The 134,594-nt window shown below is 51.3% G+C and overlaps 11 protein-coding genes and 1 long non-coding RNA gene across 30 annotated transcripts in view; 8 read left to right on the forward strand and 4 right to left on the reverse strand.

Moving 5' to 3' along the window:
- The window catches only part of XYLT2 (xylosyltransferase 2), a 14,018-nt gene extending 6,409 nt beyond the window's left edge, over window positions 1-7,609 (forward strand). Inside the window, exons 2-11 of one of the 2 annotated variants that reach the window (XM_061175757.1) lie at window positions 340-829; window positions 1,110-1,285; window positions 1,583-1,785; window positions 2,232-2,312; window positions 2,511-2,727; window positions 2,812-2,988; window positions 3,260-3,522; window positions 3,810-4,005; window positions 4,570-4,903; window positions 6,438-7,609. In XM_061175757.1, coding sequence (XP_061031740.1) covers window positions 340-829; window positions 1,110-1,285; window positions 1,583-1,785; window positions 2,232-2,312; window positions 2,511-2,727; window positions 2,812-2,988; window positions 3,260-3,522; window positions 3,810-4,005; window positions 4,570-4,903; window positions 6,438-6,760 — 2,460 coding nt within the window. In that variant the 3' untranslated portion in view covers window positions 6,761-7,609. The remainder of the gene's footprint in view (window positions 1-339; window positions 830-1,109; window positions 1,286-1,582; window positions 1,786-2,231; window positions 2,313-2,510; window positions 2,728-2,811; window positions 2,989-3,259; window positions 3,523-3,809; window positions 4,006-4,569; window positions 4,904-6,437) is intronic. The other variant, XM_061175758.1, reaches the window with a different exon arrangement.
- A 5,976-nt stretch (window positions 7,610-13,585) lies between these two features.
- On the reverse strand, window positions 13,586-18,540 carry MRPL27 (mitochondrial ribosomal protein L27). 2 transcript variants are annotated; one of them, XM_061175977.1, is made up of 4 exons: window positions 18,482-18,540; window positions 16,251-16,382; window positions 15,769-15,836; window positions 13,586-13,998 (listed from the first exon to the last, which is right to left on the reverse strand). In XM_061175977.1, exons 1-4 carry the CDS (start codon window positions 18,519-18,521, stop codon window positions 13,792-13,794), a joined length of 447 nt encoding a protein of 148 aa, XP_061031960.1. In that variant the 5' UTR covers window positions 18,522-18,540; the 3' UTR covers window positions 13,586-13,791. The 2 variants fall into 2 exon arrangements, with proteins under 2 accessions (XP_061031960.1, XP_061031959.1); XM_061175976.1 differs by having other exon boundaries at window positions 18,404-18,521.
- Window positions 18,541-18,591: 51 nt separating this feature from the next.
- EME1 (essential meiotic structure-specific endonuclease 1) lies at window positions 18,592-24,893 on the forward strand. 3 transcript variants are annotated; one of them, XM_061174904.1, is made up of 9 exons: window positions 18,592-18,625; window positions 19,665-20,476; window positions 20,560-20,687; window positions 21,880-21,969; window positions 22,061-22,182; window positions 22,386-22,512; window positions 22,751-22,866; window positions 23,659-23,848; window positions 24,095-24,893. In XM_061174904.1, the coding sequence occupies exons 2-9, from the start codon at window positions 19,690-19,692 to the stop codon at window positions 24,269-24,271; spliced, it is 1,737 nt and encodes a 578-aa protein (XP_061030887.1). In that variant the 5' UTR covers window positions 18,592-18,625; window positions 19,665-19,689; the 3' UTR covers window positions 24,272-24,893. The 3 variants fall into 3 exon arrangements, with proteins under 3 accessions (XP_061030887.1, XP_061030888.1, XP_061030889.1); XM_061174905.1 differs by having other exon boundaries at window positions 24,144-24,254; XM_061174906.1 differs by lacking the exons at window positions 23,659-23,848; window positions 24,095-24,893 and adding an exon at window positions 23,472-23,640.
- On the reverse strand, window positions 24,562-36,263 carry LRRC59 (leucine rich repeat containing 59). Its single transcript, XM_061174907.1, has 7 exons — window positions 36,069-36,263; window positions 33,914-33,973; window positions 33,434-33,592; window positions 33,098-33,202; window positions 30,261-30,333; window positions 28,002-28,175; window positions 24,562-26,556 (listed from the first exon to the last, which is right to left on the reverse strand). The coding sequence occupies exons 1-7, from the start codon at window positions 36,171-36,173 to the stop codon at window positions 26,312-26,314; spliced, it is 921 nt and encodes a 306-aa protein (XP_061030890.1). The 5' UTR covers window positions 36,174-36,263; the 3' UTR covers window positions 24,562-26,311.
- A 1,560-nt stretch (window positions 36,264-37,823) lies between these two features.
- Window positions 37,824-48,696, reverse strand: LOC133080188 (uncharacterized). 2 transcript variants are annotated; one of them, XR_009698421.1, is made up of 3 exons: window positions 48,395-48,696; window positions 45,629-45,694; window positions 37,824-38,792 (listed from the first exon to the last, which is right to left on the reverse strand). It is a non-coding gene; the product is annotated as an uncharacterized LOC133080188 (long non-coding RNA). The 2 variants fall into 2 exon arrangements; XR_009698422.1 differs by lacking the exon at window positions 48,395-48,696 and adding an exon at window positions 47,180-47,235.
- LOC133080187 (large ribosomal subunit protein eL31-like) lies at window positions 44,084-44,458 on the forward strand. Its single transcript, XM_061176073.1, has one exon. It carries the CDS (start codon window positions 44,084-44,086, stop codon window positions 44,456-44,458), a length of 375 nt encoding a protein of 124 aa, XP_061032056.1.
- On the forward strand, window positions 47,648-77,442 carry ACSF2 (acyl-CoA synthetase family member 2). 3 transcript variants are annotated; one of them, XM_061176069.1, is made up of 17 exons: window positions 47,655-47,886; window positions 64,301-64,405; window positions 64,597-64,792; window positions 65,173-65,301; window positions 65,546-65,599; window positions 65,914-66,032; window positions 66,152-66,317; window positions 66,877-66,972; window positions 67,110-67,267; window positions 67,555-67,646; window positions 67,930-68,006; window positions 74,226-74,333; window positions 75,499-75,650; window positions 76,465-76,606; window positions 76,704-76,814; window positions 76,959-77,027; window positions 77,296-77,442. In XM_061176069.1, the coding sequence occupies exons 1-17, from the start codon at window positions 47,777-47,779 to the stop codon at window positions 77,344-77,346; spliced, it is 1,935 nt and encodes a 644-aa protein (XP_061032052.1). In that variant the 5' UTR covers window positions 47,655-47,776; the 3' UTR covers window positions 77,347-77,442. The 3 variants fall into 3 exon arrangements, 2 of the variants coding, with proteins under 2 accessions (XP_061032052.1, XP_061032053.1); XM_061176070.1 differs by lacking the exons at window positions 47,655-47,886; window positions 64,301-64,405 and adding an exon at window positions 62,619-62,692; XR_009698419.1 differs by lacking the exons at window positions 76,704-76,814; window positions 76,959-77,027; window positions 77,296-77,442 and adding an exon at window positions 73,101-73,239 and having other exon boundaries at window positions 47,648-47,886; window positions 76,465-76,555.
- Window positions 68,185-72,343, reverse strand: CHAD (chondroadherin). 2 transcript variants are annotated; one of them, XM_061176071.1, is made up of 4 exons: window positions 71,360-72,343; window positions 69,351-69,514; window positions 68,944-69,089; window positions 68,185-68,702 (listed from the first exon to the last, which is right to left on the reverse strand). In XM_061176071.1, the coding sequence occupies exons 1-3, from the start codon at window positions 72,131-72,133 to the stop codon at window positions 68,948-68,950; spliced, it is 1,080 nt and encodes a 359-aa protein (XP_061032054.1). In that variant the 5' UTR covers window positions 72,134-72,343; the 3' UTR covers window positions 68,185-68,702; window positions 68,944-68,947. The 2 variants fall into 2 exon arrangements, with proteins under 2 accessions (XP_061032054.1, XP_061032055.1); XM_061176072.1 differs by having other exon boundaries at window positions 68,185-68,741.
- Window positions 77,443-78,231: 789 nt separating the features above from the next.
- On the forward strand, window positions 78,232-85,177 carry RSAD1 (radical S-adenosyl methionine domain containing 1). The gene is made up of 10 exons (XM_061176910.1): window positions 78,232-78,270; window positions 78,842-79,234; window positions 79,626-79,759; window positions 79,876-80,080; window positions 82,493-82,858; window positions 83,044-83,107; window positions 83,529-83,676; window positions 83,892-83,946; window positions 84,687-84,790; window positions 84,972-85,177. Exons 1-10 carry the CDS (start codon window positions 78,232-78,234, stop codon window positions 85,087-85,089), a joined length of 1,626 nt encoding a protein of 541 aa, XP_061032893.1. The 3' UTR covers window positions 85,090-85,177.
- Window positions 85,178-100,809: 15,632 nt separating this feature from the next.
- On the forward strand, window positions 100,810-118,994 carry MYCBPAP (MYCBP associated protein). Of its 5 annotated transcripts, none has more exons than XM_061176685.1 (19): window positions 100,810-100,925; window positions 106,101-106,228; window positions 106,818-106,977; window positions 107,119-107,222; window positions 108,011-108,197; window positions 108,445-108,560; window positions 109,092-109,242; window positions 110,439-110,554; window positions 110,640-110,755; window positions 111,227-111,338; window positions 111,885-112,074; window positions 112,530-112,717; window positions 113,520-113,666; window positions 114,163-114,579; window positions 114,994-115,115; window positions 115,874-115,989; window positions 116,463-116,611; window positions 116,792-116,962; window positions 118,842-118,994. In XM_061176685.1, exons 1-19 carry the CDS (start codon window positions 100,850-100,852, stop codon window positions 118,941-118,943), a joined length of 2,868 nt encoding a protein of 955 aa, XP_061032668.1. In that variant the 5' UTR covers window positions 100,810-100,849; the 3' UTR covers window positions 118,944-118,994. The 5 variants fall into 5 exon arrangements, with proteins under 5 accessions (XP_061032668.1, XP_061032666.1, XP_061032665.1 ...); XM_061176683.1 differs by lacking the exon at window positions 118,842-118,994 and adding an exon at window positions 118,299-118,826; XM_061176682.1 differs by lacking the exon at window positions 118,842-118,994 and having other exon boundaries at window positions 116,792-117,235.
- Window positions 118,995-120,553: 1,559 nt separating this feature from the next.
- EPN3 (epsin 3) lies at window positions 120,554-131,060 on the forward strand. Of its 5 annotated transcripts, none has more exons than XM_061176687.1 (11): window positions 120,554-120,631; window positions 122,801-122,877; window positions 123,684-124,363; window positions 125,337-125,455; window positions 126,162-126,242; window positions 126,455-126,580; window positions 127,508-127,637; window positions 128,110-128,379; window positions 128,555-128,671; window positions 128,802-129,032; window positions 129,240-131,060. In XM_061176687.1, exons 3-11 carry the CDS (start codon window positions 123,826-123,828, stop codon window positions 129,566-129,568), a joined length of 1,941 nt encoding a protein of 646 aa, XP_061032670.1. In that variant the 5' UTR covers window positions 120,554-120,631; window positions 122,801-122,877; window positions 123,684-123,825; the 3' UTR covers window positions 129,569-131,060. The 5 variants fall into 5 exon arrangements, with proteins under 5 accessions (XP_061032670.1, XP_061032672.1, XP_061032673.1 ...); XM_061176689.1 differs by having other exon boundaries at window positions 127,550-127,637; XM_061176690.1 differs by lacking the exon at window positions 126,162-126,242.
- A 2,742-nt stretch (window positions 131,061-133,802) lies between these two features.
- SPATA20 (spermatogenesis associated 20) overlaps window positions 133,803-134,594 on the forward strand; it is an 8,691-nt gene continuing 7,899 nt past the window's right edge. For 2 of the 3 annotated variants that reach the window (XM_061177011.1, XM_061177010.1), the window contains exon 1: window positions 133,803-133,896. Coding sequence is in view for 1 of the 3 variants with exons in the window: in XM_061177010.1 (XP_061032993.1) it covers window positions 133,820-133,896 (77 nt within the window). In the remaining 2 variants the exon portion in view is untranslated. The remainder of the gene's footprint in view (window positions 133,897-134,594) is intronic. The other variant, XM_061177009.1, reaches the window with a different exon arrangement.

Below are 134,594 nucleotides of genomic sequence, written 5' to 3' on the forward strand. Positions count from 1 at the left end.
GCATGTTTCTCTTATGATATATGTGGATATTCATTTTCATAGTTGTTGAAAAAGAAAGTGGTATCTGAATCCAAAACACAAAAGAGATTCAGTGCCGTGTGATCTGTGTGATCATGGGGACGTGGGTGCGATGGTGCCTTGGGGGAGGGCGACATTTCCTCTGCTGGCTGGTCAGGGAGGCCTCCCAGCAGAAGTACTGTTTGTGCAGAGTCCTCAGGCAAACAGTACTTTTCTCGATCAAGGGTGGCAGGGGCTTCTAGGCCTGAGGCCCAGCAGGAAGCTGAAGGAGCTGGAGGAGAGTGACTGTCCCAGTGACTTGTGTCTGCCTATCTTTTACAGAAAGGAAGGCAGAAGAAGCCACGGCCGCTAGACCCCGGTGAGGGCTCCAAGGACACAGACAGTTCAGCTGGGCGGCGGGGCGGCGCGGGCAGAAAGCATGGGCGCTGGCGGGGCCGTGCTGAGAGCCCCGGCATGCCCGTGGCCAAGGTGGTACGGGCAGTAACCAGCCGGCACAGAACCAGCCGGCGGATCCCCCCCACCCCGCCCCCAGAGGCCCCAGGCCGCCAGAACCTGAGTGGGGCAGCGGCCGGGGAGGCGCTGGCTGGGGCGGCTGGCTTCCCACATGGAGACACAGGGAGTGTGGAGGGCGCCCCCCAGCCCACAGACAACAGCTTCACGCCCAAGTGTGAGATCGTGGGCAAGGACGCTCTGTCTGCACTGGCCCGGGCCAGCTCCAAGCAGTGCCAGCAGGAGATTGCCAACGTGGTGTGCCTGCACCAGGCCGGGAGCCTCATGCCCAAGGCTGTGCCCCGGCACTGCCAGCGGGCTGGTAAGAGACAGGCATGGGCAGAGAGGTGGCAGCCCGGGAGGGGGCATGGCATGGATCCTCACCTCCATTTCTCAGGGATGAAAGCTCAGAGGGGCTCACGTTGCTGCCCAAGTTGGGTGACGAGTGCACTAAGTGGCAGAGGTGGAGCTGGGGCCTAGGAGCAGTGGGCTCTAAGTGCAGGGTTCCTCCTTTGGAAGGCAGGCAGCCCCCTCTTCCCGTCTTGCCTCCACCCTGTGACCTGGGGCCAGACCTCACCGATGCCCCTGTTCTCTACTCTCAGCGAAGATGAGCCCCGGCATCCAGTGGGACGACGTTCAGGCCCAGCAGCCCGCGGGTGGCCCCCCAGTACGAATCGCCTACATGCTGGTGGTCCATGGCCGCGCCATCCGCCAGCTGAAGCGTCTCCTCAAGGCTGTCTACCACGAGCAGCACTTCTTCTACATCCACGTGGACAAGGTACCTACTGTGGCCGGGGAGACCAAGGGCATCTGAGCAAGCAGAGCAGAGACTCAGAAGGTCATAGACAGAGTGTCTCTGACCTGCTCGGGTGGCCCAGAGATAGGGGAACAGCGAATGGGGAAGCAGCCAGCACCAGGTGACATGGCTGCTTCAGAGCTGGAGCCCTGGCTTGTGCTCTCTCCATTCTGTGACACTTGTACTCTGCTCTGGGGTGGGGCGGAGTGGGAAGGTTGTCATGCTGGGGGTCCATCTTCCACTGCTGAGTTTCCACCACCACCTGCCCACTTCCCACAGCGCTCCAACTACCTGCACCGAGAGGTGGTAGAGCTGGCCCGGCAGTATGATAACGTGCGGGTGACGCCCTGGCGCATGGTCACCATCTGGGGCGGGGCCAGCCTGCTGAGGATGTATCTGCGGAGCATGCAGGACCTGCTGGAGGTGCCCGACTGGGCCTGGGACTTCTTCATCAACCTCAGTGCCACTGACTACCCGACCAGGTGTGGGGTGGTGCTATGAGCCCTGAAGATGGGAGGGGGGCACGTCAAGGCACTCGGGGTTCAAGGGTCCTGATGGACTCCTTCCCTCCCCCAAGCCTCATTCTGGGATCTGCATAGCTCAGCCATGGCCCCTTGGCCCCAGCAATGTTTTAGGGGAGGAGTTGGTGAAAGATGATGTGAGGATTGAGAGTGACAAGAGGTGGGGAGGAGGAGGAGCCATAGGTCTGTACTGGGGGTCATGGGTCAGACAGCAAGGGGTGGAAGAAGGATGGGGTGGTCTTCCTCAGGGGCCTCAGATGCCCACCACCCCAGAGCATCAACCTGAAGTAGGTCACTTGGTCAGGACGACTCTCAGTGAGAAAGGAAGGGGCCAAGGAGTAAAGTCACTCTGGGCCAGTGACTGAGCCACTCTCACACATGCTACCCACATCCCATTTCCTCTCCAGGACCAACGAGGAACTGGTAGCTTTCCTGTCCAAGAACCGGGACAAGAATTTCCTTAAGTCGCATGGCCGGGACAACTCCAGGTGAGGGGGTGGGGGAGGAGGCCCTGGTCCTGGGGTCTTGCCACAAGCCCTCCCACACAGGGGGGCTCTGTGGCCCCAGCCTTGGGTTGCAAAACCTCCAAACCAATCACAGATTAAGGAGCGCTAGTTCCTGGAAGGATGAGAGCCTGGATCCCACCCTGCAAAACCCTCAGCCACGGGCCCATCTGCCTGCCACAGGTTCATCAAGAAACAGGGCCTGGACCGGCTCTTCCATGAGTGCGATTCGCACATGTGGCGTCTGGGCGAGCGGCAGATCCCAGCGGGCATCGTGGTGGATGGCGGCTCTGACTGGTTCGTGCTAACACGCAGCTTTGTGGAGTATGTGGTGTACACAGACGACCCACTTGTGGCCCAGCTACGTCAGTTCTACACGTACACGCTGCTCCCAGCCGAGGTGGGTGACCGGGCCCGCACCCAGGCCAAGAGGGCGCGTGGTGGGTGCCCCAGCTCACCCTCCACCCTGCCCTGCCACCCGCAGTCCTTCTTCCACACGGTGCTGGAGAACAGCCCAGCCTGCGAGAGCCTCGTGGACAACAACCTGCGGGTCACCAACTGGAACCGCAAGCTGGGCTGCAAGTGCCAGTACAAGCACATCGTGGACTGGTGCGGCTGCTCCCCCAACGACTTCAAGCCGCAGGACTTCCTACGGCTGCAGGTGCTTCCCTGTGACCCCCAATCTCTGCCCCGTGATAGGGCCTCACCCCAGCTTTCGCCAGGTGCTTTCCAGTCAGAAATGATCCAAGGTGGTCCAACCAGAGAATCTGGGGATCCCTCGCTGGGAGCAGCCCTCAGGGGTCGGGGGCTACACTGGCAGCAGGAAAGGCCCTGGGAGGCTGATCTCCAGGCAGTGCCGGGAAGGGCGCCTCCCCTGCTATGCTCTCTGGGACCTCCAGACCCCTTCACTCTCCTTGCCTCTTTCGCTCCAGCAAGTCTCCAGACCCACCTTCTTCGCCCGGAAGTTTGAGTCAACTGTGAACCAGGAGGTACTGGAAATCCTGGACTTCCACCTATATGGCAGCTACCCCCCCGGCACTCCAGCCCTCAAGGCCTACTGGGAGAACACCTATGACGTGGCTGATGGCCCCAGTGAGCTCAGTGATGTCATGCTCACTGCTTACACCGCTTTCGCCCGCCTCAGCCTGCGCCACGCCGCCACCGCTGCGTCCCCACTGGCCAAGCCACTCTGCAGGTGAGACCTCCTTCTGACATTTTCCAGACCCCCAGTGTGTAGTGCCTTACGAGGAGGCCAATCAGAAAGAGACAGCCCCTGCCGCCAGGGAGCCCCCAGTCTGAGGCAGGGAAAAATGCAAACAAAACAAAGGTGGCAAAAGCCAGGCACATAGGCTCTGTGGGTATGAGATCTGGGGCAAAGAAAGCACCTGGGGATGGGACACCCCAGAGCCCCCTCCCTGGGACTCCAGGCCAAGTCAGGTGTGCTGATGGCATCTCCCTTTCTCCCTGCTGGAACCTTCTTAGGTTTGAGCCCAGGGGCTTGCCGTCCAGCGTGCACCTGTATTTCTATGACGACCATTTCCAGGGCTACTTGGTGATGCAGGCGGTGCAGCCCTCAGCCCAGGGGCCGGCAGAGACGCTTGAGATGTGGCTGATGCCCCAGGGGTCGCTGAAGCTGTTGGGGCGCAGTGACCAGGCCAGCCGGCTCCAGAGTTTGGAGGTGGGACAGGTCCTCCCCTTGCTTTCTCCTGTCCCCCAGCAAGACTCGGGGTAGTGGGGAGAGAGGGACAGACACTAAGGGAGGGCTAAGGACTGGGTTAGGCCTTTCAGAAATGGATTCACGGGTCCTCTTTCCCAGTGATGGCAGCCTTGGGATGCACAGAGGACATGCAGTCAGCAGGGAGGGGACTTTGGTTCCACTACAATGCAAGCCCAGTCTTCTAAACTCCAGGGATTTTCTGCTAAAGGGACTTGGACATTCCAGTCGGGCCAGAAGATTAGGCTTCTGAGTGTCTCCTTAGCGTGGGGATGGTCTCTGGGCAGGGCTTCGAACCTCATCTCTGCCTTACTGCCCCCAAAACTTCAGAGCAGGTCAGAACAGGAGCCTAGAATGAATCTCAGAGCTTAGTAAAGAAATCCTAGTCTGAGCCCATCATTTTGCAGATAGGGAAACTGAGGACCAGAAAGAGACAGTGACTGGCCTGAGGTCACACAGGAATTAGAGGTAGCAGCAGGTAGAGAGGACTTTACCCCGGCTCCTGCCCAGCTGCCTCCTTTCCTACAGGTTGGCACCGAGTGGGACCCCAAAGAGCGTCTTTTCCGGAACTTTGGGGGGTTGCTGGGGCCGCTGGACGAGCCTGTGGCCATGCAGCGTTGGGCCCGAGGCCCCAACCTCACAGCCACTGTGGTGTGGATCGATCCCACCTATGTGGTGGCTACATCTTACGACATCGTGGTAGACGCGGAAACCGAGGTCACGCAGTACAAGCCCCCACTGAGCCGGCCCCTGCGGCCAGGGGCCTGGACTGTTCGACTACTTCAGTTCTGGGAACCCCTGGGTGAGACCCGCTTCCTCGTGCTGCCCTTGACCTTCAACCGCAAACTACCTCTCAGGAAAGGTAAGGATCTAGTTTCCAAATGATGCCCAGGAGCCAGGCCGAATAGGATTTGCCAGACAGGTGACCCCAAGAAGTTGACCATCAGAGTAGGGGAAGGGGACAGGTTGTGGCCTTGATCATTCATCCGTAGGCATCCCAGGGCCTTGCACTATGGTATGGTGCTTTGGAGTTAGGCAGACTTGGCTCTAGAACACAGCTCTGACACTTTAATTGGGGTTTTATCCTTGGCAAATTACTTGGCCTTCCTGAGCCTCAGTCTTATTACATGTAAAGTAAGAGTAATACAACTGTTAGAGACCTCCTGGGTGCATGGAACACAGATCCACTCAAACTAGCTCCAGTGAAAAAGGGGAAATTATTGGAAAAATGCAGGGCTCTCCCCAACAGAACCTAGGAAATGACTCAGGTCCCAATGGGACCCAGAGGTGCTTTCTGTCTCTCTGGGGCCACCTTGTCCCCTCATCCTGTGCTCTGTGTATCAGCCTCAGGCTCTGGTTTCTCAGTATATTGATACATGGCCTCTCAGTGCAACAGAGACTGACCAGGGCCTCTTGGTCTACAAGTTCCACATTCTTAGGACAGCAAATCTGATTGGCCATCCTCCCAGTCCATTGGTAGCCAGGTGGGCAGGGTCACATGGCCCTCCACCCACTTGGCTGAGGATAAGAGAGCAGACTCTGAACGCGGGCATAGGCTGCAGGCTCCTGCAAGGGGGCCCTAATACAAGTAACTACCCCCTGGGAGATATTAGGAATGAGTATGTGGGTAAAAGTGGCTGGTGTATAGTAGGCGCTCAATAAGTAGGTAGATGTTTCCTTCTTCCAGCCACATCCTATCACAGAGAAGGTGGGTCAGAGCAGAGGTAACCCAGAGGAGGACGGGGTGCTGGGGTGGGGCAGCGGCTGGGGCGGATCAGAACAGGCAAGCTGTGCCCTGCTCTCCTAGGACTCATAGCCTGATGGAGGAGACGGGGCGGGAGAGGCAAGCTTGACAGCAGGAGGGTATTGGAGCTGAGCCTTGAAGGAGCTGGATTTTTATAGACAGAGAAGGGTATTCTAAACTGAGGGAACAAAGTTAGCAGGTGTCTGGTGCGTGAGGGGAACAGAGGGTGGAGGGGAGTAGGATGCCAGGGGGTGGTGGGAAGGAAGGCTGGCAAAGTAAGCAGGGCGCCACAGCTGGAGAGCCTGAGTACTAGGCTTCTGAGGGCTCTGGGAACCACTAGAGGTGGTTGAGAAGGGGCATGGGTGACACAAACCAGACCATTACCAGAACGTAACCTTACTTTCTAAGGTGCCTTGAACCCACTGTTTTATTTAATCCTCAAGTCAGGAATTCAGGGATTACTGTCTTGATATTATAAAACTAAGTTTTACAGGCACAGAAAATTCCGTGGATTAGCCCAGAGTCACTCAGCAAGATGCAACTCAGTGGTAGAGTTGGGACAGGAACTGGGGTGCCCAGACCTGACTCCCAGGGTCTGGCCTTCATGGAATCATTTGGGCGGGGCATGCTTACTCCTGCTCTATACCCCCAGATGATGCCAGCTGGCTGCACGCTGGGCCACCCCACAACGAGTATATGGAGCAGAGTTTCCAGGGACTCAGCGGCATCCTGAACCTGCCTCAGCCAGAGCCCGCAGAGGAGGCTGCCCGGCTGCATGCGGAGCTCACGGGCCCTGCGCTGGAGGCCTGGACAGATGGGGAACTAGGTGGCTTCTGGTCTGTGGCCGGACTGTGTGCCATGGGCCCCTCTACCTGTTCCTCCCTGGAGCTCTGCAGACTGACCAGCTGGAGCTCTCTGTTCCCCGACCCCAAATCAGAGCTGGGGCCTGTCAAAGCAGATGGACGACTCAGGTAGCAGGGTCCCAGCCAGCGCCTCCGGAAGACCCGGGGAATTGCACCTTACAGACGATGGAGGGATGTCCCCTTCATATGCAAGAACCAGAGGCCCAGGCAGTACACCTGTGTCAGCCATCAAGAACTTGTAGATGGCAGGGAAGGTGGGCTTAGTATTTACCACCGCAAATGGCTCTGCTGGGGACCAGGATGTTGGCAGGAACGTGGGGAGAAGGGCTCCAGCTTCCACAGCCCACTCTTCCTCACCTTCCCCTCTAATTTTTTTTTTTTTTTTTTTTAAGAAAAATGGGTAGTGGGGGGATGAACTGGAAACAAAAGATGTGCAATAGGGCTCAGAGCAGCCCCAGGAAGTGGGCCAGGGCTCTGGGGAGCAGGGGCCTGACGAGCCCGTCTGCTGCTGCTCTGGAGGAGGCTGGGCCTGCCTCGCTCTCCAGGGCCTCATCCCCCAGCCTTGGCCTGTGCTGCTCACTGCTGAGGCTCTGCAGGGGTCCAAGTGCTATGCCAGGCTCTGAGGCCTGGAGAACAGGTGATTTAGGGGAGCACTGCAGAGCTGGAATCTAATGGGTCAGCCTCTCCTCTTGTAGCCAGGGGACCACAGAAGAGGGGGTGGGGTTGGCTCTAGGGCTTTCCAGCGTCCTTTGCCCCTTGATGGGAAAGCAGGGCACCAGGGCCTACTGAGACCATTGCAGAGTCTCCCAGGTACCCAGAACTGCAAGCAGGGCCTGGGGCGAGCCCTCGTGAGCAGCATGGGAAGAAGACTCTGCCAGGGCTCTCAGAAGAACCTGGAGTAGCATTGTGCCTGAAGCTCAGTGTGAAGTCTGAAATATGCAACAGAAGAAATATATCTCTATCTCTCTCAACTGAGCCTCTGTGTTTTTCCTCCTGGGTGTCAGAGAGCCATCACTGTTAGGCCCTCTTTTCCTAAAAGTCTTGGCTGGTACTTTGGCAGAAGGTGGAGGTGTCATTCCCCCAGAGTGGGAACAGTTTAGAATCCATCAAAGAGCTAGAAGGGACACAAGAACCCATCTAATCCAGATCCCTCTTTTTCTGAGGGGTAAACAGGCCCAGAGAGGCTCAGAGACTTCCTCATTGTCACCCAGTGGGCCAGCAGGAGACAGTTCTTCAGAGTCCTGACCCGGCACTTCCTCCCTTGCTGCCAGGCCAAGGCAGAGGCTTGCTTCTCCGTCTTTGGAGTCACCAGGGCCCATCCCAGAAGCCCTCGCTGTTTCCTGCCCAGTTCTGAGTTATGGGGCAGCCTCAAGAAGGAGGCAATCCCAGCCAGGGCCTGGTAGTTACCATTGCCCCATTTACGAGCAGGAACAGTGGTGGCATGGGTTCCTAGCCGCTGCCTTAGGACATGGGAGGGCCATGTTGGAAAGGTTTGTCCAGCCTCCCTCCATTTCTCAAGCCCTTTCTCCCCTCCCACTTTTCCGCCATTGTCAGCCATGGCTCAGTATCAGTCCTTCACACCTTACTTAATGTGGGAGCAAAGGTGAAGGTTTCTCAGACCTTTAAAGTCACCCTATCAGCCAGTCACGCTGGCCCGGTCAGCTCAGCTTGGGAAACAAAGGGCTCAGTTCCAGCCCAGGCTGCCATGTGTCAAGTTTTTCAAGTTGCCAGGAGAGGGCACCCCTGACCACCAGTGGCAGCGTTGGGGTTTCGGTTTGTTCAGCCACTGTGCTGACCTTGCATGGAGTATCTCATTTAATCCTCACAGCCCTTTGAGGCAGGCAATTTTATTATTTTCCTTTAGCACATCAGGAAACTGAAATGATGAACCCAAAGTCAAAGCTGTTAGTTGGTGGCTGCAGGCTTCAGGTGGAGGCAGGAGGACTCCACGCCACTCTCACTATGTTCTCCTGCTCTCCTAAGGCAGGTAACGAGGAAGGAGCTAACAGCAAGCACTCCAAGGAAATAGTGTTTGGGTTCAGCAAGCACTCCAAGGAAATAGTGTTTGGGTTCAAGGGCTGAGATGATTGCTTTTTTCTGGCTCCTATTTTATAGAACATCTGAAGTTCTAATCTGGCTCTCTAAAAGTTTTTTGTTTTGTTTTACATCAGCCTTTAGATCGATTAAAAAAAAAATTAATAACTGGGTTTAGCATATCAGGCACAGGCAGTAAATATCAGAGCATTTAGACTCTGCTGACTAAGGATTCACAGACCAGCCAGCAGGTTTAACCCAGGCTGTGGCTATGCTGTTGTTGGGCTAGCACAACTGTTTCCAAAGTCTTATTTTTGGAACTTAGGTGGGACATGCCCTCTGTTTCAGCCCCTGCCACTCCCATCCTATTACACCAGGTCCCAGTCACCTGCTGTGACCATTTTGAGCTTAGCCCAGTGGATGGGGATCCAGACTGAGGGTTCTGAGTTAATTGCTCTGAGGTGGCAACCCAACACTGGTGTGGGTTCAGAGCTCCCTCAGGCAATTTTAATTCGCAGGCTGGCAGGAAAACTAAAGTCCAGCCCCAGCCCCACTGCTCTGGCTGGTTTGTCTTGGCCCCATGAGTTAGAAGCAATGTGGGACCAGAAGTAGGCTTCGCGACTCCATCCTCCCCCCTGTCCAGGTCACTGAGGCAAGTGTGAGTGCAGCTACTCGGACTGAATCCGTGGCCGACAGTGTCCCCCACCCTCATCTTTCTGTAGGGTTAGCTCAACCTGGAGGCTTGAGCTTTTTGAGGCTTTGAAATCCTCCCCTGGCTGGGCCCCTGGGGTCAAAATCGGGATAACAGCCAGGCGGAAGTGGGGTGGGGGCGGGGGGCCTGGGCCCCCAGAGCTGCCCAAGAATTCCTTTGGAGGGAGGGGAAGAGCCTGGGGAGAGAGGCTTTTGTATTTTGTGCCTGGTTTCCAGGACAACCACGGACACCTCAGTTCCGTTAGAGATGGGAGCAAAGACCAGAGGACAGTTGGCATTTGGAGTCCTGTCACCTGAGCCGATGGGAAGGGGGGGGGAGGGGGGGTGCAGAGTAGGGCTGGGAGGGGATCAGGACTGAGAGGTGCAGAGATCTGGGCGAGGTGGAGCTCCCCTGGCTGTCTTCTGGGTTTAGCAGAAGCCTAGCCTGTTCCCGCCAACCCCTTCTCCTGCAGGTTGTTGAGGGACCCTCGTGGCTGCCAGGCCTGCAGAGTGGAGTGCCATCTGTGGGACACTAGGTCCTGGCATGGTACTGACCAGGACAAGCAGGGGCAGAAGCTGAGAATCTGGAGAGCTGCTCACAGATACCATGGCTCTGAATGAAGCTGCTCCTCTGGGCCAGGGATCCTGGGTTGAGGGTTGGCCCTGTGGGGATGGTGGGTGGGGCCGGCAGAGGGCGGGGGGAGCCCATCCTGTGGCTGTCTTCAAGGTCATTTAAGGCCAGTGCCCTTTCTTGGCACCGCTCTGCCACTGCTGTTCCCTGTGCAGAGATCACCGTGGAGAACAGCCTCCTAGACATAGTTGTGGCCACCGAGTACCCACTGCTGTCCCAAGTTCAGAGTTGGGGCAGATGCACACTTGGCTCCTCACCAGAGGCCAGAAGTCCAGCTTCTTCATCTATAGGGTCACCTAAAGCAAGCCACTTGGGGAGAATGCTGTGTTTGGCTGGTATATGAACCCTGAGGTCCCTTCCCTGCTGTGTTCTATGATGCTACAGTCTACGATAGCGGAAGAGAGTCTGGGCACCAGGAGTTTGACTTCAGACTCGAGTCCTCCCTCCCCTGCCTCCTCAGATCCAGTTTCTAAGGGTGTCTGCCCCGCCACAAGCTCCTTCTCCTCCCTGAGTCTGTCCCTCTGTAAACTCCCTTACACACATCACTCCTTCCCTGGGCTGAAGGAAGATAGGATATAGCTGCTCTGTCCTCCCTCACAAATCTCTGCCACAGGGAATTGATGCAGCAGCAAAAAGGGAGCTCCCTGCCCCCGTTTCTCCTGCATGTCAAGCTGATACTAGTCCCAGCCAGGTCATTCCTGCTCAACTTCTGGAGTGGAATTTCAGTCTGGGGAGGTGAGATGGGTCTGTGCCTGCCAGGCCCAGGCTGAACCTCTGATGCCTGGTGCCTCTGGGGAGAGGAGAGTTTCATGCTGGTTTTTATCATGGCCATCCTGCTGTGCTGCTGTACCAGCGAAGCCCCAGTGCTGCCACGTCCTCTGCTCTCTGCTCAGTATGGAAGGGGCCTTTGGATCTACTCTATGGACCCGCATCTTCCAGTCTGGGTTCCCTCTGGACCAAGGAAGTAGTGTGGAAAGGGTGAGCAACATCCTGGCCAGCCTCCTCTCTGGCCATTGTGAAACAGGACCCAGTACTGGGAGCTGCTGGTGAAGACAATGGTCTTCCCAGCTCTCCAAGCAAGGGCCACAAGCTCCTAGCTCCCAGCGGAAAGCCCAGAGCCAACTTCTGTGGGTGGTGACTACCATACTGTCAGTCCTCTTCCCAGGGACGGGGTACCACATGGGATGCTGGGTACAAAAAGCAAAAGAAATCTTCAGACCTGCAGCCTCCCCAGGCTCCAACCCCAACTCTGAGCACCAGACAGAGGATGGAGAGGTGGGGACAGAAGGTGTTCTCTGACTCTCCCACAAGGGTCATCAGAGCTGGCTGCCAGATTGTGAAAGAATGAGCTAGTGGCCAGAAAGGGGTGGAATTTCTTTATACCTGAGTGCATTTCAGAAATGCTAAGCGTCTGGGCTTTGTGCCTTGGACTGGTGGAGGGAGAGAACAAGATGGGGAGAGGACATGGGGACAAGAAAGGTTTGGGTTCTGCTCTCTTGCTCGCTGACCCTAAACCCTGAGCTTCACTCTGAGTCATCCTTCATGATCCCCAGGACTGCCCCTCTCCCTGCTTCAGCACCATGGGATGCCCCACCGAGGTCCAGGCAGTGGAAAGGTGCTGAGAGTCCCAGGGGATGCGGGTGAGGGAGGACCGTGGGGGAGAGGTGTGTGCCAGGGCCTAGTGTGGCTAGGGGAAGAAGGCGAGGAAGCCTAGAGAGACTCCTTGGAGAGAAGCGTGTGTGGTACCCTGATCTTAGGCTCATCCTGGTGGAAAGGGTCCAGATGGAAGCTGGAGAACAGCTGCACAAGCCTGCCTGGCTCCCTTAGTCACAGGGCTATCCCCAGGGGGGTGAGGTGTTGTGTGGGGCTATGCAGCAGCCACCAGCTATCCCTATGGGAGCCAGCTTGCCTGCCCAGCTATGAAAGTGTTCAAAAGAAGGACCGGCGGCAGCAGATGCACCAGCTGATTGCACAGCGCTTCTGGCTCTGGGCCTGCAGAGAGGTAGGTGAATGTTCAGCCCTCCCAGCCTTGAGTGGGAGAACTGAGTTTTTTTCCTTATTACTTTTTTTACTGTATGTAAATGCCTAATCAGAGCCTCTGGGACAAGGAAAGGACCACGGATGGCAAGCCCCAGGATTTGGCTAGAGGCCTCACTTCACCTCTTTGGGTAGAGGAAAGGATGGCAGACCCCAGTCCAGGGAAGCGATTTAGACTGGGCAGAAGAGCTTCCATGGAACCAACAGCTCTAAGATTCAACTTGTCTCCAGGAAGGACCATCACTGGGGGAGAGGAGACACAGAAAGCAAAGTCCAAAGAAAGAGCATGTGTGTGTGTGTGTGTGGTGGGGGGTTGTGTGTAAGGGAATGGGTAATGTCTTTGCTCTACCTCTCCCAGCTGCCATCCAGCTATGAGGAGGCCCTAAGGTCACTGCCTGCGCTACCACCCAACCATGGCTCTGCTCACCCACCCCAAGAAGCAGCCACCTGCCTGCTCAGGGAAACACTATAGGAGGGAACACGCTCTTCCATCTTGCCCCTTCCCACTTCTCCAGGGGACTGGCGGGGACTGGCGGGGACTGGCAGGGACAGCGCTGAGCCTATGGAGACGCTTCCAACAATCTCCCCGAGCTGGGCCTTGGTACAAGACCCTACGGGAAGGAAGCCAAAGTGCACCTCAACAAACCCTGGGCCACCTTTGCAGGAGGTGGGAAATCTGGGGTCATGCCCTGAGAATCAAGGTGACAAATTCAAGGCAGACCTCCAGAATTAGACTTCTCTGCCCTCAACCCCTGGAGCTCCTGCTTTCAGGGCAAAGAAGAGTGCTTGGGAGGAAGGCACTAACTCTGCAAGCCCTCTCTGGGGCTGCAGCCAGCATCGCCTACCTCCAACAGCCAGGACGTCTGTCCACCCCTGCTGAGACTTCCTTCCTCACCCTTGCACTCGAAGCCAAGCTTCTAAAGGTCTTGGGTTGACAATGAAGGCCTGACCCCAGCCCACTCTAGGCCCAGACTGAGTACTCCTAAAGCCAGATTCTTTGCTGCAGTTTACGGTTTGAGATAAACCAAGAATCAGGAAAGAATGCGAGCTAGGTGTCTCTCTGGGTAACAGGAAGAAGCCCATCTGTCACCCATTCTGCCTCATCATTGGAAGGACCCTGGTATTCCAGGCCAGATGGGGCCTCTCTGCTCTGGACCCACAGAGGCAGGAAGGGGTCTGCCATGTGGTCATTTCTGGGGCTGCCGCCCCAGCTCCCTCTGAATGTGGCTCCAGGAGAGGAACATGACCACGCTGGCTTCCTCTATTGGCCCCTTGGTCGCCCCCCGCCCACTCTTCCCCAGCGACTTCTGTGGGATCCAGGAGGGGAAGGAGCGGGAACACCCTCAAGCACAAGCACTCCTCTTCCTTCCTCTTTGGGGGATGGTGCTAAAGGGATCCCCTACTCAAAATGAAGCCCCCTCTTCTCATTTCCTCACTCTGACGGGCCTCTTTCCTGCTTTGAGGCTCCCCCTTGTGTGCACCTGAGAACATGGATAACAGATCAGTAAGCCACTCCATCCCGGTTTGTCCCCAAATAGCAGAGACTCACGACTCCAGCTAACTTTATTTTTGGCCCCAGGTCAGGTCTCCCAAAGGGCTTCCCAGCCAGTCACTTCACAGTCTCCTGCAGTCACCACCAAGCAGACTTCTTCCTTGGGAGGGCTTGTCGTCACTCCAACCCTTGATGACGTCTGGTACCACCCTCTCCTGTCACCTGGGCTCCAGTCTGTCCAAAGGCCTCAACCAGGAGGTCAAAGCATAGCTACCAGTTTGAAGGTGCCCTCAGGCTTGGCAGGAACCACGTGGACAAAAGTCTTGTAGAGCACAGCCCCCTCGGGCAGCCGGGTGACCAGATCCACAGCCTCCGAGTTGCTGGGACTGGGCACGTAGACCTCCTTAGTGTAGCGGACTATCCCCTCCTCCAGAGCATACAGGTACTTCTTCTTCCCCAGCCCCACCTGCAACACACAGACCTGGTCAGCTGGACAGTCAGGGGGCCCATCCCAGGGCTCTAGGATAGACTCTTCACAAGGATTCAGGCCCTGGGGCCAAAGGGGAGGATTCAGAAAGCTCCATCTCAGGTTCCCTTTCCCACTGCTTGGTAATTACTCCATCACAAAGGCGGGAAAAGAAAACTCCAACGGCCAATCCTGGTGGTTACTCAGTCCCTGAGGGCTGATACCCGGACCCATATCTGTGCAGCTGGCCAGAGGCTACGCTGGATAGATGCCCAAACCAGGCCCAGGAAAATGTCTCTAATCACTGCTCCTGGGAGTTTGCTTCACTGACGCTTAACACAACACTAGTTTGATATACATTTTCATCTATATGGTGATCTATAAAGTTTAGGCTCAAAGCTATATGGATAATGCATACGCTAATTAAACAAAATGATATCAGCTAATACTTATGTCACACTTACTGTGTGTAAGCACTGTTCCAAGCCCTATTATATACATTAACTCACTTGATTCTCACCTTGTGAAGTAGGTACTATCGCTAACCCTGATGTTCAGGTGAGAAATATGAGCAAAGAGATTAAATAAACTGTGTATTATATATTTATTTTCTTTTTTTTTTTTAAACTATACATATCATAGCTTTTTTCTTTTACAACTTGAGATTGCATGTGTGGCAATTTTTACCCAGCATTATTCAATATCTCTCTGATTAAAAGAACAGACTGGTTCAAATCCCAGCACTACTACTTACTATTGTGTGATCTGGGCAAGTTAATCTACTTCATTGTATCTCACTTTTTTCATCTGCAAAATGGAGATAAATTTTAACTATTTTATAGGGTCATCTTGAGGATTAAATGAGTTAATAATCAGAAAGAGCTTAGAATACTGCCCAGGTCACAACATATTAGCTTTTATTATTGTTGTCATTATTTTATTGTCTGAAGAATTAACACAGCCACATATTGAATGTCTCGAGTTCTAAAAAAAATAAAGCTACTACACATACAATCAACTCACATACAAATTAGCATTTTTGAAATAATTATAGGTTACTATCAGTCTTTCTGTGCCTACTAAAATTGCCAAAAAAGAGGTAAGAAGGCAGGAGGAAATTGATTACAGAGGAAACTAAACTAATATTTTAAATAATGTAAAGAATATAGTATAGATCTGTGTTAAAGAACTTTCCTACCTCAGCAAGTAATACCAACTTGCTGAAACTGAAATTCCTGCCTGATATGGACCTAATTTCTGGCCCACAAACTAAATTCTATTTTATTAAATTCAAGTTATCTTTCAGTCATCTAATAATAACTTTAATCAAAGGAGGAATTCTTAAAAATAAGAAAACAATGAATAAACTGAAATTAGTTTCCCAAGATTAAAAAAATATCTTAAATCACTAGAAATATCCTCTTCCAAGAAATGGGGGTTAGAGAGGAGACCCCAGAGAACCAAGCTAATGCTATTACCAAAGCAAAAAAGTGATTTGGGAGTCAAGCAGACCTGGTTCAAATCCCAGCTCTGTCACTACCCACCGCCCCCCCTTCTAAGTTTCTGGCATCCTACCTGTAAAGCAGAGATGACACCTACCTACCCTAGGGATGGGGGTAAGGATGAAATGAGATAATGCAGGCCCAGGAATCAGCATGACACTTGGCATTTGGTAAGCACCCAATAATTGCAACTGTTATAATTACTATGCTCAGGAGCATGGAGAGATGAAGAAAAAATGGGGGGGTGGGGGGACACAGAGCAACTCACATGGGCACCTGGGTGCCAGCGGAAGTGGCGCTGAGTCGCAAGGATGTTGCCAGCGTGAACATAGTGACCTAGAAGAGAAGTCCATATGTGTGCTACCTTTGGGCCCCCACGATGAGGCAACACAGCGAACTGCTAAGAAACCATGGCAGCCCTCGCTTTCCTGGCCCAAATGCTACACACCAACCTCTAAGCCTGCCCCTGGATAAGACCAACTCCCAGTCTGACACAAGCAGCCCCCTGTCCCCCACCCGGCAGCCTCCTCTGCAGTCGCATGGCCAAGGTTCCCACCTATCTGCTCTTCCTCAGCCCCTCCACCCCGCCTAAGGTCTTATCTGTTTCTTTAATTTGGAACTGAATGTTCTGGTGAGTAAAATGGAGAGTACAGGACAGGGCACTTGTGTGGTTTGCCCGCTCTTCAAAGGAATGCCGGTACAGCAGGGTAGGGTGCTAAGTGGAAAGTGGAAGCCAGGCCACACCCTTACCCTCCATTCTCTTGATGCCAAAGCGTTTGCCTGGTGACTTTCCACCGAGGTTCTTAGAGCTGCCACCTGTCTTTTTGGATGCATATCTGACGGCAAGAGCTGTAGCCTGAGGGGGGCTCAGCAGGGCTGTAACTGCAGAGAGAACAGAAATGTTGTTCAAACAGAGCAGCTCCCCATCAGACTCTTTCTCTGCCTCAGGGGGTCATTTGCTAAGCTGAGAGGTGGCAGGGGGGCAGTGTCAGGGGAGGTGAGGAAGATGTGTGAGCAGAAATGCCACTTGACTTTGTGGGTTTTCAGGGAGTGTCTGAGGTCCTTGGCCTTCCCCCACGACAGGGGATAAGTCATTCTTGTATTGTCCATGGTGTAAGCACTACATGAGCTGTCTGTGTGTGGCCTAGGGTTGAGGGGAGGGAGTAAAATATTAATGGAAAAAAAAATAAACACCATGTGCCCTTGGTCCTGACACATCCAGTCCTATTGAAGAGAAACAAAAGCACAGAAACAGAAGCCAGCAAGAGGACACCACAGAGCTGCCTGTTTCAGCCTCACTCACCATTATGCCCTCAAGGCTCAATGTACTGTGGAGGGGCCAGACCGCAGAGCCCAGCAACAGGACACCCAGAGAGAGGCTCCTGCTTTGACCTCACCCACCACTTTCTTAGCCATCACCCATCCACTGCACATCAGATACTTGTAAACAAAAAGGGCAGCCTCTGTGAGGGTGACTCCCACAGGCTCCTGTCCATTTCAGAAGGCTGGACCCTTTCTTTGTTCGGCAAGTCCATCAAGCACAGGTCCAACCAAGAAGACTGACACCCTGCCCTTGTTAATCTGACCTCTCCATACTCATTCCAAAGTGCTCAATGGCATTTATTTTAAAAAGGAAAGTGAACTAAAATTCATACTGACCAGGATGGAAGCCCTGTGCTATATGACAAGCCCAGGAATGGCAGTCCCGGCATTCAGGTCTCCAGATACAGCTATGGTTAATCAGGGTCATGCCAGAGTCTTTAGAGAAGGCTTGTGGGTCCTGGAGTCTATAAGTTCAGAGTTCCTAAAACCTAGGTTTCTGAAGTTTTAATGAGAACAGAGACTAGCTGGGGCAAAGGACCAGAGATAAGGACTTAGAGAGACAACATGTTAAATGGCCAGCACCAGGATCTACCCACCTTTAAACACCTATTCATTTATTCACTCAATTTCAGGAACTGGACTTTGCTTTACCTAACCTATCTCACTCACGAATCTCTGCCCTTCACCCTATTCCCCATCCTCCTCAAAGTAAATGATGCTACCACTTACACAGTTGCTCAGGCAGAAATCAAAGAGTCACTGCAGATTCCTTCCCTTTGCTGATCTCACATATCCAGTTCACCAGCAAGCTCTGTGGATCCTATTTCCAAAATGGATTTCAAATCCACCCATTTCCCTCCAAGTTCACTGACACTAACACCCTGACTAAATCATCTCTCCTCAGGGCTACTATTACTGCTTCCCGTCTGGTTTCCTCATTTCCACTCCTACTCCCTTTAAATTCACATAAGAGCAATAGTTTGCTTCTCAAAATGGAAAACTGGGTCAAGTCATTCTCTTGTCCCTCACTCTCTTACAAAGCCAGGCCTCCTGTCATCCTTTAGGTCTTAACTTACATGTTACCTCCTCAGAGGGCTTCCCTGACCACCCAACCTAAAAAAAAGACACAGACACATTTTTCCCTTTCTGTCACAGTAGTTGCAACAATTCACAACTATTTTATTTACGTGCTTATGTACTGGCTTATCTATTAGAAGTAACCGTCGTGGGGGTAGAGACTATGTCTTCATCTTCTCTGCTGAGATCCTCAACACCTACCACAGTGTCTGGCACAAAGACCTCAATCTGCTGAATGAATAGATTAACTTTTTGAGCGCCTATGTGCCAAAAGCAGTAACCCATTTTTGTAGATAATGGGATCCAAACAAACCTAGACAGGGGAAGCGGAGAACCGTCACCCACCCCTAGGGAAGCTGTATTTGCACGCCTGGCAGGGAAAGGTCACGTGCTCCGCGCCCTAGGTGTCACACGACCAGCGACTACCGCCCCTCAAACCTCGTGGGCCCCACACACTCCCCCCAGTCCCCTCCCGCCCGCAGGGTCATCCGTGGGGGAACGACCTCCAAGCCCCCAGATCCCTGCAAGGTCTCCACTCCGCCTCCACCCCTCGCCCGGCGAGTGCCACGGCGTCCGTTTACCAGCTGTCCGCGTCCTCAGCGCCAGCACCGCTAACGCCATGTTGGCCTCACACTCGCTTCCGGTCTGAGAAATCTGCTTCCGCTACCGGAGATCTATTTCCGGGTCCTGCGTGGCGGATGAAAGAGTGACGCGAGAAGTTACTGGTGAGCGCTGCCGGGCGGGCGGACGGGGTAGGGCCTTCTTCCTGAGCTCAGCTCCGCAGAGGCTTGGTGGCCGGGGCGTTCGGCGCTTCTGCCGCGGTGTGTGAGCGAGCCGCCCGCCCTGGTGTCGGCGGGAGAGGCTTGGAGCCCGCTCAGCAGGGGCCCGCTTGTCCGACCCCCGCATTTTGCCAGAATCTACCGAGGCCCGTGCAGGGACAGGGATGCGGTCTCTCCCTAGTCGTTCAGCTTACTTTACTGAGCTCTGTAGATGCATGATTTTTTTTTTAAAAAACTTCTTACAATCTTGTAAAGTAGGTAATGTTACTATCCCTATTTTACTAAAAAAGAAAGCGAGGCCCAGAGAGGTTACATGGCTCATCTTGGGTCACACCTATAGAGTTAGTGAATATTTGTTCAAAGAATGACTCTTGTGCACGACCCAGCAATTGGCAATCCTAGGTCTGTCTGCAAGAGAATTGAAAACATCCCCACAAAAACTAGGACATGAATGTTCATGGCAGCATTATTCATTCAAAATGGCCAAAAATGGAATCAAACAGAATGTCCACCAAATGATGAATGGACAAACAAAATGTGGCGTATCTATACAGTGAGGTGTTATTCAATCATAAAAAGCAATGAAGTACTGACACATGCTACAACATAAATGAACCTTGAAAATATTATGCTGAGAAGCCAGTCACAAAAGTTCACATACTCAGTTAAAAAAGAGTGACTCTTGGTATCTCCATTTTACATGCAGAGATCAGCAAAGAGGTTGTGTTGAGTCTTGTTCGTACCTCATTAACATTTTTTAATAGTAACCTCCACTTTGTTTATACCTCACCTGGACCTAGAAAGGATTTGAGAAGGTTTCCTGTTAGACTACAGACATAGCTGTTCTGAGTTCCAGATTGACCGTGTTGGGACCATATCCTATTTCTCTGTGTATCATTTATTTCCTTAAAGCTTGGCCACAGAACACATCAAGTGGACTGAATTCAGTGCTACAGTCTGTGTCTCATGTCTCTTTTCTTTTTAGGGAATTAATCTGATAGCACATATTGATGGCTGTAGAGAAGTCATCACTCTCACTGGATTCCAGTGAGAGTGACTCTGAGGAGTTGCCAACATTTGCCTTTCTGAAGAAGGAACCGTCTTCAACAAAGAGGAGGCAGCCTCAGAAGGAGGAGAAGATTGTAGTGGTTGACACCTCAGATTCTGAGGCCTCCTGTCCTCCATCACAAAAACTGAAAGATCCACCACCTGTTCCAGAGGCAGCTGAAACTGTCCCACAAACAGAGCCAGTCAGGGTGCTAAGCAGTGGAAGTGAGGATGAGGAAGAATTTGTTCCCCTGGCTGAGAGACTTACTTGTAAGTTTTTGACCCACAAGCAGCTGAGCCCTGAGGATTCCAGCTCCCCAGTTAAAAGGGTTTTAGATCATCAAAATAATGAAGGAGCATCACGTGACTGGCAAAACCAGCCCTTTACAAAGATCCGTGATATTCCTCTCTGTGACACCTCAGAGAGGCATGCATCAAATAACAAGGACCCTATGGTAGACAGTCCATGCCATCAGCTGCCAGCCTACCAAACTACCTGCTCTGTCCAGAGCAACAGCTTGACAGTAACTAAAACAAATGCTGAGGTACCCCCACCTCAGAAGAGAACCAAGCATAATCAGAAGGTCCGGAAGAGAGGCTCACAGGGATGCCAGCAGCGGGGACAAGCAAGCCAAAAGGAAAGCACCCAGAGGCAACAGGAAAGGAAGAAGAAGGCAGCCCTGGTTAACAGGCTGAAAGCTCAGAGGCCAGAGGAGTGCTTAAAGCATATCGCTGTGCTGCTGGATCCAGGTCCTGCAGGCATCTTTCTTTACCTCATGCTGGGTGAACTGCTTTCTGGGCCCCACTGACAGCCCCTTTCCCATCTGTTGCAGTGCTCCTACAGATGGAAGGTGGGGGCCAGCTCCTCGGAGCACTACAGTCCATGGAGTGCTGCTGTGTGATTGAGGCGCCGGCCGTGCCTTGCAGCATCACGTGGAGGAGAAGGGCTGGGTCCACTGAGGTAGGGGTTTTCTGGCTGCTGTCTCTGCTCCTTAGAGTTACAGGATAAATATGCTTTTACTCTAAAGGATATATTATCAGTCAAGGCTCCAGCAGGAAAGCAGGTAGCACACTCAGCTTAGTATAATTTGAGGAGGATTTAATAAGGGGGCTGTTTTCCAAGGTGTGGGCAGGGTGCAAGGAAACTACAAGGGACAGCACAGTACCTCAGGATAATAACAGCTTTAACTTGGTTTCTCCACCTCGGGTACTGCTGCCATTTTGGACTGGTTAAGTCCCTGTTGTGCTGGGCTGTCCTGTGCCTTGTAGGATGTTTAGCATCTACCTGGTAGATGCCAATAGTACCTGTCCCAGTTGTGGCAATTGAAAATGTCTCCAGATATTGCCAAACGTCCCTCGGTGGGGGAAATTGCCCGTTTCTGTCGCAGTTATCCTATAAGGAAGAAATTCTTATCCCCACATCACAGGTGGGGAAACTGAGGCCCTGAGAAGTTGAAAGCCTTGTTAAGGATCACAGCTGAGTAGTGGCTGGGGGGTGGGAGGGACTAGAACCCAGAGCTCCTCCCACCTGTGCTTTGCAATATTATGGGTCTTGGCTTTTGCTTATAGGGACCTAATCAGAAAACTCCGCACAAGTCCTGCTCACGGTTACTCTGTAATACTGTACTGCTGTAGGATTGTGGACCGTGACGCGGCCTTGGCTTTGTTTGATTATGCCCTAGTATGGCGAAGAAGAGGTGCTCTCACAGACTGAAGTTTCCTTGGTGATTCTTACCTTTGTCACACAAAACCTGTGTAAGGGCCACTCAGCTTAGCATCTACCCTCAAAGCCCAAGTTACTTATTTGTTCCAAATCCTTTGGAAGAGTTTCCTTTGCTCCATTCCCCTATTCAGAATGCATAGAAATATTGGCAGTTAACTTCTCCGTCCGTTTCAACTCACTGATGCTCCTTTCTTATTCACTGCCTCAGAGGTGCAGTACACCGAGGTTGAACAGTTGAGGACTGGGAAGGACAGGATTATGGGTTACTATTTCTTGCCACCATGACTGCATTCCAGAAGAAAAAGGATAATGCAAAGTGGACTAGGCTGATGGGGATGAAGTCATTCACCCGGAAGGCCTGGGTCTCTCTCGCAGGTGCTAAGCACCTGCTGACCTGCCTCCCTCTGCTGGGTTCCGCACCCTTTGACAGGATGGAGAGGAGGGCTGGGTGGAGGAGCCGACGATTCTGGTGCTGCTCCTGGCAGAGGCGTTTGTGTCCATGATCTACAACTTCAAGCAGGTGGGCACAGCCAGAGGGGTAGGCGCTGAGGCTGGGACAGAGGGCTGACTGCAGGGAGCAGGCATTCATGCATTTCTGCCCCTTCACGCAGGGAAGTCTGGGCAGCACCGAGGAAGGGAAGGAAACGCTTCGGAGCTTTGTAACTGACATCACAGCAAGGACAGCTGGGAAAGCTCTGTCACTGGTGATTGTGGATCTGGAGAAATGCTTCAGGTTTGGATTTGTCCTCGAGACTTAGCATTAAAAGGGGCAGCTCTTAGGCCAACAGGGGTGAATTTATTCATCCCAGATCTGGGTCCCTCTGCAAAATAGCATCCCTCCTAGCCCTGTGGGACTCTCTGGTCCAGTCTTCTCACACCTCTTCTGCCCGAGCTCGGCCTGGAGCTGCCGCTCTTTGATTTCCTCCCCTGCTCCAGTGCTCCGAATCCTCTAAGGAGAAGGAAACAGGGAGTGGCAAATGGAGAACAGGTCAAGGAGAAGAAGAAGCAGAGACAACCGGAGGCCAACACAGCGGCTGTGGTGACCAGGGTAGACATGGAAGAGGTAAGAACTTCTGTTGCCTGAGTCATCGTGGGTGCCCACTCTCATCTAACCCGATTCACCATTGATAAAGAGTAAAATGCCTGCTGGACACTACTTTCTACCTTGGTACTAAGTAGGAGAGAAGGGGCCAAACGGGGAGCCAAGGGGCTGGGGTGCAGCTTCAGTGAACAGTGAGAGGAGAACAGTTTCAAACTAGCCTCTGCATACCCTTCCAGTGCATCTGCTTTGGGGTTTCTAGGCATTGGTAGATCTGCAGCTACACACAGAAGCCCAGGCTCGAATTGTGCAGAGCTGGAAAGAGCTGGCTGACTTGGCGTGCACATTCACAAAGGCTGTGGCTGAGGCGCCCTTCAAGTGAGTGCCCCTGTCAAGTCCTGGCTCGGTTGCTTGGCCTTGTCTTTTACAGTGATTCTGGTACCCAAAGAAGATGTCCCTTTCCCCTAAACTCTGCTGCTAGTCTGTTGTCACTCAAGTTTGAGGCAGAAGGAGTTGACCTAACCCTGGGAATTCTTGGAAAGAGCCCCCAAGCTCAGTCCCTTTAAAATGTTCTCCTGTAGCTTATGTGTAAGTTTGTGTTCTGCAGGTTGGTACTGGGTTATCAGTGGGCCAACTTACCAGAATTCATTGCAGGTCAGGTCACAATGAAACAAGCTCTTGTGAAACAATTTTTTAGCCTACTTAGCTCAAGCGCTGTTCATAGTCAGAATTTAAAATCAGTGATTCCTCAGAGACAATCCAGTCCAAGTCCCTCATTTTATACCTGAGGGAACTGAGGCCTAAAGAGACCGACTTGTCAAAGTTCCTAGCAAATCAGAAGAACCAGAACTAGACTCCAAATTGCCTGATACCCAGTGCTCTGCGCTAACCTCCATGCACACTGCCTCCCCGATCAAGACACCCCAATCTCATTGCAAGCAAGAGTCTCATACTTTTCTGTTAACTTCTTTTTTGATGAAAAGGAATAGATGTCGTTTTTACGGGAATCGGCAACTAGCACTGCTAGGGGACAGAAGGAGCATTCAAATTGGCCAGGTAGAACATCATGCCCACCTCTTCCGATGTCAGTGGAGGGTTTTTAAGTTCTAGTTAAGGGGACAGGTGCAGCACAGTAACACACGACTCGCAGCTCAACTGTGCTGTTTGCAGGAAGCTCCGAGATCAAGCTAGTTTCTCCTTCTGCCTGGAGAGTGACTGGGCTGGAGGGGCAAAGGTGGACCGCTCTGGCAGGGGGCTTGCAGTGGTCTGGAGGAGACAGATTCAGCAGCTGAACCGAGTCAGCCTGGAAATGGCCAGTGCCGTTGTGGACGCCTACCCCTCCCCACAGCTCCTGATCCAGGTATGCCGTTCCAGGGGTCACTGCCCAGTGCACTGTGGCCTTAGTGGACTCCCAGTTTCCATGGACAGCACTGGTGAGGGCCCAGGAATGCCTTGTAAGTCAACAGTGCGGGTCTGAGATCAGAGTCAACACTGACCAGGGAGGGAGGACGGTTCTCATCCCTCAACCCAAGCTTCCCGTCCCTTATTCACAGATGAGGAATGACCGTGGGTGGTATGGTATTAACAGGTCATTTACCACTTTCAGGCTTATAAGCGGTGTTTTTCTGAGCAAGAACGCCAGAATTTGCTTGCAGACATACAGGTGCGCCGTGGGGAAGGTGTGACAGCCACCTCCCGCCGTCTTGGACCAGAGCTCTCCAGGCGTATCTACCTTCAGATGACAGCTTTGCAGCCAGATCTCTCTTTAGACGGTGCAGACTGATGCCAGCCCTCAGGGACAGGGATGAAAAGCTGATTTCCACCCCAGCCCCCCGACCTCAGAGCATGACTACAGTGCAGGGATTAGAAGCACCTCCTGCAGCACAAGCCTGGGTCCTGCCCACAACAGGCTTTCCTGGGTGTCGCTGTTTGCGATAATGTCCCTACCTGTCAACATGGGGCAGAGGCTGAGATGCTCACATTTGCCTTCCTCTCCTAGCAAGTCAACTGCCACGTACAAACCACCCCGACCCCTGCCCCAGCCAGCCCTCAAAATACAAAGGAACAAAGACAGACCACTCAGACACATATTTAATAATTGTAAAAATCCAAAAGAACCTCAGCGTCAAATCTCGAGGTCACAAGTGAACTGCCCTCGGCGGGTTGCTTGACAAGGCTGGATGTGCTCCTGCCTTCCTCCCATCCACTGAAGCTGCCTCAAGCAGCCAAGGAACGGGGGGAGGTCTGATCACTATGCTGACTTCTGTATTCTCTTAATCTCATTTTATGTACTATGTGTTTAGTTTCAATAAAGCATTTGTACCAATGGCTCTGGAGCTTGGAGGAAGACTAAAGGAATGTGTAGTGATTCTGAGTAAGGTGTGGGCCCACGCAGCAGAGCTCTCCCTGAGGGAGAAAAGAACAAGTCTTTTCTTCCACTATCAGGGCGGTCACAAGTGTCAGTCTTATCCATGGGCCACTAGTGCTGAAAAGATGGACTCCACTCTGTCTCTGAACATGGCAGGTTCTTGCTCTCCCTGGGGAGAGGCAAGGAACTTTCAATCGGGAGTCTTCTGTGAATGAGCACCGTGACGGCCATTTCTGATCCCTTCATCCAACTGTTGTGAAAGGAGGCAAAGGAGGCCACAGAGCAAGAAAATGCTGAGTCTGGCAGACAAGAGAATGGACAGTTCTGCCTTTATTCATGCTAGTCGTTAATGTACCACTTTTAAACTCCATGATGCTACTTATTTCCCTTCATTGTGTAGGTGTAGTTATGTCTAGAATCAATTCTAAACCTCAGTCTCTTATGAAGCTTTAGTTTTCAGGTTGCCTATGAGGTATTTAGTCACACCGATTACGTAAGAGAGCTGTCACAGACAATGTGGCTTTGCAAGGGTCCACCTTCTTGTTTATTGGCAGTCGGAATTAATGCTATCAAATTGACGCAAGGAGCCTGGACCGTCCCCATTTTATAGAAGCCACATAAATTGCCGCAGGACTCTACAAGAGCTGCCCAAGACCCTCATGGCTATGCGATTTCTATTTGTGGGTCATGAATCTGTTTCCCATGAAAGATTCTATACTCCAGCCAAGAGACAATTCTGGTGTAAGTTTTGTTCTCTCAGTACATCATAAAGGAGGCAAAATGATGGAAAGAAAGGATACCAGCGTGGGAATCCAGTTCTGCCTCAAACCAGCTAGGAGACCATAGGCAAGTCATGGAAGGCCTCAGTTTCCCTGTCTACAAGTGTTACATTGGACTGGATGGTCTGGAAGTCCTGTCGCAGCCTGAGATTTTGTATGACTGTTAAAATATCTGAATGTCTGAGGTCCTTAAAAAATAGGTATGCCCCTCCCCCCCCAATTTAGACTAGATTTGCTGAGTATGGTGTTCCCCTAGTCCCCACTAACACACTGCCTCCTGATCTGCCCTGGCTCCCCAGGGAGGAATGAAAGAAAGGGTTTGTGACATACAAAAGTATAAATGTAGTGACAGCTGACCTTTAGTAGAAATGACTCTTGCCTTTATACAGCTTCGTATAACAACTAGAAAAGGCTATGTTTTTTCCTCTCCCCACCCCAAGCCTATTCTTTTAAGCATGCAGGTAACTGGCCCCACCTCCTATTTCTCCTTATTCCACCAGGGAACCCTGACTAAGGAACAAAGAAGTCTTACAAAGAGGAGGTCTCAAGTACCAAATGGCAGCCATGTGATGATGGCAGGTAGGTCTGACACTAAAAAGAGGTTGTGTCCAACAGAACCCAATTCCATAGGAATCCAAGCTCCAAGGCTGGGAGGCAGCAGGCGTGGAGGACAAGCTCACTGCTGAGAATCGGTCTGCAGGACCCACCGGAGGATGTCGTGGCTGCGCAGGCCCCGGAGCGCGCTGTCGTAGATGGTGTTCACGCTGGTGCAGAGGGGCTGCTGCTGCAGCTCCGTCACCCGACAGGCGACCAGCCCACCAGCCACACACAGCAGCAGCAGCAGCAGCAGCCTCAGCACAGCCCAGGAGCGAGTGTGTTTCCGGGGAGGTGGCTTCCGGGGCCGAGAGCCGGACTTAGATTCTGGAGGGACAAAGTCACAGTAGGCAAAAAGTCCAGTCAGTTTAAGGACGCACACTCTGCAGTCGATGCTAGTCTCCATGCACGTCCACTTACACCCCTCTGCTCTGATGAAGACTCCCCCGGCCCTGAGGAGAACACATTTTCTAGAACATCTGAGCTCTTAAAAAACTTTGCTATGCAGAGATTGAAACATGAACTCTTTCTCCCTTGGATCTCAGGGAGTAGATTCAAAACTGGATCTCATTCTGGATGTTTCACTTAGCACACAGTCCCCAGGGTCCTAAGTTCTCCATAACATGCTGATGATCTGGGCCCCTTAGAACCAAGGGGAGGGGCTCATCAGGAGGCATCAAGCGTGGGTAGAGTGCTGCCCATTTGGGGAAACAGGTTCAAAATTTATGAATATTGTTAATGTTTTTATTATAAGATAAACAGAAAGCCTGGAAGAAAGTATACCATATTGGTAACAGTGATTACTGCTGGGAACAGGGGATTACAGGTGATTGCCATTTTCCGATATATATAAAGAAATTGTCTGCAGTGAATATAATTATTGAAGAAAAAAAATGGTTTTGAGATTTTTAGACAAATTTTTAAAAAACCTGAGTGAACACCCACATTCCAAGAACTACATGATCCTGTCATAGGTTTTTCTCACTTAATCCTATCACTAATCTGTAAGGAGGTATGATCCTCATTTATACAAGGGAACAGAAAGGTGGTGAGGTTGGGCGACTTGCTCAAGGCTAGCGGGGGCAAGCAGGGACAGGCCCTGCAGGCCTCCCTCCCCACAGAGCTTCCCTGCTCAGGTTCCTCTCCCTCAGGTGTCCCTTTTGGCCCAGAGGATATACGGTCCTCCCTTATATATGGAGCCACATTGCTACACAAATCCAACGGGACATATTCAGGCAAAACACTAACGTGTTTTATATACGACATGGCTCCACGAATGCAGGCCAAGTGATTCCCCCGGTGTTCACCAAACAGAGTGATCGGGTCCAACCGGGAAAGAAAATCACAGGCAGTGCTGGCACCACTGAGACGGCACCACACACTCAAAAGCTCAGTCCACTTCCTGGATGACATCAGGGACTTTTAAGAGTAATGTGACCATATGCAATCTTCACCTTTCTGGGTGATTTTAGAATCTAACCCTTACAAAAAGTGCAACTCCCTGTTCTGGAAATGTCCTAAGCTACATCTGACCCAAATACCTGCACATAAGCATGTGACACTGGGGAAACAAACCATTCGGGGTAGTAGGAGGGTCCCCATTCCCCGTAAGTGGACCCTCTGAGTTACTCCCAGGCCTTAGAGTATACTGTACCTGACAAGGTCTGCAAGCTTGTTTGCTTGCTCACTCACTCACTCAGCCATGCCTGGAAACCTAAGCCATCTCCCCACCACACCCCTCCTGGAACCCTGCAACTGAGAGAAAAACCTACTCGGGGCCTGATTTGTTTCCTTCTTAGGTTTCTTCTCCTGCTCCCGCTTGGCTGCTTTGAGGGCGTCATACTCCTTTCTCCGGCGCTCCTTCTCTTCCGCCTTCTCCCGCTTCCGCAGTTCCCGCTCCTGAGCCTCCTTAGCTCGCTGCTTGGCCTCCCACTTCTTCTCGGCCTCTATGAGAAAGTATACCCAAAAGTGGCTTCTCTCCCACAAACCTCCAGTGTGCTTTCTCAAGTGATTAATATGGATTCAGGCTCCCTTCTCTTATGCTGTGGATCACATAAGATACATTAAAAAGCAACAGCTGTCTTTCTGCTCTCTGGGAAGTAAGCCCTCCCTAAAATACAATAAGCTCCTTTCAGGGTTTGCTCAGTGGATTCTTATTAAGGGGTTCCTAGCCACAAGCAGCAGAGATTAGGGTGATATAACAAGGGGGGGCATAAGAAAGGCATGGGTGATGAGTCTGGTGCTCCTTTAGAATTAGGTACTAATTCAGAAGACACAGCCACTGACAGCCTTGCACAACTCAACTATGAGAAGAGGAAACAAGGGAGGTGTTGATTCAATGGGAGTCCCATCTTCCCAAGCTTCGGAAAGGAATGTGGCATGGGGAGGGCAGGAAGAAAAAGGGAGCGCTCAGGTTCAGGGTTAGAGAAGATGGAAATGTTTTCCTGAAAAAACAAGACTACTAGTTTGTCAGAGAGTACTCTAGACTTCAATTCAGGAGTCTATGTAACATTCCGATTTATTCCACAGCTCGAGTATGTTTACATACAGCACCCACCTTACAAATTACTGGTTTCTAAAAATGCATTCCCAAATTATTTGGAAGACTGAAGCACATTTTTCCAAAGCCAGAATGCCACAAATGGTGGTTAAATGTCCTTTTAGGGCTCAAAAGCCTATTTGAACTATCACGTAGCTGAATAGTACTATTCTTATCACTGTAGCTTTCCACTGCTTTGCTACATACAAACAAGCTCCAAGTTCCAGCTGAGCACCAAGAATGCCAAGAACACACTCTGCCCAACCTCAGGAGACCATGTGCCATCCAGAGGCGAAAGCAGCAGTGGTCACAGTAAACATGGGCAGCACAGCGGCCATGCGTGTACAAGGAATGGTCACAACTCAGGGGTTCCAATCTCAGGGGCCGCCTGTAATCAGTACTACACATGTCCCTCTAACCATGGGAGTCCTCCAGCAAGCGGGCTCAGAAGTCAGCCGGCTCGTCAACAGAGCACCTACTGTGTGCCGGGCCTTGTTCCAAGTGCTCGGATATAGCAGTGAAGAAAAGTTAAGCTCTAGTGCCTAAGTCATCTGCTTTCTACAGGAGGAGACAAACAGTAAACAAGTGAACAAACAGTGAAAAAGATAGTGATGTGTTCCATAAAGGAAATAACTGAGGATGTGACAGAGAGTGGCAGGTGGGTTGGCTCTTCTGGTTTGAGTGGTTCTGAAACGGTTAAGGTTAACCTAAGGCAACAGATGAGGACCACACAAAGCCAGTTGGCAGCCAGTACGCAGCCACGTAAAGATCTGAGGGAAAAGGAAACCAACAAAGCCCTTAAGATGAGACAGTTCTTGGTGTGTTCAAGCAACAGCAGAGGATCGTGTGGCTGAGGGTAACTGCACTCTCTCCCTGGTGTGTGGGACGAGGCCGGAGAAGCAGGCCTGGGTCATGGCGGGCCTTGTTGGCCATGTTACTGAGTTTGAATTTCATTCTAAGTTCAGTTGGAAGCCGTGAGAGGGTTTTAAGCAAATAGCGGCAGAACTGATTTGTGTTTTGAAAAGATCTCCCTGGCTGCTGTGTGGAGAGGGCACAAGTATGGAGCCAGGACATGGTGCTAGGAGGTACTGTGGCAGTCCACCAGCTGGAGGCTTGACTGCGGTGGTGGCACTGGAGTTGTCACTGCTGATAGACTAGACATGGGAGTAACAGGAGAAAGCAATCACGGACATCTTCCCAATTTCAGGCTTGAATAACCATAGGGATGGTGATTTCCCATTATGGGGGGACAGCGGAAGGTGCTGAAGGGGATCTGGTTAGGCATGTTTAATTTGAGATACTTATTAACCCTCCAAGCAAACAGAAAGATAAGCAGTTGACTATGACTGTGGGGCTCAGTAGAGAAGCCAGGACTGGAGAGATGCTGCCATCTACCACCACGCTGTTCCCCACTGCTCTGCACGGCTCCTATCCTGGATCCTAGCTCCTCAAGCATCCTAGCTCCTCAAGCATGAGACGGGTGGCCACCTACCTCGGTCTATTTCCAGCCGCCGCTGCCTCTCTCGCTCCTGATCCACCTGCACAGCCTTCATGTGCTGTAACACCTGCAAAGGGAGAGGAGGGTGCTGAACGACTCAGCGCAGTTGTCTTCACTGCGGGGAGTTTCAAAAAAGAGACTGCTCTTTTCAGGAGCCCTGATCACCAGAGGCCCTGGAAGCTGTGCAGAGCTAATGAAGTTAACCTTATCCTGTGTCCTCACTGCACCAACCTTAGCCAGAGAAGAGCCATATAAGCCCAGTTCACTAAAGCTGTCAGGAAAGAAGTCTGTGAAACACAATGCCAACTGGAATCTAAAAAGTCCTGCCATTTACAATCGCTTCATGTAATTCTCCCAGCAACTTTTGTGTTAAACAGGGACAGCACTTCCTCTAAGACACTTTCCTGACCTCTTTTGGCTGCCTCAGGCTCCCCTCCTCCCACTCGTGGGGAGTTTTCTTATCCATCTCAGTCCTAGACTGTAAGCTCCCTAAGGGTTAGGGACTACTGTCCTTAGCTCTGCAGGTGAGCACAGTGCTTAGCTAGTTATAGCACTCAATACAGGTGTGATGAGCAACTGACTGGATGCCCATTGTAAAACTAAGGAAGAAAACCCAGGCTCTGATGTCACATGGCTAGAAAGTAGCACAGCTGAGAGTGTAGGTCTCCTGAGTTCCTAGGCCAGAGCTTGTCCCTCTTGTGTATAGTGCACAGAGGCAGGAGAGCTGTAAGAGAAAGGCATTTTATGTGCTCAATGAACACTGTTGCTTGACTGCATTAATAAGAGAAGAAAACCTCAAGTATTCTAAATGAAGACAGCAAATTGTCTTAATTTTCTGTTTCGCTACTGCACTAGACAACCTGCAGGACAGACATGTATTCAAATGTAATTATTTTACTTCATGGAAGCTTCAGACATGCCCACATCTATCATAAGAGGGACACAGGAGCAGGTCTGCAAAAGCCACTCCCTCCAAGAGCCTGGCTTAAAGCCACAAGGAACCCTGTCCTGAGTAACCCAGGACCTGCACCAGCTGGCACCTCTCCAAAGGAGTCAAGCGTACTAAAAAATGGCTGCTATACAAGGGGCTGCAGGATCTGGAGGAAGGTCAAGCATGATGTGGAGAGGGGGCCCAAGTTCAAAGTCCCTGTCTCACCTTGAACTCTGAATTTTATATAAGCACCAACCATTCAGTTGGCTTTAGGGGGTAAAAACTGGCTAAATAAAGAACCTGGACGTTTAAGAGCCGCCCCTCTTAGCTTGGCTACAATACACCAGGAGTTAGTTACCTGACAACACAGCCCAGTGAGAAATGGGAGAGGCTCTTCTAGAGCCTCTGGAGGGTTGCTTTTGTCTACCTATGCCAGTCCACAGCATGTAGTAAGCACCTGACAATTACTGTTGAACTAACAAATTATTTTTAAAAGGTGCTTTACTATGTGCCAAGCTGATTAGTTACTATGCACCCACAAGGTCAGAACTGACGAGACCTAAACTAACTCCTGGAGACAACTGACCTCCTTCTGACTGGCCCACACCACTCCTGTACGTGCCTAAAGGTGTGCGCAGGAGACAGCTCTGGGCAGTGGTGCCAGAGCATGGCTTCTCACCACATCCCCAACGCACCGTGCTCCCCGGAGCTTTGTCTGGAAAATATCTGTGAATACTAAAGACCTTTACACTCAACGAAAGTTATTTTTGTAGGTCAAAAACTGGAATATCAGCAACTTTGGTTTAATATAGTATTAGTTGAATGAATAAATGGATAAATGAAAGGTGTTGCATACTGAGGGTTTCTCGGGTCAGAGATACAGAAGTAATACCTACTTCCCAGGTTTATGAGGGTTATGAGGTGAAACATGCAAAGCATGCACAACAGAGGAAGAGCAGTCAATGGTAGCTATTGTTAGTCTTCAGAACAGACAACATTCTTAAAGCACCAAGTTTTCAGAACAGGATTCACTGATCACTTGTACTGTTCCCAGCTGAGGGCAAACTGTTGCCTTGGCTTCTTGGATGCACTGATGCTGTGCTTGGTTTCTTGTAACAATGGGTGACACAGATGATGAGACTATCTAAGAAGCCCTGAGCTAATGATAAGAAAAGAAAGGCCATTACTCCCGAGATTCAGAGACCCATCATACACACATTTCGCTTACATTAATCTAGAGTTTAAAGTTAACTCTTTTGTGTTCACAACGCCCCCTAAACATAGCCAAGTAAGTCATCTGGTGCTCAGCTGAAGCAGCAGCCATCTGTTCTAAAGCTGGAGGGAAAAAATGACTGTAGCTAGAGTTTTTGAGAGATGGGTACAGTGCCGTTCTTAAGAAACAATGTAAAGCACCTTCAAGGTTACTGGCAATATTTGCCTTCCATGCTGCCAGTTAGTTCCTTCCTCCTATGTCAGATGACTCAACTGAAATCAAATGCCAGATGTGCCCAGGATGTGTCTGTTTATAGATATAAACTTACAAATACTAACAACACCTTTATCATCAAAATTCAATAACTGTGACTCAGAAAGGCTACAGTGCCTAACCCTCTTGTTCCATATAAACAACTGTCACCAGTGCAGTGTTGGATCATGCAAGGTCCTGGTTTCTAAGAACAGAAGTAGTGCAGTAGAGCAGAAGACAGTATTGTTCTACTGCTTGTAAAGTAAAGAGAGAAACAAAGCTGCCTTTGCCTGACAGTTTCAGAGTAGACATTTTCAGAGACCTTCATGCTTTAAAAGACACAGCTATGGGTGCCCTGGGAGGGGAAAACAAGAGGCGACAGAGGCAAGTCCCAGGGGAATGTGTGAAGGAGCCACTGGGGAGCCTCATGCTTACCTTGTTGGCGCACTGCTTACACTGCTTCTCATCCAAGCAATCCCCTGCCACCTTGGCCAGGACAGGATCCAGGGGGTTATCCTTCAGGTCCAGCCACTTCAGACTCTAAACAGATGGGGCAGAGAGTCTGGTAAGCCCGAGTTCACATAAAGAGCCCCTCAAAGTGGAACGAAACGAGCAGGAAGAAAGCCCTTCTCTGTTCCGGCCGCAGGGAAAGCCGTCTGAGGCTGTGACAACAAGGTGGTGTTCCTGTCGGCCTCTCTCACAGCCGCACGCCCTCAGTCCCCGAGCCCTCTGCCACACCTGGCCATGAAACATTGGGTCATGAATTGTTACCTTGAGCTGAGCAAAGCTGACAGGCAGGGTGACCAGCCTGTTGTTGAGGAGGTCCAGGTGCTGGAGGTTGACCAGGCGGCCGAAATCTGCTGGCAGCTGCCGCAGTTTGTTCTTACTCAGGTCCAGCTTCACCAGGTGTGTGAGGCCACAGAAATCCGACTAGGACCCAAAGAGAGAACACCTTGGCCTTGGGCTCACACACTGTGATGTAACAGTCCAGGAGGCCCCAAGTCAGAGGCACCTATGCGCAAATCCTGACTCTACCTTTTACTAGCTGTTCCAGCTCGAATGAAAATGGAGATAGCAGGCATAGCTCCTGGTGGTGAGCAGTGAGACGTGTGTGCAAAAGGGCTTAGCCCTTTTTAGTGGTAGCCTGCCTGCAGGCCTATCCTGAAATTATGCCTTATGACACAACTCCCCCAGACAGGAAGGAGAAGCATCAGGGCTCTAGAAGGAATCATGCTTGCTTGCCAGTCTTACCGGTAGAGCAGTCAGTTTATTGCAGGACAGATCCAGTATGGTGGCCTTTGGGAGGGCAGCCTAGGAAAGGGAATGAGAACAAAATGTCAGATCAACACATGGAACAATTCAGTGACATCTGCTAATGAAGCATTTTCCACAGAAAGTTCCCATGATTAGAAAAGGCCTTTAACATGGACATATATACACTACCAAATGTAAAATAGCTAGCTAGTGGGAAGCAGCTGCATAGCACAGGGAGATCAACTCGGTGCTTTGTGACCACCTAGAGGGGTGGGATAGGGAGGATGGCAGGGAGATGCAAGAGGGAGGAGATATGGGGATATACGTATAGCTGATCCACTTTGTTATAAAGCAGAAACTAACACACCATTGTAAAGCAATTATACTCCAATAAAGATGTTAAAAAAATTTTTTTCAACAAAGGAAAAAAAAAAGAAAAGGCCTTTAAAAAAAAAAAAAAAGCACTGAAGTATAATGTTCCTGGAGACACAAAAGGAAAAATGAGCCAGTCAACCACAACCTAGAGAAGAATGCAGAGTAGGGATTTGGCTGTGGAACATCCAAGGAAAAAAAACCAGATTCTTAGAAATTCTCCATAGCACTTTTAATATTCTCTCTAGCACTGCTCCTTATTAGGTTTCAGGGCAGGGACTCTGTCTAATATAGCTTTGTGATTTCCATATTCTCCAGTTCAGGGTCTTCCAGGCACTCAATATACCCGTTGGCTGATTCGTAACTGAATGAATGAGTAAATGAGTGAATACAGAGTGAAATCAAGGCCCTCACAACCCAGCTCTGTTTTCCCATGGGGTTTGGGATGGAGAGGCTCAGCAAAACTGACCCTTCCGTTCTCCTTTCCCTCTCCTGAAATGGCCCTGCCTTCTCCACCCACCTTCTCTGCCTAGCTAATTCCTAGTCCTTCAGGGGCAATGCTGCACCAACCGGATGCCTGGAGTAAAAGGTTTCGGACAGAAGTTCTAGGGCCAGGCTGAAACATGGGGCGGGGAAGAAGGCAAATATTCAATTAAGGACACTGGGCCAACGTGGACTTTCCAAATGTCAAAGTCCCAAGCATGAAGTTTGACCACCTAAAGAAGTTTGAGATATCATAGTGGGAAGCACACCGTGGTAATAGTTACATGCATCAACATTTGCTACCTGCCAAGTATTTTACATTACAATCTTATTTAATCCTCCCAGCAACCCTATGCGATGGGAATAATTATCACCATTTTATACATGAGGAAATCTAGGCTTAAAGGATAACTAAGCTTGCCAAGGGCACTCAGCTATTAAGCAATAAAGCTGATATATGAACTGGGAATCCCATTCTAACCTCCATATTACACAGCCAAGGCAGAGAGAAGACTGGGCCAAGTGCCAAACGCAAATATAATTCGTTAAAGGCAGTGAGGAAAGTGCAGGTCATCCAAAGGGAGGCTACTGTGGGGCATGCGGGTGGGGAACCAGGTGGGCAAAGCAGGGATGTACCATCTAACTCCACTTTGGCAACAAACTAGTCTTGTAACGTCCCTGGGGCCTCAGGCTTGTTTCCCCAGTTGGGGGTATGGGAGTAGGCGGGTGGAGGGGTGGGCCATGATGGTGCGGATTCCCACCAGTTTCAGAGTTGGGAAGAGACTTTGCCAACCAAGCAATGAAATTTCACATTCTTCAAGGAAGCACGCCTCAGGGCTGGGGCAGCCAGCTGGGATTTCTGCCTTCCAAGAAAAGCCAGGTCTGGGCCACACCCAGGTCTAACCGGAGGCCTACTTGGACCAAGTCATTCATTCATCTGTTCATTCATTCTCCGAATACACCCAGCAACCGCGCTCCGAGGGCTCCTACTTTGGGTCGGGCAAGGAGCTGAGCGCTGTGAAAGCCCCTGAAATGGGGGGGGAGATTCACTCCGGACCCGTAAAAAGCCCATAGCCAGACAAGCAGCTCCTTCCCATCTTCTGGAACTGTGCCAAAGTGACACGTGTACATCCCAAGAAGAAAAGTGGGGCCGGACGCGGCCTCCCCCGGGGAGTTAGTCCCACTCCCCCCACCTCATTTTAAGCCATGGAGACTGAGGCATGGGAAAGAAGGCGACCAACGCAGGGGCCAGCGCCAGTCGCGGGTGGGCGCCTGGGCCTCGAGGGACTGTACTGACCAACTCCTTGACCGGGACCTCATTCAGGTCGCTGAGGCTCAGATCCAGCTCGTGGCCGTCCAGCTTGTCGCGGAGGTTCCCGCCCTTGCTACCGGCCTTGGTCATGGTGACGCCGGCTGAACGAGTCCCGGCTCCGACGGGCAAGAGAAGGGCTGAGAAGCCGCTCGTCGGCTCAGCGGACTCGCACCCAACCTACAAAGCCTGCGTCCCCGGCCGCCGCAGGTGCGAGACCGCCGCCGTCCGTCCGCCCGCCGGCCGCCCTCTGAGTTCTGTGCCCCGTTCCCACCGGTGCAGCCGCGACGACGACCACTTCCGTGTCCACGTCACCTTCCGCGGCCACTGAGACGGGCTGGGCCAGAGCGGCCTGAGCGTGTGCGGGAGCGCCCTCTGTCGCCCGCCACCGCCGGGAGCGTGAGGTTCCGGCTCTGAGTTCCGTCGCCGGCCGAGCAGCTGTGTTCCCTGGTGCTGGGAGGGCACGCCCGCGGGCAGTCGTCGCTGGCAGCGCCAGGAGGCGAAAAGACTGGGGGCCAGAAGACCTGGGCTCCATCCAAAACTGACCTCATCAGATCTCCCCCATCCCCCTGGATTAGCAGCAGAAACGGTGTCCTTCAAAATTGCTCTCTGTCCTCTAACAATCCCCAAACCATCATGATCCGGAAAACTTTGCCTCTCTCTCTCTCATCTCCTCCTCACTGCCCCAAGCCCTGGTCCAGGCGACCATCAACTTGAGCCTGGATTACTATTCTGAGTCTCTCTCCCTTCCATCCACCTCCACCCAGCTGCCCAGGTGATCTTTCTAAAAATCTAGCCAAGTCTCTCCTCTGCTTAAAACCCTTCAAATAGCTACCTGTAGGATATGGACCACTCTCTTTTCTACACTGAGCCCTGCGTGCTCCTGCAGCCTCCTGACCAGCCCCTGCCTGGGATGCTGTGGAGGCTTCCAATAGGTGGCCTCCAAACCTTTCCCTCTCCCGAAATGGCCCTGCCTTCTCCACCCACCTTCTCTGCCTAGCTAATTCCTAGTCCTTCAGGAAAACTTCCCTGAGGTTTATGAATCCTTAAGCAATCACCATGCTTCATCTATGGATACATGAGAAACATGCATAATAATGGTACCTGGCTGATAGAGTTTGGGGAGGATGGAAGGAGTAAAACACATGAAGAGCTTACAGCAGTGTCTGGCACTTAGTAAGTACCCAATAAATACTAGCTATCACTTGTAATCCACCTTGTGTTATACTTACCTTTATGTCTCTTTCCTCCATTCTGGCTTGTGATGGCAGGGATTTCGTTTTTGTATCCCCAGAATCTGATGCAGGGTAGTTGCTCATTCAGGGATCTGTTGAATGAATGAATGAGGCACTTTACCCACTCCAAGCTTCAGTTTGCTTATCTTTGAAATGGGGATATTAAAACTTCTCTCAGAGGGGAATTATGAAGACCAAAAGAAGTCAGTGCCATGGCCTACTCATTTAACAAATCATTGTGTGCAACCCTCCCCATCCCCAGCAAGGCACTGTGCTCTAGGCTTCTGGGAAATAGACAAGAGCAATTGGGTAACAATACATTAGCACTTGGCAATCTCTAAAGCCCTTGACCATCCTTTTTTTTTTTTTTAAACATCTTTATTGGAGTATAATTGCTTTACAATGGTGTGTTAGTTTCTGCTGTATGACAAACTGAATCAGCTATACATATACACCAGTCTTATTTTGATAATGTATTGATACATGAAGAGACTACGAAGCACATTTTTTTGTTATCTCTCTTTCATGAAGGAAGAAACTCAGGGAGGAGAAGTAAACTTGACCTCAGTCACACAGCTGGTTGAGGGGAAGACCCACATTTTTTATTCCAAATCCTGTTTCTTTTCACTACACCCTATTTCCCTACCCCCACCCCAGGAACCTACACACATAATTATTATAGGCGGTAGAAAGAATAAGGGTCCTAACACATACACAGAAAATCTGCGTGTGAATGTGCAGGGCTGTGCGGGTGTACATTTGAGTGTGATAACACCAGACTAACATATGTAAGAGCATTCTGTGTGCCTAGGACTGTGACTTACATATATTATTTCTTTTAACTCATTACAGCCAGATATAAAAGGCAGATATTATTTCAGTTTTAGAAAGGAAGTAATTAAGGCTCAGAGAAGTCAACTATTTAACTCTTTAAGGACAGTCACAGCAAATGAGTGTATTTGGAAGAAGGTGGGTCATACCCAGCATGGCAGGGAGGAGGAGCCTGGGAGGAAGGAAAAAATCAGAAAAGGCTCCATGGAGGAAGTGGCATTTAAGTTGGGCTTTGAAGAATGGGTCAGATTCAGACAGGCAGAGATGCAGCCCAGGGAAGCAGGGCAGCAGACTGAGGAATTGACAGCAGCTCTTCACTTTGAGAAAGATTTTTTCACTCCCTGAGGCTGGAAAACCACAGCTTCCTAAGAAAGTGATGCCTGTTATCTGTTGACAGCTTTTTCCTCCCAGCCCTGCGCTGCAGCTCCTCAAATGAAGTGCCACCTTGTGTCAGGATATTGAGGTTGTTTGAGCAGCTGCCAAAGAGAACACAGGTAGCATAGCCCTTGAGAAGACAAAGCTCAGGACCAGGACAGGAGGCGGCAGCTTCCTGGAAAAACCTTGGGCATCAGGGCAGCGCTGCCACTGCTAGGTCCAGTGCGATCCCGGCAAGTTGATCCAGCACTCCAAGCTTCTGTTTCGCCTTCTGTCGAATGGGGATAATAAAATGGGAAAGTGTGTCAAGGACCCACAGAGAGATACATGCAGGAAAGAGCTGAATGGCACCATGCAGTGACGTCAACCTTTCTGAGGGCAGTTGGCCCCTTTCATGCTTCAACCCACAGCCAGAGGTGGACTGAAAAAAAGTCAGACTCAGAGAGTCCTTGAAAAAGGCCCCAAAGAGCTTTTTTAAGGCACATGATCTCTGTATATATAGCTTACTTATTTACATAGATTTGCTTTAAATACTTCCACATGTAGAGAGATAAACCATGTTCCTATAAATGAGTCCGTCCCAAAGTAAGCTTCAAATTTAAAGTAATTGCAATTAGAAATCCCAAAAAGATTTTTGTTTTGTTTTTAGAACTAGGTAAAAGTGATCTTAAAATGCATATAAGATGGAAAAAATCTAATTCATATGGGAGGGTAAGTGTATGAGAATTGCCAAGAACACTTCATGAAATTAAAAAATAGCCATGAGGGTCCTGTCCAACCAGATATTTGATTTTATAAGAAAACTCAAAACAGTATAGCATTGTCATGGGCAGTTATCAATGGAACAACATAGAGAGTGTGGAAACAGATACAAACTTACAGGAGTCCTTAATATATAATTAACATTGTATTTAAAGTCAAATCCATCAAAAGGGGAGTAGTTGAACAAATTAGAATGTATTTACACAATGGAACCTCACTGTAGAACATTATGCAGCCATTAAAGAGAATGCATAGAACTACATGTATTGACCTGGAAAAAAAATGTTTGTTGTATATGCTCAAGCAAAAAATGCAAGTCACTGAGTAAGATGCATGGCATGATCTCATTTTTAAAAAATTTAAAATTTTGACCTGATTTCAGACTTAAAGAAAAGTTGCAAGGATAGAAGGAAGAATTCCTGGATACCCTTCACCCAAATTTCCCAACCGTTAACATTTTACTACAGAAATATATACATATTTCTGAACTATTTAAGAGTGTGTTGCAGACATGATACCCCTTCATCCATAAATACAACAGTGTGTCTCTCCCAAGTACAAGTAAAACTCTTATATAACCGCAGGATAGTTATAAAAATCAACAAGTTAATACTGATCAATACTATTATCAATCTATGGACCTTATTCAGATTGCATCAATTTTCCAGGATGATTTCATTTTTTGGAAAAAATACATAAAGGGAGAGGTGAAGAAACATTTACATATGTCTACATGTGTATAAGAGCTTGGGAAAGGTATGGAATACCCACACTTTTAACCTTGCTTACCTTGAACATCGGTTACAAGGCACATGTATTATAATTTTGTAATAAATTATAATGTAGAAAAGTTTAATATAAATAAACAATGAATGAATGAATGAATAAAATCACCGTAGGTTGGAGACAACTTGAGATCAAGTGCTGGTTCTGCCAACTTTGGACACATCACAGAATCTCTCCAATCCTGGATTTCCTCAATCATAAATTTCCACCTATAGAGGAAGCTATATTTTGAATAAGGATTAAATGGGAAAAAATACAGAAAGTTCTCAGTCCCTAGAAGGCACTTTAAAAAATAATTCCTGTAAAACCAATCAACTCTTTTTTTTTTCTTTAATTTTTATTTATTTACTTATTTATTTATTTATTTTTGGCTGCATTGGGTCTTCATTGCTGCGCGCGGGCTTTCTCTAGTTGCAGAGAGCGGGCGCTATTCTTCCTTGTGGTGCGTGGGCTTCTCATTGCGGTGGCTTCTCTTGTTGCGGAGCACAGGCTCTAGGCGCGCGGGCTTCAATAGTTGCGGCTCCCGGGCTCTAGAGCGCAGGCTCAGTAGTTGTGGCGCACGGGCTTAGTTGCTCCGCGGCATGTGGGATCTTCCCAGATCAGGGCTCGAACCCGTGTCCCCTGCATTGGCAGGCAGATTCTCAACCACTGCGCCACCAGGGAAGCCCACCAATCAACTCTTGTATGTTTCGACCTCCTCCTCTTTGTTCATGCCATTCAGCTTAGAATGCACTTTCCTCCCTCTCCACTGTCACCATCCTTTTCATCCTTCAAGGCACAGTCTAGATGCCACCTCCTCCAGAAATACTTGCCTGATCACCCTGACCAAAAGTGAGCTCTTTCCACTGATGCCCTATGGCTACCCCATGCCCTGGTTGCATTAGAAATGTTGGCAGGGATAACAATGATTGAACCCCAGGGAGTTTGCTGGGGAGCTCAAGAGAAAGGCTTTCCTTGCTAATCAAAGGCTGCTATGCTTCTCTGCTGATTCTGTCTGTGTGTGATGCCTGGAACTGCCATGGTGAGACCATCAGGGAAGAAGACATTGTCTGTACACTGAGAGTGGCAGAGTGGCAATATGGATTAGCTTAGGTCATGGTACCAGCATCTGGAAGCATCCTGACATACTGCCTAGGCCTTGAAAGGCCTCACTTATTGGTCATAGGGTTTGAATACCACCAAATGGAGATTCTTTTTCTATTTATACCTCCAACAAATATATAGTAGGCATTCTAAGAATATAACTTGTTTGAGTCATTCATTTGACTCAAATCTCCCAAAATATATTGAGTACCTACCACATACCACCTGCCAGCTAAGGGCATGCTGGAAATAAAATCCGTAATCATTATACACTTTGCCTGCCTCTCTCATAAGGCCCTGCCTTGCCTCCCACTACTCCCAAAAAAGCACTCCCATAACAATACTAGTAACTTCCAGAATGTATGTGCTCCCTGCCTTCACGTATACTTTCTCCACACTCCCATTTATATATTCTCCCCCTACAAACATCCTGTTGGCCGTCCACAGTTTCCCCTCCCAATCCTATCTGGGGTGGGCTGCATAATGGCTCCCAAAGTTATCCATGTCCTAATCCCTGGAACCTGTGAATATGTTACCTTATATGGCAAAAGGGACTTTTCAGATGTAATCAAATTAAAGATCTTGCGATGGAGAGATTTTTTAGGATTAACCATGTGGGCCCTAAATGTAATCACAAGTGTCCTTATAAGAAAGGCAGAGGGAGATTGGACATAGAAGAGGAGGAGGCAATGTGACCAAGGAGGCAGAGATGAGTGTGATGCCTGGAGCCACCAAAAGCTGGAAGCAGCAAGGAACAATTCTCTCCAGAGCCTCTGGAAAGCACTAGCCCTGCAAACACCTTGATTTTAGTCCCATAAGACTCAGTTCAGACTTCTGGCCTCCAGAGCTGTAAGAGAATAAATTTTTGTTGTTTTAAACCATTAAACTTGTGTAATTTATTCCAGCAGTGTTAGGAAACTAATACACTACTCACTCAGCTCAGACCTCTAAGAGACCTTCGGTGACACACCTAGGGTAGGTGCCTATCCCCTGTCCCCCTTCTCCCATGGCACTGGCCACACCACATGCCCCCATCAGTCTCAGGGTTGGTGTTCTCTACTAGACAGTGAGCTCCCTGAGAGCAGACACCTGTCTTATTCATATCTGCAGCCTGAGAGCCCAGCCTTGTGCCTGGTACCTAGTGGGCACTCAGGGAATGTCTGTTGAACCAATGATTGAGTAAAGGAAGATAAATTAGATTTGGTCTGATAACACTGGGTCTTATTCAAGTCTTGACAGATGACTTTAGCTCTTGACTTTGACCCAAGAAAAGTTTAAAATTACATCGTCTAAAGAAAGATTTTTGTACTACACTCTTTATGAAAGCAAGGCTTTCACAACTTTTGGCAGCTGCTGGGATTGCAGTTTCTTTAGTTTTTTCAATTTTGAGTTGTCAGCAAGAAAATACTGATTGTTTAAGATCATGACTGTCTGTGTCTGTCATCATTAGTTGTGATCAAATAATTTTACTTTACACAGCAGTTCAGAACGAGTTCCTTATTTTCACTTTCAGCTTGAAAATCAGAAACATCGTTTTTAGAACAATTTTTCTCAGCCTTGTTTTTCTGTTTGTTTTGTTTTGTTTTTGATACTGGCTACTGGATCTGATTGGCAGAGTATAGGCATCATGTATCAAGTCACTGTCACCTCTTCTTTCAAAATTAAAACTCCCTTCCTCATCCTCCTTTTTCTTCCTTATGTGGCTGCCAGCAGTGTCTTTTTTCCCACCTTTCCTTCATGACTACTGCATCTCTTATTAGACAGCTCCCTTCTCAGACTTACAGTGAAGAAATTTCTTTGAAAGAGACATTTTTCATATACTACTTGGAAACAGTCATTTACAACAGAGAGCTTTGAAAAATTACACCAGAGAAAAGAACTTTGCTCAGGGTCATTGAGAGGAAAAGCAGCAGAGCTGGATTCTTCCCAGACCTGACTCCGAGGCCGACTACAGGCCTATGTAACCCCTTGGCACTCATTGAGAACCTCATGAAACATGCTAGTCTCTGTAAATGATCAATGGCACTAGTCAGGATGCCTCCCTTGGGCTGTTAATAAAAAAATTTATTAAGAGAAAACATGTACACCGTCTTAGGAAAATAAAACAAGAAAAAGGCTTTTTAACAAAAAGTAGTAGTACATTCACATTGTTTGTAACCATCACCACCACCCATCTCCAGAACTTTTCCATCTTTCCAAACTAAAATCCTGTACCCTACAACAATAAGTCCCTATTCCCCCTCCCTGCAGCCCCTGGCAACCATCATTCTACTTCCTGTCTCTATGAATTTGACTACTGTAGATTCCTCATATAAGTGAAATCATATAGTATTTGTCCTTATCATACTTAGCATACCTTAAATGTTGCTACAAGGTTGACCCTTGTAGCGTGAGTCAGAATTTCCTTCCTTTATAAGGCTGAATAATATTCTGTTGTATACACCACATCTTGTTTATCCATCCATCCATCCATCCATCCACGGACATTTGGGATGTTTCTGCCTTTGGCTATTGTGAATAATGCTTCAATGAACATTGATGTACAAATGTCTACTCAAGTCCCTACTTTTAATTCTTTTGTGTGCATACCCAGAAGTGGAATTGTTGGATCATGTGGTAATTGTTCTTAATTTTTTGAGGAACTGCCATACTGTTTTCCACAGCCACTGCGCCATTTTACATTCCCCCCAGCAATGCACAAGTGTTCCAATTTCCCCACATCTTCGCCAACACTTGTTGTTCTCTGTTTTTTTGATAGTAGCCATCCTAAAGCATGTGAGGTAGTAACTTATTGTGGTTTTGATTTGTATTTCCCTAATGACCAGTGATGTTGAGCACCTTTTCATGTGTCCGTGGGCCATTCATACATCTTCTTTGGAGAAATGTCTATTCAAGTCCAAAGGGAATCCTTTCCAACCCCAGCCCGGCAGGATGGCTCCTGCAAAGTGCAGCGAGAAGGAGAAGGGCCGGTCAGCCATCAACGAGGTGGTGACCAGAGTATACACTATCAACGTTCACAAGCGCATCCCTGGAGTGGGTTTCAAGAAGCGTGCCCCTCAGGCACTCAAAGAAATCTGGAAATTTGCCATGAAGGAGATGGGCACTCCAGATGTACACATTGACACTAGGCTCAACAAAACTGTCTGGGCCAAAGGAATAAGGAATGTCCCATACCGTATCCGTGTGCGGTTGTCCAGAAAACATAATAAAGACGAAGATTCACCAAACAAGCTCTATACGTTGGTTACCAATTTACCTGTCACCACTTTCAAAAATCTGCAGACAGTTAATGTGGATGAGAACTAACTGCTGATTGTCAAATAAAGTTATAGAAATGCCAGAAGAAAAAAAAAAGTCCAAAGGGAACCATTTGAATTACTTTAACTGTTTCTGTTTTATCTTCTGTTATTTACCTCTAAACAATATACTTATTCAGACATTTCTTGATTTTCTGTTTAAAAGGCAAGGATTCGCACTCCCATCTTTCCTCCTCATGTCCTTCTAATATAGTTTTATTGCTATTTTTGTACGTACACTGGTTGCTTTGTAACTTTAAATGACACATTCCTTTATTTCATGTTTCATCATCAATAAACAGGATCTCTTTTTTTTTAGCATTTTTAAAATTATTATTATTTATTTATTTATGGCTGTGTTGGGTCTTCGTTTCTATGCGAGGGCTTTCTCTAGTTGCGGCAAGTGGGGGCCACTCTTCATCGCGGTGCGCGGGCCTCTCACTATCGCGGCCTCTCTTGTTGCGGAGCACAGGCTCCAGACGCGCAGGCTCAGCAATTGTGGCTCACGGGCCTAGTCGCTCCGCGGCATGTGGAATCTTCCCAGACCAGGGCTCGAACCCGTGTCCCCTGCATTGGCAGGCAGATTCTCAACCACTGCGCCACCAGGGAAGCCCCAAACAGGATCTCTTGACACCTTAATCTGTAAGGTAAGAGTATCTGCCTCCACTCTCATCTCCTGTCCCTTACCTCTCAACACTACTGTCAAGTGTGACTTCCAAGTTTTGTAGTATTTACATTCTGTTCCCTAACTTCAGTTAAGTCTTCTGGACTTTTTCATAGGTTGATGTTAAGAAGTTTTTAAAAAACCAATAAATGATGTTTACAGTATGAGACCGGTTTTAAAGCACAGGAAGGGAAGGAAATTGGCAAAGGGGAAGGCCTAAGGGCTTTCTCAGGGTAGCCAAAGGCATGAGCAAAATCACAGGGGCCATAAATCATGCAAGTCATGTGCAGCACAAGCAGATATGCTCGGATCAGGCAGAAAGCCCCTTGGGGAGCTATGAGGAACTGAGTTGGTTGACGGATGAGGGAGGAAAGTTGGAGGGCATGGATGGCCAATGTGCCCAGCTACCTACTCCCTCAAAGTGACCCAAGAATTCTGGTCACCGTGATCTGCTACCCGGACTCAGGAACTCTCACATCAGGCATTTCCATTTTTCTTTCCCCCGGCACTCCTCACCTTCCTTGGAACCAGTGCCTACCACAGCTCTCAAGGCTTTGCAGAGATGAAAAGTAATTCTTCCTCCTAAAAAAAAAAAAAAAAAAGGTTTGCAATACCTAACGCAGAGGAAGGTCTCAGAGTGTAGACACAGGAGGAAGAAGAGGATGGAAAAAGAAACTAACCATCACTGAAAACTGGTCGAGTACCAGTTCTGTGCTACTGTACTCAGTGATTACCCCAGCCCTCTGTGTGAGGTTAGTATTATTCCCATTTTAAAGATGATTGAGGCTGGAAAGGCCCCGTGACTTGCCCAAAGCCACAAACTGAGTATAGACAGAGACTTGGCCTGTGTTCACTGAGCCCACCTTGACCCTGGACAAGTAGCTGAACCGCTTTGGGTCTCAATTTCTTTATCCATAAAAACAGAGACACATTCCAAGGCATGCCTGTTCCTTGCAGGTTGATTGTGAGGGCAGAGATAACGTCCTTGAAGAGCCTGGCATGAAGAGCCTGGCATGGGGGAGATATCTTGAAACTGGTGGCTGTGATTCCACGACATCTATGTCTGGGAAGTCAGGAAAGCCCAGTGTGTGGAAAGCTGAGTCTGGAGCAAAGTTCAGGGAGGAACTCATCCCACCCTTCCCCCTCCAGGATCCTCAAACTAGCAAGGAAAGTGCAAGGGCCTGCAAGATCAGTATCCACTCCTCACTTCACAGGCCCAGAGAGGAGAAATGACTTACCCAGGGTCACCCAGCAAGCTAGTAGCAGAGCCTGCCCCAGACTTGGGATACTCCCGTGCGCCCCACATTCCCTGGGCTGGGCTATCAGAGTCTGCGAGCTAGTCTGTTAGGAAGGCAGGCCCTTGCAAGCCCAGCTCCTTATAATCTGTGCTCCTCTGTCTTCCTTCCTGTCCCACCCCCACACAGCTGAAGTGTGGGGACCCTCCCCAGGAGCCAGGGTTTCAGAGGATCGAGGTCACTCTCAGGATCATGAAGAGGAGCAATGTGTCTCCTTCTCACAAGCTCGGTTGAGCCAAAACTCCCAGATAAAGGCGAAGATCTTCTCAGGCCAAGCCCCGCCCTCAGCCACCCCTTCTTCCTGGCCCAGTGTGTATCACTGCCTCTGGGTCAGGAGAGGGGAGGCCACCCTGCCAGGGTCTTTCCCGTATTGCTCTCCCCCTTCTCCTCTGGAAGAAGGGCCATGGCTACATCGAGACACTACGGACCTGGCACATGTGCCACACTGCTGTCCAGTGCCTCTTTTCCTAGCTAGGTCCAGAGATGGGCAGTCACCTTCTCTCCATCCTGCAACCACCCTTGGGCCTCAGGGGACCACAGGGAGGGTCTGGAGAAAGAGAGGTTTACTTTTCATTCACTCCTCAGCCTCAGGAATTGTGCCTGGGGCGCGGGGGTGGGGGTGGTGGACAGGTTCCAACGCCTGAGGTCACCTTAGGGTGCACTGCAGGTCAAGGCAGAAGTCTGGGGGAGGGATGGGAGGCTGACGCTTGGGACGTGGGGGTCCCCTCCATTTGTTAATGGAGTCCCTTCTGAAGCTGACGTCTGTCCTCACCCAGTACTCGGGCCGCAGCGGTCTCAGCCGCGCCACGCTTTGTCCCAGCTGCCTCCCCTCCCCCGCGGGCTCTCTGCTCCAGCCGGCATGGCTGGGGCGCTTCGCGCGGGCTTCCCTGGCCTCTGGCCGGCAACCCGCGGGGGGGCGGGGGCAGCACGTGACCCGCGCGCCAACACGGCTCGCGGGATGGCCGCGTCTGGTGTCGCCGCGCCGCGCCGCGCCGCTGGCTCCCCCTCTACGAAATCAACACGCTCTTGCGCCCCCAAACCCAAGCCCCTGGTGGTTGGGAAGGGAGACCTGCCTTGGGCTGCGGGCCGGGGACGTCGGATCCAGAAGGAAACCAGGGCCATTTTAAGAGGGTGGGAGGGGGAGGGCGGCAGGTCCAGGGGAAGGTCACCCGCGCGCTTTCTCTTCCTCCAAGCCTCTCGGGCCTCGCCTCGCCCCGCCCCGCCCGGCCGGCACCTAGTCCTCTGCAACCCATAGGCAGAGGCGACCCTCCCGCCTCCCCGCCCGCTCCGCGCTCGCCCCGCCTCAGCACACTAAAAGTTTACTCGGGCCCGGACGCGGGCGTCGCGAGCCAAGGCTGTCTACGTCGGGATGCTGCGCGTCGGGAGGCTGTGCGCCCGGAGCCCGGGGGTGCTGGGGGCCCGGGTCGGCCTCTCCCGGGTTTGGCAGGAAGTGGGGTTGTGGGGCGTCCGTCCCCTCAGGTACGCGGCCTGGGAGGAGAGGGACGGGCCCCGTCCACCGGAGGGGATCTTGGGGGTCCTGCGGAACCTCGCTGGGGGCCGATCGCGCTCGGGCTGGGAGGCCCGCGGCTGCCCCACCTCCGGGCGGCACACGCGGGAGAGTAGGTACCCCGCACCTGGCTCCTAGGCAACATGAAATGCTGGCCTGGCCCACGCAGACTGGGGCTGCGGCTGGTGGCTGGCAGGGACCCTGCACTGACTCTGGGCTCTGGTCTGGGACTTTAGGTTCGTCCATTCGCGGGCACACTGATGGCCAGAAGTGGGAGCCTTTAGCAGTCTGCCCCGAGGGGGAGGGGCAGGGGCAAGGCCTGTGCTCTGTCCCCAGGACACTGCCTCTGAGCTGGGCCCCTTGCAGGGGTAAACTTGAGGATCTTCCACCCGGTCTTGTCCACCCTAGGCCGCTAAGCTCAGCAGTCTCCCCTCTCCTCATCAGCTGCTGACAAACACCGCTTGGCTCCTTGCTACTTACCGGGGCCTGTTTTCTTCTGTCCTCAATGCAGAGGGTGGGATGGGGGCTGGCAGGTGGAAGATGTGAGTTTCCAGTAGTTTTGCTGCCTCTACAGCAACACAGTAAGTAATGTTACCTCCCTGTAAGATTACAGATGTGAAAGTGTGTTGATTAAGCAGAGCTGGGCTCCCTCTGATGTTATCAGTGGTGGCTTTCATCTTCAGCACCCAGCAGGGGGAGGCCTGGGCAGCACTGAGCCTGCCCTGCCAGCCAGCTAGGCCAGGTACTAGATCTGGGGTCAGGACACGGTTTTGGATACCAGGTGGAGTGTAGGCCTGGACATGGAAAAGTGACGAAAAGCCGGAAGTTCTCTGAGAGAACTGCTCGGTTAAAAAAAAAAGAAAGAAAAAAAAAAGGAACGAAGTTGGAGGGAGATGCAAACTCTTCCTCTTTGGCTAGAACTCCAAGATCACAACGTTTTGAACTTGCTGGTTTCTGAAGATAGAAAGCATGCAGTGCTTTCAGATCACTAGGCTTAATTTTCTGGGAAAACCCAGTGGCTCATGGCAGGTCAGCAGATGGGATTCTGATGAAGAAAACGGTTCTCACCGTTTCCCCACCAGGGAAGTCCCCTGACCTTTGACTTTTTATGTGTAAACAAAGCAGGTCTCTTACCTGCTACAGGCCTACAATTGCAGAGTAGGGGCACCAGGCCTCAGAGAAATTCTGACTCTGTCAGGAGGAGATCCATGTGTCCAGAGAAAGATTTCCTGAGCATTTGGCCTAATTCCCTCCCATTCCTGCCACGCCCTTGTGCTTGAGGCCTTACCTACTGACTATGGTGGTTTGACCTGATTTTGCTCCTACTTTGTCCTTAAGAAGCCCTCAAGAGTCTCAAGCATTCAACAGATATTCCTGAGAACGTCACCATCACGTCAAGCACGGGGCGGGTATTGTGGTTATGAAAGCCAGAGAACGCAGCCCTCCGGGAACTTGTAGTCTAGTGAGGGAGAAGATAAGTCAAGATGATCACTACTCAGTGTTCTGGGTGCCATGGTGCGGAAAGCTCCTGGACTTCTGTCCTCTGCTCTTTCTGACCTGGTCACATACAGTCTGCTTTCTTGCTGACAAACACCCCATGCCTGTTACCTGTCAGATCCCCAGTTCTGCCTGTTAAGAAAAAGCAAGAACTTTGAAGCCAGACTGCTTTGGGTTATAGCCCTCCACCTACCTGCTGCGTGACCTTGAGTATGTTACCTAACCTTGGAGCCTGTGTGGAGTTTGTCACTAATGCTACCTACATGCTGGATTGACAAAGGCTTGCTCTTCTCAGCCTTTGCTTTGGGGCAGAGTTGGTACCTGAGAACCTCCAAATGGGGTCTGGGTAGGAATTTCAAGTGATTTGAAGGTAGGAGAGGATTTCCTCCTCAGTGGCCTCTTTATTGCACCTGGTTCTCTCTTCTGGCTAGTTACCAAGATGTCAGCCTCTGCCCAGCCCTTAATCTAGCCCCTGGATCTTCTGGACATTCCCCTATCCATCAAAGTCAGGGCTGTCCACAGCCTTTTCCCCAGAAGGAAAGAAGAAGCTGTCCATTGCTCTACAGACCTCCTGAACCACCAACCCCTTCCCCTTGTCCACATAACCCCATCCCCAGGGAAGGCAGGTGGTCTAGTTTGGAGCTTCAGGGAGCCTAGGAAGGCAGAATCCAATGCTGATTCCTGATGAACCTGCAATAAGCAGGCTTCCTTCAGACCTCTAACGCTGGCCTGGGGCTGCCAGTGAGGCAGCTGCACCCAGGGTGTTGGGAGCACTCAGAGCTGGGAAAGACAGAGAGAGCCGTGGCTCAAGCCTCTCAGAATCAGGTGTGACCCTCAGAGCGGGGGCTCCAGTGACTCAGTGCTGATGGTTGGTGCAAGGGCATGAGTGGGCTTCATGGACCACCCTCCAGGGGGATGCCTATAATCAGGTGGGACCAGTATTGGAAACTATAAAATGATGTCTCTATATGAGGGGATTATATTAAGCTAGGAAGTGTTTTGGGTAGAAATCACAATAGAAAAATAGACCCTTCCCATAATCTACCAAAGATGATTAACAAGGGATTTGGTAATGATATCCTTACTCACTACTCCAGTCTAAATGTAATAATAGAAAATAAACTATAAATTTGGACATTGTAATCAGTGACTGACTGGTACACATCGGTTTTAGTTACCTCTCCTGCCTTGCACACAGTAGGTATGCAATCTACTCTAGAGGGTGCAGTGGGGGATACAAGGATGAATGAACTTGTTTCCAGTGGCTTCTTTGCCAAAAAGGGATCTGCAGGGGAGGATCATAGACCCACTGATTCAAGACAGTAAGGATGCTATACCAGGAGAGTGTCAATCAAAGCAGGGAAGAATCTGATAGGTGGGAATGGGATTAGGTAAGACTTCCTAAAGAAGCTGGAATTTGAGCCTGATCCCTCCAATGATAGGTCTGTGGTTTGAAGGATGAAGGCCGTATACTTGTATTGATATAAACTCTTGCTTGTGCTTGAACTCTTTTGAACCCTGCGTATGAAGCCCTCCTAACATCTCCCACATTATTTATTTATTCAATCTACAGACAAAGACTTTGTAGCCAGACAGATGTGAGTTCAAAAGAACCACTTTCTAGCTGGTAGCTTTGGGACTAAGTTAAACTTGAGACTTTTGTTGTGTGTAAATAGTGTTGTCGTGAGAGTTAAATGAGGTCGGTCGCGTAAGAAAATTCTTACCCACAGCCTGGTGCTAATGAGTTATGAGACAGAAAGTACTTATGTAACAATGGCTTTGCACATTGCTACAATGACCCCAAGACCCACAGTTTAGAGCCTTCTCTGGAGAGTAGGAGGAAGACCGTTCTGGCAGAGGCAACTGCTTAAACCAAGCTGGGGCTGCTCTGGTTGAGTTGACAGACCCATCCATGATTACGCTGAGTGTTGGGATAAAGGACTGCTTTTGTTTCCCCCCTGATCAAACCAAAGTACAGGATGTAATTTCATCTCTTAAAGGGGCCTTGCTAGAGGAGTGTCCTGATAAATGACAGGAACCAATAATCCTGCCAGGGGCCTCTCCCTTCAGAAATAAACAAGCTGTTTTTCTACCTTAGGAATCATGTTCTGTGAATCTCATTGGCATGCATGTATTTCTCAGTTTGGGAGTTAGATGACAGGAAAGCAAGCCCAGCCTGACCAGTATGGCTTTAGGCAAGTCCCTCAACCTCTCTGGACCTTGGTTTCTTTGTAAAATAGGCCACTTGGACAAGAAGCACTCTGCAGTATTTCTGTGGACATTCTGTGATTCCTAAGGAGGCTGGGCTTTGAGACTTGGATCCCTGAATCCAAGAGGGCTGTGGTCGAAGTAGGAAGCCTTCATACTTGTATGAAATCTTACTTATGCTTAAACCCTTATGAACTCTTCCTAACCTCTGGAGTCTCTGGTTTTCTCTAGTCCTCTGTGAGTGAACAGAAAACATTGAGGGTTTTGACCCTAGAAAGCTAAGATCTAAACCTTGTATGTACCTTAGTGATGCCATCAAGGGCAGGTGTTCTGAATCAGCCTCCACCCCTGACTCCTATGTGCTTTCCCCATGAGCCCCGAACAGTGGCCCAAGGGAAAATCTGCAGCATGGATGCCTCCTAACCCCAAGTATTTCAGGCCCTCTGTCTTCTTGAGTTTACTGGACTCAAATAATAATTTCCTGTTTACTTTCTCTACATGTACAAAAACACATATACACCATCAGTTTTATTCGAGCTAAAAATGGAAGTTTCCACCAATACAGAGTGCCTTGCTCAAAATCTTCATTGTAGCTCTTACCACTTGGGGGTTCTTTGTAGTCTGTGTTCTTTGTAAGCTGTGGACTCCTTCAGGAAGGTTATGTTGGGTGGTGGAAAGATCATGGGACTTTATGGTATAATTACAGACAGTAAAATGCACAAATCTTAGGTGTGCAGTTTGATGAATGTTAACAAATGTATTCACCCATTACTCAACACCCCAAGATACAGAACTTGTCCATCACTCTAAAACAGTGCTGTTCAGTAGAAATATACTGTGAGCCACATGTGGAATTTTATGTTTTCTAGTAGCCATATTAAAAAAGTAATAAGAAATAGGCAATAAGTTTAATGATATATTTTCTTTAACTTAGTATAGCCAAAATATAATTTCAGCATGTAATCAATCTTTTAAAAATTGCTAAGGAGGTATTTTATATTCTTTATTTCATAAAGTCTTCCAAATCTGGTGTGTATTTAACACTTAAAGAACACTTCAATTCAGACTAGCCATGCTTCAGGTGTTCCAGAGCCACATGTGACTAGGCTACCATATAGACAGCACAGCTCTAGAAATTTCTCTAGTGCCCCTTTCCAGTCAATTCCCTTCCCCAACCAGAGACTATCACTGTTCTGATTTCTAATCTCCATAGATTAATTTTGTCTATTCTTGAATCTCGGAGTATATACTCCTGTGTCTGTCTTCTTTTGCTCAAAAACCAAGGGTTGCTTTTGGGAGGAGTGACCTATTAATCTTGACAAAAAATTCATGAAAGTGTGTGTTATACATTAAACAGTTTAGCTTTCCTTGATAACCATGGGGAAAAGGACATGATCGCCTATGCTCAATATTTCACCTCTTGGGTGTGGCAGCATAAAGGCAAGCTGAGAAGTGGGGGCCTCAGAATAGGTCTAACAAATGTGTCAAGGGGCTATCCCAGCAGAGAGTGATGGAGACGGTGTGGCTTCTAGGCCCACTGAACTGGGCAGCCCAGTTACACCTTGTGGTCCCCAATATTATATCATCTAAGAACTGTTTTGTTTTTTTTTTTAATAGATTTATTTTATTTATTTTTGGCTGCGTTGGGTCTTCATTGCTGCGCGCGGGCTTTCTCTAGTTGTGGCGAGTGGGGGCTACTCTTCGTTGCAGTGTGCGGGCTTCTCATTGCGGTGGCTTCTCTTGCTGCAGAACATGAGCTCTAGGCGCGTGGGCTTCAGTAGTTGTGGCTCGCGGGCTTCAGTAGTTGTGGCTCACGGGCTTAGTTGCTCCGCGGCATGTGGGATCTTCCCGGACCAGGGCTCGAACCTGTGTCCCCTGCATTGGCAGGCAGATTCCTAACCACTACGCCACCAGGGAAGCCCCTTGAATAACTTTTCATGTGCTTATCTGCCATCTATATATCCTCTTTGGTGACGTATCTCTTTATGTCTTTTGCTCATTTTCTAGTTGAATTTTTTTTTTTTTTTTAACTGTTGAGTTTTCAGAGTTCTTTATGCAATCTGGATACTAGTCCTTTGTCAGATATGTGGTTTGCAAATATTTTCTCCCACTCTGTACCTCATCTTTTTTGTCCTCTTAATAGGGTCTTTCGCAGAGCGATAAGTTTTAATTTTGTTGAGGTCAGTTTATTAATTTTATAGATTGTGCTTGTAGTGTCAAGTTTAAAAACTTTTTGCCTAGCTCTAGATCCTGAAGATTTTCTCCCATGTTGTTTTCTAAATGTTTCGAATGTCTTACATGTAGTCTGTGATCTATTTTGAGGGTTTTTTTTTTTCCCTAAGAGACTTAGGTCGAAATTCCTATTTTTTGCTGAGGACCTTTTAACATCATAGTCATTCTTGTGCTCTTGGTGGCCACTGCACATTAAAATGGCCATCAGTTAAGAAAATGACCATTCACTAGTGCTCTTTGGATTTTTTTTTTTAATATAAATTTATTTATTTCTTTCTATTCCTGGCTGCGTTGGGTCTTCGCTGCGGTGTGCGGGCCTCCCATTGCGGTGGCCTCCCCTGTTAGGGAGCACAGGCTCCAGGCACGCGGGCTCAGCAGCCGTGGCTTGCGGGCTCTAGAGCGCAGGCTCAGTAGTTGTGACACACGGGCCCAGCCGCTCCGCAGCATGTGGGATCCTCCCGGACCAGGGCTCAAACCCGCGTCGCCTGCACTGGCAGGAGGACTCTCAACCACTGAGCCACCAGGGAAGTCCCCTGGATTTTATTTGTCACAACAGCTCCTTCATTTTCTTGAACACTAGTTGTATGTTGTAGCTGGTATAAATATGTCACTCATATTTGTGGGTACAGAAAAATAACTTTATTCCAGGATAAAACAGTTATTACAGGTTAAAAGTTGTCCCCTCCAGCCCAAGCATCTGCCATCTCTACTCCCAGATCAACCACTAGCCTAGTGTCTTTCTGAAAATTAGGGAAAGGAGCCCCCCCACCCCTGCAAGAATGCAGCCCCACGGTGCGTGGATCAGTGAGCAGTACGTGGGCTGCTGGGTTGAATAATGAATCTTGGGGTGATGTGCAAGGGAGATGGAAGAGGAGAGCCTGCCTCTCATCTGCCATGAGCTAGAAGATGCATTGGCACATTTAGCTGGAGCTGTGTCTCACACAAGGGTGAGTATGTTGACTGAGGACTGCGGCTTGCCCAAGAGGACAGCACATGAACTTCATGGGCAGCCTGCAGCCCTTCCTTATTGCATAAAAGTTAGTCTTGTTCTGGCCCTTAACACGACAGGTCCAGTGGGTCATTCTGTCTGTGCCAGGAAGTTGCTCTGTCTTTTGAACGTTGAAGTACCCTTCTTAGGAGATCATCAAGCCTCTTGTACTTTTCTTCTTAAAAATTTCATATGGAAAAAAAAAATTTTAATACAATCACATGATCAAGTAACAAGCACCTGTGTACCTACTGCTCCAAATTAAAATATAGCCATACTTGTTACAGAAAATGATAAATAAAAGAAATCAAATATTACGGATCAAGCTGATGTCCCTTTTTTAAGTCTCCTCCAACCCACCCCTCACCATAGAGCCACTGTCATAAATTTAATGTATGTTGTGTCAGAGCAAGTTTTTTGCTTTTAACATGTCTCTGACTCCATAAACAGAATATCATATAATTTGTAAAATGCTTAGAATCCCATCAAGCAAGTACTAAGCGCTCTTAGTTTTTTTTGTGTGTCCATAAACAATACTTATGCTTTTATAATTTTAGCAAAAATTATATCACTGTGCCCTTCTTTTTTCACCCAACAGTATATTTTTGAGATCTATTTATATTGACACCTATAGATCTAGATTATTCTTTTCACCTGCTGTGTAGAAATCCTTCATATGACCATGTCTCCAGCAGTGCAATTGCCGTATTAAAGGGTTGACATTTTCAGCTTTTCTAGAAATTGCCCTGGAGAGGCTGTACTGCTATGACCACCAGCAGGGACTGAGAGTTGCCGTTTCCCCACAACCTCGCAAATACTCAGGATTGCTGAAGGATAAAGTGTTTGCCACTCTGGTGGGGGGCTAAAGGGTATCTTATTGTGGGTTGGTTTACATTTCACTGATTACCAGGGAGATTAGGTGTCTTTTGAAATGTCTTCTGTGAATACTCATATTCTTTGCATATTTATTGTGTTAGATTGCTTGTCTTTATTGATTTGTGGGGGTTTTTTCCCCCTTTAATACAGACTAAATACTAATCCTTTGTCTCATATATAAAATGAAATTTGTAAAACCAGGCAGTTGCTGTCTTTTAGCTTTGGTGATGATTTATCTTCTTAGAGCCCAGGGCATAGCCTGGCATCAAATGCGTATAGAGGGAGGGGCAGAGGCCAGTCCATGACTTGGAACAAAAGCAGGCTATTGCTTTCGATTTCCTTTCTAAAGCTTTCTTGCTGGTGGCTGGTGTAGCACATTGCCTAGGGGAGCAGTGGTTGGCCTCAGTGTGGGGGCCGTTCCTGCAGTTCCATGGGCCCCTCGCATCTATTCACGTCCCTCCCTTGTGGCTTCTGAAAGGATTAAGAGGCCTTGCCCAAGACCTGGGGTAATTCCAGCCTCTGACAGGGGCAGGGTCCACCTGCAAGCCCCTGACCCAGGTCCCAGGAACCTCCTCCCAGCAGGTAATATGTAACAGGAGGCAAAACAAATAGCTTCTCCCCCAAGTAGATTCTCAGACCTGTGTGCTCAGGTGGCGCAGTCGTCCCTGCTTCCCATGGCTCCTTCAGGGTCCAGCTCTGCCTGACCCTGTCAGGACCTGTGATCCTTGGTGCTCACAGAGTCACTAGCCCTGACTTTAGTCACCAGCCCTAGAATGTCACAGAATGCTACAACTGCTCACAGGAGTTCCCTGAGCCAGGCAGCCCATGTTTTCTGTCCAGGTCCTGCCGGAAGGCTAGGCTGCACTGAGCAGGGCTGACACCGGGGCACAAGGCTTTCCAGGTGGCTGTAACCAGGGGACTAGGCAGTTAGGGTGCAGAGCCATTGTAGTTGGTGCTAGGAGAGGTGAGCTGGAACCATGGGATCAGAGGCAGCAAAGAAGATGAATCAGATACCACAAATAAATCGTGGAAAAGGGCCAGTGTGGCTCGAGGGCCTGGAAGGTGAGAGCCAAGTGAGGGTGGTTCTCCATGGGCCTGTGGCACCATCAGCTTCAGGTTTGCTGCTCCAGCCCCTGTGCGGCCCCCAGAGGAGGCTGTGGATGGGCTGCAGTGTAAAGAGCAGTACATGCAGAAAGGGCCCCGGCATTGCCACCCACCAGACTGGGAAACTTAAGAAAATGAACCTCTTGCTTCATCTATAAAAATGAATAATCCTTTTTACAGATACCCTTTTATAAACACACACACATATTTTTGCCCACCATTTGCAAATAAGTTGCAGACATCATACTATCAATATTTTCCATCTTTGCTGATCTCTTACGGTTATTTTGCTTTGATTTGTGACATGGACATCTTTGCCTATGCTTACTGGCCACCTGTCTTCCTTCTTCTGTCAGTTTGCAGGGTTTTTTTGTGTTTCATGTATCAATGTCACTCGTCTGTTTTCGTGGAAAGCTGTTTGTTATCGAATAATGAGGATGTTTTTACCAACTTTTATGGTGTCATCTTGGACAAGTTGCTTAAATTCTCTCTCGGTTGTCTCCATTTGTAACACAGGGATAAGAGCACTTGGGATGATTTGCCTGGGAAAACCTGCAAGACAGCGTTACAGGGGAGATGCTCACTGTTCTCTCTCTTCCTTCAGTTCACTACCCTGCAGGAGATTTATCCATCTCTGCCCTTCCCCACTGAGCGTGCCCATCTTTTTTCATAAATCATAATCATTACATTCCTGACTTGTCATTAAACGTCTCTACAGACATTATTGGAAATTACACTGTCAAGTAGATAGTTATCAGGTGGATCCTAGTTTCCCGCTGGAGCAAGGCCAAAGCCTTGCCTCCAGTAAGCCATATTCTAAATAGTAAGCAATGTGCCCTGAGATGCTCTGTGCTCCTGTACGTGGGGATCATGCACCCATGTAGGAAACGGGTTGGCTGGGCCAGCAGTCACAGGGTACCAGGAACTGCACAGAGGGCACAAAACTGCTTTCTCATATTGGAACTCCCAGAAAGGAAAATTCTGCTACATTCAAAATTGAGCTTATTTTTTTTCTTGAGTAATTTCTAAGATGGAGATCACAAACAGATGTGTTTGCTTGGCTTTCCCAGCATTATTTATTAATGTATGCATGGATTTTGCACAGAAGCGTTACATGCTGCTTTTATTTTTCGACAGGATGGTAAATAGATGCCACAGTCGGTTGCTAAATCTAGTTTATGAATTGTGTTTCTACCAACACTGGCTTAAGCCCTAGAAGGGTCTTCTTTTTAACTTTGTATTGAGGTATAACATAGATTCAGGAAAGTACATATATTTTATATGCTCGCTTGATAAATTTTTGATAAACTGAACACACCCATACAACCAGCACCCAGCTGGCCGCTCTCTTGATTTCTAACAGCATAGCTAGGTTTTGCCTGTTTTGTACATATAAATGGAATCAGACAGTGTATACCTTTTTCTCTCTGGCTTCTTTCATTTAACATTTTTTAATGTGTTTCATTCATATTGTTGGGTGTAGTCATAGTTCATTTGCTCTCATTGCTGTATAATATTGCGAATAATAAATCACTGTTTATTCTACTGTTTATGAGTATTTGGGTAGTTTTCATATTGGAAATAATGCAAATATCCTGTCTTTTTGGTGAGCACATGTATGATTTCTGTTGGCTGTATACCTAGGAATAGAATTTTGTGCATTATTTTTTAAAGTGTACAATTTGATCATTTTTAGTGTGTTCATGAATATGTGCAACCCCTACCCTTAGCTATCACCTCTCTATCCTCCCACCCCCTCTGCCCGAACAACCACTTACTCTACTTTCTGTCTCTACAGATGTGCCTAACCGTAACGCTTCACATAACTGGAATTATGCAATATGTGATTTTCTGTGTCTGGCTTCTTTCACTTACCACAATATTTTTAAGGTTCATCCATGTTGTAGCATGTATCAGTACTTCATTCCTTTTTATGGTCAAATAATATTCCATTGTAGAGATATTCCCCATTTTGTTTATTTATTTATCCATTACTGAATATTTGTGTTGTTTTCACCTTTTGGCTATTGTGAGTAGTACTGCTATGAACATTTGTGTACAAATTTTTTTTTTTTAAAGAATTACCATTGATTTTTGTTTTTTGTTTTTTAATTAATTAATTTATTTTTGGCTGTGTTGGGTCTTCGTTTCTGTGCGAGGGCTTTCTCTAGTTGCGGCAAGCGGGGGCCACTCTTCATCGCGGTGCGCGGGCCTCTCACTGTCGCGGCCTCTCCCGTTGCGGAGCACAGGCTCCACACGCGCAGGCTCAGTAATTGTGGCTCACGGGCCTAGGTGCTCCGCGGCATGTGGGATCTTCCCAGACCAGGGCTCGAACCCGTGTCCCCTGCATTGGCAGGCAGATTCTCAGCCACTGCGCCACCAGGGAAGCCCTGATTTTTGTTTTTAATTAAGAAAAATTTTTATTTATTTATTTATTTTTGGCTGCATTGTGTCTTCATTGCTGCACGCGGGCTTTCTCTAGTTGCATCGAGCGGGGGCTACTCTTCATTGCAGCACGTGGGCTTCTCATTGTGGTGGCTTCTCTTGTGGAGCACGGGCTCTAGGCATCCGGGCTTCAGTAGTTGTGGCACAGGGGCTTAGTTGCTCTGTGGCATGTGGGATCTTCCCGGACCAGGGATCGACCCCGTGTCCCCTGCATTGGCAGGTGGATTCTTAACCACTGAGCCACCAGGGAAGTCCCTGTGTACAAATCTTTGAACACTTCTTTTCACTTCTTTAGGGTATATGCCTAGGAGTAGAATTTCCAGGTCAAATGTTAACTCTATGTTTAACTCTTTGGAGAACCACCAAACTGTTTTCCACAGCAACTGCACCATTTTACATTCCCATCAGCAGTGCATAAGAGTTTCAGTTTCTCCACATGCTTACCAACACTTGATATTTTGGTTTTTTGTTTACAGCCTTCCTAGTGGGCATGAAGTGGTATTTCATTGTGGTTTTAATTTGCATTTCATGTGCTTGTTGGCCATTCATATATCTTCTTTGGAAAAAAGTCTATTCAAGTTGTTTGCTTATTTTTAATTGGGTTATGTGCATTATTTATAATTCATTCATTTGGTCATTCATTTGAACACTTCTTACATTCCAGGCCCTGTGAAGCACTGAGGATAAAACAGTGAACATATTAGTTGCCAAAGATGAAAGGTCAAAAGAACTATTATTATTATTATTTATTTATTTTAATTAATTAATTTTTATTTTTGGCTATTTTGGGTCTTTGTTTCTGTGCCAGGGCTTTCTCTAGTTGCAGCGAGTGGGGGCCACTCTTCATCGCGGTGCGCGGGCCTCTCACTATCGTGGGCTCTCTTGTTGCGGAGCACAGGCTCCAGACACACAGGCTCAGTAGTTGTGGCTCACGGGCCTAGTTGCTCCGCGGCATGTGGGATCTTCCCAGACCAAGGCTCGAACCCGTGTCCCCTGCATTGGCAGGCAGATTCTCAACCACTGCACCACCAGGGAAGCCCAAAAGAATTATTTTTTAAAAAAATCCTTGTTTCCTGACTTCTCTTATGAAATCAGATCTGGCAGCAGATCCGGGCCTGAATTTTCACAGGCCCATTCTCTGTGGACACCTTTAGGTGGGGCTGTGCCTTGTCTCCAGTTCCCTCCCAGCTCCCGCCTGGCTGACTCACTCCCACCTGGCATTTTACAATACCCGGTCCAAGTAGCTAAAGGCTTACTCTAGTTGTTTGAGTTGGTAGCAGCTGGGACTCCTGGCGGTCCTGCTCCAACTCCTTAAACTTTCCACAAACAAGCAAACAACTTTTCCTGAAACCAAATCTCTTTATTGTCTTTTTCAGGTTTAAATGGGGTATCTGCCACTTTGTTTAAGAATAGAAAAAGAAGAGGCCACCCTTCTTGACCAAGGTGTTTGGATGTGTCTGAGGAAGGAGGGAAGTAGAATCAGTGGTGTTTGCACTTGGTCTTTTGAAACGATGCATGGTTCTTAAGTTTATGAGCAAATTGCATTGATATGTGTTTCTAGAACTCTTCAATCCTTTGAAGGAGCAACCTGTTTCCACCACAACCCTGCCCTACGCAGTCCCAGTTTCTTGGGTTCAATTAGTAAACAATTGTGGAAAAATAAAATTGAGATTAGACAATCTCTGTTGATCAGATAGGGACTAAATCCAGAGTCTAAAGAAGAGAATTACCCATCCCATCCTTTCTCTCTGGATTGGGCAGGCAAGGCTGTAATGCTGGGGCAGTGGTACTGAACTCTCCACTTCAGGCTCAGCTATTTACCAGCTGGGCAGCCCACTTGGCCTCTTTGCACTTCAGTTTCCTTACCTGTACAATGAGAGTTCATAATTCCCACCTGTATTTTTTAGAATTGGCTTAGTGTGTATCACAAAAATCCCTCTCACCATGGGTTTAGGAGATGGGAGTTTCTTCTTCTGGGAGATGGCCAGTCTGTGGCCGGCATGGTACAGCCTGCTGTCAGGCTCCAGCCCCTTCTGTCTGTTGCTCTGTGGTGCCCAAGCTCACCATGTGGTCCAAGAGAACTGTCATGGGCAGCATTACAGCCAGTGGGAAAGAAAAAAAGATGTGCTTCTCTTTAAGGGTTCTTCTCAGAACCTGCACACACGACCTCTCCTTAAATCCCATTGGCCAGAACTTTATTCTTGGACCAGACCACCTGCTGGGGAAGCTTGGAAATGTGGTCTCTATTCCACCTGGTCATAGCCAGGTGAACATCCGAGGGTGTATTATTAAGGGAGAAGGGGGGTCTCATACCACCTATCAGAGCCACCATGAAGATAAAGGAGATAATACACAGGGCAATTGAACTGCATTTGGGGGAGGCACATTAATCAACCTGTTGATTTGCCAACTAGACACTCCAAGAAGCCACTGAAAACCATGGTGGATGTGTAGAAAATCAGATTCCAAACAAAATAGGACTCCGGGTCATTTTGAGAATAAGAGGGTCTGTGTTGTCAGGCAGATCCCCCCGCTCCCCACCTTTAATGATTTGTTGACAATGTGACCATTAAACTGGCTGAGATCTGTATTTCTCTGCCTTCTAATCCAGATGCTGGGCTGTTGGGAAGTGGCCTGCCAGGCTTTCAAGGGCAGTGGTAAGCCACTGAACGCAAAAAATGTATATAGTTGGGATTCACCAGTTGTAAGCAACGGAAACCGAACTCAGACTGGCTTAAATTAGTTTGTTTGTTCATATTTTAGATTACACATATAAGTGAGATCATGCAGTATTAATCTTTCTGTGTCTGGCTTATTTCCCTTAAGCATAATGTCCTTTAGGTTCATCCATGTTGTTGCAAATGGAGTTCAGCTTTCCCCTCCCCCACCCCCAGACTGGCTTAAATTGAAAGAGGGAATTTATTGACTGTTGACAGTGAAAAGTCCAGAGGTAGGTAGGCTTAACACGTGACTGGGTCTAGGTATTCGACAATCTCAAGATTAAGTCTGTCACTGGGTCTTCCTGTCTCTGTTTCTGTCTCTCTTTGTCTCTCTGTCTCTTTCTGTCTCTCCTACTTTCCTCTGTGTTGGCTTTCTTCTTAAGCAGGTTTTCTCCACATGCTTGCTCTTGCAACTATCACTTTGGCAAACCCAAAGAAAAGAGCATATCTGTTTCCCAGTGGGCAAAAATGGATGCCCTCTACAGTATGCCTGTGAGTGAAGGATTTGGGTACACAGTCTCTCTTGAGGGGTGTCATGGTGACCACAGGGAACTACCTTAGTAGTAGTTCTTTAGGTTTGTCAACCTGAGTGTGGGCTGCTGGCAGGGCTTCAGAGGCCTGTGACCCTGGCTGTTTTCTGCTCCAGCACACCTGAGGGAACCACCTGGCTTAGGTGGCTCGCTACAACCCTTTGAGAAGACTGCCCAGGTAGGTAAATAGCGTCCCCTTGAGGATAACCACTGATCCAAGTCCTCAAACTTTATAGGTGGGGAAGCTGAGGCCTAGAGAGACGAAGACACAGGTATCTTAACTTGGATTCTCTTGAGAGCAAAGACTTGGGTGCTGGTGGTTTATCTGTGATCCTAGGAAGTAGGAGTGAGGGAGTGCGGAGAGGAGACAAGAAGAGAAGTCAGTATGGGGTGTGTGCAGGCAACCAGGGTCTTCCCCCCAGGACTTGATGCCTCCCAGAACTGTCCAGCTAAGAAGGGGAGACTTGAGGGAGTCCCTGAGCAGACAGAACCACAAGGAACTGTCCCAGCAGCTGAAACCAGAGGTGCACTGAGGAGACATGTCAAGGGACACCAAAGGTGCCTGTGACAGCCACCCACCCAGCTGGTGGTACACCTGGGATGAGACCTCAAGCCCCCAGCTCCAGCCCAGTGCTTGCTCGCTTCCCAATGTGTGGCTCAGCCTCGTTGAAGTCAGGACAGCCTCCCCATCAGCCCACACTGGGACCCACCCTCCTGTGAGATGAGGTCTCCTCTCCCATTTACAGGGAAAACCAGTTTTGCTCCCTCTGCCCTGCATACCTTGTTCTTCCCAGAAATTCTCCCCCATAAGCCATAAGCAGCCAATCAGTGAAAGCTAGGCTCGGTCTTTTCAGCTCAGCAGCTGCAGGACTGAATCATCAGGAAGGGTCCCTGGGGCCCACACCACCCAGTGGTGGCCCAGAGGAGGCCTGGAAGGGTCCTGGAGCATGCCCTCTCTGATGAGAACAGGGTCTGAGAGCTACCACACTCCCATCTGGGCCTGGGTGGGAGCCCAGCAGCTGTCACCCAGGGCAGCGAAGTGGGCACTAGCAGGCCTAGGCCTGTGATACTTGGACTGCTGGGGACCTTTTTTCGTTTTTGTTTATAAATAATTGATAGACTTTAGTTTTAATAATTAATAGACAGTTTTAGTTTTTAATTTTTTTAAATGTAGATTTATTTATTTATTTGGTTGCACTGGGTCTCAGTTGCAGCAGGTGTGCTCCTTAGTTGCGGCTCGCGGGCTCCTTAGCTGTGGGTCACCGGCTCCTTAGTTGTGGCATGTGTGCTCCTTAGTTGCGGCTGGCATGCTCCTTAGTTGTGGCATGTGAATTCTTAGTTGCGACATGCATGTGGGATCTAGTTCCCTGACCAGGGATCAAACCTGGGCCCCCTGCATTGGGAGCACGGAGTCTTAACCACTGCGCCACCAGAGAAGCCCCCCTAGACAGTTTTAGAGTTACAGAATAACTGAGCAGATCGAACATAGAGTTCCTTATACCCACCCCCCACCCCACCCCGGCACAGTTTCCCTGATATTAACGTCTGCATTAGTGTGGTACATTTGTTAAAATTAGGGAACTAGTATGGTACATTATTATTGACTATAGTCCATAGTACATTAAGGTTTAGTCCTTGTGTTAGACTGTTCTGTGGGTTTTGACAAATACCCAGGGGCCTTTTTACTAGAAGGAAGCAGTGTCTAGGATGAGGCCATTCCTATCCCACACAGGCTACCTCCCTGCTTAGTCAAATCAGCGTGATTGACTTTAGTTTCCCTTTCCAGGGTTTTGGCACCAAGGCTCCAGGCCCCTGGCACTGAGTGGAAACTGGGGAGTGGGTTGGGGAAAAGAACCTTCTCTCTGATTAACGACAGGAAGTCAGCCTCCAGGTTTGATCTCCCAAGGGCGAAGCAGGTCCTAAGTTAAATGATGATGGTCCCTGGGGATGGGGCGGATCAGACAGTTTCTGGAGTATTCTGCACACATTGTAAGCAGCCTACCTCCCAGCGGGGTGTGCCAGCCTTTGTTGCCAGGGACGCCTGGGTTGGTGCAGTTGAGCCCATAGCCCCTCTCCCCACAGTTCTGGAGAGATGGATCGCACCGCCACCCTGCCCGTCGGAGGCCTCAGCTATGTCCAGGGCCATACCACATTGCACCTTATCAACAAGACTGTGGGGCAGTGCCTGGATGCCACAGCACAGAGGGTCCCGGACCGAGAGGCCTTGGTTGTCCACCACGAAAACATCAGGTTGACCTTTGCCCAGCTCAAGGAGGAGGTGGGTCCTGACTTTGAACCCTCAAAGTGGGCAGGTGCTGGCCCCCAGGCTGCCCTGGCTGGGTGGAGCAGCAAGGGTGGTGCCTAGCTGTGGGGCAGGGTGCTGGGGCTGCCTGAGAGCCCCAAGGGATGTCAGGAGAGGAGGGCAGGGCTGAGGCAGAGGTGGCCCAGGTGCCTCCTGCATCAGCCATTCTTGGGACGCTGGTTAACTACGCATGTTCCCAAGCCCCCTCCAGGTCTGCTGAGGCCTAGGTATCTGCCTGTCCCTTGTTCCCAGGTGGTTCTGATGGGAACCCCTGGGCCAAAGGTTAAGGGGCGAGTCATGGGCCCCTTTCTGCTCACCTGCATCTCACCCTTTTGTGCCCTGTCTGTTTATACCAGGTGGACAAAGCTGCTTCTGGGCTCCTGAGTATTGGCCTCTGCAAGGGGGACCGTCTGGGCATGTGGGGACCCAACTCCTACGCATGGGTACTCATGCAGCTGGCCACGGCCCAGGCAGGCATCATTCTGGTGAGGAGGGGCTTGCCTGGCACAGCTGGCTGTGAGGGGAGGGGGGGCATCATTCAGGGGAACCCCCTGGACCCTTGGCCCCAGAATCATACTAGTGCCTGGCTGGTTTCAGACCAGCTAGTGCTTTCTCCTGAAGCCCACCAAGGAAGCCTGAAGGTACAGGGTGCTGCCCTGAGGGTGGAGGGGCAGTGAGAGGGACAGAGTCTGCCCAGGACACATGATGTACCCTCGCTGTCTCCACCAGGTGTCTGTGAACCCAGCCTACCAGGCTATGGAGGTGGAGTATGCCCTCAAGAAGGTAGGCCCATCCCTTGCCTTGGTGGGGGCGGGGGAGCCAGCTGGTGCCTGGCACAGGGGGCTTCCAGTTGTCATAGAGGGCTGACTGGGCTGGGGGGCCATGCACAAGTGAGTGACCCCCAGAGTCTGTCCTTCCTCAGACGGTGGGTGGGAAGAGCGGGTTGTTGGTCAGACAGGCTAGAGTGTGTGTTGGGGGTGGTGCATGTGTGTGTCGTGGTGGTGGTGTGTGTGGGCAAGAGAGCAACTGTTAGGACGCCACCACATCCCCAGGCTGGGGCTTCCTGCTGACCGTGGTGGGGCGCTCCCCTTCTACAGGTGGGCTGCAAAGCCCTCGTGTTCCCCAGGCAATTCAAGACCCAGCATTACTACAACATCCTGAAGCAGATCTGTCCAGAGGTGGAGAAGGCCCAGCCAGGGGACTTGAAGAGTCAGAGGTGGGGGTGTCCCAGATTGGGAGGGGTGCCTCATGCAGCCTCCTGGCCCCCTCAACCCTTACCCATCTCTGTGGGCCCTGCCTCAGCCCCCGACTCTCACCATGCTCCCTTACCCCCAGGCTCCCAGATCTGACCACAGTCATCTCGGTGGACGCCCCTCTGCCAGGAACGCTGCTCCTGGATGAGGTGGTGGCAGCTGGCAGTCAAGAGCAGAATCTGGCCCGGCTCCGGCTCACCCAGCAGCTCCTGTCCTGCCATGACCCCATCAACATCCAGTTCACCTCGGTAGGGCAGAGGTCTCCTGTCCCGAGCCCAGGCTGGCACACTAACCCTTGCCCGCCATGTGACCCTCCCCTGAGAAGGAGGAGGCAGCAGAGGAGATCAGGGGAGAGCAAACACTCTTCTAGTGGGGCTGGTCCTAGCTGTCTGCTCTGCCCTGGAAAACACCAGCAACTGGTATCCTTGTCACATGCCCACCTCCCCTGGCCCTCTTGTCCCCAGCACAGGGGCAGATGCACTGAGCCACCACAGGTCAGAGCCCCTCATTTAGCAGATGGGGAAACTGAGGCCCAGAGAGGGCATCCGCTGGTGAGCCACAGAGTTCTCTGAGCCACCTCATGAGCGGCATAAGGACAGACCTTATTTGCCAACTTTGTGGATCCTAACACCTGGCACCGTGTAGGCATGTGGCAAATCTTTGTGAATACGTATTGAGTGAATTAATGGATCTGGGGCAGCCATCTCGGTCTCCTGACTCCCAGTCCAGTGCTCTTCCATGCACTGGCCCAGGGTGGGAAGGAGATGGGATGAAAGAGGCCAAGCCATCACCTGCTTGTCTTGTCAGGGGACAACCGGCAGCCCCAAGGGGGCCACGCTCTCCCACTACAACATTGTCAACAACTCCAACATGATAGGAGAGCGCCTGAGACTGCACCAGAAGGTGAGGGGGTGCTGGCCCCCAGCAAGGGCTTCCCTGGCACCGTGCCGGCGGGGGGGCTTGCTGGGCTCCCCCGCTGGCTAGAGGAACTGGCTTCCGGGGGCCCCGCAATAGACCCAGCCTCCTGCTTCCATCTCCAGCCACCAGACAAGTCACGGGTGGTCCTGCCCAACCCCCTGTACCACTGCCTGGGTTCCGTGGGAGGCACAATGGTGAGCTTGATGCACGGGGTCACCCTCATCCTGTCCTCTCCAGTCTTTGATGGCAAGAAAGCGCTGGAGGCCATCAGCAGAGAGAGGTGGGCATCAGTGGACAGCTATCTGCGGGCTGATAAGACCCTCCTATTCCTCACTCCTGGGCCCTGATCCCTTTCCAAGATGTCTCTTCCCTCCAACCAGGAGAAATGGAGGCGGGGTAGTGGGAGACCCCCAGGAGAGGACCAGTTCCTCCCTCCAAGGAGCTTCTCCTGCCTGTTCCCCACAGTTGCAGCCTTGGCCCTTACTGTAGGGTCAGGGTGGGGTGGTGAGAAGAGGAAGTTCCCTTCTACTTCCAAGCCTGATTCTGAGATGTACCTCCCACATACAGAGGCTCCTTGCTGTATGGAACTCCCACAATGTTCGTGGACATTCTGAACCAACCAGACTTCTCAAGTTATGACATCTCAGCCATGTGTGGAGGTGGGATGGGGCCAAGGGTGGCAGGCCAGGATTGGCCCAGTGAGCTACATATGTGCCCAATCTTTCATTTAGGGGCAAGAAGGCCACTGTAGAAACATGGGTGGGAGGGAGGCAAATCCCCAGTGTCCCTAGACTCCAGCCCAAGGCCAGCTGCCTGGTCTAGGAATAGGTCCAGGGTTGGGGAGAGAAGGGAATGTTATTTCCTAAAAAGGGCCGTAGGTGAAGGGGGGGTCCACTGGGTCTGGAGAAGGTGGGCGCTGTGTCAGCCCTCTCTCTGATTCAGGTGTGATTGGTGGGTCCCCTGCATCCCCAGAGCTGATCCGAGCCATCATCAACAAGCTGAACATGAAGGAACTGGTGGTGAGTGGAGGACGGGGCTGGGCAAGAACAGATAGCTGGGAGTGGGGAGGAGCCCAGCCTGGGTCTCCAAGGAAGGCCCTCCGGCTGGCCCTCATTCCAGAAAGCAGATGTGAGAAAAAGCAATCTTACCTAATCAGCAGCTCTCAAGTCACAGAGATAGGTGACAGGAGAGTAAATATTACACATACATAAATTTATATTTATAGAAATCTGGGGAAGAAATGCAGCATGGGAGGATGTGTGGCAAAGCACCAGTGTCCGGCTAGAGTGTCCTGGCAGGCGGGGGCTGGCAAAGTTGGGGGTAGGGGCTTGAGACCCTTCCTGGAAGCAAGGGGTGGGGCAAGGATCTGATGTTTGTTTCCAAATGGCAGGGAAAGGGGAGCAGAGACGAGGATTCTGGAAGAGTGGCCATCCTGATGGCCACCGTCTTCCGGTTCTAAAGGACTTGGGGGTCTCAGCAACAGCTTCTCTGAGAGGAGCCATAGCCGCGGGGCCAGGCGTGATGAAGCTCTCACCGTCAGGCGGAGCTGGGTTTGTGCTGCAGTGCCCGAGTCCCCTGCCAGGACATGTCTAGGTGTGGACAGCTTTGCGCATCAGCAAAGGCTGTGGGGAGAAGGTAGGGGTCGGAGGTGGGAGGATCAGTAGTTTCTCCGGCAGAAGGCAGAGACCAGTCACCAGGACCGGCTGGGTCAGGACCTGCGGTGAGGCAAGGATTGGTGTCAGGACTCCAACAACCTAGACAGTGTTTGGAGAGAATGGTGGTGGTCCTGGGCAGTATCATTTTCCCCCTTAGAGTGGGAGCCCCAGTCCTCCCCTCCTCTCCCTGCAAAAATGGAGGGTCTGCATGCCCTTCCATGGTGGGGAAGTATCCTGGGACACCCTCCTCACTTCCAGAATCTCCAGAGAGGGAATGGGGGACCTGCCCACCGGGTCCCACCTGTTTAATGGCGGCCGGCTTTCTTGGACCTCTTAGTGGGGAACTTGCAGCCGCGGAAGGCGTCCGTGTCACGAATGTGCTGGCCCCTGAACTTGGCGGGCGACACGCAAGTGGCATCAGGGCGGGAGGTCTTGGCTTCCAGCCACCTGGAGAGACAGAGAGTTGCTGGGGTAGGGGAAGAGATGTAAGAGTACTGGAGGAAGGGACAGTGAGCCATGGGGCCAGGGTGACTTGGCTTTAGGGTAGTCTGGAACTGTCATCTTCATGCAAATCGGGAAATGCCCAGGGTTCCACACCTATTAGGTAGCAGATCTAGGACATATGCCCAGGATGTCTTAGTGCAGGGCCAGTGTGTCTCTACTTCATCACATGAGCGTGTTCTGGGGGTACCACGGGGGTCCTCTCACCTCCGCAGTCCCCGGAGCTGGCAGGTACATTTCCAGGGGTTGTTGATGAGGGTGAGGGTCTCCAGGCTGTCAAAGGGGAAGCTGGAAGGCAGCTGGTTCAGGCGATTGTTCTCCAGATGGACATGTTTCAGCGTGGTCACACCCAGGAAGGCACCATCAGAGAACTAGGGAGGGAGGTGGGCACGAGTGAGCACCCCAGCCCGTGTCCGGCCTCTCCCATCTCTATGGCCCCAGAGGGGCAGGGTCCTTCCCTGGACGTAAGCAGTGGCACCTTGAGGAGTTGCACAGCATGACTAAGTTGTCTGAGATGACCTAATCCATACAACCACCTTTTGAGATAGGTAGTGTTATTTGCAATATGTAAACTGGTGGGGTGGGGGGAGGGTGGGGTTAAGTCCCTTGCCCAGGGAGTCAACAGTAGCTGCAGGACCACATCCAGCTCCTCCTCCCCTGGCACCATGCTTCCTGCACAAACACTGGGACTGGGGAGGCAGCCAGAGTTGGCCCCAGTGGCTCAAGCTGGCACACAGTGAAGCTGGTCAGTGTTTGGTGGGATGGGCAGTGGGCCCAGGTTCCCCACAGCCCCCGGGGTCCTGGGATGTCCCCCAGCTCTATCCTCACTGCTCCCTCACTGCCTGCCAGACTCTTATTTGTGGAGCCACCTCGGTGGAGTCTTGGGCCAGGTTGGCTGGCTCCAGAGGAAGCATTCTATTGGTGCCCATATCTTGGCCCAGACGTCACAGTTCCTGCCTGGCCTCCCCTGCCCCAAATGAGCCCCTGCTGCCCTGCTCTACTTCCCACTGAAAGGCCACGCTGGCAATGGTGGGCCACAGGGGACTCTGACTTCTGCTGGGGAGTGGCTGGGGCTGAAGAAGGGCAGGCTCAGGCAGACTCTGTCCACCCAGATGAAGGCTGGTTGCCATCCAGGTATTATTCTGCCCTCATCTCTGTGCCTGTGGCCCAGGGAAGGGTGTGAAGTTCCCTGGTAATCAGACTGCTCTGATGACCATCTCCCCCACCTTGCCCTTGTCCCTGCGCAAACCTCCTGGCCGGAGCCCCTACACCAGAGCGATTTTCTAGTCCCAAGGAAGGATTCCACTCCGACCCAAGGCAGCCCCACCTGGCCAGGTGCTGGGCATCACAGAGGAGGAAGGACTGAGTGAGGACGCAGCCAGGAGATGGGTCTGGTGACCAGGGTGGGCAAAGGGCAGTGAGTTGTCTGGGACACAGTGAGGCATGGCCAGTCTTTCCTATGGGGAGACACCTAGGGTCCTTGTGCCAAAGGTTAACAGTGATGAGTGGTTCTTGCCTTTGCCCCTTCACGGAACCCATAGGTGCATGTCTGCAACCTGGGGCAGGCCCCCTGTCCCCACTCAGCTGAAATGGACCTGAGAATGCAGTGGAATGTATGTGTGTGGACTGGGGGTGGGGATGGGGGATCCATCAGGGCCTCTGGGAGGTAGGGAGGAGGTCTTCCTCAGGTATGTGCTCCCCCTCACTCCCCAGCCCCCCACCCCACCTTAGCACACTCCCCACCAGGAACAGGGTGTCTTTGTGGCCTGATTTGCCCAGCTCCTCTGGAAGGCTCCTCAGTAAACAAACCTCCCTTTATGGGGTGGTAGTTTTACTGGAGACGGGGAAAAAAACAGCATAGGACGGGTGGAAGGCCCAACAGGAAGGGGTGGCTGCTGCACACAGCAGGGGATTTGGGAGCCCTGGACATGCCTCCTGGGGGCCATTGGTGGGGCCAGGGCAGCCCCAGCTCTGTTCATAAGTAGGAATCCTAGGAGGGCAGTGGCCAAGACTAGGGACAGGGGCAGCAGGGCAGGATTTTGGGTGAGAATATGACAAGATGAGAACAGAGGTAGCAGAGCTCCTCACCTTGGAGACAGCCCCAGGAAGAGGCAATTTTAGGGGAGAGGGGATGGTGCCCAGCTGTGGCCCTGGATCCCTGGGCCTCCTGGCAGTGAAGACGGAGCCGGGGCAGAGCCCTGCAGCCAGGAGCTCACCTTCTCCAGGTTGGTGTTGTCCAGCCAGAGGGTCTCCAGATATCTGCCGAAAGACTGGAAGGCATTGTCAGGAATGCTTTTCAGGGGATTGTGGGACAGCTTCAGATCCTCCACCACCCGCAGCTTGCTCAGAGCAGCCAAGGGGTAGCTGGACAGCTGGTTCCTATCCAGGTAGAACTTGGCGAGGTTCTCCACGTCATCCAGAGTGCCGGGCTGCAGGGAACTGAGTGAGTTTTCCGACAGGTAGAGCCAGCGCAGGTCCTTGGCGCCGTGGAAGGCGCCGGAGCGCAGCTCGCGGATCTTGTTGTTGTTGAGCTGCAGGATGAAGAGGTTGACCAGCGGAGAGAGCAGCCCCCGGGGCAGCTCGGTCACCTTGTTGTGGTCCAGGTAGAGGTAGGTGAGCTCGGTCAGGTCGTCGAAGGCGCCGGTGCGCAGCACGCGGATGTCATTGTGGGATAGGTACAGGTAGATGAGCTGCTTGAGGCCGCGGAAGGCGCCCGCGGCCACCTCGCGGATCTGGCAGTGCTGCAGGTGCAGCGACACGAGGTTCGGCATGGCCCGAAACGAGTTGGCAGCCAGCACTGGGAAGTTGTTGCGCTGTAGGTTGAGCAGCTTGGTCTTCTCTGACACCTTGGGGATCTTCTGCAGCCCCACCTTGTCGCAGATGACGTGCTGCAGGTCACCGTGGCAGTGGCAGTTCTGGGGGCAGGCGGCCAGCGCCGGCAGCAGGCCGGCCAGGAGGCCGAGGCTGAGCAAGAGCATCGGGCGGGCCATGGCCGGGACGCCTGGGGCCGGGGCTGGGGGCAGCGGCAAGTCCTCGGTGCTCGGTCTCCCGCCCTATTTATACGATGGCCCTGACCGCAGCCGGCAGCCGGAGCCAGCTCCTACGTGGAGCCGCGAGGCCACCGGGTTAACTCCCTCCCGCCCGGAGCTGCGCCCCCGCCCTCGAAGGGGAGGGGCCCTCCCACCCTGGGGACCGTGTGGTCCCCTATCTCCCTGCCCCCGGATTCTGCTCTCTCCCCACCCCCACCCCCTTCCCCACCCCCACCCTCGCAGGGGAGGGTATGGGTGTGTCCAGGGCCCGGAGTTTACACCAAAGAGAGGGAGGCGTTCCCTGAACTTATTTGTTTGCTCAAGTCTGAGCCTCCACGCCAACCCCCTTCTGCGCTCGGCTGTGTGCCCTGGACCCAGTGAGGGAGGAAGTGGGGACGGACAGCCGGACGCGAGTCTCGCCGCAGTCGCCGGCCGGCGGCGCTTTAATGGGGCTCTCTGGCGTCGGGCTCCCCTTCCAGCTGCACCCGCAGCCAGCCCTCAGGAGGTGGGAGCTCTTCCCTGCCCTGGACTGGCCTCTGGCTCCTCTCTGCCAGCCCCGGGCTTGAGTTTCTGTCCCCTGCACCGCCTATGCCCCTTTGCCACGACTGAAGGTAACCAGAAAAGTGGGAACTGGGGGCAAGGGGAATGACCCACAGGGCTCGGCAAACACCTGAAGACCACAGGCACAGTCACACCATCTCCCCCCTCCTTAATCTCCCTGAAATGTCCCCACCTCCTCATCCCCACCCCCAGCGGTCAGGACCCCTTGGTTGGGGGTGTTCTTCCAGGGTGGCGGCCAGAGAGGTGTCAAGGTGTACTTGACAGAAGCCACACCTGGGCAGTGGCCCAGGACTGTGAGGGCGGGTGAGGGGGCTGGGTCCTGGCCACAAGGGACCAGCCCTGGACAGCTTGGGCTTCTCGACCCTAGGTCCTGTGGGAAGCCCTGCCCCAGCCGACCAGGTCTCTGTGTGTCCACGTGCCAGCCACGGTGTCCAGATTTTTGTGGAAAGGGGAGAGTGGGCAGGCAGAGTCTCAGCTCTGGCCCCAAAGCGAGCTCTGGGCTGATGGTAGGGGTTCTTGTCTGTGTTGGGGGGTGAGGGGAGGAACCAGACCCCAGGTCTCTCCAAACCCCAGCTATGCCTGAGTCATTTCCACTAACACAGAGGAAATGGGGGGTAGGGTGGGGTTGAAGGATGAAAAAAGGTCTGGTGTCTTTGCTGGCTGGAAGGAACCTAGAACAGAGGGTAGCCAGCCCCTCTCCCTTCACCCAGCACTCAGGTGTGGAGGCCTGCCCTCTCCTAAGCCCCTTTCACCTGTCGCCTCTGGATGGGGGTCATAGTTGGCCGAGAACACTGCCTGGTGATGTTCCTCCAAGGCTGGCTGCTGGTTTTCTGTTGCTTAGGATGTTCTGACCACTAGAAGGGGGGGTGCGGGGGGGTGTGCCACTGGCTTTTTAAATCCTTGCTTTGGCTGTATTTTTAGTTTGAGGAAAATAAGTTTACAGGAAACTCTCCAGAACTTGGGGGGCACCTACCCCAAGGCTAGGCACTTGTCCCGGGTTTTGGGTGGGTTGTGCCTGTGTAGCTCCCAGCTGGCCAAGGCAGGGTGGCTTTCTCATCAAGTTTATGGGTCCTTCAGCTTGGCAGGGTGGGGCAGGGGATGTTGTGGCCCGAAATCAGGAAGGGTGTGCTAAGACAGCCGGGGGAGGAGGTGGAGAAGGCTGGGACATTGGTAACGCTGGGAGCCACAGGCTAAAGCATGTGGCTGCTCCAGGAAAGAACAAAGACTGAGAGCCCGGCCGGAAGAGAATGGCTTCCCTGCTCTCAATTTTATTTCAGACCTGGGGCCCCTGCTAGTTGAGCTAGTCTGCAATACATCCAGTGCCTCTGCCTCCTGACTTCTGCCGAATATGCCTCTTTTCCCACCATTAACTGCCTTCCCCTCTCCCCATTCCCCGCCCCACCCCCCTCACCCAGTTCCTTCCCTCAGGGTAACTTCCCCATCCTGCTGCAGTCCTGGGCTCTGTTCCAAACACCCTTTCTGGACCCTCTAGGTGGTTTATGGATCCACAGAGAACAGTCCCGTGACCTTCATGAACTTCACCGAGGACGCAGTGGAGCAGAAGGCAGGAAGTGTGGGCAGGATCATGCCTCACACAGAGGTGGGCCCCAGACCCCGCCTCCCACCACTCGCCGGGGTTCACGCCCTGGGATGTTTATTGCTTTCAATTAGAGATCCAAACAGCTCACTCAAGACACCGAGAGCCCCCAGCAGCAAGGTCTTCCTGGGCCTGGGGCTTTCTCTGTGGGCTGAGGCCTGAGCGGGGAAGAGCTGGAACAGTGGCCAGCCGCAGCTGAACTTCTCTGCCTCCGTTCCTGTCTGAGGTGTGTTTTTGCCAAGCCCACTGTCTGTTTTGGGGCAGCCAGAACAGCCTCAAAGAGGATCCAGGGCACAGAGATTTTTCCTACACGGCTCTTTCTCTCCCGTAGCCCTGCCCTCCCCACCCGCCCCCACTCACTTCGGCAGAGGTCCTCTTTTCGCTTGGCATAAACAGTTTCCCAAGCAGCTTCTTCCTCTGGGGGTCCCTTGCACCTTGAAGGCTGACCCAGAGCACCTTTCGCTCTCAAATTCCCAGCCTCTAACACTGGTGCTTTATGCCAGCCCGTACCTGGTTTCCCCTCCCCCCTTGTGCCCTTGCCCCTCTGGGGTCACTGCCAGAGTGTTTCCCCTGGGGCCAACTGCCCTTCTCCCTGAAGTGAGTGTGCAGTGACATCAGCCCCCTCCCATGTGTCTGACAGCCTCACTGCCACTCGCTGGGATGCCCACCTGTGAGGTAGACAGGGCAAGTGTAGTTCTCCCCATTTCACAGATGCAGACATGAGGCACACAGGCTAAGCTTTCCTTGCACGTTGGCTGTGGCTCATTTCTCAACTAGGCTCTCAGATTCTGCCTGTTTGCCACCTCTTCTGTTCACATGGCCCTGCTGTGCCACCCTCTTTGGCTTCTTTATTTACTGCTTAATGGGAAGTAAGAGGAGACTCCCCTTTCTTGTGCATTGTTTATAATTCTTCAGCTGGTCTGGCTCCCCCGCAGGCGGCCTCCTCTGAGCAGCTCCTGGCCTGGGCCTCAACTATTCTTTCATGCCCAGCTCCAGTGTCGGACTGGTGATGGATCTACTCCAGCCTTTGTCTCCCTTCCCTGGGGATGGGCAGAGCCAGGGGGCTTCATTACTAGGGGGAAGGAAGGCAAAGCTCCCCCCATCCTGAGGGCCCCCCATCCTGAAGTGAGAGGGTGGGAGGCCCCAGCCTGAAGCTGCCTGGTCCCAGGCCCAGATCGTGAACGTGGGGACGGGGACACTGGCAGAGCTGAACACACCTGGAGAGCTGTGCATCCGAGGGTACTGCGTCATGCTGGGCTACTGGGGTGAGCCCTGGAAGACCGAGGAAGCAACTGGACAGGACAAGTGGTACCGGACAGGGTGAGAAGGCAGGGCAGTGTGGAGAGTTGGGCTGCCGAGGGGAGGCTGGGGGTCCTGAGGCTGAGCTGGCAACATTGAACTAGAACAGGGAGAACATGTGTGTCAAGATGGCCCCTTCACATCTCTGAGACTTAGTTTCCAAAATGTATAAAATGGGGATGACCATAGTCTCCAAATAGGGCTCCCAGAAGGACCAAATGCAGCACAGATGAGAGCACCCGGGACAGTGCCTGCAAAATCTGAGCCAAGATTCAGTCACTCATTTAATTCAACAAATTCTAATTATGCACCTGCCATGTGCCAGCACTATTCTAAACACCGGTGGTCCAGTGGAAGGCACAATGGGAAGGATCCTGCTCTTACTTCCCACATATCTGGTGGAGGGAGACAGATACAAACAAGATCATTTCAGACATTTATAAACATCACGAAGAAAATAAAATAGGGTCGTAAGAGAGAGAGTGGCTGTGGTGGGGAGGGGAGCTTCCCTTTATGGGGTGATCAGAGAAGGCTTCTCTAAGGTGGAAACGTTTGACCTGAAACCTGAATGATAAGAAGAAGCCAGCCATGAAAATCATATGTATAGATATGTTTAGAGAGAGAGAAAATATGCCATAGGTATGGGTTTACTTGGTTTTATCTGCCTCCTACATTAGACTATACTATCCAAGTAATGTCTTGTTCATGCCATATGCCCCAGAGTCTAGAGTAGTGCAAGACATATAGTAGGTGCTTGATAAATGTTTGCTGAATGAGTGAGCGAGCCAGCCAGATGAGGCAGAGATGAGAGGCGGCTCCTGGGTTTTCCTTGCAGAGACATTGCCATGATGGATGAGCAGGGCTTCTGCAAGATCCTGGGCCGCTCCAAGGATATGATCATCCGCGGCGGTGAGAACATCTACCCCGCTGAGCTCGAGAACTTCTTTCACACACACCCACAGGTGCAGGAAGTGCAGGTGAGGCGCCCAGCCCAGGTGAGCCCAGGTGAGACCCCAAGAGCAAGGGACACGGATGGGGATGGGGATGTCTGATATCTATCTCTGACTCTGGAAGGTGGTGGGAGTGAAGGATGACCGGATGGGGGAGGAAATCTGTGCCTGCATTCAGCTCAAGAAAGGAGAGAAGACCACAGCGGAGGAGATCAAGGCTTTCTGCAAAGGGAAGGTGGGACCCTCAGCCCACCCCAAGCATCACGATGTTGCTCAGTTCTCCAACACCCTCTGCCTGCCAACCTGTCAGCCCACTGTCCCCTACACCCAACTGTGGGACCCCGCCCAGCCTCATGCTTTATCTCCCTCTGGTCTGCAGATCTCCCACTTCAAGATTCCCCGATACATCGTGTTTGTCACAAACTACCCCCTCACCGTCTCAGGAAAGGTGTGTAAGGAGACCAGGGAGGGGTAGGGGAGCCCGGGGCCCAGGTGCAGAAGGTCAGGCGGCCTGCCTATACCTCCCTGAGTGGTGGGCCAGCTTCTGTTGAGAGGCTGGCAGTAGGGTAACCAACTAGTCAGCTCATCCTGGTTTGCCCCAAACTTTCCTGGCTTTAACCTGAGAAACTCCTCAGTCCTAGGCAAACCAGCTGGGCTTGGTCACCCTAGCTGGCAGAGGCCCACGCCTGGTTCTCACTCCTTTCCCTTTCCTCTAGGTCCAGAAATTCAAACTTCGAGAGCAGATGGAAAAACATCTAAACCTGTGAATAAAGGAGTGGGGAGGATCCTTTCTCCCTGCCTTTCCCCCACATTCCCCTTGCCGGCTCTGTGATTTGGCATAAAGAGCTTCTCTGTTTACTTTGGCTGGTCTCTTGCTGGCGTGCTCTCTTGGCAGCTGCTACAGGATGGAGAAGGGAAGAGACCAAAGCACTTTCAGACCTCCTATTCCTTGTCAACGATGGTACTAAGCACTTTGGCGTGCATTATCTACTTCATTTAATCCTCACTCGATTCCTTTGAGATACCAACACAATATTTTTTAGGGCTATACTCATTTCTTTTTCACATTGTTGCCAGATTAGTACAGCAAGAAGTATTCTTTTTAAAAAAAAAAAAAAACAACAGCTTTATTGAGTTATAATTCACATACCACCCGATTCACCCATTTAAAGTGTTACATCAATGGTTTTTAGTATATTCACAGATATGTGCACCCATCACCAAAGTCAATTTAAAAAATGTTCATCACCTTTTAAAAAGAAACTCCATACCCTTTAGCTATCATCCTACATCCCCCTACTCCCCCATCCCTCCCAACCAACCCAATTTTCAGTGAACCTGGGGCTTCCTTGATGGGCAGATAAAGCAGGAGAAAGCAGGCTGTAGCTTGACCCAAAAATAAAAACCGCTGAGCACATCGATTTCCAGTTCACAGAGACAGAAAGAAAAGTTCCTTCTGCTTGCAAGCCTTACCTCCCAGTGTGTCTGCCCCCAGCAGCAGCAGCCTCCTCTTTACTTTTTAGAAAATGAACATAAATTTAGGGTATTCTGAGTGCCAGGCACTATACACATACAGGTGCATCCATATACATTTCCTGTTGAAATTTTCCCAGTGACACAGTCAAGTAGGCATTAGCCCCATTTCACAAACTATGAAACTGAAACTCAAGAAGTTCAGTGACTTGCCCAAGGTCACACAACTGCAATTAGGGAACCCGGCTGACTGATTCCAAAGCCCATGATCCTTCCACTTTCTGGGACAGTTCTTCAGGTGCCTGCTTGTCCAGCCCTTCACCTGAACCCTGTCTGTTCCACATACAGCATCTCTGACTCTCCTCACAGCAGGTGCCTGGGGTTGGCCTGACCCAGGAGATGACAGCCTACTCTCCTGGCCAAGCCCATTCCCCCTGGGATTTTCTGCTCTTGCAACATTCACTCCAAGTGCCCTGTCCTACCCCACTGATTCCACATCCCTTGTAACAGACCCGCCTCGCGGCACGGAGCACACCGGCCTGGTATCCAGCAAGTGCTGAATTAAAATCTGTTGCCTGTTGTCTCTTGTTGGTTTACGTCCTGTCTCATGCACCTGTACTGTGCCCTGGTCTTATGCATCTGGATGTCCCCAGCGCCCAGCTCTGAACCAGGCACATAAAATGTGCAGGAACCCATTGAACGAACTAAGAGTTCCTGGATTGATCCAGGAACTCGCCCTCGACGAAGTGCCAAAAGCTGCGGAGCTCCCCGCACCCCTCCCGCCGCCAGAGAAAGGACGGCTGGGCGCCTGCGGTGAGCGCACCGGTGCCCAGCAGGTGGCGCTGCGGCCCGGAGCCCTCCCGGTGGCGCTGCGGCCCGGAGCCCTCCCGGCGGCGCTCCGACACAGGGCGCGGCCACGCAGCCCCCTTCCTTCCGCCCGGGCGGCCCACCTGGCCCGGCTCTGCGCACACAGGACGCTTTGCCCTGGGTTCGTCTCGATCTCGGGTCCTGGCCCGCGCACCGGGCCGCCCCGCCACAGCGGGCGGCACGGCGCTCCCCGGGGTTCGGGCCCGCGGCTGGGTGAAGGTCGCCAAGATGGCCCAGAGGCGCCACCTCGCGGAGGACGCGGGAGGACCCCGGGGTCCTACGCCCGGGAGCCAGCGCGCAGCACTTTACGTCCACGTGAGTGGGGAGGGGAGACGGAGACTCGGGCGCGGAGGGCCGGAGACGAGGAGGCGCTTGTCCCGCTGCGAGCCCACTTGCCGTCTTTCCCCGCTCCCAGACGAGGTCTGGGACCCTTTCCCTGGCAGGGAAATGTCTTGGTCCGAAGACCTGAAGTCTCTGGTGCTCACCATCTCGTTGACCTTGACCAAGTGATTTCCCTTCTGAACCTCAATTTCCTCCTATGGAAGTGGGCTTACTAATCCCCTTGGGGAGTTGCGTGGCTTAGATGCGGTAGCCACTGTTGACTGACCTCGGAATGGGGATGGGGATGTGTGCGACTGAACCCTGGAAGTGGCCAGGGCAGCCCCGGGGTCATCTCTCGTCCTGTTCACACGCCCCCTGCCCCCAGTGGCCCTACTGCGAGAAGCGCTGCAGTTACTGCAACTTCAACAAGTACATCCCCCGCGGCGTGGACGAGGCTGCTATGAGACGCTGTCTGGTGACCGAGGCTCAGACGCTGCTGCAACTCAGTGGGGTGCGGCGGTGGGTACTGGGGGCTGTAGGCGGGGTCTTGGGAATTATGTGGCCGGTGCATAGGACAGGTGTGGGCATCCCGTAGGGCTCCCCCACATCTCATCTTCTCCATCCTCTTTCCCTAGAGTGGAGTCTGTGTTCTTTGGTGGGGGTACCCCCAGTCTGGCCAGCCCCCATACTGTGGCAGCTGTCCTGGAGGCAGTGGCCCAGGCAACTCACTTGCCTGCAGACTCTGAAGTCACATTGGAGGCCAACCCCACTTCGGCCCCAAGCTCCAGGCTGGCAGCATTCCGGGCAGCAGGAGTCAACAGGTTGTCCATTGGCCTCCAGGTAACCCATCTCACCCACCTCATCCTAGGGCACCCAGGATGTCTCTCCTGGGTGATCACGTTCATTCATTGGGCAAACATTTATTGAGCTCTTTCTGGGTGCCAGGAACCTGTAGGCACTAAAAAGTGTATGGTGATGCTTTTGTAAGTACTTAATTGTCTGTTTCTGTGGTAGACCACAAGCCCTGTGAGGCAGGGATCATGTATGCCTTTGTGTTCATCACAGTGTTCCAAGCACTATGTGCCTGGCACATAGTAGATGCTTGAAAAAGATTTGTTACATGACTGGAGACCCAGGAGGAGGCCGACAGGTGGTCAGATCACTGCAGCATGATGAAGTCTGCTTATAAATGGGGTCTCTACAAAATGCTCTCAGAGTACAGCCTGAAGGCCATCTCAGTCTGACAAGATCATAGAAACCTTCCTGAAGGACATGATGTTTGAATGAGGAAGAGGAGTCCACCAGAGATGAGGGTGTGGGAGGAAAAGACACAGGATTTGGAAGAGCTTGCATGTTTTGGGGGACCTGTGAGCCATTCCTTGTGACTGGAGAGGCTGGGGACAAGGCTGCAAGCTAGGGCCCAGAAGTCTTCAGCACCATACTAGGAAGTTTGGGGTTTTGCTTAGTGGTGACAACGGAGTCACTGAAGGTTTTTAAGTGGGGGGAGAAACGTGTTCCTCGCAGGTTGGCCCGTGATATTTCCATAGCCAGTATTGTCTCCCTCCTTCAAATACATGTACCATTTACCATAGAGTTTGGGGTCAGGGCTTTGTCCTGATGAGACATATTGAGAAGGACACACCATTTCTGAGGTACTCTGGCCCCAAATGCTTACATATCTTGAATCTAATTGGGAGGAAACACCTAAATTAAGAGACTTTGTGTGTGTATCGTAAGAACAGGTAACATGAGATCGAAGTACCATCTTAACAGTTTTTTAGTGTACAGTACAGTATTGCTAACTATAAACACAATGATGTACAGGAGAGCTCTAGGACTTATTAAGAGACATTTTAATTAATTAATTTATTTAGGCCGCGCCATGCAGCTTCCTTCCCTAAGAGACATTTTTAAAAACAACTAGCCTGGGGACTTCCCTGGTGGTCCAGTGGGTAAGACTCCACACTCCCAGTGCAGGGGACCCGGGTTCAGTCCCTGGTTGGGGAACTAGATTGCGCATGCAACTAAGAGTTCGTATGCCACAACTAAAGATCCCATGTGCCGCAACTAAGAACCGGCGCAGCCAAAATAAATAAATAATTTAAAAAATAGTAATAAAATAGAAAATTAAAACAACTAGCCTGTACTCTTCAAAAATGTCAATGTCATAAAAGACAATGGCAGGATGAGGATCTCAACTAAAGGAAACTAAAGAGACAATGATAGCTGAATGCAATGTGTGACCCCTGATTGGATCCTGGATTGGGGTGGGAAGAGGAAATTACTACAGCAGACATTTAGGGACAATTGGCCAACTTTGAATAAGACTGTGTCTTAGATAACGGGATTGTATCAATGTTACATTTCCTGAACTCTATAATTAGATTGTGGTTGTGTAAGAGAATGTCCTTGTTCTTAGGAAATACACATTTAATTATTTAGGGGTACAGGAGTACAATATTTAAGTTTTTTACATTTAAATAACCACATTGCAAGTGCTCACTAGCCTGTGGCCAATGGCTACCGTATTATACTAAAATGTTCTATATCTGCACTGACCAATATAGTAGCCACTGACCACAGGCTAGGAAGCACCTAGAATGTGATTATTTAAATTTAATTAACTTAAAATTTAAATAGCCACATGTGATTAGTATCTACTGTATTGGACAATGCAGATACAGAACGTTTCCATTATCGCAGATAGTTCTTTTAGACAGCCCTGGTCTATAACTTACCCTCAAATGATTCAACATAATAATAATATATGTGTATATTTAGAGAGAGAGAGACAAAGCAAATGTGGCAAAACGTTAATTGGTGAATCTGGATGAAGGTGTTTGTTGAGCTTTTCTTGCAACTTTTCTATAGGTTCGAAATATTTCAAAGTAAAAAGTAAAATCAAAAAAGGATGGTTGGCTTTGGCGTCAGACAGTCCTAAATTCCAGGTCTGACTTCGCCATTGTATGACTTTGGGCAAGCTGCTTAACATCTCTGAACTTGTTTTGTCATCTGTAAAATGGAGCTAATGTTGGAGGGTTATAACGATAAATTAGACACTGCGTAGAAATGCTTTGCACATAGTGACTCTTCAGTGAATGGTACCCCTGCTACTGGCTTGACCTTCCACCTTCCAGCCCCCTGCAATGTCCTGTGTTTTCCCCTGTATCTGTGTCTGCAGTAAGTTCAGTCAGGTGTTGCTGCATCCCTCTGAGCTAGCCTGTGTGCTTACACCTGACCCTCTCTCTCCAGTCCCTAGACGACACTGAGCTCCAGCTGCTGGGGAGGACACACTCGGCCAGTGATGCTCTGCAGATGCTGGCAGAGGCCCGGCGCCACTTCCCGGGGCGTGTTTCTGTGGACCTGATGCTGGGGCTGCCGGCACAGCACGTGGGGCCGTGGCTTGGGCAGCTGCGGAAACTGCTGCGCCACTGTGATGACCATGTGTCCCTCTACCAGCTGTCCCTGGAGCGGGGCACCGCCCTCTTCACCCAGGTGCAGCAGGGTGCCCTTCCTGCCCCTGACCCCGAACTTGCTGCTGAGATGTACCAGGAGGGACGGGCAGTCCTTCGGGAGGCTGGCTTCCGCCAGTATGAGGTCTCCAACTTCGCCCGGAATGTAAGTCCTGTGGCTGAAGGTGGGGCATGGGCAGGCTGAGGCGTGACCAGGCAGTTGTGGCTCTTTGGGGAGAAGGGTGCTTCCGAAGCCTGAGATGGTGGGACATTCTAACCAGGTGCCCTTACCTGAGCAGAGACAGACCCATCCGCTTCTCTCTGCACTGACTGTTCCCTCCCTTCCCACAGGGGGCGCTTAGTACCCACAACTGGACTTACTGGCAGTGCGGTCAGTACCTTGGCGTTGGACCTGGTGAGTCCCCTGTGAACCTTAGGTGGGATGACTCAGGAGAGCAGTGTCATGCCTGTGTACTCTTGGGCCACTTATTAAGCTCTCCAAGCCTCTGTTTCCTCATATGTAAAGTGTGGCAAAAAATACTATCTACTTTGTAGAGCTGTTAGGTATGTATTTTGAGGCACTTGGTATAGTGCCTGGCACTGTGGTTCTTGATCTTTAGTGTGCATCAGAATTATCTGGACTGCTTGTTAAAACCCAACTGGGCCCCAACCAAATTCTAGAATTTCTGGAATTGGACAGGGCCTGAGAATTTACATTTCTGGCATCTGAGATGCTGTTGGTCCAGGGGCCACACTTTGGGAACCACTGATTGAACATCTGGCAAGCACACAGTGTTAGCTGCTATTAAAGTGGGGGTGGTTGTTGATGTTGTCAGGAGCCCATGGGCGATTTATACCCCAGGGGGCTGGGGGCCACACCCGAGAGGCTCGGATCCAGACCCTGGAGCCGGACAACTGGATGAAGGAGGTGACGCTGTTTGGTCACGGCACCCGGAGGCGCATCCCCCTGGGCGAGCTGGCGCTGTGAGCACCCGAGGGCTCTTCCCTCAGGCTTCCCCTCTACCCCAAGAACCACCTACCTGCACATCTTTGTTTCCCGCCTTGCCCTGCCCGCTCCCCGCCCCATACTGCGAGATCCCCATAAACCCCCCCCCCATACGCACATCCCAGCATAGGGTGTGAAGAATGGGAGAAGCACAAGTCTCCTCTCCAAGACCCCTTATTGGTGTTTCTTTCAGTCTGGAGGAAGTCTTGGCCATGGGACTACGCACAGACGTGGGGATCACTCACCAGGTAAGAGGTCAAGGGGTCTGGCACGCTGCTTTCTCCTCCTAGGCCTCGCAGAATCACTCTGTCTCACTCTCTCTTCCACACACACACACACACACACACACACACACACACACACACCCCTCCCGTTCCTCTGGGACTGGCAGCTAGAGGTAGGGCCTTGGTCCAGCAGAGGCCTGATGGGCAGGAGCAATGCGCAGCGTAGGGCAATGGTGAGAACCCTAGACTAGGGCTGCAGAGACCCGGGCTCTAGTCCCCATCTACTGCAACCTTAGGCACACATCCTTTCACCTCTGAATTTCAACTTTCTCAGTCATCTAAGGGAATAGACTAGATTAAGAGTTTTCAAATATTTTTAAAGCAGCGGTGAAAGCTCAGATAGGAAGTGCAGTAGATAAAGATCAGTCAAGCTCAGAAGTGCTCTGGATGAAGTCAGAGCCATAGAGCTCTGGCTGGGGCTGACCGTACTCTGACCAGAACAGGGAGAGGGGACGAGCAAAGGGAGACCTGGCTTGGCTGGGAGCTGGGTTTGGCCTGAACATGGAATAGGACTGAAGGTGCCCACCTCCCTGCTGGTCCATTGGCCCGGTCCTGGTGTGCATGACAGTCAGTTTCTGAGATCCCTGTGTGGGATTGGACCCACCCCTCATCCCTCACTGCACCCCCAGACAGGTGGCCTAGAATAGCCCCGCCAGCTCCCCATCTTGTGGTCCCTGCATCTCTGCCCCTTCTGGTCTCCCCAGCACTGGCAGCACTTGGAGCCCCAGCTGACCTTGTGGGACCTGTTTGTAGCCGACAAGGAGGTGCAGGAGCTGCTGGAGCAGGGCCTCTTGCTGCTGGATCACAGGTGTGTTGAGTGGGGGGAGGTGGCTTGGGGACCCAGGGAACCCTGACTACACAGAGCAGAGAGAGGTGAGAAAGACTGACAAGGAGGGGCCTGTGGGTGCCAGGGCCTTGGCACTGGTGGAGGGTGATGATTGAAACTGGTGAGAGGGCACAGTCACAGCCTGGCCTCTTTGTTTTTCCAGGGGTCTTCGGTGTTCCTGGGAGGGGCTGGCCGTGCTGGACTCTATGTTGCCGACCCTTCTGTCTCGGCTCCAAGAGGCCTGGCAGCAGAGAACTCCCTCCCCTGTGCCAGGAGGATAACCACATGTTCCTGTGTCCCAGTGACACTGCCATCTCCACTGGCAGGTGCTGTCCCGGCTCTGGTCACTGCCCGGCCCTGGCATCCCCAGGGGAATGGCTACGGTGAGGCAGATGGGAGGACATTTCTGGTCTGGGAACTGGCATCAAGTGTACCCACCACTGCCAGAGAAAGAGTAATGGTTTCTGTGGGTGCCTCTCATCAGTAGACTCTAAACAAATCCTGGCTGGCAAGAGATTCTGGGAAATAGAGCTCTCAGGCTTCCTGCTCCTGCAGTACGGGACAGGACATGTATGTCCAGCACAGCAGCCTGCTGGACTCTGAGAACAGTGGGAAAGATCAGAGCAAGCCTTGTCTCTTCTCTTTCGGCAGCCAGGATATGTTTGGGTGTCAGGAGCCTCACAGTACTTCCAGAGTGGCCCCCAGTCCCCTCCCCACTGCAGCCTTTTCCCCTGAGAGAGTGAAGGTGGGGGGAGCCAAGAGGGAAAGGGGAGGGGAGAATTCAGGAAAGATCAGAGCCTGGTAATTCTCCCCTGGCCTTAATAAACCCATCTGGAGCCTACCTCGACTGTGGTCTTATCCTTTGCCTGGGCTTTTTCCTCAAGTGTGGGATCCTGATTTGGGGGCTTGAGCCTTAGTCTAGGGCTGAGATTCCTTCCTGACAGTCATTTTCCCAGTGATCTTAGCATTCATCAATGATCCTTGCCTAGATCAATGATTAGATTGGGGGTTGCAAAATGTTAATTTCTGACTCTGTCGTTCCATCTATGTTCATTAACTGGCATGCATCCATTAAAAAAAGAGCTTTCGCCTCTTTTTTTAAGGGCTGATACCCTTAACCTATAAATTCTATGCAGGGTTTGAGGGGCGGTGGGGAGGGAGGCGTTTTCCTGTGAAGAGGCTCCATAACTTATCATATCAAGGGGTGCCCTGATGGCAAAGGTAATTTACTACCCTTGCAAATCAGGGCATGCTAAGCTTAGTCTCTAGCTGGGTGACTAAGGATAGGGTTCCCCCCACCCCTCAGAAGTGAGCACGTGCATTTCGCATGTGCCTGGTGGGTGTGAATATCAGTCCTTCTTTGACCTGTGGTAACATGGTAAGTGTTAACTCCCTCTCCTTTATTTATGAAATATTCAGCAAGCACTAATAGTGTGCCAGGCTCTGAGCGGCATGCAGAGAGGAGTAAGACCTGTCCCAGTCCTCGAGGAACTCGCCACCATGTTGATATATGTGTGAAGAGATAAGGTCCAGGGTTATCAGTAAAGGTGTGTAGATGGGCTGTGGAAGCCTGCAGTGCATTTGGTTCTGAGGGACTGGGGAGCAGGAAAGGGGAAATGCTTTTTTCTTACTACCTCCTTTGGCCCCGGCGCAGCTTGCACGGTGACCTGTGCTGCCTGGGGAGCCTCTTCTCAAGCCTTCCCCTGATCTTGATATTCAAGATGTGAGCACGGGGCCGGGGCCGGAGCAGGTGCGCCATCAGATAACCTGGGCCCACTCAGGTTTCTCCCAGCTGTCAGGGCTCGTGCCACCTGAGATGCCTGGGCCCACCCTGCTGGGGCACCACACGAGGCCTGTATAGAGGGGCTGGATGGGAGCCAGGTGGGGATGGCACAGGTCACCTTCTGTGACTCAGCCTCCCACCCTCACCAGGTGAATCAGAGTCTCTGGAAGGTGGAGCCCAGGAATCTAGTTTTTAAATGTTTCCTAAGTGACTCTAGTGATCAGGCCAGTTTGAGAAGCCCTGTCATCTTCCATTCTGAGAGGCTGGGATCGGGAGAAAAAAGGGGAACAAGGCTAATTCCAGACCTGACCAAGTGGAGTGAGGTCCTTCCCTCTGCGTCCAGACCATCCTGGGCTCATCCATCAAAGGGGTTCTCCTCCTCCATATGGAGACCTGTGTTGTCATCTTTTCACCTGTCCTGTTGAAAAGCATACGGACACAAATAAGAGCGGTGAACAAGCTACGCTGATGATGAGGTGATGAGAGGATTTGGGGAAATGTAGTGTATGTGAGTGTGTGGTTACAGCTTGAAGGCCCAAACCTTTCCCACCTAGAGTGCTGACAATTTTAGGGCTGACGACTGAGCCACTGCCACCCCCATGCCCAACCAAGTAGAGTAAAATAAGCAGGACAGCTATTTTAATTTGCATTTTACGTATGGGGACATTCAAAGAGGCCCTCTAACTTGACTCAAGTCATATAAGTAGTAAGTAAGAGAACTGGCATAACACTTCTGGACATCTAGAACTTTCTGTCACATTGTTGTTTTATTCTTACCAGGGGGTCAGGTTGATTGACCTGTCTCTTAAAGTAAGCAAAATCCTGACCTCTCTCTGGCCCCTCTGCCTCAAGCTTGAAGCTGCCATCTCTGCCTGGTGCTTGGTCTCGGTGTCTGTATTTTCCCTCCTGGAGAACCCACATGTCCCATCTCCATGAGACCATCCACTTCCTGGGAAAGAACTGCATTCTGCAAAGAAAGGACTTTAAGTAATAGGATTGCTATAAACTGAATGTTTGTGTTCCCCCCAGAATTCATATGTGGAAACTTCATCCCTAGGGGGATGGTATTCAGAGGTGGGGCCTTTGGGAGGTGATTAGGTCATGAAGATGGAGCCCTCATGAATGGGATTAGTGTGCTTATGAAAGAGACCTCAGAGAACTCCCTGGCCCCATCTACCGTGTGAGGACACAGAGGGAAGACAGACAGCTACGAACCAGGAATCAGGCCCTCACCAGGCACCAAATCTCCTGGCACCTTGATGTTGGACTTCCCAGCCTTCAGAACTGTGAGAAGTAAATGTTTGTTGTTTAAGCTACGCAGGCTGTCGTATTTTTGTTATAGCAGCCTGAATGGACTAAGACAAGGATGAAATAACTTATGTCGTAGCTTGTTTTATTGTTCAAAATGTTTACCATTATATGTCCCTGCCCTGTTGAACCTGGGAAGGGCCATAAGACTTGCCCAGCACAGATTATAAGAGCCAGTGGGTGGTCCACCATCTCCTCCCTCCACCACGGAGACCTGCAGGGTTCAAATAGAGGCTGTTCCGTCCACCTGGGTCCTAGAGTGAAGAAGTCTTTGGGCAGAGGAGCGGCCGACCACCAGAGACAGGAGCAGGAGTGGGACGGCAACACTCACTGCTGTAAACCAGTAGATTTGGGGTTGTTTGTTACTGCAACAATATAATTGAGACTAAACTCCTTGATCCAGTTTGTAATCCCACCATTCAAAGATTAACTTCTTTTAGATCTTGGTCTGTATCTTAGCAGAAATTCTTACATGCAAATGAACATCTTTAGATAGACACTCTTACAAAAAGGGGAAAATACACATCTTGCTTTGGAGGCTTCTTATTCTACCCCAGATGTGGTGGGCATTTTTTCATGTCAAATTTGTATCTACGTCCTATTTTTTTAGTGTAGCTTCCTAGTGTACCACTGCACTGTGATCCTGAAATTTAGTTTACCAATTCCTTTTTGGTGAAACAGAAGGTTTAATTTTTTATTTTTATAAACGCTGTAACGAACATCTTATGTAAATATTTTTATGCACTGGCTTGATCATTTCCTTAGGTTTAGGCTAAATCCCAAGGAGTGGGGTTGCTGACTCTGAGGAGACACACCTCCTTCGTTTGGATACACTGTGCCAAACCACCCTCCAGGAGGCCTGGCAGTTCATGCCCTTGCCAGCCCGCTGGTCGTCAATAGCAAGCATGATCAATTTTTCCAAATGATTCCAATCTGGAGAACACTTTTAACCCTCACTTTATTATCAGCTAACGTACTGTCTCCCTAACTTAGGCACCTGATTACTCTTGAGTCAGAGAACAGAGGGGATGCAGCCTCTGGGGCCACCCAGGTAGAAGATCCAGCTGGGACTGTGCCCATGTGTTCAGATTGCCTCTGAACTCTTCTCATCCAGACCCTGTTTCTGGGAGAATCCATATCTTCTCCCTCCTCTTTTCCTCTTCCTGCTTTCTCTTCTTTTCCCTGAGGGGATTTTTAAAGCCAATTTTTAAAATTATACGAAGAACATTATAGAAACATTAGACAGAATTCTAAGTGAAAAAGGAAAAAAAAAATCTACAGTTAATGACCCCAACAAATTCAACTGTTTGTGTTCCCTTCCAGTCCTCATCCAAATGCATGCAGGACTTTTGCCCGGTTGTTCTCCTGACACATCTGATTTTGCGTTCTGCTCCGTTTTCTTCTCAGTGTGTCATATGCATTTTTCCATGTTGTTACATGGTCATCATCTTTCTCATTTTAATTGTTGCACAATGTTCCAATGGGTGAATAATAAGTATTACCCTAATGTAAGGCACTTAAGTGGTTCCCCGTTTTTCTCTATTATAAATCATGCTGCAGTGCATGTTTTTATGGATGTAGCTTCTTCCTTCATTTGAATTATTTCCTCAGGTCAATTCCCAAGAGTGAGATGGTTGGGTCAAAGGGTATGGATGCTTTAATGATTCGTGGTGAGAGTTGTTATATTGTTTTCCAAGGGGCTTTTCCTTTTTTTTTTTCCTGCTCAAAAAATAATAATGCTCTTTTTCAACCATATAGAAGAAAGCAAAGCTTCTACTATCCAGGAATTACCACTACAACATTTGGTCAGCCATCCCTCCAGACATCTCTTGATGCATAGATATACATATCTATGTAGAAATAAAAATAATTTTTCACAAAAGGGATCATACTCATGTGCCAGTTTTGCAACCTTTTTTTTTTAACTCAAAAACATGTCCTGGGTTTTTCTAATTGGTTCTGCCACCACTAGTGCCTATGTGATAGCATAATGTAGTACGGTAATAGCTGTCAGCCAGGCATGGTGCCAAGCATTTTATCTGCATTAATTCATTTAAGCACCACAGCAACTCAATAAGTTCTGTTATTATCATGCCCACTTTACAGAGGGGCAAACAGGCTCAGAGAAATTGACTGCCCCAGGTCACATAGATAGGAGGTGATGGGGCTCATACTCAAGCTGAGTTCACTGAGGCTCCAAAACAGATGCTTATATAAATAATACATCAATACATTCTTAATGTAAAAAATAATAATAATAAATGTAAGCAATACCATAGCATAGTCCCTTTTACACTTCCACATAGGTTTGATGTGTGTATCAGTTAAGTTTAGGTTCAACTGCGCATGACAGAAAATCAAAGTGACATAAGCTTAAGCAAATAAATGTATTTTTCTTCCGCATAAAAGAAGTCTAGACAAAGCATTTCAGGGCTAGCATAGTGGACCCATGGTCATTGGTCATGAAGAACACAGGCTCTGTGCTCTGTATCCTCATTTCATAGCATCCATCCCTAAGATCTCCACATGGTCTAATATAGTCCCTGGAGCTCCAGCCATCATGTCTGTGTTCCAGGTAATTAGCATGTTGCTGCTTCCTCACCATTCCTCATAAAAGAAGGGCTTGGTTAATAAAAAAGGGTGAGACTAGATATTGAGGCAATCAGAAAACAACTTCCCAATCCTTTTCTTTTTTTTTTCTTTCTTTTTTGTTTTGTTTTTTGGCCACGCTGTGCAGCATTCAGGATCTTAGTTCCCCGACCAGGGATCAAACCCGAGCCCCCTTCATTGGGAGTGTGGAATTATAACCACTGGACCGCCAGGGAAGTCCCCCCAGTCCATTCCTATGAATTTACACATATAGGTACATATATAAAAATATAGTTTAAAAAATAATCTAATGTGTTAATGGTACCTTGTTTCAATTTACATTTTAAAGTTTATCAACCAAATCAAATGTTCTCCATTAAATATTTGTTTACTAACTATTGTGTTCTGTGCACATTTAAGCTCTTTGCTTATTTTCATTTAGCCAATTGCTTATTTAGCCTTAATGATTTCCTGATCAAGTTGAATGAATTGTTTACATAGATAAATAATTACAAGTACATTAACTCTTTGTCTTATTCACTGCAAGTATTGCTTCCAGTATGCTGTCCTTTTTATCTTTCATAGATTTTTACTTTTTTGGAAGTGAGTTTTCTAGAAATTTCAAATATTTATATTTTGAGTCCATGTTTTGCCCTGTGACGTTTTCTGTCAGTTCCGGGCTCCAGAAATATGGTCCACTTTCAAGTTGGCTTTCTCCTCCCAGGAGAGGCAGTCTAATGTTGACAGCTGTGTCCACCTGGGACCACGTCTCTACTCTGCTGCTTCCCACCTGTAGGACTTCCCTGAACTGAGATCGGGTTTTCTCTACTGTTTAGTGAAGGGGTTGGACCAGCCGCAGGTTCTCAAACTTGGCTCTGCATCAGAAGTACCAGAGGTTCCATGAAATGTGCATTCCTGGGCCCCCCTAAGATCTATAGAATCCAAATCTCTGTATCCAGGGATCTGTACTTTTAAACGCTCTCCAGTGAGCCTGATGCTCAGACGTATTTCAGAAACTCTGGACCAGCCAGTGTCAGAGTTGCTTCCTGTGCTGGGCTCTCTGAGTAGTGAATGAGAGAAGGCAGCAGCCCTTGGCCACTGTGTCTGTCGAAACCACTTGGCCCTGCCTCTTCCTTTTGGGTCACAGCCCCCATTTCACATCCAGCCTGAGCAGTAGCCCCTTCTTCCTACTTCCTCGGGGGTGGGGGGTGAGGTTAGGTGGCGGTCAGGCTCCTGGGGTGTGGCCTGAGGGACTGCTACAGCAATGCCTCCGTGAGGGGCCAGTATCATTACTAGCTGGTAGCCTTATTTAAGTCACTCACCCTGTGTGTCTCCATTTCCTCACCTCTGAAAGCAGGGACCATGCCTTCCTCAGGGTTTTTGTAGGGTTGGAGATGATGGATGGATGAATGGATGGAAAGAGCCCAGTGCAGTTCCTGGCACAAAGTGCACATTTGACAAAGTGGTAGTTATTACTATTAGTGTTTTCATCATGATTTACAGTTTCCTGGGCATGCTAGCCCTAAGGAAGGAGGCTCCAAGCAAGAATTCCTGGTTCCTGACAAGACAGAAAGAGACCTGTCATTTCTTTGTGATGCTGAAACTTGTCAGTAGGTAGCCCTGGGCTTCTGGAAAATTCCCCCCCGGCCCAGTGTAGAACTTGCTACTTTTCAGGTGGGTGTGGGCCACAGGACAGCCTCCAGGCTGTGGCGCCCATAGTAGGAGGAATGTCCCTCACTAGGTGACTCCTCAGGCCAGTGCTCCTTGCCCTCCCCCAGCAGGTCAGACTGGAATGGCCCCATTCCTCAGGTGGCTGACCTATGCAGGTGGGGCTGCCCCTACCTGCCTCCAAGACCCTGACAGCTGGGAGACACTCCCACCAGAGTGCGCCTTTCCTTTGCCCCTACCTCTGGATCAGGTCTCTCCTGGTGCCCATTGCTCCTCATCCTCTCCAAGACCTTGGGCCTCCTTACCTCCATTCCTGCTATCCCTGACTCAGCTTGGGGCTTCCCCTTGCCCTTGAACCTGACCCAGCTTACACAGGCCTCACTTCCTTGGCTGACCTTTCTTATTTTGATTAGGACCGAAGTGAGAGGCCAGATCCCCTGTCTGAGGCCTTGGCAGCCATGATGGGAGACAAGGTGGGCAGGGCCTTGGCTCACGGAGGCTGCTTTACATCACTGGGGAAGCTGCCATTGTTCCCCGCTGCCCTCAGTATCCAACCCCCCCCAACCCTGTACTGACCCTTCAGATTAATTCACGAACAATAAAAGGTGAGCTATGAAAACTGTCAGGCAGGCTGTCCTAATCTTGAATAAGGTCTGAAGGTCCAGGGACAATTTAAGGATCCTACTCCTTAAATTGAGTTTGAGCGCAGGAGCGGTGAATGATTCCCGCCCGGGGTCCCGGAGTGGGAGTGCTTGTGTTCAGCCCTGCCGCTTGTCAGCTGCTTAATCTTGAACAAGGTGCTTCACCTTCTATACCCCAATTTCCTCAACTGTAAAATGGGAGTGCTCTACCTCACATGGTTGTTGTAAACTTTCAAGAACTTAGGACACATAGCTAAAACAACCAGAGAAAATATATAAATTAGATTTCATCAAAATTAAAAAATCTTGTGTGTCAAAGGACACTATCAAGAAAGTGAAAAGAAAACCACAGAATGGGAGAAAATATTTGCAAATCGTATATCTCAAAAGGGTCTAATATCCAGAATATATAAAGAACTCCTACAACTCAACAACCAAAAGACAAACAACCCAATTAAAAAATGGGCAAAGGATTTGAATAGACATTTCTCCAAAGGAGATACACAAATGGACAAAAAGCACATGAAAAGCTGCTCAACATCATTAGCCATTAAGGAACTGCAAATCAAAACCGCAATGAGATACCACTTCACACCCACTAAGGTAGTTATAATTTTAAAAAATGAAAATAAGTGTTGGCAAGTACATGGAAAAATTGGAACCCTCACACGCTGCTGGTGGGAATGCAAAATGATGCAGCTGCTGTGGAAAACAGTCTGGCAGTTCCTCAAAGAGTTAAATATAGAATTACTATGTGACCCGACAATCCTACTCCTAGATACGTACCCAAGAGAGTTAAAAAACATATGTCCACACAAAAACTTATATACAAATAAATGTTCATAGCAGCATTATTCACAATAGTCACAATGTGGAAACAACTCAAATGCTCATCAACTGATAAATGGATAAATAAAGCATGGTATATTAATACAGTGAAATATTACAATACAGCAATAAAAAGAGATGAAGTACCAATATGTGCTATGTGGATTTAACCTTGAAAACATTATGCTACGTGGAAGAAAGCAGCCACGAAAGGCCACATATTGTATGATTTCCTGTTTGTGAAGTGTCCAGGACAGGCAAATCCATAGAGACAGAAAATAAGAGTAGTATTTGCCAGGGGCTGAAGGCAGAAGGGAGTGGGGAGTGACTGTTGATGGATACAGGTTTCTTTTTGGGGTGATGGAAATGTTCTGGAACTAGACAGTGGTGGTGGTGGCACAACCTTGTGAATATAGTAAAAACCACTGACTTGTACACTTTAAAGGGTAAATTTTATGTTATATAAAATTTTATGTTGTGTGAATTATATCTCAATTTTAAAAAACAGAAGTCAGTACACATAAAGTGCTAAGAAGGCTGCCCAGTCCATGATAAACCCCCAGTAAGGTTAGTTGCCATTTAAACTCCACTGGTCGTATGGGTTGGTCCACATAGGCAAAAGGAAAAAAGTCCTGCAAGGCATGTTAGAGATACATTCACATTCTTAATATACGTTAAAGCATTTTGGCATGCAGTTTCTTCTTTCATTTTTCATACTCAGTGTTGATTTTACACACTTTATATGTATGTACATATATAATAAATATAGGCATTTATTTGTTGTTTTAAATTTTTATTTCATAATCACTTTATATATTTTTAAGATATGAAATGAATTTTCAAAGCTCAAACTTCATTTGTTTTTGAAGCCTCAATTGGGTTGTAAATCCAGGCTACTATGTGGCTAAGCTAATCTGCTCAAAGCCAGGCCTGTGATGGAGCAGGGTGCTTACTGACCTTGGGGTTGAAAGGTCTGAGAATGAGGCTTAGCTCTGTTGCTTACAAGCTATGTGACCTGGAACAAGACTAAGGTTGACAGATTTAGCAAATAAAAATACACCCAGTTATATCTGAATTTCAGATAAAGCAATGAATAAGTTTTGAATGAATAAGTTCATAACAACGAAATATTGCGTGGAACATAGTTATACTAAAAACCTGTTTGTTTTATCTGAAATTCAAATTTAATCGGGCATTTTGTATTTTATCTGGCAACCCTAGATACAACCCTTAACTTCTGTGAAAGGAAAGAGTTTTTGAGTGGAATCATCTTTAATTCTCACAACTCCAGAAGTTAAGTGACCTGGCCCAAGGTCACCCAGCTGGAAAATTATTGAGCAGGGGTTCTAACTTGGGTGTGTCAAGTTTGGCATGCTCTGGTAAAATGGAACTCAGGATAAGCGGTGCTCTACTTAATGATAACATGGGAGTCCTGAGCTAACTTGGTAACCACAGAAGCTTTCATTGACTGAGAAGGAATATTGAAAAAGAGTTGGAGTATCAGATTTGAAAGTGTTTATATGACTCTGTCTATATTAATTTCCTATTGTTGCCATAACAAATTACCACAAACTTAGTGGCTTAAAACAACACAAATTTATTATCTTACAGTTCTGGAGGTCAGAAGTCTGAAATGGCTAAAATCAGGTGTGAGCAGAGCTGTGTTCCTCTGGGGGCTCTAGGACAGAATCTGTTCCTTGTCTTTTCCAGTTCCTAAAGGCTGCGGCCTTTCTTGGCTCATGGCCGTGTCACTTCGACCTCTGCTTCCATCATCGCATCTCCTTCTCTGACTCTGACCCTCCTGCCTCCCTCTTAGAAGGACACTTGTGATTCCATTGGGACCATCTGGATAATTCATGAAATCTCCCCATCTCAAAATCCTTAATCACATCTGCAAAGTCCTTTTTGCCTTGCAAGGTAACAAATTCACAGCTTCTGGCGAAAAGGATGTGGACATCTTTGGGGAGCCATTATTCTGCTTACTGCACTGTCTAAGAGAGAAATTATCTAGTGGGTTTGAGGGTTCTGGGCCTTAACTAGAATCCCTTTCATCTGTACAGTTTTCAGAGTACTTATACACTTTTTTTTCTTTTTTTCTCGCATTGATCCTGGGAAGTCAATGAAGACAGTGTTGAGCCCCTTCTGCAAGGGAATAGATGAGACTCAGAGGGGGAGGCATAGGGCCTGAGTTGCACAGCTTGAAAGAAACTCGGGCCCAGGGCTTTTAATTCGACCTCCTACCACCTCATCCTCCAGCAGCCCCAGTTCTAGGCCACGGACCACTAGAACAGTGTCCTCACTGGTGGAATGGGGCCATTCTGCAGGTACCCCCACAATCTAGAGGATGAAGGCCCCAAGGGGAGCCGTTCCCTGGGCCCGGATCCTGTCCCTAGCAAGCAGCCTTCTCCTGATCAGGACAAGGAGAAAGGATGGGGGCTCAGGCAGAGAACCTTCCTTTTGGTGGAGAGCCTCAGCCCAGAGCCCCAGAACTCGATGTCCATCCATCTCAGACACGTCCTTACCAGCAGCCCAAGCAGATGGTCCCAGGGCCTGCGATGAGACTCCTGCACGAGGAGGGAGCTCTGATTCTTAGGCAAGTCGTGCTGCAAACCTCCCAGGGATGTGTCACTGTGGTTTACGGTTTTGCCTTTGAGCGCTGCTGCTCTGGAGGAGCTAGGCTCTCTTCCTGTCCCACAGGTATTGGAAGGCAGCTACCATGAACCCATTGACGTTTCTCTAGGTTTCCCCCATCCCTATCCTCTACTGATGGCCTGCATGTACCAGACACCACTCCAGGAACCGGGATTCATCCCTGAATCTGCCAGGCAAGGCTGCTGCTCCCTTGGACCTTACGCTTTAGTGGGGGCAGACAGACAGACCATACAGAAATTGGGATAAGGATTCTAAGGATAGCAAAACAGGATGAGACATTAGAGGGTGATGGCAACCCTGTGAGACCAGCACTGTCCCACCCTAAAGAGGAGACGGATGGCCTAGGACAGGGCAACGTTGAGATGCAAACCCATGTTTTACTCTAAAGACCCCTTGCTCCTAACCCCTATTCTATGTGGCCTCCAAAACATTTCCCCTGTGTCCTTGCCCAGAAGGGAGGAAGAGCAATTTGAGCCTGGAGGTGGTGCCCAGAGTCTGAGCATCATTCCTGAAGCTGAAGTCAGTTCATCCTGGGAAGTGTCCAGCTGTGGCCTGACTTCAGGGCCAAGAAGTATGTGAGACTCCTGCTGCATGTTAGCTGAGCAAGTTTCTAGTAAGAAGGGGAGTGGTGTGATGAGTCATTTAAGGGGGCAGCCAGATTTTAAGGGGAATGAGACAGATGTGGAGAGTGAGCCAGCTGAGTGGGGGGAAGGCCAGATGTAAGGAGGGGGGCGATGCAGATGATAGGGGACAGGGACAGGCGTGTATGTGGAGGTAAGACAACCTCTAGGATGGATTAGGAGGAGGGAGCCAGACCTGAAGGGGGTGAGCTAGATGCGAGGGTCTTCAGACAGACTGCTGCAGCCTCAGGCTTTGGGAGGGTGGCTGTCCCTGGAAAGGGATGATGCAGCCTGTGGAAGAAACACACTTTCTATTTAGGGAGACTGTTTAGCCTCGGCAAAGAGTAGCTGCCCACAGGCCTGGCACCTGGCTGCGTGGAAATAAACAGAGACATGAAGCAATAATTGATGTCATGTCTTCTATCAAACCAGCCACCTCATCCTCTCCGGGCTTGAGGAGATTGCTCAGAGCTGCCGTGCTAGGAGGAGACTGCAGTGGCTAAATGACACTGTCCCCTGAACTTGTGCTTTATCCCCTCTGGGATTGGCTCCTGCTGTGTCCTCATGTGGGTGCCTGCCACCTGACCTGCCTGTTGAACTCTTGTCTTTAGCGGCCCACCTCAAATACTACTCCCCTAAGAAGGCTCGCCTAGCATTTACATCCTGCCTTTCCCAAGTTGTGATTAATCCCTAGCCCATGAGCACATACATTAGAGTTGGAAATCCACTTTCAGATGGCCCAACTCTTTTTCTAAGGCACCCTGAACTCAGCCCACCCCACGCCAGGGCCATGCGAGTGAACTTCAGGGAATCCCTGGAACTGAGTGCAAAATCATATGCAAAACCAAATGTGCAGATGAATGAATAAACAAAATATGGTATACCACCTATACAATGAAATATTGTCCAACCATAAAAGGGAATGAAGTACTGACATGTGCCACAACACTGATGAACCTTTACATTATACCTAGTAAAAGTAGTCAGACACAAAAGGCCAAATATTGTACCATTCCATTTATAGGAAATATCCAGAATAGGCAAATCAAAAAAGACAGAAAAGTAAATAAGTGGTTGCCAGGGGCTGAGGGGTGGGGAGGAATGGGGAGTGACTGGATACAGGGTTTCTTTTGGGATGAGGAAAAAGTTCTGGAACTAGAAAATGGTGATGGTTACACGACATCGTGAATGTACTAAGTGCCACTGAATTGTGTTCATTAAAATGGTGAATTTTATGTTACATGTATTTTACCACAATTAAAAAAAAATCAAATGTACATTTCTGGGGAGAAGTTTCCTAGCTTTCATCAGATTCTCAAAAGGTTAACTAGCTCAGATCTGGTCCAATAACTTCATGATGAGGATGGTGATATGGAGACACAGAAAGGCGAGGCACCTGCCCAAGGTCACTCAGAGGCTGGTGGCAGAGCCCTGCCAGGTTGTGTACCTGCCTGACCACACCCCTCTCCCGCTCCCTTCTTCCCTTGTCCTTTAACCTACACTGTACCCTCCCTGAACAGCCCTCAGGCCTCTCTCCCACTCCCAGCCAGGCTACCCACAAGCTGTGTAACTTCCCAAAGTTCCAAGACCTTCCGGAAGCTGAGTGCATGGATAAGAGTTTCATGAGTGTTTGTCTTGTGCGCTAGAGTGGACCCTAAGCTCCTAAGAACAAGAGGAGATGTTTACTTTCCTCCATATCTCAGAGTTCCAGTGGCAGCCATGGATGTGAACTGGTCCTATCTCCCTTCAAGAAAGAGCTTGTTGTTCTCCTGCAAGGAGGGCAGTTAGCTGACCACTTCTGAATGAACATTCTTTTCCCGGAGGTCCACACTGGGTTGGCCAAGACTTTGTCAGATCTGCAACACAGTCTGAGGCTCTCGCAGCCTGGTCCTGCTTCCTTCCCCACCCTCCTCACAATAAACCTCTTGCACTCCTATCTCCATCTGTGTCTGCTTCCTGGAGGGCCCAGATGACACAGTCCCCAGCCTGGAGTATCATAAACGTTCAGTAAACGTTCATGAAGTGAACTGAACCGGGGACTCCCTGGAGGGTGGAAGGAGGTTGGTGCCTAGGCCACTGAGAGCAGGAGAGGAGGGGCTGGTCATGGCAGATGTGTCAATCATAAGAGGAGGGAAGGTCTAGAGGGGCATGGAGAAGGGGCTATGCCCCTGGGAGAGGCCCAGTAGTGGAGAACACATAGGGAGCCCAGGGAGTGAACAGCCCTACTGGCATCCTCCCTAGCTCCTTCTCTGTCTGGGATATACTGCAGCAAACCTCAGAAATGTCCCAGGAGACAGGGTCCAAAGAGCCCTGGCCTTGGACTTGGGAGAACCAGGTTCAAATTGTGCTTCTGGCTAGTCGACTTATATCCTCTTCCTTGGTGGAGCTCAGTTTTTCCATCTGTAAAATGGGTACACAGTGCATCTCCCCAACCCTGGCATGATTTTGAGAATTGACTGAGACGTCCCTACAGTTTATGGAGGGTACTGTGTTGGGTAGTTTAAATGCATACTCTCAGTTAACCCTTACAGTGGCCCTGTGTGGGAGGCATTATGACCTCCATTTTACGTGAGAAAACTGTAGCTCAGAGAGGTCAAGGGACTGGCCCAAGAACACACAGCTAGGAAACAGGGAAAGCTGACATTGGAATCCCGCTCTAGAGCCCCTTCATTATTCCACACACAGTTTCTGAGCCACTGCTATGTGCTAAACTTTGAGTTGGGATGGGGACAAAGGACAAGCCAGCCCTGCTCTCACAGCGTTTATATTCTCTCAGAGAGCTTGACAGCAGCCAACCACTTAAACAAACATAATAATTCCAGAATGCGTTAGGACTCTGGAAAAAATATACTGGGTGCATTTATAAAGTTGAGATAACAGAGAAGGCTACTTTATTTGTTTTAAGATTTTTTAATATTTATTTTATTTATTATTATTTATTTTTGGCTGCATTGGGTCTTTGTTGCCAGGCGTGGGCTTTCTCTAGTTGCAGCGAGCCGGGGCTACTCTTCGTTGCGGTGCGCGGGCTTCTCATTGCAGTGGCTTCTCTTACTGCAGAGCACAGGCTCTAAGCGCGTGGGCTTCACTAGCTGTGGCACATGGGCTCAGTAGTTGTGGCTCACGGGCTTAGTTGCTCCGCAGCATGTGGGATCTTCCCGGACCAGGGCTCGAACCCGTGTGCCCTTCATTGGCAGGCGGATTCTTAACCACTGCACCACCAGGGAAGCCCAAGAAGGCTACTTTAAATTGGGGGTCAAGGGCGGCATCTCCAAGGACTGAAACAGTGTGAGAAGGCCCCAAGTCCCCAAGTCGGGGTAAAAGCTTGGCTCGTCTGGGAACTGGTGGGCGGGCAGGTCACCCGGCCCGTGTAGAGGACAAGCAGGGGCCACCGGGCAACTGAAGTCCATGGGAGGAATCAGGGGTTTTCCGCACCGCGTGAAACGCTCGATCCCGTGGTGGCTGTGCGGAGGGGCCGAGGGACAGCGGGAGCCGGGCTGCAGGCCGTGGTGGGAGTCGGGGGCACCGGGAAACGGCCGAGAGGGTCACGGAGCCCCTACTTGCTTCCTCCGTTTCTCTCCCCCACCCCCCCAGTCCCCCTCTCCCCCGCCCCTCCCCCGCCTGGCTCCGCCCCGCCCGCCTGGCTACTGACGTGTCGGCGCCCGCCGGCGCCTCCTGTGACGTCACGACCCGTGTCTGGGGCTTTCTCAGGGTCAGCGCCAGAAGAGCGGCTGGCGGCTGGCGGGTGGGCGCGGCAAGATGAAAAAGGTGGTTTCCAAGCAGTCTCCGCCCAAGTTGTTCGGTGGGTGCGCGCCCCCGCTCGGGGCGCTGGTTGCTATGGACGCCCGGGCGACCTCTGGCGGGCGGGCGCGCGCAGGGTTGCGGGAGCTGACGCACAGCCCGGTTTGTCCGGGTCCCGGCGGCGCAGGGCCACGCTCACAGACGGGGCGGCACCATGAAGTCTCTAAAGAAGGAGTCCCGCCTTAGAATACCTACAAACAGATTCTTGGAGGTCCCAGAGAGCGTGAAAGGTTGGCGCTGGCTGCCTTGGGAGCTCAGGAAAGCCAGACAGGGGCAGGGGTTCTCGGGATTCACGACACGGGGCCTGGAGGATGGGGGTGACACCAGGATGGAGGTAAAGATCACGCGGGAATGGGGTACGGGACAAGGCGTGCCCTATACCTGTGTGTGGGCACTGTGCTGGGCAACAACGCTATTGGTGGTAACTGTGGGACCCCAGACCTCAGGAAACGGAGGAGGAGAAACCGATCAAGTGTAAAGGCTGTGATATAGGAGCCCATAGGTATTAAGGGGGATCAGAGCACCTGACCCAAGCCTTGGATGGTAGAGTTAGGGGGGATAGTTTTCTGAAGAAGATGACATTTATGGCTAGTCAAAAAAAAAAAAAAAAAAAAAAGCGATTTGCGTCTCCAAGTCTAGGGAACAGCATCAGCTGAGGCATGGAACTGTGACATTGATGGCCAGGGCAGAGGTGGTGAGTGTGGAGAAGGGGGAAAGGAGCCAGAGGGGACTGCACAGGTGATCAGGGACCAGACCACAAACTGGCTTTACATGCTAGGTCAGAAAGTCGGCATGCCGTTGCAGGCCTTGGGGAGACCCAGCCTCAGATTGTGGTGTGAGTTCAGTGTGAGGAGGGGGCAAGCCTGGAGACAGTAGGGTTCCCTGGGAGGCCTGGAAAGAATGCCTGTATTTAATGCTTCTTCATAGTATAAAAGTCCAATGTAGGCAACATTGAGATGCTCTTTCATGATATAATTTTTAACAGTTAAGAAAGAAAGAGAGAAAAATAGCTGGTCTTCTTTCCCAAGGGCAGTCAAGGGCTTTCCTAGGTACTGCCTCCTGCTTACCTAGTTTCTGGGGATCTTATCAGATTTGAACTTTCTGCAGTAAACAAATCAAGGAAAGATTTTTTTCATTGCATATTTATTTTTAATAAGAGGAAATTTAGTTTGTTAAATAGCCCTTGAATGTACTGTATAGCACGGGGAACTATACTCAGTATTTTGTAATAAACTATAAGGAAAAAGAATCTGAAAAAGAATAAATTATATATATATGTGTGTATAACTGAATCACTGTGTTGTACACCTGAAACTAACACAACATTGTAAATCAACTATACTTCAGTAAAAATTTTTTTAAAATTAAAAAAAATAAAATCAGAAACATAATAATTTAAAAATAAATAAATAAATAGTCCTTCATTTAAGAACGTGCATTAAGGTGAGGAAAGAAAGAAGCATGCAAGGTACCTTTTTCCTCCTAAATATCTTGGGGGAAGCCTCTAATGTAGTAGGCAATACTTCCTCCCCCCCCAATATAATAAAGTTAATCAACAACTGTAATCTTTCGCTGTGTTTCTCCAAAAACTCTGAATTATAGCAAAAAGGCAAGCAAATATTGTGACTTTAAACCTGTTTAGGGACCTGAGCCCTTTGACTCCTAGGTTTCTCCCTGCTGTTGTTGCTAAGAAACTGGGAAGACTCCCAGCAGTACCAGATCCCTCTCCACCATCAATTAAAGCTCAGCCCTGGTAGGGACAGCCCCTCCCTTGGTTCCCCCAGTGCAACTGTGAGGTCAGAATTTCCTGAAGACCTTAATCAACACTAATAAAGAATAACATTTAGAAGAAACGAGAAGCAGAAAAAATAGAGTCCAGGTTTCTTCTCCCTCCGTAGCTCCCCCCTTCCCTGTCTCCCAACCCTGTCCCTCCCACCCTACCTGAACACCTTGCTTCCAGCTGCCTGGGCTAGCTCCAGCAGAGGTGTCATCTGACTGCACCATGCAAGGGGACTGGTCTCTGACCCCCTCACAGCTGTCAGGACAAGGGCGAAGTGCCAGCTGTGTGGCTCACCAGGAACCCCACTCAGCTTGGGTTTACAGACCAAAGAACTGGAAATAGCTGGCCCTCTACAGGTTCAGTAGTGAGACATACTTTGACCTGTGGAAACCTCCCACAGGCCCTGAAATGACCCCCACAGGATCATCCTTCCTGCCTGGGCTCCCCAACTTGTCTCTGCCCCTCCTGTCCACCTGGCTTACCCTCATAGGATGAGTCACTCTGAAATGCTGCTTTCATCAACTCACTCTTCTGAACCAAACCTCCTTCTTGCCGACGGAGGAAGATCAGATGCTTCAGACTTAGTTTACAAAGCCTTGATGCCCTGGTTTTCCTCTCATCCCCACTATCACCCCCACCTCCTCTACAGGCCTTCTGTGTCACCATGCCTCACATATGCCATGCTCAGCCCCGCCTCCACCTTTGCTCTGATTGTGATCTCATCTGGAACACCTCTGTTTGCTATTCTGCCTATGCGAGGCCTTCTGGTCCTTCAAGGTCTAACTTAACTGGTGAAGCTGCCTCTGACCCCTGCAGCTGCTCTTCTGAAACTTTCCTTAGAGCCCTAACTTTATAATCTACGTCCATCTGTTCCTTCTTTGATGTGTAACCAAAGCTATTGTCTGTGCCACTAATTTAGGCTCTTAGGTTATAATTGGTGTGTGTTAGTGTCTGCTGCATCTTTCAGTTCCTCAAGAGAAGGAGCCATATCTTAACCTTTTATACCATTTTCTCTGTAATGTATAGTACATAGAAGGTACTTGGTAAATATTCACATTCTCTAGGGTGAATTGAAGTTTAAAATGTATATATCCTTTCTATGAATATTAACTAGAACACACCATTCCCTGACTATACAGTAGCAGAGCGTGTATTGCACTACAATGAAGGTAACCATCTTAGAAAAACCTCAGACCAGAGTTTCACTGACTATTTCAGAAGTCTTCAGCAATGTTGAAGGTTTATAAATTTACACATGGTAATTATGTGTATTACACCCATCAGTAAAAAGCATATATCTGGAGATGTTTAATCCCTTGAGAAGATGTAGAACCAGCCAGGGTGATGGACAGAGGAAGCAAATCTCCTGGAGAATATAAATAATACCAAAATATCTATAAAAGGGAACCTTCAACTAGTACCAATTCTCTCTTGGGCTACCACCAACTTTGGTGACTGTGTAGAAGGGAGAGGGGAAGTAGAGATCAAAACCTAAGTCTGCATCTCCACACATGGTGGAGACGGGACCAGAACTCGCTGTCAAGCCATTCAGCCCCATGTGTGTTTGTGTGCACAGGGCCATGTGGCTTGACTGGTAGATGCTCCTGAGTTTCCGCTGACCCCACTGCTGAGGAGGTAGACTCTGGCCGATAGCGAAATTTAGAGTTATGTTTATTTTATTTTATTTTTAAATTTTATTTATTTATTTATTTATGGCTGCGTTGGGTCTTTGTTGCTGCAGGCGGGCTTTTTCTAGTTGCGGCGAGCGGGGGCTACTCTTCGTTGTGGTGCACGGGCTTCTCATTGCGGTGGCTTCTCTTGTTGCGGAGCACGGGCTCTAGGTGCGCGGGCTTCAGTAGTTGTGGCACACAGGCTCTAGCTGTGGCTCGCGGGCTCTAGAGCGCAGGCTCAGTAATTGTGGTGCACGGGCTTAGTTGCTCCGCCGCATGTAGGATCTTCCCGGACCAGGGCTCGAACCTGTGTCCCCTGCATTGGCAGGCAGATTCTTAACCACTGCGCCACCAGGGAAGTCCCTAGAGTTATGTTTAGAATGATTCTGGCTTGGGGTTTTCTTTTGCCACAGAGTATGTGGGCATTTTCTAAAAAATAGTTTGATTTTGGTAACCGAAACACCTGCGTTGATGTTTTAATGATATTGCTTCTTAAAAATTAGAATACTGTGAGAAACAGTGGACAAAACCAAGTTGTGTTTTAAAGTCATTAAAGACAGTGCTTAGGTTTTCTCTTGATTATTTTGTGTAGGGCCTTATATCTAAGCTTTCTGAACCAGAGGGCAGCAGACAGGAGGATACCAGCCAGAGAAACGAGATGCATTTGAAACTGTTAACCCACCTCTGTGGAATGAAGGCAGGGAATGTGTCCTCGTTGGGAAGAAGCTTGCTTCTGCCCCATGCGTTCTCCGTACCGTGCTCTGGCATGGCGCATGGAAGATACAGGCTCAGATGGCTCCACTTTCCTCCAGGCCCATGAGCTACTTCCGCCAACCACCTCACCACCGCAGTAGACTCCTAAATAATCTTGTGCTCAGTCTTGCACCCCCTAATCCGTTCTTTGCCATGTCATGGTCCACAGGCTAAAAACTGAAGTCCTTTACACGGCTCACTAAGCTCTTAGTGATATGGCTCCTACTTTTCTCTCCAGACGCTGCTTCCTACCTCCCACCTCGCTGCCCTCCAGCTATTTAAAAACACATGCTTTGAGTTCCAGGCAGGTGCTCCATTCTCTCTTGCCTCTAGGCCTCTTCATGCTATGCCCTTTGGAATTCCTGGTCTCCATTCTCTTTCCATTGTCTCTCTTCATCCTTCAGCTCTCAGTCTAATTACCTCCTTAGGAAGCCCTCCCTGACCACCCCACACACCAGACTGGGGTCCCCTGGATGCTCCCATAGTCACCCTACTTCAGTCTGTTTGACAGTCTTGTCTCCCATGGGCATGTGCTCTTTGAAGCCTAAGACTTTGCCTTGTATCCTCAAAACCCAGCACGGTGCCTGACATGTAGAAGATGCTTAAACAGTATTTGTTAAATGAAGAATGTGAAGTAAATGGTCAGTGGTAAACGTTCTGCTTTCCCCAGAGCATCTGAATTTTCATCAGTGTCTTAGGAAACGCAATGCCTTCACCCAGAAGAATGGATCAGAGGCTAAGAAAGCATCTCATCCAGTTGTCCCAAAGCACTGTGCATCAGAGCCACCTAGGGAGTTTTAAAAGCACAGGAGCCAGGAAGCTGTATTTGTAAAACCCCCAGGAGATTCTGAGACAGACACCTGACTAATATTTGGGAACCACTGGTTTAGTCCAGCTTCCTCTTTCTACAAAAGAGAGGACTGAGACCAAGAGAGGTTAAGTGATGTACCCAAGGTTGTCCAGCTTATAAGTAGCACAGCCTGGAATGGAACGTCTTCTGTTCTCAGTTCCAGCTACAGAAGCCTCGGTCACTGTGGTGGCAGGGGGGACCTACAAGAGAGAACTCCTGTCACCCCAGCAAAGTGCTGCCCAGGCCACCTTGGCAGCCTCTGCTGTCCATCCAGGTGGCTAGCTTTACACCCCCACCATGAAGTCTAATATATACCTATTTTTAAGCACTTGAACTTTCTGCTCCTCTTCAGAAAAGAAGCGGGCAAAGGTACCTGAACAGCCCACACCCCCCATTCAGGAAGAACCTGAACCTGTTAGCAATGTCCTACAAGGAGATGACATTCTTGCCTTAGCCATTAAGAAGGAAGACTTGAGGAAGGTAAGGATGAAGTCCAGGGATCCCTTCCTGCAGGAACTTCTCCTTGCCACCTGGGCTGTCTAGAACTTCAACCATGTCCACTGCCTCCCTACTCAGAGAGAGTGTCTAATTCCATGGAAAAATCCATCAAACATAAATCTGTTCACTTTTGCATCTAAAGGAATTTACCATGTTGTTTGTTTAATATTTCTAAGATTCATATAGAACCACAGGGAAGAGAGAATGAAGTAATTTGCTTCCCATAGAGGCAAATGCTGCCATCCCTATTTCACATAAGGGAAAATGAGTTTAAGAAGCAAAGTTACAGATGTGGATAACCCCCTGCTTTCCCTGGGAGAGTCAGCCACTTCTCACCTGAACTATCTGGAGGCATGAGATGTTTGTTTTTTTTTTTTTTCCAGGATGTTACTAAGCCTCATAGCTGTTACACAGGCATTTCCTCGACAGAACATATGGACAGATCTAGAGATCTAGAGAAACAGATTTGTCCGCCTTCAGGAATTCCACCAAGAATTAGGACAGAGGAGAAGGGTGGTGTTTTTCCTCCTCCTGATCTCATGTGGAATCTTCTTGTTTTATTTCTTTTTAGCAACATATTCCTCGCCTTATTGAAACAGAAGATAAACCTGTAATTACCCAGAAACTTATCATCCGTAAACTCAAACCCAAGGATCATAGGAAGAAGGTCTGCCACTTAGTAGCACATCCTGCTACTCCAGATGCAGCCACGAAGCCCCTGGACTACTCTGGTATGCCCAGCCTTGGCCCTGGCATCTGAATTCGTGGGTCATCCTGGGGAGAATGCCGGGTCCTCATCAGAGAGTAGCCTCTTGAATCGTTTATACCAGCTGGCTATAGCTTACCTTCCCCCCTCTTCTTTTTACCCCCAGGGCCGGGTGACATCCTCCATGGCAGTGACCAGATCCTGCCCCACCACATCCTGGGGAGTCTCCAGGACTTTAAGAGAATTGCAGTTGCTCGAGGGAACACCCAGGTTCGTTTGTACAGAGCTGCCTGGGGGAGAGAAGTCACTGATGTCATTGCGGTCTTACCACCTGGCAGAGTCCAGCAGGACTGGAGTTACAGAGAGAGTCCAGGCTCTGGGCCCCAATATCTGAGGTGATAAGTGACCCTTCCCCCCAAATAATGCAGCCAACATAGGCTAGCTTCAGCTGAAGTCAGGAATTCACTATAAGGAGACAGAAGTGCCTTGAGGAACCCAAAGGCGAGAGTGCGTCTGGCTCCCGTCAGACTGAGCCCACGCTCCCTCACTGCCCTCTGCTCCTCTGCGCCCCGGCTTTATTTCCCCTTCTCGAAAGACTGGCCTGCTCTCCTCCTCAGTCCACATGGTGGAAGAAGGTGGCTCCCCACAGCTCCCAGGGCCACATGGAGAGTCTGTGTGTCTTTCAGTTTCTTTAATTCTCTGGTTCCAGGCAAAGAATCTCTGATTGGTCAGGTGCTAAGAGGCCTGGGGTCCAATAAAAATGGCTCAGTCATGCAGCAGGTGAGGGTGTCAACACCAGCTGTAAGGAGGACAGACACATTAAAGGACGTTGACCACAATCTTAGAACAAGCGTTCCCATTCTAGGCGAGAGGGGACTGACAGCAGCTTCCAAGCCCCCCTTGTTCTGCGATTTGCTTTCTGTCACTGCTACCTTGGGGTCCTGGAAAGGAGGGACTCAGCAGAGCGGGAGGACAGCACGGATTTAGGCCTGGAGAAGTCTGCTCCGCCCCGGTTCAACGCCTTCCCCTGCCCTCCACACTCACGTTGCTTTTTTCAGCTGGCTGAGCTGATACACACCCCACCCTGTCTGATGACCCTCATCTCAGCTAAAGAAGAGCCGAAGCAGGAAGCCCCAAAAGAAGAGAAGGCACATCCTCCCTGGGCCCCACCTCTTCAGCACAACTTTCTGAAAAACTGGCAGCACAACATAGCCCTTCGGAAGAAGCAGCAGGAAACCCTCAGTGGTGAGCAGAGCGGACAGGGCTCCTGCCTGGCCTCATATGGCATCAAGGCTCTGCTGCTGTGTTTTTTCTCTCCCTCCACCTCCAGAACCTGGATTCAGGCTGATCACGTTTGTGCTGAGTACTCCCAAGTGCTTCTTGCTCTTAGTGGGTCGTGAAATCAGCCCAGTGACTGGAGCTGATCAGTGCAGAGAGCTCGGGCCCCTGTTCTGATTTGGTGGCGGGACTGCATTCTTGGCTCTCTTGCTAGAACGGCTGAAGAAGCCAGTCGGCGAGCTGCTGATGCACACGGGGGAGACCTACAGAAAGATCCAGGAGGAACGGGAGCTCCTTGACCGAACACTGCCAACACGGCCTGATGGGAAGGTAAGGACGGCATTACCAGGTACCCTGTGGGAGGGGTCTGGACAGCTGGGGACAAAAAAAAATCTATCCAGTGCAGAGCATTGTTAAGCCCTCAAGGTCTTTACTAAATTCTATTATTGGTCCTATTACTGATCGTTCAGGGACTGGCCAGGTAAGTAATTCGGCCTGTGGTGGTCACTGTTAGTCAGTTTGAGGAGAAAGATACCACAGGCACTAAGTTATTAGAATAGTCTTCGTCTTAGTGTTGTCTCCTAAAAGCTGAGGCTCCAGCTTTCAGTCGCCCCAGGGTGCCATGTTGTATTCTGGTATGTCAGTACCTGGAACAACCCGCCCTGGCTGGAGCCAGGTAAATGTACAGCAGGGCAGCCTGAAAATAAGAAAGTGGGTGCTTCTCTCCTGCTCTCAGGCAGGGCAGTGCGAATCCCCCAGAGGGAGCATCTGTAGTCTGTGGAGCTCTTGTCTTCCCAGGCTCCCCACCAGCCTCTCTCCAAGGTGCTCAGGTGGTCTGACTCATCTGTCCTCCATCACCAGGGCTGTGAATTGACCACTGGGTTCTGGAGTCGACTGGAATACTTGGGAGATGAAATGATGGGTCTGGTAATGACGAAGACAAAAACTCAGCGTGGCCTCGTGGAACCGATCACTCACATCGGGAAGCCCCGCTCCATCCAGGTGGAGATGGGTAAGGAGCGGGCTGTAAATGTGACTGGCTAGGGGTGAAAGATCACGGCTCTGGTGTGGAGGTTCAGTCCTCTCTTCAGTAAGACCACGGTAGCCGTGGTGGGAGGAGCAGGCAGAAGCCTGGGCTCTAGGGCGGTGCTGTCCTTACTGCAGCTGAGCCACCGTGGCTGCTGAGCACCTGGAAAGTGGCCGGTCTGAACTGAGATGTGCTGTAAGTGTAAGCATTGCACTGGGTTTCGAAGATAAGTTCGAAAAAATAGATTTTATTGGGGGCTTCCCTGGTGGCGCAGTGGTTGAGAATCTGCCTGCCAATGCGGGGGACACGGGTTCGAGCCCTGGTCTGGGAGGATCCCACATGCCGCAGAGCAACTAAGCCCGTGAGCCACAATTACTGAGCCTGCGCGTCTGGAGCCTGTGCTCCGCAACAAGAGAGGCCGCGATAGTGAGAGGCCCGCGCACCGCGATGAGGAGTGGCCCCCGCTTGCCGCAACTAGAGAAAGCCCTCACCCAGAAACGAAGACCCAACACAGCCAAAAATAAATAAATAAATAATATATAAAAAAAAATAGATTTTATTAATAATTTTTGTATTGATTACGTGTTGAAATAAGATTTTTAATATATTGGGTTAAACTATATTATTAAAATTAATTCCATCTTTTTTTTACCTTTAAACATGGCATCTGGAAAATTTTAAATTACATATACATGGCTTGCATTTGTGGTGTGCATCATATTTCTAATGGGCAGCACTGCTTTAAAGGCTGCCAGACTGTCTGGGTTCAGATCCCAGCTGTGTTGAGTTTCTGAACACCAGCGAGTTATTTAACCTCTCTGGTCCTCAGTTTCCCTATCTGTAAAATACTCATGGGGTTGTGAGAGGGTTAAATGAGACATGATGTGTATTAAGAGGTTCTGGCCCATTGTTAAACACTCAGTGAAAGGTAGCTGCTATTGTTACTTTTATTATAATCCAAAGATTTGACGGTTTGGAAGCTAATTTTGCAAGAGTCCTGTGCAGGGCTGCTGAGGCAGTAGGTGTGGGACCAGGAGGAGGGGAGCCCAGCTCACAGGGAAGCTGTGTTTTCAGCTCTTTCAGAAACGGTGCTGGAATGGGCACTCTCAGAGCCCTTGAAAGTGGTTGGGGAAGGGGGCGTGGCAGCAGCCTGTGCTGAGGGTCCTTGGACCCTGCTCTAGGATTGCCAGCCCAGAAGGATGCTTGGTACCGCTACACCTGGGATCGGAGTCTGTTTCTGATCTACCGACGCAAGGAACTGCAGAGCATCATGGCAGAGCTGGATTTTAGCCAGCAGGTTGGTAGTCTGTGCCTAGTCTGAAGCCCCTCAGGGTGGTGCCTGTCTTCAGTCAGCTAACCTTTCCTTTCTCTGTCTCTCTGAGGATATTGATGGCCTGGAAGTGGTGGGCAAAGGGCGGCCTTTCTCCACTGTTATGGTGGAAGACTATTCAGTGTTTGAAAGGAGCCAGGAAAGCTCCTCTGAAGACACAGTGCACTTGTGAGTTGGGCCTGGGCCCTAGGGAGAGTGGTTGGAGAGTGTGGCTTCCCCAGCACCTTCAAGTATTGTAGGGCAAGCTTCCCTCCCTGAAATCAGGGTGCCTCCATCCCAGCCTCTCGCTAGTGGCTGTCACCCCCTCCTCTAGCCCATTCGAAGGAACACCTGTGCTCGCTTTACTATTGCCATCTGTTCTCTTCCAGCAACCAACTCCTAGTGGAGATTTCCTAGACATTCCTTTGCTCATAAATGGGGCCCCTCCAGACTCTCCCAGTGCTGAGTGGCTCTGCGTGAAGAGTCTCTTTATGTCCAAGAACCTCCCACTACAGGAACGGAGCAGGATGGAGCCGATGATGCTCCACTGGAGGACAGAGCCGGGCACATCTCCAGATCTTCTGGCAGCCATTTCCGTGGGCTCCATGTGGCAAGACTGTGGCAGACTCAGGGAAAATAAGTCATTGCTTTTTCTTACAGAGACTTATTGGCCAATTACCCTGATGTGGTCCCTATGCCTATTCTTGGCCCTTCTCTGCTGTTCTGTGGGAAGCCAGCTTGCTGGATCCGAGGCAGTAACCCAGAGGACAAGGTAAAACTGCCTTCACCCTCACCCACCTGCTGGAAGGGCCTCCCTCGTGGGGCAGTCCCAGGGTGACTGTGGCAGTCACAAGGAGCCTGCACGGTCTCCTATTTGACTTTTTATCTGGTCATGCTTTCAGTATATGTCTGAAAATGGTAACAGCAATGCTAACTTGAGCCAGAATAAAGTCACAAGGCTGAAAAGAGAGTGTCACAAGGCTGAAAAGAGAGTGTCACAAGCCACCCAGTTTGTACCTAGTCCCAAACATGTAAATAAACAAACCTTCTCAAACAGGTATGGCTTTAAGAAGGTTCTAAAATATTCTTCAGATGCTAAGGAGCAGAAATGTTTTTAAAAATCTGTTTTATCTCCTCTCCTTACTGTTGATGGCAGGGACAGCCACTTTTGGGGCATGATACCTATCTGTTTGAGAGTGGCCAGGCCCAGGAGATTTCCAGTGCCAAACCCGGAAAAGTCCCGGCAAACCAGGCTGAGTTGGTCACCCTAGGCCAGGACCTCCCACAGAGACATCTCTCATGCCTCTTCTCTCCCCAGAGGCACGTTGGAATTGCTGTCCGCTTGACCTTTGAAACTCTAGAAGGGGAGAAAGCATCTTCAGAACTGACCGTGGTCAATAATGGCACAGTGGCCATTTGGTATGACTGGCGGCGGAGGTCCCAGCTGGACACTTTCCAAGACCTGAAGAGGAATAGGATGCAGCGGTTTTACTTCAACAATCGGGAAGGTACCTGGGAGAAGCTGCCCCACTCACCCCTCCTGCAGCCAAAGTCTAGCTAATGCCCAGCTCCTGCAAGTGTGAGCCCCTCTTCCCGCCTGTCCCGCCCATCCTGGGAAGTGTGTTGTCTCCTAACTGTTCCTGTCAGCTGGGGGAACGGTGGAACGCTTGAGAACACGGGGGAGTGAGCCACTTGGGGGAAGCAGAACACAGCAGGGAGCAGAAGCATTCTAGATGTTCAGTTACCCATGCGCACAGGCCTGAGGCTGGGACGACCACCTGCCCCTCTTGCCCGGGACATTCCCGGTTTTAGCACTGAAAGTCCCACATCCCAAGAAAGCCCTCAGTCCTGCGCAAGCTGGGACAGTTGGTCACCCTAACCAGGGCTCAGTTAGCTTTATACATGCAGGCTTGGGGCTCAGTGGCTCCTACTTGGTGAAAACCTCTTTCTCTGTCCCTCTCAGGTGTGATTCTGCCTGGAGAAACCAGAAACTTTACCTTCTTCTTTAAGTCTTTGAATGCTGGGATCTTCAGGGAGTGTTGGGAGTTTGGAACCCACCCCACCCTATTAGGAGGTGCTCTCCTGCAGGTCAATCTCCATGCAGTCTCCCTGACCCAGGACATTTTTAGGGATGAGAGGAAGTTATTGGAGGTAAGGGACCCGGGATCTTGGCCCCTGTGGACACTAGGTAGGTTGACCTGGTGTTCTTCCTGGCACTGCCTGCAGGGATCTTGTTTCTCCCAGCCCGAGAGGTGAATTTTTCAAAAACACACTCTTGCTCAAAACACGCTGCTCGGGGCTTTGTGATATAAAAGATGGGCGGGCAGGCAAGAGAAGGGGCGGCTTTGAGCTTCACCATGCTCGGCCCCACTGCATTAGAAAGAAATGAGACTGGGCCTTAAGATGCAGACTGCATGGAAGTACTTCTCTGAGTACAAACACAACGAATGACCCTCTGCACCGGTACTGTATCTGTTCACTGTTGTCTGGTACTATCCAGTGGAATTGCATTTAGCTGGCATGACTTCAAAACCAGGCAAAACCAGAGAGAACAATTTAACTAGTGGGGCCGGCACCCAGGAGTGAGTATGAGGTGGGAACGGGGAATCTGCCGGCCCCAGTCCATCTCATAGCCTGGCCATCTGGTGCTGTGCTTTGTGGGATTCTGGAGAAAGCTGTGCTTTTTTATTCATCGTGGCCCCCAGACACAAGCCAGCTACTTCAGCTGGGGCTCAACCCTTGGTGAACAAAGGTGATTTTGACAAATGTAATGTCTGCTTTACTTGCTGACTATAGGACCAGCCTTTCTCACAAGATGCCCCTCTACTATTTCTGTGACACTGACCATGTGGCCAAGCCACATTCTCAACAGGGCCCAAACCGTGCGGCCCCAAGGATGTAACATGGGTTTTGAAAGCCTGAGCTGCCACTTATGCCACCTTCCCTTCCTCAGAACAAGCTGGCTTCCCACGAGGCAGTCACCATCGTGGAGAGCACGCTACAGGAGCTGCTGAGGGGGATCCTGACCCCGGAGCGTGCACAGTCACCTGTGGACGCCTATCTCACCGAGGAGGACTTGTTCTACCATAGGAATCCTCGGGTACAGGCCCAGCGCTGGCCCCCGCCCCTCGTGCGTGCCCTGGGAGAAAGTAATAGCAAACCCTTTGATGTGCCAGGACCTGTTCTTAGCATCTCCCATGAGTAACTCAGTTTCTCCACAGCAGTCCTGTGAGATGGGTACTATTTATATCCTCATTTTATATGGGAGAAACTGAGGTCCAGGGAGCTTAAGTCATTTGCCCAAGATAACTTAGCTAGTGTAAGTGGATGCTTGGTGATAACAGAGCTTCAAAAACGTCTTAATTCAAACTCAATCTTCCTTGGAAGCCCAAATGTATAAAAAGCTTTACGTTGGAGATGCTTAGGTTGAAAGGGAAGTGGGGAGCCCCTCTGGGCCCAGCAGCTCCCGCCAGCCTCCTCTTGCCTCCTCCATCGGCGCTCTCGAGGGAACGGGAAGCTGGAGCAGGCTGGCTCGGGCTCTGGGTCCCCCATGTTGCAGCCTCCCCATCACGTGTCTTCCCTTGCCTCTGCTGCAGCTGCATTACCAGCACCAAGTGGTGCAAAACCTGCACAGACTGTGGTGCCAGTACGCCATCCTGCCCCCCAAGGCTGAGGAGGCCAGGCCGGGCGAGGAGGAGCACCTCAGTCCCAGGGCCCCGGCTGCTGCGGCCCCGTCAGCCTATTGGGAGGAGGCCTCGATGAAGGTCGAGTCTTCTGCGCACCTTAAGAGCCCAGCGTTGGACCCCCAACCGCCCCGGCAGGAGAGTGAGGCCCTCAGGGACTCCCGAGATCCTGTTGGGTCCCAGAAGAGTGGTCTGGGTTCTCAGCGGAAGAGCATCATGGAGGAGATCCTGGTGGAGGGGAGCCCAGACCTGGAGAGTGTCAGGAGCTCCCGGGAGCTAGACGGCCTTCCCCCACCAGAGTGGAACCTCTGCCTGGAGGACTTCAGAAAGGTGCCTCCCCAGCCCTGGGGGTGTTGGTGGAGAAGGGCCCAGGCATAGCCAGGTGCCAGTGCTTCTGGCCTGAGCTGCCCCAGCAGCCCCTCCCACCCCCAGGGGCAGAGAAACAACCTTCTGAGGGCCCGGAGAAAGCAATCTCTTGGTCATCCCTCTTTATCTTGGGTGCCTAGGCCACTGTGGTGCAGGAGGGGCTCCTTCTCTGACCCTGGCAAACCTTGGAAAGGGGTTCATGGGTACAGATTTCTGAGGGAGGGCCCAGGCTCCCACAGAAGGCACCCAGACAGACTCTCCATGGCTGCATCCCCTCCTGGCCACCTGCCCTTACCACACCACACCTGTTAGTAGAGGACACAAGAGCCCCTGGTGTCCTGGGCAGAACGGTTGCCCATGGTACCTCTGACCGGCCAGGTAGTGATGGCACTCCCTGAGGAGAACCAGAGAGAAGATGCCCTAATCAGGCTCAACAAAGCGGCCCTGGAGCTGTGCCAGGAACCGCGGCCATTGCAGTCCGACTTCCTGTACCAGATGTGGTAGGTTCCGCCACCAGGAGAGCTGCTTCCAACCCTTCCCCTTTGCGGCGTGTGGCCAGGGGTTCTGGGCAAGCAGTCCCAGGACTCAAGGGGGCTGAGCTCTCTTTGAGATCAGGTTGCTGAAAGATGCTGCACACACTCTATGGTCTGGCAGCTGCTGCAGCAGCCCCTACAGCTGCTCTCCCTATGCCAGCTGCCCTCTGGGGAGGAGTCACAGCAGAGTAAGCACCTAGACCTTTTCCCCCTTCTTTCCTTGTTCCTTCTCACTGAGCAGAGGAGTGCTCATTGAGAGCAGAGGAGATAGCAGAGGGCAGTGAGAAGAGGACCTATTCCAGGAAAAGCCTCACTTGGTTGCCAGTCTTCCCATCGCCTGTTTGCAACTCACTTGGATAGGCTTGGGGGGGTCTTTTGCAAGGCCCTCAGAACACATCCCCAGGAGCCTTGTCCTGGAAATCTTTTGCAAGTCTAGCCCCTCCAGTGGGACTAGATCCAGTTCTAGCCATGGTTTCAAGATGGAGTTAGTTCAAGACTGATCTAACCTTATCCTTGGGCCACTTTTTCTTGGCTACCACCCGAGGGAAGCCAGATCCCCATCCCAGCACTTGCATGGGTGCCAGTGAGGGTGCTGGCTGGACAGAGGCATGGTGCTTCTGTGGCAGTTCCTGGCACCAGTGTCTTGAAAGGGAAGGACCAAACCTCTACAGGTTCAAGGGCAAATGAGGGACGATGGCTTTTCTCCAATATATCTTGCTCTCTAGTTTGCAACTGTGGCGAGATGTGATTGACAGCCTGGTGAGCCATTCCCTGTGGCTGAGGGCTCTGCTGGGCCTGCCTGAGAAGGAGACCATCTACTTGCACATGCCAGAAGAGCAAGGTCAGACACTGTGCAGCCACACCTCCGCGTAGTCTTTCCCATCCCTCTGCCCGGGCGGCAGTGGCGCCTCAGCCATTTGTACGCTTCTGGTGGAACCTCTGTTAGGTTGGTCCATGGGGTAGGCCTCTTGCTACCTTTTTATCTGCTGCCAGAATTTGGGACCTAGAAACAACCTTAACAATCACCTTAGTTCAGTCCCCACGTTTTACAGGTGGAGTCCCAGAGAGGCGAGATGACTTGCCATCCCGTACGTGGGGAAATGGTGGAGCTGGGACTAGAGCCTGGGCCTCTCACCCCTGCCCTACAGTCCTGTTCCACAAGGTCATGCACCTGAACCAGGGCCTTGCTCCCAGTCTGTGGGGATGCTCTCAAATAGCTAGAGCACTGCTGGCCCAGGGCCCATTGCTCTCCCAGTTCCTGCCTGTGGGGGCAGCTAGGCCACAGGCCATTTGTCTTCCATTCACCTCCCCCAGATCAAAAATCACCTCCTGTCACAGAAGTGAAGGTGACTTCCGGGAGAGTGGGGAAGGAGGACCGGAAAGGGCCATCTCAAGAAAAGAAGCAGTTGGGAATCAAAGACAAAGATGATAAAAAAGGAGCCAAGCTGCCACCTGGGAAAGAGGCAGGTAGCACGTCGTCTGGGCCTGGGGGCGTGGGCTGGGGAAGGGATAGGAGGGGCTGCGGAAGGTGGGCAGTCACTCCAGCGTGATGCCCCTGCTCCCCACTAAGCTGCTCTTGAGAAAGTCCTGGACCTCCCTCAGGAGCTACTGAAGGCTGGGCATGTCTCTGTCTCTCCAAGCAGGACCGTTTAAACAGCAAGAAGCACAAAGCAAAGGATGACAAGAAACCGATGAAATCTACAAGTCGGGACAGGCTTTGCTTGGAAGACCCTGCCCCTGACAGCATCATCCTGTCTCAGGAACCCATAGATCCCCTGGTCATGGAGAAATACACCCAGAGGCTGCATACTGAGGTGAGGGCAAGAGCCTGGCACTCAGCCCTCCCCTCACTCACACCTGCCCTGCATACCTTCCTCCACTCCCTGGCTCCCTCATTCATTCTGTTTATCCCACAAACAATAAGTGCCTACTGCATTGAGATGGAAGCAGAGCTGCCCTTGTGAAGGGCATCCTAGTGTTCAAGACAGATCTCATGAATAAGTAACACCTCTGGTATGTTAGGTGATGAGCACTATGGGAAAAAGAGAGAGACCAGGGCTGGGGGATGGGGAAGCCCCGGGTGGGGGTAGGTGGGCCTCATTGGAAGGTGACATCAAACAAAGAGTTGAAGGGAAGTGAAGTGTGGCCACGTTGACATCTAGGAAGAGTGCTGTGGGCAGAAGAGGGAGTGGGCCAGGAGGACGGAAGGGCAGAGAGTCCACCAAGAGGGAGTGGGTCATATGGGGCTTTGTAGGCCATTGTGAGGACACAGTGTTTTGAATTGAGGAGTGATATGGTCCGACTCATGCTTTAGAAGATCACTCTGGCTGCCATTTTGAAATAGATTCTAGGGGGGACAGAGCAGAAGACTTTTCCTTTCTGCTGCTCCCACTTCTTCTCTGTGTTAGGTGCGTCTTGGCAGATGTGTTCCTTGGGTGAGCACCATGTAGAGTGAACTTCCAGCAAGTGTAAGGGTTTTGAAACACTGGAGAGACTTTATAAAATGTGTTCTTAAGCAGTAGGTCCTTAGGGATTCACCTATGTGTTGTGTTCTGTTCTTTGTCATTGTTGTTGGTTTTGGAGGGGAGATCCACAAAGCCATGTTTGATGTGTCAAGGAGTCTAATGGCAATGCTTTGTCTTCCTCTGGTGTGGACAGCTGGGTAGCCGAGATTGTTTTGTGCATTGCGCTAACACTCCGATCACATTTAATCAGAAGCTCCATTTGCTGTTGGTGACATCACTGAGATTTGTGGATTTCCATGGGGTCTAGAAAGTAATCATAGGGCTCTGAGGACCCGTGGGGTAGTCTCTTGCTTGGCTCTTTGAAATTAAGAATCAACTTGCTGAGGCTTGTGTGGTCCAGCTCCACCACAGGGTACAGTCTTGGAGACATTTCAGTACGTGGATCTGTGATCTTACTGGAAGGAAAGTTGGTCTCCAGGAGGCCAGGGTAGAATTGGGTCACCCCAAGGCACTAAATGGGCACTGCTCCCTGGGCCTCCCTGGAATTGCCCCTTTAACCACTCTAGGCTCTAATGTCCCCATATGCCCAAGGGGCAGTGCAGGATTACCGCCCCAGACTGGTTCAAAAAATAAAACTGGGACTTCCCTGGTGGCACAGTGGTTAAGAATCCACCTGCTAATGCAGGGGACACAGGTTCGATCCCTGGTCTGGGAAGATCCCACATGCCGCGAAGCAACTAAGCCCGTGTGCCACACTACTGAGCCTGCACTCTGGAGCCCGCGAGCCACAACTACTGAGCCCACGTGCCGCAACTACTGAAGCCCGCATGCTCTAGGGCCCGCGTGCTGCAACTACTGAGCCCGTGTGCTGCACCTACTGAAGCCTGTGCGCCTAGAGCCCGTGCTCTGCAACAAGAGAAGCCACCGCAATGAGAAGCCCACGCACTGCAACGAAGAGTAGCCCCTGCTTGCCGCAACTAGGGAAAGCCCATGTGCAGCAACGAAGACCCAATGCAGCAAAAAAAAAAAAAAAAAAAAAATCTATTTGCAAAAACAAAAGTCTTACAGAAAGTTTAGTTTTATCTACACAACTTTAGTTGTCTCCCCTCTCCAGCTGTCCCTCTTGTGTAGATGTGTCCATCCATCTCGCAGCATGGGGGTTGCTCCCTTGTGCAGGTGCTTTCCAGAGAGTGAACCTTTGCCTGTGATGTTCATCCCATCCTTCCAGGTCTATGGGCTGCTGGATGCCCTGGTGACCGACCTGCTGGTCCTGGCTGATGAGCTCAGCCCCAAAGAGAATGTCAAGGAGCCTTTGCGTCTCTGCACCTGACTTGCATGCCTGAGCTGCCTTCTGGGAAACTGCTTAACAAACAAATCAATAAAGAACCTTTAGGTTCCTACCACTTCCCTTATGCCTCCATGTCTTGAATGTCAGATCTTGATGAAGTCAGCTCCTGGTCCTCCCATGTCCCACCTGCCCTTGGATTCCCCTCTTCCCCATTCCTGGAGCCATCCAACAGGAGGAGAGAGAAACACAGCTGGGGAGGTGATGTGTGGGATGAGGAGTGGAAGAGCAAATTGGTAGCAGGACAAGGAATGAATCAGGTGACAGGACAGAGAGCATCACCCCTCGTAGCCCCTGCCTCTGGCCTTTGTTGACCCACACTTTTGGGGTCATCTTCCTGGAGCCAGGTCTTCCCAAAGTGTCATCACCAAGAATGACAAAGTATGTGACTAGGAGGAGAACTAGACACCATGGGACCTGGGTCCCTGAGGCCCTCACACTTCCACTGGGCCCAAGGGCCTCGTCCCAGTCCCTGAGGACCATGCTCCCACACCCTTAAACCCTAAAGGCCAGATCCCTTTGTCGTCAGCCAGAGATTATTCTGGATTCTAGCCTGCTTATCCCCCTCCCCATGCCAAGCCACCTGGCCTCTTTGAGCCATTTTTTCTACCTTAAAAACAGCCTCTGGACTTTCTGCTCCCTCCCTTGCTCAGAGAAATATGAAGTGGATGAGAGATGACTCTTGCAAAGAAACATGCTGTCAGCTCAGACTCAGCACCATAAATTCTTCTCTGTCAGTAATAATCATTCTGGGCCAGGCTTCCTGTGCAGAGTGGGCCCCAGGCTCCCAGAGTTTGAAGAACAGCTTTGCTAATGGTGGGCTTATTGGCCTTAAATGCTGATGCAGCAGAAGGGAGAGGGGGAGACCTGAAGAGTGGCTACAGTCTCCTACCCACTTGGTTTTGCATTTGGTGCTTCTGATAAGGACCTCATGGGCCTCAAGCATCCTCCAGTTGAGACACGGGAGGAGGTTTGGAGAGAGCAGGGCACTCCGATCCGATCCCGTGTCAGAGACGCAGAGAGGGCGCTGTGCCTGAAGTCCTGATGCCCCCTTCAGGGTTGCCAAGGGGACCAGACGGAAACCCACACAAGGCAGTACTCCACCAAAGGGCCAACCCCAGGGAATGGTGGTCTTGGCCCAGAGGAGGAATATAGGGGTGGGGTGGGTGTTGGAGCCTCCCCTCCCCACCCTTCATTTCCCCTGAGGAGGCAGAGGAAGGGTTAACTCACCGCAGAGTGGGAGTGGGTCACCAGCACTGGCTCCAGATCTGCACCTCCTGGGGACAGCCAGCAGGCAGGCCTCCCACCTCTGAAGGTGCTGCCTGCCTGGCCAGCAGGAAGGGGTTAACATGCCCTGCACTTCCTCCTGTGTCCTGTTACTGCTGAGGCAGACCTGCCTGGCCAGCTGAGCAACTTTCCTCCTGAGTGCTGCCTGGCGTCCAGAAGACAAGCGGGCAGGAGGCAGAGCAGCCGCCCATTCTGGGGACCCTGAGCCGCCCTCCTGAGGGGTCTGTGCCTCCTGGGAGAGGGTGGGTCTCCAGGACGAGGGTCCGTGGTGGATGGCTCTGGGGATACTCCCGAGGCTGTGCCATCCCCCTGCTGCGCAGGTTGGAGGGTCACTGCAGAGGCTGCTCGTGGTCCCAGGGCTGGGGCCAAGGGAGCCTGCACCAGAGGTAAGCTCCCGTCATCAGCGGTGGTGCCTGGCATGAAAGGCTTGGGGCTTAGTCTCCCTTCCAGGTCCCCGGGAGAAGGGCGAGGAGGGCAGGGTCACAGAGGAACCTGGAGGCATCTTACCTGCCGCCCCTCCCTCCCTACAGCCTCCAAGAAGGGGGCCTCCTAGGGCTCGCTCCCCATCCTGGGACTAGCATCTTTGGTGGCATTCCGCACAGACTCCTGCCCACTCCTCCTCAGCCCCTGTTGCACCTCTAGCCTGAGGACAGCCCCCACCCAACTCCAGTGCCCCCAAGACACATCTACCTTTGGGCTGACTTAAGCTTAGAGCTAGGGCTCACTCTTCTTGTCCCTCCTGCAGCAAGAGTTAGGGCACTGCCACTCCCCCCACTGCCCAAGCTGGACCTGATGGGGGGGAAGGGCCTGGCACTAGAGCCGCCTTAGCAGAGGATGGGAGGGGGTGCGGGCCCATGGGGGCACACACAGTCTCTGGGTAAACGCATGCACGTGACTCAACATATCTGGGCTCCTCCCATCTCCCTGAATCCCCACTCTGGGAACGCCATCTGCTTCCCTAGTCCTGACAGATCCGCCAGTGCTGTGGGCCCTGAGAAGAGCAGGCTCCTGTCCCTTGTGAAGTTCTTCTTGGTACCCCGTACACAGGAGAGAGCTGATGCTCTTGCCCCCATGGCCTGCCCTGCCCCCTGCTGGCCCTTCTCCCATCCCCCAGCCCGTACCCTCCTGCCTCCCGCCTCCCCCACCCTCTCCCCATCTCTGAATTGGCCTCTCGGCCTGGCCTTCTCAGTGTCCTTCCCTCCAGCTGACAGGGTCTGGCTCAAGGTCACTGCAGTAATTCCATACCCGGCTGCCCGGCTGCCGCCGCTGCCACTGCCACCTTATCGGCTGCTGGGTTTCTGTTTCACTCCCTTTTATTTCTGGGCATATTGTGTTCGATAAAACCCTTTGCTTGTAACACCGCTGGCAGCTCTCCCGGCCACCCCCTCCCGTGTTCCTTCCTCTCCTTCTCCCTCCCCTCGGTGCTCCCTTGGCCTCACCCTGCCCTCTCTTCCTCCCCACCTTGTCCCCTTACACTTCAGTGGGGGCGGGGCCTCCCGGTGTCTCTGACCCCTCCCTTCCCTCAGCCCAGTCAGAGGCGTGTGGAGAAACCTCCTCCATTTCCAGCTTCTAGGAGAAAGTTCAAGCAGAGCCTCAGGGCCCACACTGAGGGCCCCCTTCCACTACGCCAGGCCCGTCAGGAGGGCCAGGGAGGCCCTGGTAGGGCTCCTGGTGGAGTCAGGATGCCTGACTGGTTCTGCTGGTTTCAGTGGCCAGTCCTGGGAAGGGCTTGCGCTCGGTGGGCTCTAGGGCACCATTATTTCTCACCTTGACTCTTGCCACCCGCCAGCCTACAGGCTGGGGAGGTAAGACAGGTCTGAGTCACTAGTGATGGGGAGGGCAGGCGTTAAACAAGTGTTGGCTGTGGCATCCCACAGAAGGCCCGCCACTGCCGGGACAGAAAGGCAGCAGGGGGAAGGTAAGCCCGCTTTCAGCCAGCACTCTCCATCTCGTCTGTGCCCCCACAAGGTCCTACCCTCTGGGTCCAAGCTCTCCCAGGCACGCGGGCCCTGATGAAAACTGCCAAGGCTTTGAACTGAGCCCAGGTTAGCAGGGCTGGCTGGAGGGGGAGTTGAGACGGGGAGCAGGGGTCGACAGGCTCCTTCTGACTCCTGCTGAGTCCTAGTGCAGAGCTGAGAGGTGCAGTCTCCATGGTTGGTGTTGGGGGCGTGGTTTGGGTGGAGGCCAGGTCCAGCGTGTGTGTGTGTGTGTGTGTGTGTGTGTGTGTGTGTGTGTGTGTGTGTGTGTGTGTGTGTGTCTCTCCACACCAGAGGAATGGTGGTGGCAGGGGGATTTGGGTTTTGGTTTCTGGTAGGGCCCTGGGAGAAGCTTTCTCTGTCTTTGGCCTGGTCTTGAGGCTGTGGGGAGGGCAGTGGGCTGGCCCTAATCTTCCCTCAGCTGGGAGATCAGAGGTCTACCACGTGCCCAGGGCCTTGGGGGTCTGGGGAGCCCAGGCTGGCCTTGCCCTCAGGGAGTTTTCATTCTGGCTGAGAAGGTGGGACTGAGGCAATAAAGCAATCAGATGAATTAATTGGATTCGTATTCTGGACACCTAGGTGTTAGTCCCAGCTCTGCCACCTACATGCTGTGTGACTGTGGGCACGCCATACCCCTCTCTGGCCTCAGTGCTCTGGTATGTACAATGGGTCCTCTTTGGGAGGCAGCCTCCCCCAGATGCTCCTTCCTTGCCTTGCTGCCTCACTCCTCCTCGCTCTTGGCTTCGAATCTCGGATCAGCTCAGCCATCACCTCCTCTGGGAAGGCGCTCCTGATTTCCCTAGCTTGGGTACTCCTGTGCTCCTCTACACCCCCATGCTGGCCTGTGACTGCCTGTACCCCCTCAAGGGGATGTGTGGCTTGTACAAGGGGGCCAAGGCTTGTACTCTATGCTTGCCACAGTGCCTGGCTCAGAGAAGTCCCCAGGAAATTGGTGTTGAATGAATCAAGCTACAAAAATTAACAGTATAAGAAGAGAGCAAAGTGAGGATGGAGAAGTTGGAAAGGATAGGTCTTAAGGCAGATCCCAGCAGAAACAGAGGTAGTGAAGTAGAAGCAAGACAAGTAGGCATTCCTGGGGGGTCACTTTCGTGTCCCTAACTAAGAGCAAAGACTGTGGAGCATGTCTGCCTGTGTTAATCCTGGTTCCGCATTCACCAGCTCTGTGATCTTGGACAAGTCGTTTAATCTTTCTCTCAAACTTTCCCCATCTTCGAACGGAGGTAATAATAATAATGTCTTTGTAGGTGTGATTGTAAAGATTAATGAGCATGCAAAGTTAGAAGTACCTGCTGAATAATAAGTAAAATAAGAAAAATAAAAATAAGTGCCTGCTGAAGGCCGTTCCTGGAAGCAGGGACACCCTGGCCAGGGCTTTAGTCGCTGGCTGAGTGGCCAGCAAGGTGGCCCATTGCCCCTAAGTTCCAGGCCCTCTCTTCCTCAGACCCATGTGGAAGCCAAGGACACAGCCGCCCTGCTGAGAGCACGGCGGCCCACCCTTGAAGACCGTGACCTCTCGACGGCGGCCCTCCTCGGCCCTCCACCTCTGGCTGGGGCGGGGGCCGCCCATCTCCAAGTCCCCAACCATGACGACATCAGCGCTGCGGCGCCAGGTGAAGAACATCGTGCACAGCTACTCGGAAGCGGAGATCAAGGTGCGCGAGGCCACTAGCAACGACCCGTGGGGTCCGCCCAGCTCGCTCATGTCGGAGATTGCCGATCTGACCTTCAACACGGTGGCCTTTGCCGAGGTCATGGGCATGCTGTGGCGGCGGCTCAATGACAGCGGCAAGAACTGGCGGCACGTGTACAAGGCGCTGACGCTGCTGGACTACCTGCTCAAGACGGGATCCGAGCGGGTGGCCCACCAGTGCCGGGAGAACCTCTACACCATCCAGACGCTCAAGGACTTCCAGTACATCGACCGCGATGGCAAGGACCAGGGTGTCAACGTGCGCGAGAAGGTCAAGCAGGTGATGGCCCTGCTCAAGGACGAGGAGCGCCTCCGGCAGGAGCGAACCCACGCCCTCAAGACCAAGGAGCGCATGGCGTTGGAGGGCACGGGCATCGGCAGCGGGCAGCTGGGCTTCAGCCGTGCCCGCGGTTCCCCATCCTCCTACAACTGTGAGTGAGCCCAGGGCGTGGCTGGGGACAGGGAGGCAGCCCGAGTTCTGACCCTGGCTCTGTGACCCCAGCTGTGGATAAGAATCCCCACCTTAGAGGGATGTCTGAGGATTCCGTGAGATAAAGAGGGTGACATGCGAGGCCCAAGGCCCGCACATAGTAGGTGCCCGACAAGTCAGTGCGAACAATGATGTTATTATAGGTTTGTTATTGTTAATTCGCTGTCTGGTAGGGGCGTGGTGGCGGAAGCATAGGCTCTGGAGTAGCAGTCCTTATTCTGCCCCTTCCAAGCCATGTGATCTAGACAACCAGCTCTCTGGACCTCAGTTTCCTCGTCTGTAAAGTAGGGATAATCTTATTTGCCTCAGTTGTTCAATTTGAGAATTAAATGAGACCTCGGCCCTGTGCACAGACACACAGCACGTGGTGCTGCTCAGCGGCATTCTCCTTGATCCCCCCACTCGAGGGCACTGCCCTTGAAAATGGGGGTGGCTGCAGAGCATTCTCAACTCTCCTACTCTCGAAGGGAGGCACTTTCCTGATCTGAGGGGCACTCAGGATGGCCCTCCTTGACAGTATGCTGAGAGCTTGGAGAGCTGTGACCTTGATTGACTGGAACCTCTCACCCTCCCACTGCACTTGACCCCAAGCTGGATGGGGCGCAGCTGTAAGAGTCCAGGAACTTGAGTCAGGGGACCTGGGTTCAAGTCTTGCTGCAGGACCCTAGCCAGGCACCCCTCAGAGCTGTTGCGAGTCTGTAAAGGAGGGATTGGACTCTTTTATCGGGGTGGAATGGAGACCTTACAGAAAGCGCCAAGCACACTGCCTGGTCCTCTGGGGCCCGCGACTGCCAATTGTTCCTTCCCCCTCAGTTTCCCTCTCTGAGCCTTAGCTTCCTGGCAAGAGGGGGGCGGGGGAGCCTATGGGTACCTGTGCGGTTACGGAAGCCACGATGGATGGTTGGTCGTTGCAGCCTCCTCCTCATCCCCCCGCTACACCTCCGACCTAGAGCAGGCCCGGCCCCAGACGTCAGGAGAAGAGGAGCTGCAGCTGCAGCTGGCCCTGGCCATGAGCCGCGAGGAGGCTGAGAAGGTAAGGCCCCTCCTGGGGCAGCCGGGGGGCCGAGGGGACTGGAGGAGGGATGGGTGCCTGGATGCCCCACACCTTTGATTCTTAGGCTCCCCTACTCTGGTCCCCAAAGCCCTAGTCCTGCTCCCAAGGACAGCACAGCGCCTGTGTGCCTTGGGTTGGGTTACTGGGATTGGGGTCTGACTCCCCACCCCCAGTCCTCTCTAGCTGGGCCTGGAAGGGGTAGTGTGTGTGTGGTAGGTTGGCAGTACTGTTTGTCTCACGGGCCTGCTATCGCCTCATGGAGGGGAAGGGGTGAGTGTGCTGACAGACACCTTCCTAGGAGACACAGAAATATGCTGCCCCCCCCATTCAGCTGTCCTTATGGGGGGCAGGGACAGCCTCCCTGATAGCCTCCTCTCTGCCATCGCCTCTGTGGATCCAGGCAGACCTGGCAGGACACAGCTGGCCTCGCACAGCAGGGCTTGGAGAGCACTCAGGGGACCCAGAAGAGAAGGATGAATCTTCTTGATTTTTAAACTGCATCTCAGATCCAGATCCGGGCAGGGAGAAGACCACACCCATACTGCTGTCTGGGGGCAGGCTGCCCACACCCACTCAGGGTGGGCATTTCTCTCTCCACTGCCCTTACCGGCACAGGGCGATGCTGCCCCTCGGCCCAGGAGTGGGAACACTGGGCCAAGTTCACCCCTCTCTTCCTCCCTCGCAGCCGGTCCCCCCAGCCTCCCACAGGGACGAGGACCTGCAGCTGCAGCTGGCCCTGCACCTGAGCCAGCAGGAGCAGGAGAAGGTAGTGGGCCAAGCCTCCTGTGCTGGCGCTGGTGCTGGTGCTGGTGGAGGTGCTACGCAGGCACTAACCAGGCTCTTCCCCCTCCCCGTGGTGGTCCTGCTGCCCCTGACCTCTCGGCGCCTCCCACCCTACACTCTTCTTGACTCCAGCCAAGGTCCCCTCAAGTCCAGCCTGGGCTGCTCATGCTTTCCTCACTCCTGTGCCTTCTGCAGGAGGTGAGGTCCTGGGGGGGAGATGACTCCCCTGTGGCCAACGGTGCTGGGGCCGGACCCCACCGTCGTCGGGACAGAGAGCCCAAAAGAGAAGAGAGAGAGGAGGAGAAGCTGAAAACCAGCCAGGTAGAGGGGACTGGGGGCTGTGGGCTGGCAGAGCCTGGGAAATGAGTTGCGTTAAATATTTGTAAAGAGTGTAGAACAGTGCTTGGTATCTAGTAAGCACTAAGTAGTGTTAATTCAATGAAAATAGGGGTGGAGGGGGTTTAGCAGACCCAAGTCCCATCATGCATGGGCTGATGACTGAACTGGTGGCAAAGTGGGATGCAAAGAATCCTGATCTGAGATTCCTGGATTTGGATTCTGGATTTGCTGCCACTTACTTTATGACTTGGCCTCATTGTCATTGTCTTGGCCTCAGTTTCCTCCTCCGTACAGTGGGCTTGTTGGACAGTTCTGGCTCTGACATTCTAGGATCATATGATACTACGGATCAAGACTGGGGGTGGCCTCAGGCATATGGTGCTGAAAACATCTTGGGCTCATACACACACTTTCCAAGAGGCAGGAGTGGGTAGCTGTTGGTAGCAAGGCGACCTTCCAAAGCCATCCATGCTATCCCTGGGGTGTCTCTGTACCCTTTCCGCCAATGTTCACTGTGGCCAATTTTTCTTGGACACTGACTTATAGAAGTGGGCTCATCATAAAATGCGTCTTACCACTGATGGGCTGAGGGGCAGGACAGCTGAGGAAAGGGTCGGGCAGGCCTGCCTTCTATCCCAGCTCTGCCTCTCCCTGGCTATGTGGCTTTATGCAATTTGATTCCCCTCTCTGGGCTCCAGCTGGCACATCTGTAAAATGGGCACCCCACCATCTTCCCTACCCACAGCACAGGTTGTTATGAAGATCAGACACTAAACAGATGAGGAAACATTTTATAAACTGGAAAGCACTGTGCAGAGGCGAGAGACCATTAATAGATGTTTGTGGAATGAATAAAGGAGAGAATGAGCTGGAGTGAGGATGACAGGTCAGGGCCCGCGCTTCCTCCAGGTCCCACCCTCTCCTGAGCATGGTTGCCTCTGCCCCCAACAGTCCTCCATCCTGGACTTGGTGGACATCTTTGCACCAGCCCCGGCCCTGCCCTCCACACACTGTTCTGCGGACCCATGGGACATCCCAGGTGGGCATGCAGGGCTGCAAGGGGCTCCCAGGCTGGCCCCAGAGAGCCCCTTCCTTCCCAGCCACTTGCTGGCATCGCCTCCCCACAGCTGAGGGCCACTGGGCAAGCACTGCACCTCTCTGAGCCTCAGTTTCCTCTGTGTCTTGGGGTTGTAGTGAGGGAGGGGGCACATCTGAGGAACTCAGCTCATGGGAAACTCAGAAACCTTCTCTTGTTGCTTCTGGTCACCCTGGGTTTCCCGGCCCAGCCTGTCCCTGACTGGGAATGTGGCCTGAGCTGCCTATGCCTGGGGGGTCCAGAATCCTGGAATAACTTGCTGAATATGGGCTCTAGCTTGCTGGGTAGTCCTGAGTCAGCATCCCATCTGTGAAATGGGTCCCTTGGCCTCCCAAATTGGTCTGGGTAACTGGGAAGGCCCTGGACTGGGGGTTTGAGTGGGCCTGGGGTCACATCTGTGCTGTCCCCATTTCAGGTCTCAGGCCCAACACAGAGCCCAGTGGCTCGTCCTGGGGGCCTTCGGCAGACCCCTGGTCTCCAGTCCGCTCAGGAAGCATCCTGTCCCAAAGCCAACCCTGGAACTTGCCCGCTATGTTCTCCTCCTCTGAGCCCTGGGGCCGGACCCCAGCGCCACCTGCTGGGCCACCCCCCACAGACTCCTGGGCACAGACCTCCCCCCACCACAAACTCCCCAACACTGGGGCCGACCCCTGGGGGGCCTCGGTGGAGACCTCCAACACACCTGGTAAGTGGAGGGCCAGGGGGTGTGGGTGAGGGGCTGGAGGACTGCTGGGTCCCCTTACCTCCAGTGCCAAGGGGCAAGAGATCCTGTGTTAAGAGGGCAGCTTGTCTGGAAAGGGATCAGCCCAGTGCCTGCCCTTTTGCCAACCCATCTCATCTCCCTTTTCCTCCTTGGCTAGTGCTAGATGGTACCTCGACCTTTGACCCATTCGCCAAGCCTCCAGTATCCACAGAGACCAAGGAGGGGCTAGAGTGTGCCCAGGCCCTGCCCTCTGGGAAGCCCAGCAGTCCTGTGGGTAAGCAGGAGTCAGGGAATGTGCAGCTCTGGGGAAAGAGGGGCCCACCCAGAGCTGGCCTCTGCCTTCTTCCTCTCACAGAGAGACCACTCACTCTCCCTACCAGTGAGCTCTATCATTTCTATTCCAGAGCTGGACCTGTTTGGAGACCTCGACCCCAGTTCCAAGCAAAATGGCACAAAGGAGCCAGATGCCTTTGACCTGGATGTGCTGGGGGAAGCACTAACCCAGCCCAGCAAGGACACCCCAGCGTGCCGGACTCCTGAGTCCTTCCTGGGCCCCTCGGCCTCCTCCTTGGTCAACCTTGACTCATTAGTCAAGGCGCCCCAGGCTGCAAAGACCCGGAACCCCTTCCTAACAGGTAGGACACCACCTCGTCCCTGCTGGGTCTCAACACTGGAGTCCCCTGCTCTCTCTCCGTCTCTTCCTTCAGAGCCCAGACCCTGCCCTAAAATCTTAGCTCTTCCCTATTTCTAAGACCCCACATCTTGCCACCTTGCCCCTTCCCCACTTAGGGCTCTGTGCCCCTGGCCCGCTCCAAGTCCCCCAACCCAATCTCGTTCCGCAGGTTTCAGCACTCCATCCCCCACCAACCCGTTCGGCGGGGGCGACCAGGGCAGGCCGACCCTGAACCAGATGCGCACCGGGTCGCCGGCGCTGGGCCTGGCGGCCGGTGGGCCGGTCGGCGGCTCCATGACCTACAGCGCCTCCCTGCCCCTCCCGCTTAGCAGCGTGCCGCCCGGCGTGACCCTCCCCGCCTCGGTCAGCGTCTTCCCCGAAGCCCGCCCCTTCACGCCGCCGTCCCCCGGGAGCCTGCCGCAGCCACTGCTGCCCACCTCAGGCTCCGCCGGGCTGCTCAACCACCCCCCGCAGGCCGGAACCAACCCTTTTCTCTGAGCAACGCCCCCGCCTCGGGCGGGCCGGCGCGTGCGCGTGACGCCCCGCCCCGCGTTGACGGCGCTGGGCCTCGCCCCCTGACGTAAGCGGGGTGGGGCTGCCACGCCAGGACCCACCCCGGGAAGGAAGGAAGGTTGAGACTCCGCCCCGAGGCCCGCGCAGATGCTGTTCGTCGGCCTCCGCAGACTGTTTGCAGCTACTGGAAATGGAGACTGACGACTTCAGTGGGGCCAAGACCACGCCTCGTAATAAAGAATGGAGCCCGCGTCCTCAGGTCTCACCAAGTGGACTTTTTGCCGGGCGTGGCGGCCAGGCCCGGACCCCAGCACGAACGTTCCCCGGCTGCCGTGGGAACGACTGCTCCACAATGTGGGGCACAAAAATGGTCCCACTTCCTGTACAGCACCCTCAGCCTGTCACCTTCGCTTCCACATGCTCCCCAGACTCTCATTCATTCAACCATTTATCACACATCGGCGCGGGGGATGATCTAATAGCAAGGGACAATAGACAGTTGTTCCCTTGCGCACTCGTTATGTGCTAAGCACTTTAGACAGATTATTTCATTTAATCCTTGCATCAATGTTCTGAGGTAGATAATATTACTCCCACTGAGGAATGGCTACATAATTTGTGCAAAATGAAAACGTGTGGCCCCTTGTTCAAAATCGGGTTAAGATTATCAAAACGGGAGCAGCAGAGCATTAGATCAAGTGCAAAGCCCTTGGCCCTGCTCCCTCTTTATAGGTGAGGCTCAGAGAGGTTAAGTGGCATGCTCAAAGTCACAAAGCTAGCAGAGTGGGGCTGCGATTCAGAGTCAGGGGATCTGGCTCCACAGCTCTGAGCTCCCACCCTGGGCCCCAGATTTAATTCACAAATACTGACTGGCTGCTGTGGACAGAGTGCTAGGCTCATCTGGGAGGGATTCAAGAATTGCTAAGCCCGCAGCCTCCAGGAGCTCAGAACTCACTGGGGCAGGCAAGCCGGATCCAAGAGCCCCCACGATCCTTTGTTTTACTGAATCACTTACATCTGGCTCTTACTCCTCTCGTCTTTTCACCAGGACTGGCAAGAAACTCAATTTCAGCCATGATCCCTCCTGGGGGGCTTGTGTGGGGTCTGAGAAACCAAGGGGAGGAGCAGGGCCTGGTACCTCATTCTGAGGGCCACCATGGTGACCCTCACTTCTCTTCTACTCAATGCTCTCCAACCACTGGGCACTGATGTGTCTTCTGTGCTCAGGGTCTGGCTCTGCAGGCAGCAGGCCAAAGGCCTGGGGTAAAATGGCCTTCCATAGGCCAGAAACACGAAAGTTGGTGGGGGAGGACACAGTGCTGGTCTCCTTCCTAAGGTGGGGGTGGGGAAAGGAGCTGCTTTGATTTTTTGGAGGGAGTCAGTCCTACTGTACCTGTTACAGGCAGAGTGGACAAGAGCATCTGCTTAGGAGTCAGACTGACAGCATTCAAAACTGCTCTAAGGTTTGCACTTAATAATAATCACTTAGTAATAAGCGGTTATGCTCCCTGACCTTGAGTAAATTACTTAACCTCTCTATGACTGTGCCTCCATTTCCTTACTTGTGAAATGGGAACAAGAGTTCCTTCCTTATGAGGTTGCTGTGTGGCTCCTCCCAGGCCAGTGTCCATTCAGCCCAGGATCCACCCTGTTCAGAGACTAACCATGAGGAATGAACCTGCAATACCTCTCATTCCTGGTTTTGCCAGGCAGTACCCAGACCCATCCATCTTCTGCACAAACCCGGGAGATCTCCATCCTTCTTGGTCACTGACCCACGTTTCGCCCCTACTCAGCCTGGGTCCTCCTCTTCTAAACTGGCTCTCCCTGTGGACACCGCTTCCCTAAGGACTCCCAAGGGGTGCTGTTTTGCTTCCCACCAAGAGGAGGTTGGTAGTCTGGCTCCCCATTTTGCTCTGGACCATGTTCCTCCTAGAAGACCCCTCCCTCCTTGGAGACTGGAGCCACCTGGTGTCCTGCCTCCTCCCGCCTGGGGCTGCGCTCTACCTCATTCTTCCCGTGCCGTGGCTCATGGTCTTCTCACCCAGATTTTGCTCAATCTTATGTGATCCCATTATCCAAGAAGATGACCTCGCCACCCCTTGACCTCTCAGCTGCTCTCACCCCTGGTCACACTCTGGGGCTCATCATCATCCTAAATTCCTCCACATTAAAGCCAGGCTTCCTGTTCTCTGATCTTAACCTCATTCCGTCCAGGGAGCACACACACCAGCCTCTCCCGCCTTCCAACCCTTCCATCACTCCACTATCCCAGCTTCTCAGAGGTCTCTCTCCTCCACATCATCAGATGCCTTCTCTCACTGAATCCTTCCCTGAGATATTTGCCATAATTAATCTCATCCAGCCTGAGAGTGTCTTTCCATCCTTCCCCTCGCATCAAGTGCCCCTCCTCTCTATGTCCCCTTTCTTCCCCACCCCCCCCAACCCACTCCAATCAGCTTCTACTGTCAGCATTACCTCCTGGAACTCATCTGCCAAGTCCACCAATGGCCTCCACGTTGCTGAAGCTAGTGGACCTTTTTCTGTCCCATCCCAGTTGGCTTCTCCAGAGTCTGACCCTCCCTCCTTGCAACTCTCTGTCCCTTTGCCTCTGGGACAACACCCTCTCCTGGTTTTCCCATGACCCTCTGTGTCTTTCACGGGTGCACTTCTGAGTTCCTCAAGCCCAGGCCCAAGCCTGTGCCTCTCCTCTCGCTGCAGTCAGCCTGGGTGATCCCACACTGTCTGCACTGAGCAGCCACTCTGATTCCTCTCTCCCACCAACCCCTCCTCTGCATTCCAGAGCCTTGTCATCTCCACACGTACATCTCAAGGACATCTCAAACCAACCGTCCAAACGGACCTCATGAACCCATGATCTGAGTCTCTCCCTGTGCCCCCTCCTCAGCAAATGCCCCCCCATTCAGCACCAGCCCCACTCTGAACTTCACTCTTGACACCCTCCTCTCCCTTATAGACGATCCTGATGATGTTTCCTCTTCCACTGACCTCAAGTCCACCCCCCTCTCCATCTCCACCTCTGCCTGGTGCAGACCTCCCAGAGCTCTCCCCTGGGTCCTGCTATGGCCTCCGAACCCTTCTGCTTCACTCTTGTCTCTTTCCAGTCCATTCTCCACCAGGAACCTGGAGGGACCTTTCCAAAATGCAGGGTCACTCCCCTGACTAAAGCCCTTCCACAGCTTTCTTCTGCTTTCATCAGTAACCAAACTCCCGCTCACAGTTCAAGACCTGGCCCCTGCTTTCCTCCTCCGCAGCCTCACAACCTCATCTACCATCTCTCTTCCCTGTGCTCTCTGTCCTGCAGCCATGCTGGCTTCTGCAATTCCTCAGCCCTGACTCACTGCTATGCCACAGGGCCTTTGCACATCTGTTCCTCTTGCTTCCCCCGCATTTTCCCCATGCCCTCTCCAGAATCCATCCTCTTGTTCTTCGAAGGTTGCTACACAAATGTGATTTCCTTAGGGGGGCCTTCCCCCCTCGTCTCTCCCACCAGACCAGTTTCCTTGTGATACCTAGTCATGGCACTTCTCACAGTGGGTGGTTGTACATTCATTTGTCTGGTTGTCTGATTGGCTTCTGCCTCCCTCATCAGACTGCGAGCAACACAAGAGCAGGAGCCTGGTCTCTCTCTGCCCACCGTTGTACCTAACAGAGTGCCTGGTAGGCGACGGGCACTCAATAAATGTTGACTGAACGTAGCAAATGAGACGTGTGTAAAGTACCTGATAGGACATAAAGTTGGCTCACTATTATTATTCAGGGAAGGCTTCCTGGAGGGGATGGGATTTGAGCAGGACCTTGAGGCCCTGGGGAGTGGGGGGTGGGCAGAGCAAAGGCGAAGCTCCTGGCTTGGAGGGTCTGGACAAGCCACACCTTTGCCTCTCGCCTCATTTCTCAGGAGGCTCAGAGCTTTCCACGGCCCTGGCATCCTCACAGCCCTCCATCTTCTACTCAAGAGGGTTAACCCCCACAGCGGGTCTAGATCCAGCCGAGTCGGCCCAGTTTTGTGCACAGACCCGTGTCCTCCCAAGTCCGGGCTATCCGGTATGCAGTCCCTCGGTCGACCACCGGGCGGCGCTCGGAGACCAGCCGCGTGGCCTGCGGTCCCCGCGAAGACGCACCGCGGCTTGTCGGGTGCCCGGGCCCGCCCCTCGCAGCCTCCCTCCCGCCCTCCCTTCCTGTCCGCGGCGTCCGGGCCGTCGGCCGCCAGCAGCCATGCAGGGCGCGCGGGCCTGGCGGTGCCGCGGACTCTTGCTGCCCCGCGCCGCGCCGGGCCTCGCCGCGAGCCGCAGGTACGCGCGGGCAAGGGGGCCGCTCTGGCGCCCTGCGCCTGCGGGGCCCCGGGGCCAGTCTTCCCGGCGCTGGTCCCCTGTGCCTGCCCGGCCACCTCCCCACCCCCGACCCCGTGCCTACTTCCCCGAGTCCGCTCCCTAGACCTGGCCCAGACAGTAACCCCCTCCTCCCTTCCTCCCCTCCAGCTGCAGGGCTAGCTTGCCCCAGGGACTCTGTTCTGACACCACCTCCTGGAAGCCTTCCTTGAACCCCAATGCTGGGCCAAGGGTCCTTGTCCAAAAGCACCCTGGGCTGGCCTGTCACAGTCCTTAATGCTGCAGAGGCCTCTCATTATTTAGGCCTGCCTTACGGTGCCACTGTCCCAGGCTGAGCCCCCTTAGATCAGGGCCAGTTTCTGATTCATTGGGGGTCATGGGGTCTCTGGCACAGGACCTGGCCCCCCAGAAGTGCCCAGTGGGTGGATGTTGAGTGAGGGAGTCCCTGATGCCGAGTTTCTTCTCATTGCCCCTCACCTGGCCCAGTCCCACACCCAGCAGCTGGCAGCCTCCCTGCCCAGATCACACCCAGGCAGGCATGCCAGAGGGATACCTCCAGCCCAGCCAACCTGGGGTGGGGCCCGGTGAGGGGAAGAGAATGGAGCCTGAAGGACCATTCCACCCACTGTGACTCGCCCTGACCTCACAGTCATCACCCTTTC

Source organism: Eubalaena glacialis, chromosome 19 (genome assembly GCF_028564815.1).
Source record: "Eubalaena glacialis isolate mEubGla1 chromosome 19, mEubGla1.1.hap2.+ XY, whole genome shotgun sequence".
In the NCBI taxonomy this organism is placed as follows: Eukaryota; Metazoa; Chordata; class Mammalia; order Artiodactyla; family Balaenidae; genus Eubalaena; species Eubalaena glacialis.

Excerpts from the sequence above, each read along its gene's own strand:
- RSAD1 (XM_061176910.1), top strand. The coding sequence starts at position 78,232 with ATGAAACTGAAACTCAAGAAGTTCAGTGACTTGCCCAAG. Across the intron at positions 78,271-78,841 it reads AGTTCAGTGACTTGCCCAAG|AGAAAGGACGGCTGGGCGCC; the intron begins GTCACACAACTG and ends TCCCGCCGCCAG. Across the intron at positions 79,760-79,875 it reads CAACTCAGTGGGGTGCGGCG|AGTGGAGTCTGTGTTCTTTG; the intron begins GTGGGTACTGGG and ends CTCTTTCCCTAG.
- EME1 (XM_061174904.1), top strand. The coding sequence starts at position 19,690 with ATGGCTGTAGAGAAGTCATCACTCTCACTGGATTCCAGTGAGAGTGAC. Across the intron at positions 20,477-20,559 it reads CGCTGTGCTGCTGGATCCAG|TGCTCCTACAGATGGAAGGT; the intron begins GTCCTGCAGGCA and ends CATCTGTTGCAG. Across the intron at positions 23,849-24,094 it reads CCCCACAGCTCCTGATCCAG|GCTTATAAGCGGTGTTTTTC; the intron begins GTATGCCGTTCC and ends TACCACTTTCAG.
- CHAD (XM_061176071.1), bottom strand. The coding sequence starts at position 72,133 with ATGGCCCGCCCGATGCTCTTGCTCAGCCTCGGCCTCCTGGCCGGCCTG. Across the intron at positions 69,515-71,359 it reads ACAACACCAACCTGGAGAAG|TTCTCTGATGGTGCCTTCCT; the intron begins GTGAGCTCCTGG and ends CTCCCTCCCTAG. Across the intron at positions 69,090-69,350 it reads CAGCTCCGGGGACTGCGGAG|GTGGCTGGAAGCCAAGACCT; the intron begins GTGAGAGGACCC and ends CTGTCTCTCCAG.
- ACSF2 (XM_061176069.1), top strand. The coding sequence starts at position 47,777 with ATGCTGCGCGTCGGGAGGCTGTGCGCCCGGAGCCCGGGGGTGCTGGGG. Across the intron at positions 74,334-75,498 it reads GGATCATGCCTCACACAGAG|GCCCAGATCGTGAACGTGGG; the intron begins GTGGGCCCCAGA and ends GCCTGGTCCCAG. Across the intron at positions 77,028-77,295 it reads CCCTCACCGTCTCAGGAAAG|GTCCAGAAATTCAAACTTCG; the intron begins GTGTGTAAGGAG and ends CCTTTCCTCTAG.
- MRPL27 (XM_061175976.1), bottom strand. The coding sequence starts at position 18,521 with ATGGCGTTAGCGGTGCTGGCGCTGAGGACGCGGACAGCTGGTAAACGG. Across the intron at positions 15,837-16,250 it reads TGGCATCAAGAGAATGGAGG|GTCACTATGTTCACGCTGGC; the intron begins GTAAGGGTGTGG and ends CTTCTCTTCTAG. Across the intron at positions 13,999-15,768 it reads GCTGGCACCCAGGTGCCCAT|GTGGGGCTGGGGAAGAAGAA; the intron begins GTGAGTTGCTCT and ends TGTGTGTTGCAG.
- LRRC59 (XM_061174907.1), bottom strand. The coding sequence starts at position 36,173 with ATGACCAAGGCCGGTAGCAAGGGCGGGAACCTCCGCGACAAGCTGGAC. Across the intron at positions 33,203-33,433 it reads TCAGCTTTGCTCAGCTCAAG|AGTCTGAAGTGGCTGGACCT; the intron begins GTAACAATTCAT and ends CCATCTGTTTAG. Across the intron at positions 26,557-28,001 it reads GGAAACAAATCAGGCCCCGA|AATCTAAGTCCGGCTCTCGG; the intron begins GTAGGTTTTTCT and ends TTGTCCCTCCAG.
- LOC133080187 (XM_061176073.1), top strand. The coding sequence starts at position 44,084 with ATGGCTCCTGCAAAGTGCAGCGAGAAGGAGAAGGGCCGGTCAGCCATC.
- EPN3 (XM_061176687.1), top strand. The coding sequence starts at position 123,826 with ATGACGACATCAGCGCTGCGGCGCCAGGTGAAGAACATCGTGCACAGC. Across the intron at positions 125,456-126,161 it reads GCCGCGAGGAGGCTGAGAAG|CCGGTCCCCCCAGCCTCCCA; the intron begins GTAAGGCCCCTC and ends CCTCCCTCGCAG. Across the intron at positions 126,581-127,507 it reads AGAAGCTGAAAACCAGCCAG|GTCCCACCCTCTCCTGAGCA; the intron begins GTAGAGGGGACT and ends CGCTTCCTCCAG.
- MYCBPAP (XM_061176682.1), top strand. The coding sequence starts at position 100,850 with ATGAAGTCTCTAAAGAAGGAGTCCCGCCTTAGAATACCTACAAACAGA. Across the intron at positions 108,198-108,444 it reads GCAGCAGGAAACCCTCAGTG|AACGGCTGAAGAAGCCAGTC; the intron begins GTGAGCAGAGCG and ends CTCTCTTGCTAG. Across the intron at positions 115,116-115,873 it reads GACTTCCTGTACCAGATGTG|TTTGCAACTGTGGCGAGATG; the intron begins GTAGGTTCCGCC and ends CTTGCTCTCTAG.